Source organism: Rattus rattus, chromosome X (genome assembly GCF_011064425.1).
Source record: "Rattus rattus isolate New Zealand chromosome X, Rrattus_CSIRO_v1, whole genome shotgun sequence".
In the NCBI taxonomy this organism is placed as follows: domain Eukaryota; kingdom Metazoa; phylum Chordata; class Mammalia; order Rodentia; family Muridae; genus Rattus; species Rattus rattus.
This window is the reverse complement of record NC_046172.1, coordinates 87,670,722-87,813,488: the sequence shown is the minus strand read 5'-3', so window position 1 is coordinate 87,813,488 and position 142,767 is coordinate 87,670,722. Positions and strand designations below refer to the sequence as shown.

Here is a 142,767-nt window from a genome sequence, read left to right as displayed (position 1 = left end):
AGGGAGACAGGGAGACAGGGAGACAGAGAGACAGAGAGACAGCGAGCTAGGGAGACAGGGAGACAGGGAGACAGAGAGGCAGAGAGCTAGGGAGACAGGGAGTTTCAGAAGGTCCTTACCTATGCCTATATTTTGAAATCTTATCCCTATTTTCCTGAAGAAGTTTTAGATTATAAGTGTTATAATCTTTTATCCTGTTTGAGCCTTGTACAGGATAAGAAATGGCCTTGTTTCACTCTTCTACAGGTGTTTATTTAGTTTTAATATTACTATTAAGTTGAAAATACTCTTTTCACATCCTGGCATGGTGGTGCCCACCTTTATTCCCAGCACTTATGAAGCAGAGGCAGGATGATCTCTGAGTTCAAGACCAGCCTGGTTTACAGAGTGAGTTCCAGGATAGGCAAGGATAAACAGAGAAACCCTGTCTTGAAAAAGAAAATGCTTTTTTTTCTTTGTTGTGTGTTCTCAGTATCTTTGTCATGAGTTTATTTTGGTTCCAGTGTTCTATCTGCTACCATTGCTCTGTAGAATATGTTGAGATCACATATACCGATATCTCTATCATTATTCTTTTTGCTATTTAGGATCATTTGTGCTTCCATATGCAATTTATGTTCTTTTTCTCTATTTCTGTAAACTATCCCATTGGAATTTTGACTATGGTTGGTCTTGGTAACCAAGCAATTTCTAAGAGAATTTCTAAGAAGTAATAGCAATAATCAAACAATTTGAGAAAAAAGTGAATGGAAGACTAGCACTCTTTCTTAATTGGTCACCATTACTGCCTTAATCAGTCACATTTTCCTCTTAATGCAAGAGGTAGGAGGCAAGAACACTCAAAACTCTAGTACTTACATGACTGTGATGAAGAAACTGTAAAGAGTTGTTCAGTTTCCATAAGTAGTAGACTTTCTGTTGTGTCTGTTGGTGAAATCCACTTTAATCCACAGTGGTATGATAAGATACAGGAGGTTGTTTAAATTTTCTTGTATCTGTTGATGCTGACTTTGTAAATGAGTACATGGTCAGTTTTGGAGAAGGTTCCAGTATATATATTCTTTTACATTTTGGGTGAAATGTGCTGTAGATATATATTAGGTCCTTTTGGTTCATAACATCTGTTAGTTCCATTAATTCTCCATTTTTATCTGGGTGACCTGTCTATTGGTGAGAGTAGGGTATTGAAGTCTCAAACTATTAATGTGTGAAGTTTGATGTGTGATTTAAGCTTTAGTGTTTTTTTGAATGTGGGTACCCTTGCATTTTGGGCTTACATGTTAGAATTTATATATTGTCTTAGTGCATTGTCCTTTGATGAGTATGAAGTGTTCTTCCCTATCTCTTTTTGATTAATTTTGCTTGAAAATCTATAATATGATACATTAGAATGCTTTCTTCTTGGGTCCATTTGCTTGGAAAGTCTTTTTCCAGCCCTTTACTCTAAGTTGATGCTTATCATGTTTGCTCAGGAGTGTTTCTTGTATACAGCAGAATGATGGATCCTTTTCTCTCATTCATTCCAATAGTCTGTGTCTTTTTATTGGGGAATTGAATTCATGGATATTCAAAGATATTAATGACCAGTGATTTTTAATTCCTGTTATTTTGGTGTGTGTGTGTGTGTGTGTGTGTGTGTGTGTGTGTGTGTGTGTGTGTGTGTGTATGTGTGTGTTTGCTGGTGTGAGATAATTTATTTCCTCCATTTTTGTGTGTGGTTAGCTTCCTTGGAATGTGATTTTCCTTCTAGTAGCTTCTCAAGTACAAACTTGTGCAACCACTTTGAAGTAAAAAGTAGTTTCTCCAGAAAGTGGGACTCGATCTGTCTCAAGACCAGCTATTCTGTTCACAGGTATACACAGAGGATATTCTGAGACACTGGCAGTTGTGTCCATAGCAGCTTGTTTATAGTCTGAAACTGAAACAGATGTTCCTCAGCTGAAGAATGGATAAAGAAAATGTGGTACATTTACACAATGGAATATTACTTAACTGTAAAAAAATAAATAACATCATGAAATTTGCAGGCAAAAGAATGGAACTAGAAAGAAAAGCATCCTGAGCAAGGCAACCCAGGGCCTGAAAGACAAACATGGTATGTACTAACTTGTAGGTGGGTATTAACTGTTAAGTAAAAGACATCAGACTATACATGGATCTCCCCGGGAGGGGAAATTGGAACAAATTTTGTGGGTAGATTGGTGGACAGGAGGAGATGAAAACAGGAGGGATCAGGTCAGAGGAAGATGGAGGGAGAGAGTACTAGGAAAGACAAATACCGACCTGGGAATTTGAAAAAAATCTAGTTCAGTGAAATTCCAGGAATCTGCTATGGTCTTCATCTTCACTAGTGAAGATTCCTATGGGGACACGGAGCCTGAATCCAGCCACCTGTAACCCAAAAGTCTTCCTGTGGAAGGATTGGGACATCAACCCAGCTTACACGCCTCAAGATGTGTTGGGTAAAGGTGGTGCTCAAACTGTGGGAGAGGCCAACCCGGACTGGTCCAACTTGAGACCTGTGACATAAGAGGGACATCACTCCTGACACTTCCTGAATGACCAGGAACCAGAGAATGGATATCCTGGAGACCTAGGATAGAACTAAACACAACTAGAAAAATAAATCAGTGGAATGATTCCTAATGACATTCTGCTATACTTGTAGACATGTACCTAGTCCAGTTGTCTTTAAAGAGACTTAATTCCAGCAACAGATGTTGATTGGAGCAGATACAGAGTCCCACAGCTAAACAGTAGGCAGAACTTGGGGAGTCCTGTGGAGGAAGGGGAGGAAGTATCAGATGAATCAGAGGAGTCAAGGACACCACAAGAACACAACTCAACTGACCAGGACTCAGGAGGACTTGCAGAGATGAGGAAGCCTGTATGGGTCTTATCTAGATCCCTCTGTATATATGTTATGATTGTGTGGCTTGGTCTTCCTGGTGTGAATTCCTTGTAGTGGGAAAGTGAAGACTATCCATGACTCTTTACCTGTTTGCTTTGGAACCCTTTTTTTTATTGGGTTACTTCATCCAGCTGGTAATATAGGGAGGTGGTTGAATCCTTATTGTCATTGTTATTCCAGGCGTTTATTGGACATCCTGGGAAACCCTCCTTTTCTGGAGAGAAAGAGACGCAGAAGTAGATCTGAGGGAGAGTGGGAGGTCAGGGGAGGGACTTGAAAGAGAGAAGGGAGGGGAAACTGTGCTCAGGATATAATACATAGAAGAATACAATACATACAAACATACATACATACATACATACATACATACATACATACATACATACATACATACATACTTACATAGAAACCATAAAACAAACAGATAAAAGCTATCATAAAACTTCCTTCACAGTCTCCAAGGTAGAGATCACCAGCTCTGTGCCTCCTTGGCTGAGTCAGTAGAGAGTGAGTTTGAACTTTGTTTTTTTAACTTTCTAGGAACTTGAGGTGCCTAATTAAATTATTTGAGATATCTGTGTTTGTCTTCATATTCATGTAAATGTATCTGGCAAAAAGTTACCAGATTAATTTTCAATGAAATGCCTCCCCAGCACAATGGCCAGGTAATAAATTGAAATTAATCCTGATTCTTTAATATTGTAGCCTCCTTCTGTAGTCAAGTGATGGGTATGATGTGGGGAAAGGAAGCTTGGTAAGGTGAATAATTTCTATAAGGTGGTCATACATTGTGATTTTTGCCAATTGTCCTTATGGTGAGTATTTATTATAGTCCTCATACTCCCTTTGGCTCTTTTCACTTAATAAGGCAATCACAGCAATTAGAAAGTAATATGAGATGGCTCAGTAGTTAAGAGCACAGGTTGTCCTTCTTGAGAATCAAAGTTCAATTCCAAGGACCCACGTAGTAGTTCACAATTGCCTGTAGTTGTAGTTCCAGAGGATCCTGTCTTCTCTGGCCACTGCATCAGGCCATGTATGTGGTACACAAACATTGTTATGACATTTATATGTTGTTCCTACATATAGAATACTTCACTGAGTATCAGATATAATGACCCCACAAGTATTATGTCAGAACACTCTCCTAGCTGTGTACTCATTATTTATCATTAGAGATGTGTACAGGGTGGTTCTGATGCTTTGATTGGGAATCTATTTACTGAGGCTGAAAGTCCTTGCCCTCAATTAGCTTTTGATCTATCAATAAAGTTGCCAATAGCCAATAACTGAGCATGGGGCAAGACACTGAGAGTTATGCAAGTAGAACACAGGAGAATCTAGAAAGATAGGGAGAGAGAGGAGAAAGGAATGAGTAACTGAGGAGATAAAGCCAACCAGTCATGTGAGTCACCACTTCCCTGACTGGGCCTGGGGTAGCAGGGGAAGATTTAGGAGTGCGTAGTCATTGGGTTAGCCAAGGTATTTTAAGAATAACTGGTGTGTCCAGTGAATGTGATTGTTGGGGGGAAGGTGGTAATGGGGGGAGGATGAGGAGGGGAACACCCATACAGAAGGGGAGGGGGAGGGGTTAGGGGAATGTTGGCCCCGGAAGGGGAATAACAATCGAAATGTAAATAAGAAATATTTAAGTTAATAAAGATGGGAGAATCAACTGGTCGAGTGTGTGTGAGAGTGCGACTGTGTGTGTGTGTGTGTGTGTGGTGTGTGTATTTTCGCCTTGCAGATCCAAAATAGTTCCTGGTGGAAGCACATGCAGCGTGACCAGCCAGGAAAACAGAGCAATATAAACACTATATGTTACAGCAGAAGAACTATTTAGTGAAAATGGAATGCCAATTACTGCTACTATTATTAGATAATTCACAGTTATATACATAGCAGGGCATAGCTAATTTCAAACTAGAATTTGCAGGACGTCTGACCTTGTCATCTATATGGCATTGCATTTCCTTATCCTTACAGCCAGAACTGTTGTGTTGCTCAGTGCTCTTTAAAGGAGGTGTGACTACAGTGCTAAGGGTAACCACGAACTGAATGGCAACTGCTCCTGACGCTGTGCTAAGCTCTTTATGGGTAATACCTTCTTTGAAGGGCAAAGATAAAAATCAGAAAAGATCTTCTCTTGCCCAGAAGAAATATGCAAGTAGAGAATTTCTGGTTTAATATTTAAACATCCTTAAAGGGACCAGAGCAAATTATTTCACTATATGCAAATGTTGATCCATTAAATTCCAGATTAATTTTGAAGCTAACAAGCCTGTGGGTGTTTTTGTAACTATTTTAAATCTATGAGATTCTTTTGATCAAGGAATGAAACTAGGCATAGCATTTTATGGGGGCAACTTTCTCTTGAATTACTCTTAGCATAGTATGCATCTATAACCATTTTTTCTCTCTTCTTGGTAACTAACGTAATGTCTGCCTATGTACATTGATGGTATAATTTAAATCTGCTGCCCATGTAACTCTTACTACTTTGAAAGACGTTGATGAGACCACTGGTGCAGGCAACATACAGAGTGCACCAAGCTGTAGCCTAGCAACTTGTAATTTGCACAGACATACATCTTTACTTGAGGCGAGGGAGAATGAACCACTGATTGCAACTGCTTCAATGATTTTTAAGGATCAGAGAAGGGCAGGGCAGGGAAGGCAAAACAATGTTTTAAATCATAGAAAAACAGGCAGGCCTGGCGCTTACACTGCTTCAGTTGGATGACACCAGCTTGAAGCCACACAGCTTTTTTCCCTCTGGGTGCTAATCCTCGGACCACCCAAAAACAATGGGTAAGAAAAGGGCACTGATTCTTTCTCAGATTTTCCAGCACTGCTACAAGTAGTGTCATCCTTCACATCAGAAAGCTGAGAAAAAAAAACAAAAAGAAAGTGAAGGAAGTAACAGAAGAAGGAAAAGAAATTTGTGGTGGAAAAAGTTCTTAATTGGTGAGTTGTCAAGGACAAGGTGGGATATCTTCTAAAGTGGAAGGGTGTCTCAGATGAGGACAACACATGAGAGCCAGAAGATAATGTGGATTGCCCTGACCTTGTTGCTGAGTTTCTACAGTCACAGAAGACAGTTCATGAGACAGATAAATCAGAGGGAGGCAAGCACAAAGCTGATTCTGATTCTGAAAATAGAGAGGAAAGCGAACCAAACAAGAAAGAAGAGTGAGAAAAGGCACAAGGCTTTGCCTGGGGTTTGGAGCCAGAGCAGATTTTTGGGGCTGTCTCTAGTGGAGAGTTCATGTTCCTGATGAAATGGAAAACCTCTGATGAGGCTGACCTGGTCACTACCAAGGAAGCCAATGTCAAGTGCCCACAGGTTGTCATATCCTTCTGTGAGGAAAGGCTAAGGTGGCATTCCTATCTCTCAGAGGAGGATGACAAAAAAAGACAAGAAGAACTATTGAGTACCAGTCCCTGTCATTCCTGACTGAGGGTTTCCAGGGGGAGGGAAGGAGCTGTACTTGTCTTGACACCATAGAGGTGGCTTGAGAAGATGTCCTTTGAAGAGCCAGCATAGTTTCTGTGTCCTGCAGCAGCCCAAGTGCTTTAAATTGTCTGCTGTATAGTTTGCACACCCATCCCAGTGGAGGGGAAAGGGTAAGTGTTTCAAAGGCAACCTGTTCTGCACTTTACTCAAGAAAGAACAGGCCTTCCACGAAGGACAGAACCTGCAGAAATGGGATGTGGGAAAGCAAAGATACTCTCAACCTTCAAAGAGCATCTCCACAACCCACAGCCTTCTTCCCAATAGTGTTAACTGCATTTTTACAGCCTAACATTAATATAGATTTTTGGCTATTACTGATATATTAATTGTGGGTGGGAGGGTTGTGGCAGGGAGGAAGGGAGATGGGTATAATCATTTTGGTTAAAATTTGGGGCCTGATTGGTGAAATGGTGAAACAGTAGAACAGATAACTAATTAATTGGTTCTATGTCCAGTACAGTTTGCCTTTTCAAAAGGTTGTCATTGTCATCATAAAATAAGGACTGCAGAGAGCCTGTTTGTTTTTTTTTTTTGAACCGTTAAGCACCACAAGTCAAGGTCCCAACCTGAGCCCAAAGTAGCCCATAGGGACAAAGTCAGTCCTGAGTTACCAAAGCTGCCATTTTGATGATGGAAACTGACTGAGAGGGAAAGCTTATTGAGTATATATAAAGGCAGACCACTGCCTCAGAGAAAAAGTAATTCTTGAAATTGGAGAAAAACTTTTCCAACTACAAAGTTATAAATATCAGTTTTTCCATCTAAGCCATTGGCTCAAGTATTGCAGGAGGGCCTATGGGAGATGGAAGAGGGGAACCTCTGCTCTGAGGGTGCAAACTCTTGGAGCCCCTCTCCTTTTTTCTTTTTTTTTAATCTTTGTTTCATTTCATTTCGTTTTGTTTTGTTTTGTTTCTCAGCTTTGAATCCTGACGCTGCTTGTGGCAGGTTCAGTTCCTGATAGCACAAATTCCATTGAGACTATTCAAGGATTGAATGACTTCAGAAGCCCTGGTCTCAGGAGATTAACTTCCATATTGGGGTAGTGGTTCACTTGAGAATACAAAATATTCAGATGAACTGTTGTCCAAAATACTGTCTTGAATCATGCGATCCATCAATTTTTAGTATTGTCTAGACCTGCAAATAGAATTGCATTGTAAAATCTTTTTCGTATGTGAAAATTTTTGTTTAAGTGTAAACTTCATACCATACTGTGAGTTTTTGTCTTAATAAAATTGTAGATTTCTAAAAAGAAAAAAAAGAGAATCATAGAAAACTAGACCTAAACACATATATGTGCAAGATGTTTACTCATGGATAAGAGTAAATTATTTCCAAGTCCCTGAAACAGTAAACTGTTAAGAAAAAGTCTTTGTACAATGGACTTCTGTATGGAAGTATGCTCTGAAAAAAAGGGGGTAACCACAAGGCTTGATTTAAAAGATAAACTAAATCATTTCTTGCCCCCTTCGATGTAAAACAGAGACCAAGTAAACTATTACTCTTCATATGTAGTAATGATGCAGCCCCTTCCTAGTCTCTCACATAGCTATTCCTGCCTCCACTAACTCTATGCACACCACTTGCTAGTCCCCTTCAAATTCAGCTCTAATACATGTAAAAATAAATCGGAAATCAAAATCTACAAATCTGATTATCCCAAATATCATGTTTGATTATCCATAATGTACGTTTCATTTTTTAGAAAACCATTAGCAATAAAAATTGTAGGTTAAGGTGGGGGGGCCCATGTCCACTCCACCATGGTGCTTGGGCTGCTTGCGGAGGCAGGATGCGGGAAGTTTGACCATGCTTACCCCACGCTGCTGCCAGGATAGTGTCAGTCTGAGAGAAGTAGTGGTACACCCCTCTGCTCCAGGGGTGGGGAAGCACAGTCTGAGCCCAAGAGATGGACTGAGCTGGCTCAGGGGGCTCTTGGGCATCCAGGTGCAGTTAGGATGCTGCAGAAGAACTGAGAATGGAGTAGGGTCCAGCATGGATTTATCTAGCCCAGGGCCCAAGGGAAAAAGGAGGGGTGGGTTATCCAGCTGGTCCCACAGGGAGTGTCTTTGGCTGGATGGTGGGCATGAGCTTAGTGTTAGGTGCCACTGGGAGAGCAGGGAATCTTTCTTGGGGAGATTAGAAGGTGGCTCTGTAGGCAAAGGGGTTTCTTTATGGCTCCCCTGACAGCAGATCCCACAAAAGAGGCAGTACATAGTTTCAAGGCATTTATTTTCATGTCAGAAAGTAGATGAGTAAAATCGTTCCCCCATTCTCAGGGTGGACCTGAGATTAAATACCTTTTGTGGGGAAGAGTGTCTGGGAAGGAAAGTTCATTGGCTAAGCCTCCAGGCCTTTAGGTACCTCATTATAATGGAGATCTGTCTTGAACCTATGTGACCTGTGGTCGGGTCCTCTACCTGTGAAGTGGCTTTGATGGTCACAAATCTATGGAGGGCTGCAGGCTAGTGACAGGACTGGTTTCCTAGGAGTCAGGTGAGCCACCTACAACCCCTCAGGGTCATTGGGGTTTCAAACTTCTTCAACCAGGAACCACTGTCCTACATATAATGTGCCATCAAATAAAAAAAAATGTGCCACAGGGAGGGGATGGATTAGTAGTAAAATGCCTGCTGCACAACAATGAGGACAAGTTTAGATCCAAATAGCCATATAAAAAAATTGGTGTGGTTGCACGCATGCTGGTAATCTTTATTCTGGGTAATGGTTCCCAGAGGAACCAAAACTGCTGAAGATTCTCCCTGTTCTGTCTGAAGACACGGGCATTCTGCCTCCTTATGTTCTGACTAAACCATCAGGAAAATCTGGGAGGGCCCAAAGTAAATGGTCCTTCCACGAAAAAGGCCAGTATGCCACCACTACTACAATTATATCCATTTTGGAGCAGCTCTGCCTATAGGAAAGACAGATAGGCTTTGTTTGAGGCTGAGACCATCATTTGTTCTCCCTCTGAGGGAAGTGTCAGCAACTCATTACAGACAAGGAGAAGAAGAAAGCAAGGGAAGAGATCCCCTTCCCCTATTTTATAATATGTTTCCTTCCTCACCAGTGATTTTTATATAACTAGAAGACTCTAAACCCTTCTTTGTCAGAGAAGCCACATGGTATTACCAGTCTGTTGGAATTTGTTTTGTATATATACCAGCCAACCTAGAATGATTACCAGTAGCTTCTAGCCACCTTGTTTATAGCCAAAGAACAAGACTAAATGAAGTTAGAGAGCAGGAAGTTGGCTCTGGGGCCAAATAGTGGAACAATACCTGTTACAAAAGCCTAGGCAGAGTTAATCTTCCTGTCTACCTGATCCAATTGGATCCTAATACCAATGAAGGCAAGAGTTGTTAGATGCTTTTCATCAAACACTGTTGTGGGAACTAAGCATAGCCAAAAAACTATTATCTTGTTCTAGGTTATTCAAGTTATTCAAAGGCCTGATAACCTGTCCAATGTGTTTCTGATAAGGTCTGTGAGGTATACCTGGTATTTACTCCCATAGAACCTGTTGCCTCTGAAAACAGCAAACCACTAGTAGTGCCTTTTTCATGCAGTCAGACCCAAACATCAGGAGAAAGTTTCAGAAATTAGAGAGATTTGACGAGATGAAAAATAGATCTCTACTTTTAGAAGTTGTTCTAAAATTTTACAATAACTGCAATTCAGACAGACAGGGAAAGAAACCTCCCTCTGCAGTGATCATTATCTTTAGGAACATGGACAAAAGAGGAAAGGGCAGACATAGACTAGTAGAAAACATCTGGCAAATAACTAATGTGCTTATTTAAGTAGAGAGGCCACTGGACGAATATGCAAGCAGAAAAGAGAAAGAAAACCTTCCTATCCTCCCGCTAGCCAAAAATTAACAGGACCAGGGATTCATACTACTTCTGCCTTCCACTGGACCCAGTCAGCCAACCCATATTTATCTTTGAATTTACTGTCCCAAAGGGTAGATATACTGGGCCAACTAACATGGACTCAGTTGCCACAGGAGTTTAAATTCTCAGAGATTGTTTGATGAAGCCCTGAGTATAGATTCACAAAACATCTTGCTCCAATATGTAGATGATGTCCTTTGTAGCTTCAACCACTGAGGAGGGAAGCAGACAGGCAACAAATGGTCTTTTAGAAACCCTCTAAGCCCTAAGGCAAAGAATCTTAACCAAAAAGCTTCAAGGTGTTTGTCCCTCAGGTCACATGCATGGGCTACCACCTAGAGGAAGGTAAGTGGATGGTTTTCCATAACCATAGATATTTCCGCCATCCGGTGGATTTTTACTCCGACTTGGAAAAGACAACTGTGAGGGTGGATGGACATTGCTGGCTATGGAAAATGGCTGTGCTGCTTTGAATAGGAATGACCTTCATGGCTCATATACCGGAATGCTTTGCCATTAGGGAGCAGTGCTACTTAACAGGGATTAGGAGGTATGATCTTGCTGGAGTAGATGTGGCTTTGTTGAAGGAAAAGTGTCACTGGGGATGGGCTTTGAGTTTTCAAATGCTCAAGCCAGGTCCAAGCCCAGGCCCAGCTCCTCTCTCTCTCTCTGTCTTTCTCTTCTCTCTCTGTCTCTCTCTCTCTCTCTCTCTCTCTCTCCCTTCTCTTCCCTCTGTGCCTGCTGCGGATCTGACAGAATTCTAAGCTCCCTCCTCTAATACCATATCTGACTGCATGCTGCATTGCTTCCAGACATGATGATAATGGACTAACCCTCTGAAATTGTAAGCAAGCTTAACTGTGTACTTATGAACACTTAGCTGTCAGGTATAAGTAAGGAGCTATCAGTACCTGTCACATATTTCTACAAATACACAGGTTTACAAAAGCAAGCCTAAAACCAAGATTATTTGCCAGTGTTGATGTTTATTCTTTGAAAGAGGTCGTCATTATGATCTTTTCGCCATCTCCTTCTCTTGCTGGATGACTAGGGAAAGAAAAATACACAAAAAAAAATCATTAGAAGGAATGTTCTTTCCTTTCTACTTATATACTTTTTTTCTTTCCTTAATATTAAGTTCAGTTTCTTCTAAAAGATCTGCTTACTAAGTCATAGAAGGCTGACTAGCATGCCTTTTCATTTACATTGCAAAGGCACTAACCACATATCCTCATACTGTGTGTGTGTGTGTGCGCGCGCGCTTGCTCACACTTAGAACACTGTGAGACTTACTAGGATCTATGTATTCCCTATGTATATTTGAGTGATAGATTTAAATATTGTTACTGTCCACAGAGTTCTAGGAATGAGTAAACGAAACATTTCTTTCAGCTTTATCCTTATACAACTGGAAAGTTAGATCTCTTCAGATGACTTCATTGAATTTTTGAGTTCTCAATTAAAGCTGTCAAAACAAAATCTGCCCCTCAGCTTTACAAGTACACTTTCAGCTTCTCCAGGAGGCTGTCATTCTGAAGAGCAAACCTATCCCTTGAGTACAGGAAGCTTGAACATACCCAAGCACTAAACTTACTCTTTCATCTTATGTGTAGTTATATATAGAAGAAACCACAGTTTGCATAGTTTTTTAATGGGTAAAGCTATAGATTCAAACTGTTGCATTCTGAAAAATGTCTAATTAACATTTATAATGAAAATTAAAACTGGGCAAAATCGAGATTTATACAGTGCCACACCCAACATTCCAAGATTTGTTTTAACAATTTTATAAGAAACAAATCTATGATAGTATCACTACTGGGACCCATCATGTAAACCACTTCTATTTTATTCAGGGAAAAAGACAACTACTTGATATTTTAATTGCTACAGTAATTATAAATGATTATAAATTACTGCTTCCACTGAGACAATTTAATTGAGCATCAGTTTTTAACTGACTGTAAATAACTTTCACCACTTTGTTCACCCCAACTAGAAATCCCACTATTTACTTTCCATTGACGGAAGAGTATTCTTCTCTTCGGTGATTGTCTTCTTCAGTTTGGATCTATCAAATCTTTCCACTTCCGACAAATCTGGCTTATCACTCATTTTGACTTGAAGACACAAAAATTAGTAAGTTGCCTACTAGAACTATAAAGAAGGTTAAGAATAACAGTTTAAAACTTCATATGTTATGAATGAATAGTTGACATGCTGTTTTTCAACAACAACAAAAAAACCCACAACTTAGAAAGTTGTGTTTTCAGGACAAGTCAGGGGACTCTGCATGCTGCAGGTGCCCCCATGTGCCCCAGCAGCTGTGCAGAGCTGAGCCCTGGGGCTTACCGCAGCCAGAGGCCCTCAGGAGCCAACCTGAGGACCGGGGAGGCAGTGGAGCAGGGAGGGACCTAGCGCACACAAGGCCTTGGTGGCTGCCAAGGCAGACAGTGGCCCCACCTGGGGACAGGGGCAGCATTGGCTGCCCTCTTTAACAAGAGAGGAAACTGGAATCCACACATTTGTAACTGCAGAGCAGGAGCCAAGGCATTTTTTTCTGTATTGTGCCATTTACAAATAACTTGTCACTGCCCAGCACCCAGTCTAAGGGGCAGAGGGTCATGGTGCCAAATCTAAAAGACCGTTTCCCATGGCCTCAACTCCTCTCCTGGCCTTTGCCACTTCCTTGGAGCTGCCTAGTCCCTTAAGCAACCCAAGGTGGGACCCCTGTGACTTCTTGCTCTGTGCCCCTAGAAGACCAAAAGAGGAAACAAAGCCTCTGTGAACTGGACTGGAGACCAGACTCCATTAGACCAACCCACCCTGCCTGGCCCCATGGGGCTCACAAATTCTCACCTGTTTTAAGCAAGGCACACCTATCAGATCAACAGTCCGGTCTTCCTCTGCTAGCTTCAAGGACAGACTAGTGCTGCTCAGTGCAGTCCCCCAAATTTATAGGCGCCACAGAAGACCACGCCCTGGGCCACGCCCATCCCTCTGTGATTGGACATATGACTGTGACGTCATACCTATGACTCATGCACATGGCAGTCCTTACTTGCTACACAGCCCATGCTTTTAGCTTTGTGTGTGCATCTGTTCAACTTCAGAACCTCTGCTTATTTAGACTGTATTTGATAATAAGAAAATCTTTATAAATAGTCTTTGCTTCCTTGTACAACTGGAAATCATTAGTACCTAAAAAAGAAATGTTTTAGCTAGGCATAGTGGTACATGCCTTTGATCCCACTTGGGACACAGAGACAGGCTGGGTTATCTCTGAAAGTTAGTCTAGCCTGGTCTACATAGTGAGTTCCAGGACACCCAGGGCGCATAGCCAGACTCTGTTGTGAAAAGGAGAGAGAGAGAGAGAGAGAGAGAGAGAGAGAGAGAGAGAGAGAGAGAAAGAGAGAGAACATAGATGGGGATGGGGACAGAAAGGGAGGAAGAGGGAGGAGGAAAGAGGAGGGAGGGAAGAGAGAAAAGGGAAGGAGACAGAAAAGAGAGGGAGGGAGGGGGGAGAATGGGGAAGGAGAGAGGGAGTGAGGGGAGGAGGAGGAGAGGAGGGAGAAGGGTGGGGAGGGAGGATGGAGGGGAGGACAGAGAAGGGGGGAAAGAGGAGGGAGGGGAGGAGGGAGGGTGGGGAAGAAGAAAGGAGGGAGGAGGGGTTGGGTGGAGGGAGGAGGGAGTAGGGGAGGGGAGGGGAGGATGGAGGGGAGGACAGAGAAGGGGAAAGAGGGAGGGAAGGGAGGAGGAGGGGAGGGAGGGAGGGGGGGGGAAGAAGAAAGGGAGGGCGGAGGGGCTGGGGAAGGGGAGGAGGGAGTAAGGGGGGGGGAGGGGAGGGATGGAGGGAGGGGGGAGGAGAAGGGGGGGGAAGAGGGGAGGGAGGGAGGAGGAGGAGAGGAGGGAGGGTGGGGGGAAGAAAGGAGGAGTGAGGGGTTGGGGAGAGAGGAGGGAGGCAGGGGGGAGGGAGGATGGAGGGAGGAGGACAGAGAAGGGGAAAGAGGAGGGGAGGGAGGAGGGGGAGGGAGGGGAGGGGTGGGGAGAAGAAGAAAGGAGGGAGGAGGGTTGGTGAGGGGAGGGAGTAAGGGGTGGGGAGGGAGATGGAGGGAGGACAGAGAAGGGGGAAAGAGGAGGAAGGAGGAGGGAGGGAGGAGGGAGGGTGGGGAAGAATAAAAGGAGGGGAAGGGGTTGGGAAGGGGAGGAGGGAGGGTGGGGGAGGGAGGATGGAGGGAGGAGGGAGGGAGAAGGGGAAAGAGGGTGGGAGGGAAGAGGGAGGGTGGGGAAGAAGAAAGGAGGGAGGGGGCTGGGGGAGAGAGGAGGGGAGTAAGGGGTGGGGAGGAGGATGAGGAGGAGGGAGGGAGAAGGGGAAAGAGGCGGGAGGGGAGGAGGGAGGGTGGGGAAGAAGAAAGGAGGGAGTGAGGGGTTGGGGGAGAGAGGGGAGGGAGTAAGGGTGGGGGAGGGAGGATGGAGGGAGGAGGGGGAGAAGGGGAAAAGAGGAGGGAGGGAGGAGGGAGGGTGGGGGGGGAAGAAAGGAGGGGAGGAGGGGGGGGGGAGAGAGGAGGGAGTAAGGTGGGGAGGGAGGATGGACGGAGGAGGGAGGAGAGGGGAAGAGGGAGTGGGAGGGGCAGGGGAAGAAGAAGGAGGAGAGAGAAGGAAGGGTGGGGGAGGGAGGAGAGAGGAAGGAGGGGGAGGGAGGAATGGTGGAGAAGGGAGGAAGAAGGGAGGGAGGAGGGAGGAAGAAGGGAGGGAGGAAGGAGGGAGGTCGGGGGGAGGGAAGAAGGGTAGGGGAGGGTGAGGGACTGGGAGGGAGGAGGGAGGGAGGATGTAGGAGGGATGAGAGAGGGAGGGTGTGAGGCAAGTCTCAGGGTGAGAGACTGGCTCAAAAAGCATGATAGTGCTAGTTAAAGACAGCAGAGACAAACTGGGCAGTGGTAATTGCTTGCCTTAAATCCCAGCACTCAGGAGCCAGAGGCAGGTGGATCTCTGATTTCGAGTCCAGTCTGGTCTTCAAAGTGAGTTCCAGGGCAGCTAAGTATACACAGAGAAACCCCGGTCTTGGAAAAATAAACAGAACAACAACAAAGACAGTGAAGAGATGGCTCACTCAGTTACATAATTGATAGAGAACTTGGGTCAAGGACGGGATCCTTCATCCTCCTTTGACTTCTGAGGGCACCAGGCACTTCCGAATCACCTCCAGATAGACTCCTGCACCTCACTAAACCATCACAATTTGTGGGAGCAAAGGCAGCGAGTGATGTTGTAGTTAGGTTTGAGTTGCACGAAAAGCAGTATCTAGTCACTGGCCACAGGCCTCCAGATCCAAGGAGTCACCTTCAAAAGCATACAGAATGTAAGAAACCACCTTTTGTAGGCCTCTCTAATGTAAAGAACGACTTTTGCAGGGTTGCTAAATTTGACAAATAGCCCTTGCAGGCCTCCGTCTGCTGCCAACTCCATCAGCAGCCATTGTAGTAGGCGCCCTGAACATTCCAGTGCTAGTGAACGCAGAGTGAAAGCAAGAACAGAAAGTTACTGTTACTTTTCCTTTCCCCGCCCTCACCCCTCACCTCAAGCCTTGTTGGAGAAGGCATCTGTCCGCCATTGCCTCTCGTCTATGCCCCTTGCCAACTTCCCAGATCTCTAAGGCACCAGATCCTCACTACACAGTGTGAAGACAGTGCTGAAGAGTCGCTGCCTTCAGAAGATAGACAGCTGTGGGTGAGTAGATCAAGAGATTGAGGCAGAGATGATTCTGCTTCCTTACCTTCCACCCTCACGATATGGAAGCCCATGCGCTGAGGGCCCAGACCTGTTGTTTTCTACTCATATGAACCTAGTGAAGCTAGAAAGATTTGTCCTGGGAAAACTTACCTCCCGCGTCTTAGGGTCACAGTCACGGCCAGAGTAATGGCTGAACTATTCCTTGGGCTTAAAGGAAAGGCTTAAGACATCTTAGTTTCTCAGGTCTGCCATTTGAAGCCAAAAGCTATTTGTCAGTCATGGCGGGGAGGTGGCGGGGGATGGGGCGGTGTGTGTGGGTCTGGCGAGAGATAAACTGAAAATTAATGCTCATATTTCAGTGGTAGAGGGGCACAGAAACCAAGAGTTGCCTTTTGAATCTTCACAGCTGCCATTCGGGATCAGTTTGTGGCCCAGATGACCATGTAAATGTCACACATATTGTCTTGCTCGCTTGACGATATCTGTTTCAAATAGTACTACTGGTTGAATTTCAAAGTTTCACTGCAACATGCTTGGGGTTCTGCCCCACTGTGCAGAGCAATGTACACTGCCTCTCCCCCGCACCCCACCCCCGGCTATGGTATGTTATCTGGTATCCTTTGTTCCCTTTTAAATTTCTCAAACATTTAATCTTGAAAAAACTTTTTTTTTCCCTTTTTTTTTTTTTTTTTTTTTTTTTGGGAGCTGGGGACCGAACCCAGGGCCTTGCGCTTGGAAAAACTTTTTTGATGCCAAGGCCTCCTACCTTTTTTTATAAGACTTAAACATATTTCATTTGATTACCCCATAATTTTTGAAGCATTTTGTCCTGAATCTGTCATTTAATTTATCTCTTCATGCACGTTATTCTGACTTTTTCTGGAAATTTTTTTCAAATCCTTCATTTCCTCTCTCAGCTATATCTCTTGTTACTATGCTAATAATGTGGTTGTTTTTTTTTTTTTATTTCTGATACGCCATTTTTGACTTCTCAGAAAATTCTTCCCATTTTATGCATTTTGCAATCGTTGGCTGACAATTTCAGTCTGTTTTAATAACAATGCCATTTCGATGGATTTCCTGCTTATTTTTTAATTGCTAATTCATTTCTTTTTCAGGGAAGCATGTATAATATGCTGTAGGTTTTATTTTGATATTAGAGTGAAGTTATCTCCTTCCAGGGGAGAAATTTTTGTTCTTTACTTGCTAGTGAGCAAACCTCAGCAAAGGAAAACCTCAGAACTGTCTGCCACTGCTGCCCACTGGGGCTGCCGCAGGATGCAGAACTAGGTGTAATTACTGGGATAATGACTTCAGGGACCCTGAGTTGCCAGGTCTCTAAAAGCCCAGAACTTAAAACCACAAGCACACAACCCTCCACCACCAGTGTGGCCAGTGCAGTGATGTGGCCTAGGCATCTGATGTAGGCACTTATATGGTGCAGGTGGAAGTGGCTCTCCACACCACCACAAACCAAAGCCCTCAAATCTCCTAAATCCCATGGGTGTTTGGTTATTAAGTTGAAACTATTGTTTTGCTGTATTCCAGTTAAAACGTACCCACCTAACTTAATTGATTTTGGTACCACTTACAGCCTCCAAAATGTTCTAAGGGAGAATTTTTCCCAGGCCTTTCAACGATTAAGAGCTAAATCTGCAAAGTTTGCTCTGTTGGTTTTCTTGGCATGCCCAAATTCACTTTGTAATTGTTTTAGCACTACGGCCTGTAGACATTTAATTTAACAAACATTCGGAGCTTTTCGATGTCTTCCATGCTTCCTCGTGGAATTGGCTACTACTTTTTAAAAAATGTGTGTGTGTGTGTGTGTGTGTGTGTGTGTGTGTGTGTGTGTGTGTGTACATGTGTATGTGTTGTCTGTGAGCAACATATATAGGTGGTGATCACAAAGAAGGCCAGTAGAAGGATTTGATACCCTGGAAATGAAGTTACAAGCAGCTATGGGCAGCATATTGGTGGTGGAAATTGAACTGGGATCTTCTGTAAGAACACAGTTTCTTAACTACAACCCATAAGCTGTTGCTAATTTTTTTTAAAGACCCAAGGACTAAGGTCACCTTTGCATTCTTATTTTCTCCCAGTCTTTGGCATATAACAAACAAGAAAGCATTTTATAGCCATAATCTTAGATTGGTAAAAATCTTTATATTTTTCTTTAAAATCTTTATAATTTGATGCAAATTTGAAGTTATATTTTCTTACATTAGTAAAAAAATGTGGATATTGATACAGATTTAAGGTTTTCATTGGTATAAATCTTCATATATTGTTGTAAAAATTTAAAAATAAAAATAAAAGTAAAAATAAATACGGTAAAAGTTTTTCTCTCGGTGTTTTACCCTGCTAGGGTTCCACACCTCAGTGCCCCAGATATCTGCTGGATATCTTGGCGGAAACAGCCCAGCCACACACTTTCTTACACTGAGACTCTTACATAAAAGAACACACCACACAACAATCTTAGATCCAATTGGTAAGATATAATTGCCCACTTACACATACAAAGCCCAGTACCATCCATCCCTTGCACCTTTTATTTGCCAGGTCTCCAGCTTCTCCTTCCCCACAACGACTCCTCGCCTCCTCTCTCCATCTTTCTTTACTCACTCTCCCAACTATATCAACTCTTCCATGCTTTTAGTTTCTCCTTCCCCAACGACTCCTAGCTTCTCCCCTCTCCATCTTTTCTTTACTCACTCCCAACTATATCAACTCTTCCATGCTTTAGTTTCTCCTTCTCCCACAACGAATCCAGCTTCTCCCCCCTCCATCTCCTGTCTCTTCTAACTCTTCCTCAGTTCCCCATCCTCTCAACCTATTTTCTTTACTCACTCCCAAATATATCAACTTTTCATGCTTTAGTTTCTTTCTCTCACAAATCGACCCTAGCTTCCCCCTCTCCCATCTCCTGTCTCTTCTAACTCTTCTCAGTTCCCCATCCTGTCTCTAAACCGTCCCCCTTTTTCTCCTAGCTTCCTTCTCCTCTCCTCACTCTTTTTAACTGTACCATCCTCTCCCCCTCCTGCTCAGGTTCCACTGGCTCAACTGTCGCCAACTGTCCTCTCTCAACCTAACCTCTGAATCTAATCCCCCTCCTGCTCCTGACTCCTTCCTCTGCCCAAATCTAGTGCTCTTGCCTTTATTCCACAAATTCAGAGAGAACTCCAAGGCAAACCACAACATGTTCCCCTTTTTGTCCAGTTAAAAAACCTTTTCCCTATACATATGTGAACTAAGCATCATTATTACCATTCTGCAATTTACAAAACCAACAATATGCTGATCACCCAGTCCATCAATTCTGTTCATTAACCATGTTATCTATATTATATCTTGGCAAGGCAACCACAACACTTCCCCTTTTTTTGTCCAGTTAAAAACCTTTTCCCCTATACATAGTGAACCAAGTATTATTACCATTCTGCAAACTTATAAAAACCAACAATACGCTTGATCACCCAGTCCATCAATTCTGTTCATTAACCATGTTATCTATATTATATCTTGGCAAGGCAAACCACAACATTTCCCCCTTTTTGTCCAGTTAAAACCTTTTCCCTATACATAGGTGAACTAAGTATTATTACCATTCTGCAATTTATAAAAACCAACAATATGCTGATCACCCAGTCCATCAATTCTGTTCATTAACCATGTTATCTATATTATATCTTGGCAAGGCAAACCACAACAATATATTGATACAGAATTTAAAATTGACTTTGTTACCCTCCGATAGGCATTGTGCCTATACAACTCATTTAAGAATACAGGGTTCAAGTTTATGCAGATATGGAAATGATTAAAACTGCTTTCTAGTCACATGATTTGGAGACTGCATAGAAAACTTACCTTACAGATATATCATTAATCCAATCATAACTTTAATTGAGGAATGCATTTCTACCAAAAGAAGCTTAGAGTAAATTTCTATTCATATTACAGGGATTGGTTATTAAAAGAAAATAGAATCTTGCTGTTTTCAGTATTTCTTGATTTTATTTTTGTAAATATGAAGAACTTCAATTATAATATATATATATATATATATATATATCTTTAAAAGTTTTGCAGACCTATATTGTTTATTCCCTACGTGGAACATTTTGAGTTCTTGGTATTGTGTTCAGATTGATTGATTCAGATACGATTTGTTTTCAAATGAGACTCCTTTAGCTTCTTTCCCTGCCTCATAAATTTTTGTTTCATAAAAATCTTGGTATTTGCGTGTGGCCTAATGCTTTGGGTTTTACAGATTTTATTTTTAAATGCAAGACTTCGGAACAAAATAGTTATTGTCATCAGTTTGGCACTAAACATTTAAAATTACTGTATAATTATAAACAAAAATATATAAAGTTTTTGATTATGTAGCAAAAAATGTTAAGGCTGTTCACCGTGATGGCATCTTAGAATTAAACAAAACCATTGCTAGGGCTCAAAGGAGAAAGTTGATTTAATATGTTTATTCTGAGGGTGAATGTCTGGTTATAGGGAATGTTTTGTACTAAAAATGCTTACCCTGTTGGGGGACGGGTGTTGGTTAGTCTGAGAGAGAGGCCATGTGCGTACACAGCGAGCTCTACCGCTTCAGTTCATGGAGTCTTTGGGTGAGGTTTCCAAGCCGATTCCTTTCTTTTTCCAGACAGAGCCACAAGGAGAGTTTACTTTTTGCCAAATGTCATAACAGGTACACATTTTTAAATGTAATGCTTTTTAAATAGTAAAATGTATAAAATGAGAAGTACCCACATATAAAAATACTTGGTCAACCCGTTGAAGGAATCAGAGAAAGAACTGGAAGAGCTTGAAGGGGCTCGAGACCCTATATGTACAACAATGCCAAGCCACCAGAGCTTCCAGGGACTAAGCCACTACCTAAAGACTATACATGGACTGACCCTGGACTCTGACCTCATAGGTAGCAATGAATATCCTAGTAAGAGCACCAGAGGAAGGGGAAGCCCTGGGTCCTGCTAAGACTGAACCCCCAGTTAACCAGGACTGTTGGGGGAGGCGGCAATGGGGGAGGGGGTGAGGGGAACACCCATAAGGAAGGGAGGGGGGAGGGGATGTTTGCCCGAAACCGGAAAGGAATAACACTAAATGTATATAAGAAATACTCAAGTTAATAATAATAAAAAAAAAACAAAAAACAAAAAAAAAAACTTGGTCAAGGTTCTTCATCTGTGTGTTCTGTAAGTTCAAGTGTCCTTTCCAACCTTGTCATATTATCCATGGAGGCAATAAAAGCTTCAGTAAATTAAAAAAAAAAAGAATACAGGGTTCAGACTCAGTCCTTTTTTTTTTAGTATAGAGTAGAGTTTATTTGGGGCACGGGGAGGGGAGTTAAGAGGGTAGTAGGGGCAGAGAAAGGCAGAGAGAGGGAAGACTAGAGAAGAAGAGGAGTAGAAGAATCGGGGCCGGCCATGAGCATGTGGAGAGAGGGGGTAGGAAATGGGGAGAGAATGGAGGCCTTTTAATAGCTGCTATTAAAACTGTTTAGGAGGTTGGGATTTGCTCAGTGGTGAGCCGCTGCTTGGGTAAACCGCAAGGCCCTGTCTCAGTCCCCAGCCCAAAAAAAAAAAAAAAAAAAAGAAAAGAAAACTGTTTAGATGGTGAAGTAATAAGGTTAATAAATAGTAAAAACTCCTGGGTCATATTAGATTCTAATTTAATTACCATAAATGTTTTCAATGTTATTCAAATAATAAATAGTTAAAAGTAATCATTGTTTAACAATTTAGTTTTGCTACATATGGACAGATGGCCTTCAAAAGCCATCAGAGATCCACAAGATATGGCATTTAAAATAATTTCATTTTTAAAAGGTCTTTTGATTATGATAGTACTCTGACAGTTCCCCATTTCCACTCCAAAGAAGGTATTGAGCATCAGTACCTCCATGTGGAGTTGCTTCAATTAGTGGTTTCGAGAACCTGTTGTACTTGCAGAGGACCTGAGTTCAATTCTTGGCACTGACATGGTGGCTCACAACCATCTGTAATTCCAATTCCAGGGTATCTGGCCACCAAGGGTACAGGCATGTACGGGGTCAACATGCATATGTGCAGGCAAAATGCATATATATTTTAACTCCTTGGTTTTGTTATAAAGATAAGATAATTCTGGCTTTGTAAAAGAGGTTTGGCAAAGTTCATTTTATTACAGTTTTTTAGAATGGTTCCAGAAAAATGGAGATAGTTACTCTTTAAATGGTTTGTAAAATTTGGCTGCGAGCATCAGATTCGGAACATTTTTTATATAATTTTTTGATTACTGCTAACTATACTTTTTAGTTTTTCTTGATTCAAATTTTATAGATTGTATGTGTTCAGAAATTTATCTGTTTCATGTAGGTTTTCCAGTTCAGGGTATGTAATCATCTATAGTATTTTCTTAGCTCTTCTGTATTTTGTTTCTAATGTCTCCTTTTCATTTTTCTTTTTATTTCTTTAATTATTTGTCAGTTCATAGGCCTTTTTGCTTTGTTAGTCTAGCTAAGTGTTTATCAGGTGTGTCCTTTCAACACCTAACTCTTTAAATTCATCTTCTACATTACTTTAATTTTTTTTTTTACTTTTATTTGTGCCCTTATCTTTAATAGTTTCTTCTACTGGCTTTACATTTGGTTTGTGGTTGCTTTGTTTTTAATTATTATTTTTTGAAACTGTGTTGCGTATAGCTCGCCAGTGTGTCCTTAAACTTGCATCTTTCTTCTCAATTCCAGAAAAAAACCATGAGAAATTTTCTCTCCAAGTAAAGGAGAGAGATATGGGTTCTTTCCAGGAAGTTTCTGGAAACGAGAACCTTTATGATGAATTTCATCTGGACACAGTTTTACCACCACAACTCCAGGACAATGATGGAAACATGCAGATAATGGATGCCAATGGGGACCCTCAAATGTTATAGTAAGTAAAAGGGCAGCTGGTTTGCATGTAGTATCCCTTGGGATTGTATAACTTCCTCACTCTGCAATTTTTCTCTTATTTCGATAAAAAGTGAGCAGCAATTGAAGTCCTCCTTGGAGAGCCTAGAGAGGTGATTATCAGTAAATTAAGACTAGTCTTTTTTTAATAGACTGTGTGGCAATTCCAAATATTTATAAATTGCTCTTTCTATCAATTTTTCCACAACAGCTCTTATACCTTCAGTGTCAAAGAAGATTATGGTACAACATATTCAGCATGCCAAGAGAAAACTCTTTCTGATGAAGAAATGAACAGAAGCATACTGGGTGAAATCTTTGAGAGGTGGTTCAAGATCACGGTGAGTGTACTCATCAGTGAGTAATGTACAAGGGTGCTGTTACTTTGATCACGTCTCAGGATAGATTCAGAAAAACGAAGAAAAAGACAACAGTCTGGATATAAGAAGGCAAGACCACAGGAGAAGGGCAAAGGTGGATATTACTATAGAGAACGTGGAAAGCTCCCCAGCAATTATCTCATCGTCATTCAAACTTACAAGTTTTTGACAGCTGACAGCTGTGAAATCTTTCCATAGAGCTAGGTAAATAGTTTAGAATCACCCGGAAGCTTCTAAAAGTGACAAAAGTTTTGATGGACTGGATTTTACTATTTAAAATATAAACATTGAAATACAGAAAAAGGACAATTAGGAAATCCACCCTACCCACCCCACCCAGAAAGAAAGAAACTTGGGAAGGAGAGAAAGAGAAGGGAAGGAAGGAAAAATGTGTCAATTGTCTCCACATAACAAGTCTTTTCAAAGGGGAGGTCAGGATAAACCAGTCTATTTGATTTGTTGTCTTAATGTCATGTTTGTTTTCCCTCTTATTCCTTATTTTTGCCCCCAGATTCCAAATGGGAAAAAGTACAAGACGCGGTTAATAAATTTACTCCAGAGTTATTGCAGTATGGGCTTCACACCAGTTGATGTAAGAGATAAACACTGAGCCCCAGTGTGTCCACGCAGGGGATAGGGAGAGGCCAGGGTCCCTGCAGGATGCAGCACCATCTCTGTTGTCTTTATTCTTTATAGTTCCAGTACATCAGAAACGGTATCCAATTCTTTGTTCAAAGTACCAAAACTGCTGTTGAATTGATGAATATAAACTACCAGATAAGTGATGAGGAGAACAAAAAGGTTGGTGTTGGGAGAATTTTTTAACCACCTTTTTTGCATACGTGGGGCCTGGCCAGAGATGAGTCCGTTTCTGGGGCAGGAAGTCCTGATATTTATCTTACCCTTCCTTCACACAGATTTCTATCTATGTGAATTCATCTAGTGAGCCTGCATCTGTACAATATAAGTTAACAGCAGCACAAATGCACAGCCTAAAGGTAAGGCAGACTTATGACACATTGTTTCTGTTTCCCAATATCTCCCTTTTGCCTCCAACTCAATGAAGTCCCTGTCACTAATACCCCCAGAGCCTCAGAGCTACTCTCTCCACTTCTATTTCTGCAGCTGAGCATAAAGAAACGATATGATGTCTCTAAGAAAGCTCTGTACCTCGGAAAGCTTCGCTTTGACCAAGGTATGATGGACAGCCATAAATGTAGGTCACCAGTTTTCCTGGGAGGAAGACAATGGCAACCTTTGAAGGGGTCTGCACTGGTACTGGTACAGATAGACCTCCCTATGACTGCTAATTGCTTTCTGTCCACTTCCTGAAGACTTGATGGATCATGGAATTGACATGTTTCTGAACAGAAGAAGCTGCATGACTGCTGCCCTTCAAATCATCCAAGAGAATTTCCCCGAGGTGAGGCAGTATATCCAGTGATGATATTTGGGTGGAGGTCCAGAAGGGATGTAGTACAGGGAGCTTTGTCTCTTACGAAGTACATAGTAATGATCATGCTAAATCTTACTTCCATAAGCTGTTGTCCTTGAACGTGAGCAACAACAAAATATACTGGCTAGATGGCCTGTCGGAATTAATAGAGAAAGCCCCTCACGTCAAGACTCTCAACCTTTCAAGAAATTTGGTAAGCTGAGATTTGAGTTGCATGTGGAAGGCAGTGCACACTCTGGCGTGTGGCTGCTAGAGAAAAGAAAATTGCCTGTGTGAGGATGGGAGTTATAGATGCTAGGTTCTACATCTGTCTTTGCCTGGAACACCTTTACCAGTTCTCCAATTTTCCTCAGCTAAGAACAGCATGGGAATTGGAGAAGATAAAAGGGCTGAAGCTGGAACAGCTGTGGCTTGAAGGGAATCCCTTGTGCAGCACCTTCCCAGACCATTCTTCTTATGTAAGGTACATCCCTGCTAACACTTCCTTCCCCTCATGGATGCCATACCCCCATAGTGGTCTGAGAGATTCTCTGGGAGGAGGCAGCCCTGGTCTTCTGGGAGGACCACAGGGCCTGCTCTCTCCCCCGTCTCTGTACTCTGGGCTTTGCTCACAGGCTTCCTTTAACTAACCTGTCTGCCCCACCTCACCCTAGCACGGGTTCTGTTTCCGTGTGTGAGTTTTCAGCCTCCTCAGAAGGCCCTCCTGAGCATCTCATCAGCACCAAGCCTCCTTCCCAGTCCTGAGAGGAGCCTTCCTTCCAATCTTGTTCCTGAACGCTCCCCTCATCCGTCTCAGGATGCCCAAGAGGTTGTCCTGCCCCAGCTGAGGGCTGAGGTCCTGGGCGTGATGCTGACCTGGACATCACTTCCTCTAGACTACTACTGGGATCTCGGTCTTCCTTTCGATTGGAGGACCTCTGCTCTCTAGATCAGGAATCCCGGAGTGGGCCATGACTGGGGAGCTGAAGGCTTCCTGGAGCAGGAGGGAAGGGGAGAAGCAGAAGAGGTTGAGGAGAAAGAAGCCCCTGGCTTCCTAGAAGCCTCTGTCCCTCCCTCCTTCCCTTCTTACCTATGGACCAATATCTCTTGCTCATCGTCCTGCCTAGCATATAAGAGGAGCCTTGGGCAGTCTGAGACCAGCAACCTGATTCCTTGGAGAAGACTCACACTCATATAGGTACAGGCCCACATAGTCTTCAGAAGAGAACAAAGTGATCATAATGGAGTTCATAGACCTCCATCCATGCTGAGCTAGGAACTCACTCATCACTTCTGCTTCTGGACAGTGGCTCTTGCCTTCAGGGATGTTCTTCATCCCCAGATCACTCAGTAACATTATAGGCCTGCATGTTCTCCCAGCCTCAGTATGGTGCACGCTTTCATTCCTACTTTGGGTCCCTGGGCTAGACAGGCAGGAATGAAGGAAAAGGCAGCAGTGGGGGAGCCCTTTCCCCTGTGTTACACTATCATGTTGTCGAAAGCTAGACAGAATATCTCCTATTCCCTTTGCTTTGTGTCCTCTGTCTCTTTTGCCTTTACTCTCTTATGTCTCTCTCATATTTGTTTCACCATCCCTCCCTTACCATCCATTTCTGTCACCATCTACAATTTCTCTGTCATTTCCTTCTTGCTTCCTAAGCTGTACCTTTCTCAACTCCATTTTTTCATTATCCCAAAGAATCCTGGACACCTGACAAGGTCACAGTGCTCTTGTAACAACCGTCTCTGGAAGGAGAGCGTCTTGAGGAAGAGGAGGGAGTCAGGGAGAGGAAGACACCCTGGATACTGGGCTGCCAGTATGTCTGGCTTCTTGGGGCGAGTGCAGTGTGGGTGGGAGCTACCCAGGCATTGGAAGCAGATAAAGAGAGGGAGGAGAACAAGAAAGAGAACCACAAGCAGGCAGGGGCAAGGGACTACTACTAGGGCTTGAATTGTCTGTGACTTTTTTTTTCCACAGTGCGATTCTGAACTATTTTCCGGAGTTGTCACACTTAGTAAGTTCCCGCCTTCATCACTTCTCTTCTCCTTCAAACACAAGACCTCCATCCCTGCTCCCAAGCCCTGTGTGTCTTGCTAGAAAACATGTGTGCTCCAGACTATTATCCGCTTAAAATGTCATGGATTCTTGAAAGAAAGAAAAAAAACATGAATATTTTCCTTAGGGAAAAATATCCTATAAGCACAGAAAGAAGGAAAGAGGAGAGAGAGAAGGGAGATATCTTGCAGATGTCCACTGTAATCTCACAGCCCATGGGATTTCCTGCGCCATTTCACACCTGTCTCTTATTCTTGTTCCAAAGCCTTCTTTAGCTCCTTGGGCATCAGATGTCATGTCCCCCATCTGTGCTCCTAATATCTTACTTCCTGCAGGATGGCAGGAAATTATTCCCAACAATTGACATTAACACCTTGGAAATAATAAAACCACGCAAGGTGAGGAGTGACCATCAAGATTCAAGAAGTTGCAAGGGAGGTTTCTTGTCAACCAACTCGTTTAAAAGAGTCTTCCATTTCAGGAAAGCTACAAAGGATCTGAGTGTCTGAAGAATCTGCTCGTGCAATTTATGCTTCAGTGAGTTGCCCCAAGAACAAGAGAACGTAGAAGACTGGGCTGAGTGGGGCTCTCACTGCATAAGTTTGCATGTAAGAATTCTCAGGTATCATTTGGGATTTGTGTCAGACATAGCCTGTCTCCTTTGGTGCACTTCCCACAGGTACTACTTGATCTATGACTATGGTGATCGACACAGTCTCCTAAACGCTTACCATGCAAATGCCTGCTTCTCCCTGGCCATCACTTTCAACTCCGATAAGGCAGACATGTGAGTATCCCACCTGAAACTTTATTCTGGAACAGAAAGCTCCACCCCTAGCATGCACAGTGGTGAAACCACCCAGAATGACACAAATACCCCCCCAGTTCCTCTTTTGTTTTTCTAGGAGCAGCTTAGAAGACTACCTCAAAGATAATAGGAATGTGAAGATGCTGATGAACTCCTGTAAGGATGTAATGGAAATGATTAAGGAGGCAATAAAATAGTACAAGGACCAATGGGTATGATAACTGCTATCTTTGCTTGTCTATACAGTTTTGCGGATGCAGCTGCTGAAGCACAAAAAATATAACATCGTGACCTGCCTCCATGAACTGCCAAAAACACAGCATGATTTAAATTCCTATGTAGTAGACATTTGTGTCCAGACAGTGAGTACCTGCTTATTCCTGTAGGCATGACCAGAAAGGTACAAGTAAGTAACAACTGTTAGAAGAATAATCAAAACCTTAGTTTACCATTTTCTTCCTTTCAGGAAAAAAATGATCTGCTTCTCTGTCAATGGAGTATTCAAGGAAGGTAAGTGTAAATATCTCTTTTTAGGGAGCTTTTGGGGTTCTTTTCTCATGGAAAAAGTCCCTACCAGAGCATCCCCAGCCTCATTCTCATATTCTTTCTTTCCTTCTGTCCACTCTGCCCTTCGTCCCCTTCTCCTTTTCTCCCTTCTCCCACCCCCCTCTCTCCCTCTGTTCCCTCTTCATTCTCTTCTCTTTACTACTGATTCATTGTTTCCCACATGTTTTCCACCCTGCACAGTTCCGGCATTAGCACTATAAAGTTTGGTTTCTCTCATTCCAAGTACATATTACTGAACTATGACCTGCAAACCCTTCAGTTTCCACATTTCCCAAATGCAGTTGATAATAGCCATTCCTTGTGCACCTAGGAAACAGGAATAAAGTGGACTAATTTGTCAAGGAAACTAGGCTATACTAAGAAGCCCTATCATGGAAAACTGAGTATTTCTATTATTAGCTGCTATATGCCTGGATCTTCCTCCTGACTCTCTGTAAATTGTCCCATTCCGGCTTCCTTCTGGGTGATACAGTGTCCGGTCTGACTCTCATTGTGGAGCGCTGCGTGAGGTTTTAAATCATATGCAATTCCAATATTTTGTTTTGTTTTGTTTCCTCGCATTTCATTTTGTTTACTTGTTGCCATTGAAGTGGAAGGGAAGTCTTGGGGAAGTGTTCGGGCCTTCACCCGGACATTCATCTTAACTCCGGACAGGCATTTCAGGTGAGGACTATGTTGTGAGTGGATCTAGAAATACCATTTCAGCCTTGGGCTGCATTCATACACTCTTGAGAGATTCTTACTACTATAAAGTACAAACAGGTAGCTCTAATAACTAGTCTTGGTAAGTGTTTTTACAGTAATCAGCTGTGTGACCTTGGCCAAGTTATAAGTCCTCCGTGAGTCAGTGGTCTCTGAAATTGTGCAAGTGGCCACTTCTTTTGGAAAGGGTAAACAAGGTAGAGTTAAATTTAGAATTTAATGAAGGTGGTAGGAGATCTCTCCAAAGGTAGTCAATCCCCTGGCAAGGGAAATGCACATTAATCAGCTAATGAGACATGAAAATAAAGTAAGGGTTTGTTCAAAAAGCCACCTTTCTTCCAGGCTGTGCATTGTGAACGATGAGATGATTTCGAGGAATGCCAACCCTGCAGAGACCAGGAAGGCATTCTCTACCACTAGGCCCACAGTATCCTACACCCAGAGTTGCTGGAACACCCACACTGATCTAAAGTGAGTTCTTGGAATTGCTGGCAATAATATTATTTGAAAGAAGTAGAGCTTTAATAGAAATTTACAACTATTCAGATGTGAGTAAAGCCAAACTGTGGACCGTTTTTTTAATTGCATTAATTTTATAGTGACATGATAATGAATTTTTAAACAAATTTCCATTTGCAGTATCATGAATAAGAAATATACCCAGGGATATACTTAGCAAAGATGTGAGAAAGCATTGCAGAAATAAATAAAACTTAAACAATTTTTAAAATGGATGGGTATCTTTTGTTCCTGAACTACAACACTTAAAAATATTATGAGAGCAAAACACCTTAATTTTTGTCCATACTGTATGCCCATATAAACCATATCATAATCTTAAACCACTGAATTTTAAAGCTCAAATGAAAGTAAAGTGAACCCATAATAAAAACATAATCTTGAAAATGAGTAAGATAGAAAACTCAGTGCACTATTACTAGAAACTTACATTAAAGTATAAGGAAAAATAACCCAAATGCTACAGATACATAGAAAATTGATAAAGTACAAGTCCAAAAATATAAAAATATGTATTTCACATTGATAAATAATCGGTTTTCAAGCCAAGTACTAAAGATACCAAAAAAGAAATGAAAAGTGAATCCACTGAAGCAGAAATATTTTCATATGTTGGATAAAGAGCTTGTATCTAAAATAGAAGACAAATTCTTAGAATTTGATAACAAAAAGACCTATACCATTTAAAATAATTAACTACATTTATTTATATTTTGTATATGCAGGTTATGGGGAATTCGTGAAGGTTGTAGGACAACTTGCTGAAGTCAATACTCTCTTTCCACCAGGATCTAGTGGATGAAATTCTGGTTGTCAGACTTGGTGGCAGCACCTTTTGCCTGCTATCTTTGTTAAATTTTCCATTGCTGTGATAAGACGCCATAACCAAAAGAAACTTGAATAGGGACAGGTTTATTTCAGCTTGCAATGTGGTCACGCTCCAAAAGTGAGGGAACTCAGGGTTGTTTGTAACTCAAGGCAGAAACCTGGAGGCAGCATCTGAAGCAAAGGCAATGGAGGGGTGCTGCCAGCTAGCTTTCACCTCATGACTTATTTAACCAGTTTTCTCAGATCACTCAGGACCACCAGCCCAGAGGTGGTACCAACCACTTTGAGCTGGGCCCTACACATCAATCATCACATCAAGAAAATGCAGGCCATGTGTAGTATTGCAAGCTTTTAGTTCTAGCACTTGAGTGGCAGAGACAATTGATGCTGAGTTCAAAGCCACCTGGTCTACATAGGGAGTTGCAAGCCAGCCAGGACTACAATGTGAGACTTCGAAGAAACAAAACAAAATCAAGATAAATCTAAGCTTTGTAATGCATGTATATAGTTGTAGCACTTAGTAAATAGAGATAGGAGCAACAGGAGCAGGGAGAAAGAAATTTAATTACTTTCTTTTCTCTGACTCAGGCCTCTCACTGGACAGGAGAGAGGCTTGGAATTCCTTGACTCCACCCCCCCCCAAGTCAAAGAGAAGAGGAGAGGAGTGGAGAGGAGAGAGGGGAGGGGAGGGGAAGAGAAGAGAGAAAAGGAAAGGAAAAAAGAAAGACAGGAAGGAATGAAGGAAGGAAGAAGAAAAGGCACAGACTGGATGAAGCTGAAGAAGGCTGCACCACTACTTTATTGTTATTCTTAGTTTGTATACTTTCTCAGGATAATTGATCACATGAATTTCTAAGCATTTTTATGGTCCATAAGTTCACAGTAAGTTTAGGGCAATTGCTCTTGTCATAGATTGATACAGTTTAAGGAGTTACAGCAGATTTGTGTACTAGTACCTGACAAAACATTCATTTCTTTTTCTGGCTCCATAAGTTCACTATAAGTTTAAAGCAATAATTTTTATATAGTAAGTTAGCACAGTTTTGTCAAGGGAAAAATCACCTGCCATGTATCTTATTATTTTGAATTCTTGTATAGATAGACTAGTCCATCATTTATTTTCTGTCCATGCACCTACAATAAATTGCCATTCCCAGTTTATGACATTTAGTTACCAGACAGTGGCTTCACTCCTAACCTAGAAGGAATGTTTTCCTTGATTGTAAATTTGTTCCATACCTGCTTTCTTTTCCTTGTGCAATTAGCCCATGACACATGAAGATTTACAGAGCTCTTTTTGCAACTTTTATTCTATAGAAAGTTTGAGATTACTTGTATCAATTTAGGAATTCTATAAAATCATTATCAGGAATTATGAAATCAATTCATTTATTCAATATTATTATATGAAAGTACATCTTCATGTTGATTCTGCAGGAAAATTGCCCAGTAGGGTGGGCAGATGCCCAGGAGTCATTAAGCTATGTAATAATGACATGAAATGTATATCAGCAGCAAGAAGCAATCTGTGATAAAATCTCTGAGGACCCTGCATCTCAGAGTGCACCTATCACAGCCATGCAAAACAGTGGGTCATCTCCAGAAAAATCACTTGCTTGCCATAGCCTTTCCTAGATGGCTTCTGACAGTAAGGATTTGTTTATTCTATTTACGAACACATCCCAGAAAATGAGTAGCATAGGTTAAACAACATAGCATGCTGTTCTGGTTAAGATGAGAAAAATGTTCTGAAATTAGATAATTGTGACAGTTGTATAATATTTTCAATATATAGAAAATTACTGAATTGTACACTATAAAATAGTAAATTCTAGGATATGGCTAATATCCTATTTTAAAAGCAATGGGAGATTTTTTATTTTTTAATTTCTATTTGTTATTTCTTGATCTTCTCTTTTAATGGCTAAGGATTAAGGCCCATTGTTCTTAGGCATGACCCTATGGTTTTTGCTTCGAATCCTGGGCATAAGTGGTGACAGACAGTGTGAGTTCTGCCAGATCTTCCTTTAGTGCTATAATTCTGGCACACATGGCCCAGCAAATGATTAGCATAGGTTAATTAGTGGTGCTTTGTGGTCAGTGTATCTTTCTTGTTGTAGTAATGGAGGTTACATGTTCTTCTCCCACCCCAGGTATTGTAAGAACAAGTGGAAATGCATCAGAGAGGATGAAGCCCTCTTTACATTCCAGGTGAGGCCTAGGAATCAAAGGAGTAAAAGATGAAAGTGTTCTTGGGCCTTCAGCAAGATGGGACCCTAGTCTCTGGGGATGGAACTCAGGGTATGAGGCTTTTCTAATATCCTAACTCTTTTCCTTTAGACTGAGGAAAGATCCTCAAGTGAATTCTTCAGATACAAGTTCTGAAAGGAACCCTTGGAAATTATCTTCTTCATCCACATTATTGTTTGTTTCTTTCTAAGTCATTCACCTGGCCAGAATTAGAGGTCAGGTAACCAAGAAATTAAATATACATAGGCCATGTAATAACCACTCACAGGGCCAATTGCTTTATATATACCACCCATGAAGAGGACTTGTGCTCCCGTAATAAAAAGCATGCTGAATCTTGTGTCCTGAATTGCACTTTTCCTGCTACATGGGAATCAAGGCCTAAGGGCCCTGTGTATCCAGACTTTCATCATATTCAACTACCAGGCTTGCTTCCATAGAAACTTGTAAATAACACATGATACTTACCAGTGATTAGCCTTTGGAGACCAGGAAATCTCTGAAGACCCTCTATCTGGACAGGCTTGTCAGAAACATACATGTGATGAGATTAGTGAGTCTGTGAAGAAGGGAAAGATGGTAAGAGGGCACACACTTTACTTCATTCTGACCATCGGAATGTATGCCTTGGTGCGTTTTATGACTTGCACAAAAGTTGGTGGCAAGGAGGCCTTTTCATAGCTCCCTGTGCTTCCATTTCTCTTCCTGCCTCCTCCCTTTCTGGAAGTTGCTATGCAGAAAGTGTTACAACTGCTAGCCCCAGCTGGGGAGCAGGAGCGTCAGCCTGTCTGACTCTTACATTGCTCACAGAGCAGACGTAGTGTGCTCCATGCCCATGTTCTTGAGATAGTGCCATCAGACTCCTGTTTTCACAGCAGAGTCACACACTCTTGCTCTGGGGCCAGGTCTGTGGACCTTTCACAAAGAGCAGCAATTAGTAGTTCTGAATTCCAGGCAGGTGGGAAATGGGAACTCTGAAAAATCTGTTTCCCAAAACATGGATTTTCTCTAATTGTGTAATCCATGTACTTTAGACAACAAACCGTCCGGTTTTTTTTTTTTTTTTTTTTGTTTTTTTTTTTTTTTTGTTTTTTTTGGTTTGTTTTTGTTTTTTGAAATTTAACTAATGGTGGCACAGAGTTTTCAAATTATAGAGCGTAAACGATGAGACAGATGCTATACCATCAGTTGGCAAGCTACATCTTCAGTTGGTTGTGCTTAACGTAATTTCCTATCAATTGCCATTTGAAGTTCTTCTTTTCACTTTTACGAGTTTTAAAATGTGTGATTTATTTAAAATGAAGAAATGGGTTTCAGTATGGAATTTACACACACACACACACACACACACACACACACACACACACACACACACACACTTTGTTTGATCCTTTTCCCTTAACCCACTGTGTTTGTCTGCTCTTCTCCAAAATAGCCCCCTTCTGTTTTCATGCCACACATAAACATTAAAGTATTACCTTTACTGCCCCCTTCCCTTCCCTCCACTAAGACCAGTTTTTATTCTTCCTTGGTCTCCTTTCTAGTTTGCAGACATATGCTCACAACTGTACATGTATACATACGCATATGTAAAAATTAAGGACTCAGGCCCACCTATAAGATAAAATTCTGTATTTTACTTTCTGAATCTAAATTACATTGCTTAATATAATAATTTTAAATTCTCCACTACTATGGTTTATGATCAGTGGTCATATTATTAAACCTGAGTACTCATATTTATTTCTGTGCCCACCTTCATCTGAGAAACTTCTTATGGTCATGGCAGAAGCTAATACAGAAGCCCATAACCGGCCAGAATGCTAAGAAAATGTAAGGCCAGGAGAGTCAGATGATGGGAAGATATACAACAGAAAGACATCTTCTTGACATCAAACCATTACAATAATGAACTTATTGCAGCTGTAGTTATAATTCCCAGTCTAGGTTAGCCCCATCGACATGCCGTTATGAGTGGAGGGGTTCCATGAAGCACGATCACTCCCTGAGAGACTGTTGGCAGTTCATGGTTGTTGAAAGATTATTTTTTTAATTCCGAAAGCTGTCTCCTCAATCCGATGGTACTTTACTCTGCTTCAAAAGATATGTTTAATTTCACAGAACCCTATTTGCCAATTTTGATGTTTTCTATGATAATAAAATCTGTTTTGGGAACCCTTTGCCTATGTTTCCCTTTACTTAAACATTAAGGACTTCCTGTATGTATGCCTCTAACAGTGTTAAAGTTCAGATCTTACATGAAAGTCTTTCGTGCATTTGGAGGGTTTTTGGTGAAGGGCACTATGATCTAGTTTTGTTCTTACACATATGGAAATGAAGCTTTCCCACCCATTATTTGTTAAAGAGGCTGCTTTTTCTTTATTAAAAACTAGGTGTTTCTGTCTGTGAAGGTTTATGCCTGTATTCTATAATGTATTTGGATTTTTACCCCCTATTACCCTCTCATACCCCTCCAACTTTTGTGCTACACCTGTTCTTTCCTACAACTTCTCAATCCTACTTTCAAATACTTTGCTATTGTTATTTGGGGGTCTGTTTGGTTTTCTTTTATCCCATCAGCATGTTAGTAATGGCTACAACACCAGATGTAATGACTCCTTCTCCCACAGCATGTAATTACCACCGTTAGTTCCTCAGAGAGCTATGATCCTGCAAATGCTTCTGACTATTTACAGTGGAATACATATTGATCTTATTTCGTGCTCTTCTTCAGTCTGAAACCACAGCCGCTTTGACTTCATAGGTGAAATAGCCACACCACATGCAGAAGACAGAGTTTACCCTACAAACCAGCATTTATTTTCTTTCTGCTAGCATTTTAAATGCTCCTTTGGAACCTTGGAAGGAAATACAGATGTTCCATTTAGAGATGAGTGGTCAGCAGTCAGTTATTTTCAGCTGTTTGATCACTTACAAGTTTCACGTTGTCACCCATTGCAAACAGAGCTGCTTCTTCATTTTTGTTTTCTTTTCTTCCTTCCTTCCATTCAGTCATTGTTTTATTTTGCGAGACAGTATTTCTCTGTGTCACAGCTATGACTGTCCTGGACTTGCTCTGTATACCAGCCTGGCCTCGAACTCACAGAGAATTCACCTGCCCCTGCCTCAGAACATGCAGGGATTAAAGATGTTTGCTACCATTGCCAGGCTAAACAAGGATGAGAGAAGCACAACATATGGACAACATATGGGTATAAATGTAAATGTTTATCCCTTTAATCAAAGCACTATGGAGGCAGGCACAGTTCTGAGTCTGTGGCCAGGTCTGGTCTATATATCAAGTTCCAGACCAGCCAGGTCTACAGAATGAGATGCTTATCTAAAACCAAAATCCAAACAAAATCCACACATATCCATGAATCACCGTGATCCTATTTAGCAAGACAACTTCCTCAGTATATGTAGAAACTTCCTCCTTTGCACCCATGACTTTGTTAACTCTGGAATATTGACCTGTATTAAAGTACCAGGCATGAATTATCTCCTGTGAAATGGGTTTTAAAAACAATTAAAGTAGTTCATTCCCCAAGTAGCTGTCATTCTGATATTGCAACATTAGGTAAATATTTTCTGACATGCCAATAATGTAGTTCACAGAGTTCACAGCTTCCTAAGATCATTCATAGCTTTTCTTTCTCCAGTAGCCTAAAACACCCTTGGGTACTATGAAAGGTAGACAAGTGATAGGGAGCTTTTTGTAAGGCTCGATGTGAGTCTTAACTACTGAGAGACCACTCCCAAGTGAGACATGAGAATGGTGTTCAATGCAAAAGCAAGAGATTTATTTTTCCAGCACATAAGGGTTGAACCTCAATCAGCCCCTCATGGCAAGTGACTAGAAGGTGACCCTGAATGGCTATAACAAGCAGTTTTTATACTCTTTAGGGGTACAAGTTACATCAGCAAGGTTACAGTTTAAACTTAGTGGTTAAGCATATTGACCTTTGAATCTGTTGGCTAGCAAGCAAATGACATGCATTCAAACTCTGTCTGGGACCAGAGGGTCAGGTGACAGTACATTTTGCAGGAGCTCCTCCTGAAAACTGTGGGTGGAGAATGGAACTTGGCCTAATCTTGACCTGAGGCGGTGGGTGTAAGGCTGGGGAAAGCCTCTAGGTCCTTCATCTCCCCCTTTTTTCTTGTACAAGTTCCAATCTTGGAGCTACACTCGGGGGTCTTCAGGTCCTGTCCTCAGGGTCTTATACTGTTGGTGCAGGACCATCAGCTGTACTGTACCTATTCTCTCTTTTATGAAGGTCATAAACTTGTTCAATATGCAGGGTCCAAAGGTCAACAATAGATCAATTTGGGGTCTTAACAAGGTGGATATGAGGGTGATTGGCCAAGGGGACGAGTTAAACCAAGATTTGAACTAGCCCTGACTCTGATCTCTCTCTCTCTCTCTCTCTCTCTCTCTCTCTCTCTCTCTCTCTCTCTCTCTCTCTTCTTTCTCTCCTCTCCTCTCTCTCTCCTCTCCTCTCCTCTCCTCTCTCCTCTCTCTCTCTCTACCATTTGGCTAGCTCTTCTTTGTCTTTCTGAGTGAATCTGATTATTATTGGGTTATAGGTGGCATTTGTGCAGAAGGCATCCCAATACCCTCAGACCCCCTGGTAGGGCCCCTCAGTAGCTTAATTTCTTTTTACCATGATCAAGTCCCATGAGGAGGAGGGGTTTCAGTTGGTGTCTTCCTGTAGTCTCGTATCCCCAGTTAGAGAAATAAAACTGGTCTGGATCCCCGCATCAGTGAACTTTGGCCTGGTTTCTTCCATCTCGAGAGCAAACTAAGTGCGGGTCTCCTGCAGGTGATACATCTGTACAGAGAATGCACATCCTATCACCCCTCCACCAGCACAGAGCCCTCTTTCTCCCTTATGGGCAGTTTGCTTCTGCTAGCACTCCGGTCATGGTTAGGGATGTTTCACATGTTGAGTCCTGCCACCAGCTAGCACAGGTCAAAAGTGAAGTCAGGTCACCAGGTGTTGGAGGGTTTGGAGGCTATCGGGGAGGCGGTCTCATCTCCAGTTCCAGTGGAAACCACAGTCTAGGTTTGACAGATTGACACATGGGGGGCAGCAGGAGTCCCTGGGGAATGGGGTGTCTGCAGGTTTCACATGGGTTGCATGCATGAGGGCCACAATACTGTTCACCCTGAGGACTGTAGGAGTGGTTAACTGTACCAGGAAGGGTCCCTTCCACTGGGTTTCTGGCGACTTTGCCCTATGCCTCTGGACGTAGACCCAGTCACCAGTCTGGAAACAGTAAGGAGTCTCTGGCATTCCTGGAGCATATAAGGCAAATTTCATGTTGTATTAACTGAAAGGCTTGTAGCCTCAAGAATAGGTTTGTATCAGTGAGTTGTCCAGGGAGGGCCCAGTGGACACCAAGGGAATTGGGGTACCAAACAAGATCTCAAAAGGGGTCAGGTTAAAATGGTAGGGGGTGTTCCAGGCTCGGAACAGGGGCATGGGAAGGAGCACCACCAGTCAGCACCAGTCTCCAAGGTCAATTTAATTAAGGTCTATTTTACAGTTCTGTTCATTCTCTCTACCTGCCCTGAGCCCTGGAGACAGTGCACACAATGGAGCTTCTAATTAGTCTCCAATATCTTTGCCAATCCCTGACTTACCTTAGAAACAAAAGCAGGACCATTGTCCGATCCAATTATCTTGGGTGCTCCGAACCTCAGGAAAATTTCTTCTAGTATCTTCTTGGCTCACCACAGTAACTGTTTCCTACTTGATGGGGAAAGCCTCAACCCATCCAGAGAAAGTATCTACAAATACTAGGAGATATTTGTAACCATATTTTCCTAACTTAACTTCTGTGAAATTGACCTCCTATTAAACCCCAGGCTTCTCTCCCCTAGGTCTCTTGCCCTGTTTGTTCTTGGCTGCATAAGCATTTACTTGCTGACATACCTTAACACTGTTCTACTGTCTCTCTGGCTAAAGACCTAAGGTCTATTACATATACCTTAGCTGCTTGGATGAGCTTCTTATCCCCTAAATGAGTCCATTTGTGCATTTGGCCAAGTGAGTCTTTTGTTTGTTCTCTGGGGAGAATAGTTTTCCAATCTTGAGTGTGCCATTGTCCTTCCTCCTCTAAGTAATAAGTGGTGGGGTGGCTAGCAATTTGGTCCTTTCCTTCTGTTGTATATTCTGAGGCTATCCCTTAGTCCAAGCCCTGTTCCCAGCTGCTGTCTCTTGCATGCACATAACCAGGATAGGCTCCTGCATAGCCACTTCTCGAGCCACTTGATCTGCCTGGTTATTGTTCCACACCCTGAGTCTCCTTCCTTCTGATGTCCTTGGCAATGAATAATATTCACAGTTGCTGGCTTCATCAGGGCATCCAAGAGATCCAAGATTTCATGGTGGGTTTTTTTTTTTTATTTCTTTTCCCTCTGATGTGAGCATCCTATCTCTTGGTATATAGCCCCATGGATGTGAGCTGTGGCAAAGGCATACCTGCTATCCGTGTAGATGTTAATTTCCTTGCCAGCCCCAAGTTCCAAAAAAGAAATTAGATCCACTTTCTGTTCCAACATGCCGGGAGGTAGAGGTTCAACCAGCCCAGATGACATTTGTTTCATCCACTACAGCAGCACCCACTCATCTCTGACCTTCATGAAGAAAACTGCTCCTGTCTGCAAACCAGGTAGCCTCAGCTCCTGGCAGGGGTTGGTCGGAGAGGTCTTTCCTCCACCCATGGACTTCTGTTTATATTTGACACTCATGCTGTGATGGTTCCAGGTCAGGATAAGACAGCAAGGTGGCTGGATTGAGCCCAGCTGGTGGAGAATCTAGTCTTCGTCGGCTGACCGGTGGTCCCAACCTCTGGGTCTTTCCATTCAAAGGCAAAGTATTCTTAACTTTGGGATGCCAAGGTCAGGCAGAAGAAAGCATCTTTCAAGTCTAAAACTGTGTACCAAATTCTGGAAGGTGGTGAAGTACTCAGAGTGCAGGGGTTAGGTACAGTAGGGTGGATGTCAGCCACTCTTCCACAGTTTATTTCTCAAGTCCTAGACCAGGTGATAATTGTTTGTGCCTGGCTTCTTAACTGGCAGGAGTGGTGTGTTCCAGGCTGAATGGCACTAAGCAACACCCCAAGCTGGAGTAGCCAGAAAATGTGTGGCTTAATTCCTTCTCATGTCTCTCCTGAAATCGGACTGGTGCACCGAGGCAGGATCAGCCTGGATCTTTAAGCTCCACATACACAGCCATGAACTAGCCCAGACATTTCAGCCCAAGCAAGTGGAAACTTTTCCAGCCACCAAGCAATATCCTCTGTCTTTTGGGTATTGGTCTCAAACAATTTGTATTTGTCCTCCAGCCAAATAGTAAGGACCTGGACAGGATCTTCAGCAGCCCCCCCCTCAACTGAGGGGCCCTTGGGAAGGAGGTAGATCTGAGCCCCATCTTAGAGAGCAAATCTCTCTCCTGAGCAAGGGATAGGGGCAGTCAGGGATGACTGTGAATGAGTGGGATACCCAGCACACGCCCAGGTCCACAATTCTTTGGGTAGTCCGTGAATACTGTTTAGTCCCAGTGGCCTCTTGGACCCACAGATGTTTTTGCTGGAGACTGGACCATCAGCTTGGAGGAGGACCGAGTGTTGGGCCCCAGTATTCACTAAGAATTGGGTGGGTTTCCCTTCCACTTTCAAAGTTACTCTGGGCTCGGGGAGGGGGTCTGAACCCTGTCCTCCTTGGTCACTGTCTTCCCCCAGGGCTAACACCTTCACCATTTGGGGGTGCTTTTCCCAAGGCCTGGGATTTCCTGTTCCTAACTTCCATTTGTTGGGAAACTCTCGGGCCAGCGGCCCCTGTCTTCCCAATATGCCACTGGTCCTTTTCAAGGAGGTTTCTGTCTCTGTTTGGTTGGAGTCTCTCTTCTCTGCTTTCCCTAACTACTGTAGCCAAGATCCTCTGTAAATTTCTTTTCTGTCCCTTTTCTTTTTTCATCTCCCTTTCATCTTCTTCCTTTCTCTTTCTCTGCTCCTTTTCTGTCTTCCTGTTATGGTAGACTTTTTCAGCAACCTGTACTAAGTGCCTCGACGACTTATCTTGTAGTCCCTCTAACTTCTGAAGTTTTCTCTGATATCTCTACTAGCCTGGTCTATTAAAAGCCTTAGTCAAGTAGCTTTGTGCTCCTCGCTGCTGGGGTCATAGTGTGTATATTGGCAGAATGCTTCCATGAACTGCTCTACAAATGCTGAGGGTGACTTGTCTGGTCCCTGCTTAACCTCACGTACCTTGGTCAAATTGGTGGGTCATTCTGTGACCCCCTTGAGACCTGCCTATGAAGTCTAGTGGTAGGCCTTCAGGTGCTCCTTACCTCCTGTTGTATTAAAGTCCCAATCAGGTCTAGTCAGGGAAAATCCGCTGTCGATGACAGCCTGGTCAATTGATGGTGCCCTCGTGTTTGAGGGGACATTCTTTCTGGATTCCTGCATTATTCTCTCTTGCTCTTTGGTCATGAAAAACACTCTGATGAGTTGGATATCATCCCAGGTGGGCTGATGAGTAAATAAAACAGTCTCAAAGAGATTAATCATCCCCTTGGGGTTATCTGAAAAGGGGGGTATTGGGCCTTCCAGTTGTACAAGTCAGCCGAAAAGAAAGGCCAATATTGCACTGCCTGATTGCCATCCTCATCCACGGGCCTGTAGGCTCAGAGGAGGAGGGCCACTGTTGTATCAGGTGAAGTGGCCCTTTTGCTCTGGGTCTCCATGGCCGGTCCCCCTTGCTGGGGCCAGAGGAAGGAGGGGTAAAGGGACGCTGGATGGGGGCTCAAGGGAGATCCTTGAGGGGCTGTGGGAACTGGGGCCATGGTAGGAGGGTAAGGGGGTGGAGGATCTATTAGTATCAGATCCGCTGTGGAAGGGTCCTGGAGAATGTTCTTTACAGACTCCTTGGTCTCTACAAGGTTCTTCTCCTTCATGGCCAGGACCTGCAAGAGTCTTGGAGACAAAAAGCTTTTATCAAAGAGGGGAGAGGTCCTCCACTAGATGTTTCCAAGTAACTATATAGGGCACTTGGCTTGGGAGCCAGAGGGATCCTGGTCTAAAGATTCTTTCCTTTACTGCTTTGATCACTTGCAAATCAAAGGTCCCTATGGGTGGCCACCCTACTCTGAAGGTGGGCCATTCCGAGGAGCAGAGAGTAACTAACCTGCCCTTCTTTATTACTACTGACAAGTTTTCTCCTCTTTCCCCAACTCCCCTCCAGTGGTTAACTAGGATGTATAATGGGGTAGATTCAGTCTGTCCCATGTCCAAAAGTAGCATCAGTTGAAGTCCAAGTCCAAAAACAAAGAGAAAGGCAATCAGTACACAGTTTGCCCCTGCCACGGGCACAGAAACCAGACATTCAGGTAACTTGGCTAGTTCCTGCTCGTATAGAGTCTAACGGGCTCCAAAAGGAGCAGAGTCCTCCTGACTCCCTCCACCGGAGGAGGGAGGCCTGAAGCATCCTCCAGACTCCCCGAGGTCATGACCTTAAGGCACATCTGCCAGCTGCATCTGACCACACCAGACCAGAGGCTAAGTCTTACAGACACTCATGAGCAAACCAAAAACAAGACTGACAACACAGATACAGACAACCACCGTACCTGACATCAAGCTTGAGCTGTTTCTCTGACCACCATTCCTCAAGACCTCATAGGGCATCTGGCTTCTTGGCCAATGCACCAAATGTAAGACTCAAAGTGACTCAACTACCAGGAGATCCCTACCACCACCACCACCAAATGAGACATGAGAACGGAGTTCAATGAAAAAGCAAGAGGTCTATTTTTCCAGCATATCAGGGTTGAACTTCAATCAGCCCATCATGGCAAGTGACTAGAAGGTCTCCCTGAATGGCTATAACAAGCAGTTTTTATACTTTTTAGGGGTACAGGTTACATCAGCAAGGTTACAGTTTAAACTTATTGGCTAAGCATATTGACCTTTGAGTCTATTGGCCAGTAAGCATATGACACTCTATCTGGGACCAGAGGGTCAGGTGACAGTCAGTACATTTTGAGGGTGCTCCTCCGGGTAACAGTGTGTGGAGAATGGAACTTGGCCTAGCCTTGATCTGAGGCGGGAATCTGATACTTGGCCTAGTCTTGATCTGAGGCAGTGGGTGTAAGCTGGTAAAGCCTCTAGGGTCCTTCACTTTCCGCTAGCTGTCAGCTTGATTTCTTTGGGTTCTGTGACCAAAATATCAAAGTTTGGAATGACTTTAGCCATAAGAGTCCTAATTTTTTTTTTGTTCTGGTGAATAACCAAGCAAAATAGTAGTTGGAAAATGTGCTGTATTACTTGGGAAACCACTGGGGCTTCTTTGATCAAACAACTCATAGTGAGGCACTTGATGTCTGGCACTAAGGTGTGTGTGTGTGTGTGTGTGTGTGTGTGTGTGTGTGTGTGTGTGTGTGTGTAGCTACTTGTTTCATTTTTTAAGAATGTTTTTAATTTTGTGTGTATTCATTATCCATTTACATATAATCTAATCTTATTCCATTTCTTAGCTATTCTGAATACAGCCACAATGAACATGGATGTGTGAGTATCTCTGTAGCAGAGATCTTTTCATCTGTTCCCAGGAATGGTATAAGTGAGTCACACAGTGCTTCTAGTTTTCATTTAAGAAACCTCCATGCTGATTTCCATAGTGGCTTCAGTTCCCATTCTCTCCAACAGTGGGTAAGCGTTCTTTTCCACATATCCCCCTAGGATTTGTCAAGAACACAACTGGCACCAAAAGCTATTGAAGATGTAGCATGTTTAAGAGTTTAAGAACACATTAAAATTAAAAGGCCTACTAGGGGAAAGGATAATGGCACTATGTGTATGCTCCAGTAGCCAGTCCCCGAAACTGGAAACTGGTCTGAATGGAGTCATCCAGAATTGGCCACTGCTTTCTATTTTCTCTTTCCTTTTCTTCCTTCCTTCCTTCCTTCCTTCCTTCCTTCCTTCCTTCCTCTCTTTTTATCTTTTGACTATTTTTAGGGCCCTGAGTTGGCCCATCTGGAGGGACCTTTACCACCTACTTTTACATTTATGTTTTTATTGAGCCTCCCATCTTGTTTCCCAGGTCATAAAGATGATCCATCTGGCCTGACCATCACCACCTAGTCTTTTTCCTTACAGGCTGTTTACTCCTTCCAAAAGTTAACCTCCTGCCTCATAACATTATCCAGTTTTCTGGTAATGTAGATTGTGGACTAAGAGGAAACCATGTACTTTTATTAATGCAATTTTGAAATTACAAACATTCCTAATACAGAAACCATGCCTCTCACCATAGTCTACTAATGTGGTACTCAGCTTAGAGTTGAGGTATATAGGACCGATGGGCTGGGACATTTCTAAGTGATATACATGCTAGAAACACTTTCTGATTCTAAGGCTTACTTTAATTAAATTTTGTTCAAATAGATAATACAAACACGAGGTTCAACATTCAAAATACAACAGCTTATATAATTAGAGATTTAGTGGGGAGAAGAAACACGATGAGCAAGCCTGGAAGAAATCCACAGAGCAGGGACTACTTCACGGGTGCAGAGATATTTTGGTATCAAGTCTAGGCAGTAAGAAGATACTTGTTTTCCCTGTGCTTCTAGTGAGGTCATCCTGAAAATGGAAGTCATCTGCAGTTATTTTCTCCATCACTGTTTTTCCTCTATCCTTACTTCATGTTATCTAAGACTATTTCAAAACAAGAAACATGCTGGAGACTAAGAGCAAAAGATGTCAAGGGATAGCAACAAGAAAAACTAAAAAGGGAGATGGAAAACGATCTGGCAGCAGGGCAGTTTCTTGTCGGCTCTGCAGGTGCATCATACATTTTATGCAAACAAGCCCTTACAAGTGCGTCACTGGAGGATTTTTCTTGTAGAAGGAACCATTTGAATTGTTGGAATAATGAGAATTTTTATTCCTAATTCAGCATTGAGAACCAACCTCCCCCAACCCCCAACAGCTTTTCTACCTGAGCCCCTCCTTACCTAACCAGTCCGCTAAACCAGTGGCATTTAGTGACGAACTTGTAAACACTAGAATTCTTTGCTATCCTTCCGCCCTGCAAAGCGACAGCTTTTTCTCCTGACGCCACAACGTGAAAACCGTATGTATTTCGAAATGGAAAGACATGCCTAAGAAGGAAGCTAAAACCAACATTTGGTAATCGTCTGCTTCCCGGTATTTGGCGCTGTTTTCCCTAGTTTGGCCTCAGAATCTAAGTGTAGCAGTGTGCGCCACACACAGCGCTTTGCAGTGGCAGTAGTATCACTCCATTTCCCTAAGCCGGAACTCCTTAAATAACTCTAGCTCCTCCCACTGCGGGCCTCCGTAATGACGTAGCCGCGCCTAGTGCGTCCCGGCGGATGTAGGTAGATGGTGTTCAGTCGCTTCGTGAGGGACCGGAGAGAGGAGTAGATACCGAAAGGTGATAGTAATTTGCTAGTCATGGCCCTTCATCTTGTCCTACGTCCCAAGCGCCCGGCAAGCCCCTAAATACAGTCGCCGCCCTGTATCAGCTCGCTGCGCCTGACTGCGGGTTGCGTTTTCCTGCCTCCTTTCTGTATGGCAAGGCATCACCAGAGATAACGCAAATAAGAAAACAGCCTAGGACTCAAACAGAACAGGTTAGTAAAAAGGAGGCCATTGCTTGGGGTTGTAGGTGCGGGTTTCATGATTGGTGCGGGATTCGTGACCTGGTTTTAGGAGGCGAGTGTTGACAGACTAGGGAGGATGATAAAACGCTATCTACGTTTCTATAAATTCGCTTCATCACGTTTGGGAAGGGAGATGGATGCAATGGCATCATCCACTGGGGAGATGGCGTACTTGTCAGAGAAAGGAGGAGGACTGCCCCTGCCGATGAGGGCAATTGTCTGAGGAGTCTTGAGAATCAGGGAGGAGATATACAAAGGGGTTGTAAAGGTGGGAACATTGAGTCCTGTATCGGGTGTATTTGAAGATTGTTTTCACATTCTGGTTGCTTATCTGAGCATTAATTAACCACATCTTACTCATTGTGATTTCATTTGATTTGGGACTACCAAATATGTGTTTTAGATAGATGTTCTGCCAAGTTTTTATTTCTCTACGTTTCAGGGCTTCAATCAAAAGGGGAGGGGAGAAGATAAAACAAAACTGACCTGATTTCTGTACCGTGGGAAAAAGCTTCAAGAATAGGTAGGGTTCTAGAACAATTTCTATATCTCCTCTTTTCCAGCCTTCCAGAAATGTCCTCCATCATCCCAACTATGTTGCAGAATGTGATAGGTTTGTGTGGGCGGGGTGGGAGGATAATCATAAGAATGTGTAAGAAAATTGAAAATGATACTTTTCATTATTTTCCCAGCTTCCTGCTATTGTCAGGCGTTTCATCCCTACTGCTACGACCGACTGTACAGAGATGATTTAGTTGTCTCTTCATGGAAATTATCAGGCTTTACAAATATAGCAGAGAAACATGGAGATATCAGGGTGTCATTTGGGGATGGCACAAGAAAGGGAATCAGAGAATTCTTTACCAAACAAGTATCTGTATCCAGAAATCATTTATTCCTTAAGTACTGTTTTCTAAATTATACTCAGTAGGGATGTTCTTCTATTTGTGGATTTCCATTGGTAGACATATCCAGAGGGTTTTGTAACTGTTGACTGCTGTGAACATTTGTAAAATAACTGACCATGAAGCTTGGAGATAATGAGGAGGAGATTGTCCAGTTTCTAGGGTTAGTGTAAAGACAGACAAGGGTCACTAGAAAATCACATCCTTCTGTTTGGTCAGTTTCTCGATGACCTCTAGCTGGTCTATGGACTCAGGAGCCTTGGTCTACTTTAGAGACAGATACAGGATGAGAACATCTTCCTTTCATGCCCTCTTTCCCGTCCTGCTCTAACACTTCATTATTAATCTATTTTTCAGCTAGGGTATCACTAAAACAATCACTGAAGAGGACAATGGTGGGCCCAAAGGGAGGAAGAGGAAGACCAGGAAGGGAAAAGCTAGACAAACTTTTAGAAATTCTGAGAAGGCAAGAATAAGGGCCAGGAACCAAGGTCTGTGTCCCCAGAGCTTAGTTTCTGTCCTCTTTATCTGTATAGGTCTGCCACGTCTGCTGCAGGGCTTGTCAACAGCCGAAGCAAAGAAAGGAGGAGAAAATTCCTTCCCACGAGCACAGGTTAGTATGAATGTGGGGACTCCTTGAATAAGACCTATAGGATGGAATAGTAAAGATTTGGTTGGCTCCAGCCCAGGTCAGCAAACAGCCTCAGAATTCTGCAGCCTCTCACGTCCATCCAGCATTCTCATTCTCTCTGCCCTTATTAGTGTCTGCAAAGACAATTGTTAGGTGTAGACACATGGAGGTGTAGACAGTGGGTGAACTGAAAGAAGGAGTTGGCTACTTGTCTAATTCTTTCCCATAGAGCACTTAATTTCCATACTTAACTATGTCTCTGTGGTAATCAGCATGAGGAGAAAGAAAATTGGAAGAGACTTAAAGCCCCATTTCCTTCCTCCACCCCTAGGTCCAACTTCAGTGACAGATCTGATGGCCTTGGAGTGGCTGAAGACCACCACCCTCCACAGGCCTGCGCCCAAGCCCAGCTATCCTTTATCTTGAGTGGCTTCCTCAGCATGCTGTCTATATGATTGGCAGAAACTGTAGTTGGAAAGGGGGCTGAGTGACTACTGGACTTTATATGAAAACACCTACTTGGGGCTGACTTTCGGACAAGGCTGAGATAGGGGTGTATTTAGCTTTGCTTTTCTCTTGAACCATGATTGGCTCTAAAACTAAAAAGAAAGCTAGAGAAGAGTCGGGGGCTTCCCCAAAGCCTGGAACCAATAGCCCTGCCAATGCTAAAGGAAAAGGCAAGGGTCACAATAAAGGGGGTAAGGCAGAACCAAAAGTAGAATGGGGGAACCAGGCTGAGGCTAGGGATGGAGCAGTGGCCAGGACACAACCAGTGGTTCCCACTGAGCCCAAGACTGTGACGTGGAATGTAAAAAAAAAGAAAGACAAGACGAATACTAGAGTCACTGCACAAGCTAAGACAGAACTCCTGGCAGAGCCTGCTTTAGTGCCTCATACCAAGTCAGATGCTTTGCCTCCATCTGTGGTCATTACTGTAACCAAGTCTGAAGTCAAGGTTGACACTGGAATTGAGGCATCTGTCAAGGGCTCTGCCAAGGCTAATGATAAGCACAGCATTAAGCATAAGTCTGAGATAAAGAAAGAGGTCTGTGTCAGATCCAGGGCTGGGGACAAAGCTAATAATGTCAACACCACTGATGAGGATGATGAAGACTATGTGTGCTCCTGGTTTTGGACTGGAGAAGAGCCTAGTGTAGGGTCCTGGTTCTGGCCTAAAGAAGAAAATTCTCTTCAAGCTTATCAGCCCCCACCAAAGGTTGAGGAAGAACCTGAACCCCCAGATACATTCGACTTTGCTTTAAAAAAGAAAGCGGCAGCGTGGTTAAGGGGCAGGTTTATTGTCCTAGTCCCAATTGAGGAACCCCAGCCGTCTTTACCTCCAGAAGGGAACTGGACTCTGGTTGCGACCTTAATTGAAACTCCTCTGGGTATTCGACCTTTGACCAAGATTCCACCTTATGGTGGACCTTACTTCCAGACTTTAGCTGATTTAAAAAACCAAATCCGGGAAAAAGAAAAGTATGGACCCAATCCAAAGACCTGCCGCTGTAAATCACGCACCTTTAGTTTAGAGCCTGTTGAGTTTGATAAACTTGTTGCCCTACTTAAGTTAACGAGGGACCCGTTTATTCATGAGATCGCTACGATGATAATGGGCATCAGTCCTGCTTACCCATTTACTCAAGATATTGTTCATGATGTTGGTATTACTGTTTTGATTGAAAATTTTGTCAATAATCCAAATGCTAAAAAATACCCTAGAAATTTAAATTTAAATGCCAACCCCGATGCCCCTGAAGAAGTGAGAGAGACTGAAGCACATGTAAATAAGGTTTGTAGGGACATACTCTCTTGTCCTCTGAACTGCTCTGTGCAAGTGGAAGAACTAAAGCTGTTAGTGAGCTTGAGTGTGAAATTCGATTATCACCACGTGGTTGTCTATTACGTTCGATATTTCATCTCATTGTTAAACAAAGGAAGTGTCAAAATCAAGTTTCAAATTTTAAGAGTTATTCTGTGTTTGTCAAAAAACCAAGCCAATACAAGAGAACTGATCAGTGCTGAGGTAATGTCCTCACTGGTTGCTCACTTTCACAAGAATGAGTCAAAGGCTAATATTCTTCATATCATTGAAATATTTGAGAATATTAATTTCCAATTCAAAAAAAGGGCAAAGCTATTTACTAAGGAAATGTTCACTAAATCTGAACTTATTTCCATATTCCGGGAGGCAAAAGAGTTTGACCAGAAACTCCAAGACTTAACAGACCACAGTGACCCTGATGTAAGAGATAAAGTTATCCGATTAATACTCAAACTCTAAATAGCTGTATATTCTCATGATGCCTTGAGCATTTTTGTCTTTCCAGTATAAATTGAATGCTTATTATAATTATAAATTTGATACTTATGCTCTCTGTGTTGAGGGAGGCAATTTTATGGATGCTAGTCATCTTGAGAGATTGAATACTTGCTGGTTTTTTTCTGTGCTATATAAATTAAGGTATTTTTGGTATTTCTGTATTGTAACCCAGTACTGAACCTATTCGTTCTAAAAAGCTATATTTCTGTGCATTATATTGATATAAGTGTATTTTCGTATTCTATTTACGTGTTTATAATAAAGTTGCATGATAAACACAATGAAAACATTGTTCCAGTTCTTTAGTTGAAATGTAGTCAGAGATGAACAATGTAAAGATAGCCAAAATTGCTGTCTGTCCATTTACTGGTGGGGGTGATACAAACAGGTTTACCAATTGGCAGATCTTTCAGTTCCAACATCATCAGGGAATCCAGTCAACTATTCTGTGACCAAGAAGACAGAGCTCTGCTTCTGGCTGGCTGGAGGTTGTAGATGACAGGGTTTCAATGGAGGAATGATACTGAATCTGGACAGACTTAGGAGGAGGAGAATACAGATGTCTTCACGTCACTCTTGAGTCCAAGAACTTGTACTTAGCTTGCACATCCGCTCTCTCACCAGGATATCCTGAAGTTTTTAATCCCAAAGAGATTTTCTAGTTCTCACCCTATTCAGTTCAATTGTGAACAATTGGGGGAAGTGCAGTTCTAGAGGGACAGAGCCACACTGTATCCTTAGTAGCCCTCTCCCTATCAAGGTATGTCAGGTTTACTACTTCCAATGAGGTTTTCTAACCCTGCAATCTTGGGCCTCAGAGGAGGGCTCAGGATCACCTACAGAAACAGATACTGATATGCCCTCTTCTTCTTTGGTGGTGGTTGGTTCTCATCCTTGCTTTTGTTTTCTGGCCTATACTTTTGACTTGATGATTTGCATGTATTCTTGATTGCAGCCTCTCGTCTGTTCTGAGTCTTCAGTGTCAGAGCATGGCTATATAAGTGACACTCACAGAATATCAGAATCCTTTAGGACTGCTTAGTTAGAAAGACATTAATCTCCCTACTACCGTTGTCCAGCTGATTTTCACTTTCCTCTTTGAAGCCATGTTTGCTCTACCTCAGCCTGCTGTTTATATAGCAAGCTAGGTTCAGAGCAGAGGTTAATGGTATAGAATAACGGGTAGAGATTGGGAACTGATACCACCTTTGTCTCAACTACTCCCCAGATCCTTTGCTATTGTTATCCTCAATTAGCTGCCTAGAATTAGGAATAACAGAGATTATAATCTCTGGAAGAAGTGTAAAGTGTGTGGTGTGTGTGTGTGTGTGTGTGTGTGTGTGTGTGTGTGTGTGTGTGTGTGTGTGTGTGTCAGACAAATAGACAAATAGTGTGTGTGTGTGTGTGTGTGTGTGTGTGTGTGTGTGTGTGTCCAGACAAATAGCTGTGATCTTTCTTTTCACCTACCTTTTCCAGATTTTTCCTGAATTGGGGGAAGGTCTAAAAAATATGAACATGCTGGAATATATCTTAAGTTTTAACAGCTAATCCTCATTTAATTTCTCATATTTCAAGTAATAAAAATGAAGGATAATTCATCCATATTTGTAATTTAGGAGGGAAGCAATGGGTTGGGGTTTTTTGTGCAATGTACCACTTTAATTTAGAAGGTTTTTGAAGTTCTGTGTAACTGTTTTTAATTCACAGATCTCCCCTAGCCTATAATACCAGCTGTGAGTCCTTCCCTCAGTGGAGATCTTCACAGTGCAATCGGACCAAATCCTTTGGAAACATTCTATATCTCAAATGCCCTGTGGAGTACACACTTAATCAGGTAATGGCTTGGAATTTTCCAGTATCAGCTAAGGACGAGGATGAGTTTGGGATTTTTATACATTGGTGCCAAAGCAAGAAGTCAAGTCTTCCTGCCTGGATGGGAATTTTAAGAATCAAAATCATGTCCCATAGTTTCTGACACGCCATTATTTGTACACTCCAATCGTTCCCACAGTTGGGCTATTGTGACTAGTGCCGTGGTGGACACTAATAAGAGTGCCTGTCGGGTCCCCAGTTTCTTCCTAGTGAAACTTAGTAACCATTTATTAGCTTTACTCCCATAATCTCCCTAGCCTTTTATAACAATAATTCTACTCTCAACTTCTTCGAGCACAGTCCTTTCTGACTGTATGTATCTGGAGATGATAAGGCATTTGCCTTTCTATAGCTGGTTTATTTCATACGACATTGATCTCCAGTTCTAGTCCTGTTGTTAGAAATGGCAGAACAGTATGCTTTTGTGACTGACTAATATTTTCTTCTGTATATGAAATACAACTTTATTCACTCATCAGATTTTGGATACTTACTTTCCCCCTCCCCCCTATTTCTTAACTATTGTGAATTACAGTACTGCACTGAGTATGTGAGGAAAGATTGCTCTTTACCTGTATTTTAGGTGTATTGCTCTTTTGCTGATTTAATACTTTGGAAGCATATGTAATACTGGGATTCCTAGATCATATGGTAGTTCTATAGTTCTATTTGTATAATTTTAGGATTCTCCATACTGTTTTCCACAGTAGGAATATTAATTTGCATTCCCATGCGCAGACTAAAACTTTTTTTCTCCACAGCCTCACAAGCACTTCTTAGTCTTTTTGGTAATAGCTGTGCATGTGGGTCTAAGGTGGTATCTCATTGTGTTTATAATTATTGCTAAAGGTAAATGGGGTGGAGTGGTTTTTTTCATATCTCTGTTGTCCATTTGTATGCCTATCATATTTTGGTAAATACCTATTCAATTATATTGTGAATTTTTAAATGTAGTTATTTGGAGAATATTCTAATGATTTTTTGCAGCTCCTGATATAGTCTAGATATCAAACCCCTGTCAGATGTATGAATTGCAAGCATTCTACCATTCATTAGACTGTCTCGACTGTTTCTGCACTCTGTAGTTTCCTTTCCTGTACAGAAACTTTAGTTTGATGCAACCTCATTTTATTTTTGCTTTTATTTCTTGTGCTTTTATAAGTCTGTCCAAAATTTCCTGTCAGTTCCAATGCCGTAAAACAGTTTTTTAAAGTTTACGTTGAGTAGGCTTTGTAGTTTTAGGTCTTAATTTTAATTCTTTAATACATTTTGAGTTGCTTTTTAATAACTGGTAGGAAGGGTTGGGGATTTGGCTCAGTGGTAGAGCGCTTGCAAGGCCCTGGGTTCGGTCCCCAGCTCTGGGGAAAAAAAACAAAAAAAACCAACCAAACAAACAAACAAAAAAAAAACCCAAAAACTAATAACTGGTAGGAGATAATTGATTTTTATAATTTCCAAGATATTTTTCTGCCTCTGGCTATGAAAATTTCCCAGCATCATTTATTACAAAAACTGTCCTTTCTCCATTATGTCTTCTTGGCACCTCTGTTGGAAAACAGTGGACTGTAGATGTCGACTGTAGGTTGGTTTACTTCTAGACTATTAGTTACAGTTGGTCTGGGTGTCCACTTTATGTTACACCATGCGATTATTTTAAATCACTTTAGCCGTACAGTCAGTTTTGAAGTCAGGAAATAGAGTGCCTGCCTCCTACTTTGTTGTTTTATTCAGCATATATTTGGTCTCCTGGGGATTTTCATGTGAATTTATTACTGCAGTTTTCTACTTCTGTATAGAACAATACTTCTGTATTACAGGGATTGAATTAGATTTGTAAATCACTTTTGCTAGTACATTTTAATAGTGTTTATTCTTCCAATCTATGAGCACAGGGTATCTTCTCATATAGAGATCTTCACATAATTTGATTACATTTATTTTAATATTTTACTTTTGTAGGTGTTGCGAATGGGGTTGTTTTCTTGGTTTTTATTTTAGATAACTTTTTGCATGCTAGCTTTACATCCTTCAACTTTCTAGAGTGTACTTGCTCATGCTAGTAGGCTTTTTGGGTGGTTTTCTATATATAAGATCATGCTATCTCCAAATAGTAACAGTATGACTTCTTTTTCAACCCAAATGAATGCTTGTTTGTTCTAAGTCTTAGAAAGCAGTCTTTTCAGCTCACTTCCTTTGACTTTAATGAAAACTATCAGTTTATTATAAAGGTCTTATTATGTTATAGTATATTCCTTCTATTCCTAATTTTTCAGCACTATTAAGAAGGGGATATTACATTTTATCATATGTATTTTCCACCTTGATAGGTTCATTTGGTCTACAATCCTTCATTTTTGTTGGTGTGGTTTATTAGTTTATTAATTTGAGTGCCTTGAACCATCTTGCATTTGTGGACTGAGTCCCACTTTGTCATACTAAATATGCTGTTCAGTTTCATTTGTTTCGTCATCTACATTGATCAAGCATATATCAGCCTGTGGTTTTGTGTGTATATTATTGTCTGGATAATGCTGACCTCAAAGACATGGGTTTAAGCCATTAGACAGTCTTTATTACCTAGCTGGCAACTTCAATGGGTTTTGAGATCCCACTATAGCCCTGAGCCCTTTTTTTTTTTGGTTCTTTTTTTCGGAGCTGGGGACCGAACCCAGGGCCTTGCGATTCCTAGGTAAGCGCTCTACCGCTGAGCTAAATCCCCAGCCCCTTTTTCAACTCTTTTTTTTTTTGCCCTGAGCCCTTTTCAAGGTAAGCTTTTAAATACAAAAACCATGCCCTGGCTACTTCAATGAACAAGAGCAGTCAGTCAGAAAGCAAGGTTAGTACATGTAGAGACTTTCCCAAAACTGTGGACTTTGCTGCATTAGGTTTTTGTTTTAATTTTGGTTGGTGGTGCTGTCCCCGTGCTAAGTTTTGTGGGCTGGGTGGTATTTCCAACATGAAGTCAGTTGTGCTAAGGTCCTACTAAGGTTTGGGGTCCTATTATATTCTCCATGGGTCTTAGTAAATGTGTCAAATCATGGACTCATCCTGCTCTAAAGAAGTGTGGTTGGTCCTAAGGACCATTAATTTTTGCTGAACCGATACGTAATTGTCCATGTATTTTAAGATGCAGGGGCCTGCCATTAATCCAATCAAAATGAGAATTAAAGTTTCAGCCAGTGCTCATAACACAATAGTTAGCTGGGGACTCAAGAGGACAGAGGCTGGTACCAATTATTTGACTTATGTAATTGTCTTTTTCTCTTTGTGAAATTTCCCAACCATGGCAAGTTTATTTCTAATTACTGTATATCAAGTAGTGTAGAAATGACAGGTTTTTCCAAAAGCCATACATAGTCCTCCTTTGTATGTCCAGTCTCAGAATAGAATACTTGGTCTGAGCAACTCAGAAAGTTGGTAGACCCAGATGAGTAACCTGGTGGAGGTCACTTATCAGTCCTGCCAGTTATTTCCTGGAGAATGATCTTTCCCTCTGAGGTTCTTCATCTACCTGTGGGTTTGAGCTGGCCATTTCTTCTCCACATGGAGTCTCAGGCAGCACTGGGTCGGGGTATGTCATCAGAATATCAATAGACTCCACTGATCTTAGGGCTGTTTTTAGGACAACCAGGTCAACGGCCCAGCAGTAGAAGACAGCAATCCATAGAGGAAGCCAAATAGCTACACATAGGGTCAAGTTCTGTGTATATGGTGTTGGACTTTGTTTTCCCCATCAGAGAGCCTGGGTCAGATCGATGAGTTCTGCTTTCTGGGCTGAGGAACCTGTCTTGGGCCCAAATCTTTGTGGATAAAGTAAGCACTGCAGCTCTCACACACCTGGTTTCATCTTTCCTCTTGTGACAGTCATGGATGAGCACCTGCAGGTTGTCATCGGGCAAGAAGGTACTGATGGCAGTGGTTTTCTTAAAACTGTATTCTAGGGTGAGACAGGAATGGGGCCTGATAGGGGTTCACACAGGCACTAGATAGCCAAGCATTCTGGTGTTCCTCAGAGGAGGGTCTCAGCCACGTGATGGGGTACACTGAGTATAAGATCCTGATCCAGAGTTAACTTGTTTGCTTGTTTGTTTTTTCCATTAGACTGACAGCAACCGCCACTGCTCTTAAGACAGGTGGACCATCCTGTGGCTGCAGTGTTCGACCATTTGGACAGGTATGTCACAGGCCATGGACCCAAAGTTTGAGTTAAAACTCTTTTGTCTTTTGTTTCATGATGAAAAGGCTTTGAGATATCTGGGAGTGCTAGCGCTGGGCCCAAGGTCAGAATTATTTGTAAAACCTCAAATGTCTTTTGTTTAGTCTCAGTGCAGATTAGGGCTCAGTGCCCTATGTGTGCTGGTATATAGAAGCCTTGCCTCTGGTATCCAGAAGCAGCAATAGCTAGGCTGCACCTAGGTACTCTTGAACCTGTCTCATCATCTTTGGAGTTGGGACCCAAAGGATGGCAGCAATCCTTCTCCTTTTTCCTCCTCTCAGCTGGTACCCAAGATAGGTAGACTCTGTACAAAATTGGGCTTTCTCAGCTGATATTCTGTAACCCAAGGTTTGTAACTCCTGCCAGCAGTCCTTCAGCAGCGGTTTTATAATCTCTTTTCCCAGGAAACCTCTGATACAAGGGCAAGAATTCAGCTCTTTGTATGTCATTAAACAGGGTTGGCAAAAGTTTAAATCTTCGGGGACACCTGGTCCAGGTATATTGCCTGCTTTACCCTCCCTCTGATTCTATTTAAAAGCAAATGTTGACTCACCTCTGCCAAGGAGAGACTGAAAAATGCATCTTTCAGGTCAAGACTGTATGTATCTGTTTCTCTGGAGAAATCCAACTCAGGAAAATGAGAGGTTCCAGGATTCTTCACAGGCTGGCAAGGTGTATTCCAGGGTAACTGGCAGGGCACCAAGATGTCTGTCTTTCTACCCAGGCAATATGGACTGCAATTTCCCTATTTTGTTTCCAAAATATCACTGGATATTGTTTAATCTGGATGCCTCTGAGTTTGATCCCTGGTGTCTTGAGGTCTGGTCTCTGCGGATCTCAGCGGAACTTCCAGAAATGGTGTAAGGTATCCAATAGAGAAGACTGGGTTTTAAGCCAATAGAATGTCTTTATTAGCTTGCGAGCAACTACACTGGGTGGTTAGGATCCCAGGGTTAGCTTTTAAGCACAAAACCTATGTCCTAGGTTGACATACCTTAGTTCACAAGAATAGGTATCCAAAAGCTAACTACAGAATCCAAACACCAAGTTAGGACAGTTAGACTTCCCTACAAGTCTAGACTTTGGTAGATTTGGCTTTTGTTTTCATTATGGCAGGTGGTGCTGTCTCCATGCTGAGTTTTGTGGCCTGAATGGTACTTCCATCATGGAGTCAGTTATGCTAATGTCTGGGGGTCTGTTACAGTAATATCTTTGCAATAATGCCTTCGTTTTGTACTTTGAAATGAACAGGTTACTCGGGTGAAGTACCATAGATGTGATCCTGGATTTTTCTTTGATGGGAGGATATTTGTTAATAATTCAATCTCTGCTAATTTCTTCTGTTTTCCATGATTCCACTTTGCAAAGGTATATATGCCTTCAAATTGGCCCATTTCATATCTTGGCATACATTTGCTCCTAATACTTTTCATGATTCATTTTACTTCTGTGATGTGAGTTGTAATGCTTTCGTTTTTGCTTTAGATCGTATTTGAAATTCTCTTCCTTAGTTTATCTGAGTTGATCCATTTCACTTTATTTTTAAAGAGCCAACTCTCTTTCATTGATGTTTTTCACTTTATTCCATATCTATTTATGCTCTGATACTCTTGCTTCCTTGTGCTAATTTGGGGTTTGGTTTAAGGTTAGTGGTTAGCCATCATTTGCACTCTTTCTGATTTTTTTCCTAGATTTCTCTCTATTTTATTGGCTTTTGTTACTACAACCCTCCTTAATACTGCTTTTTCTTTATCATAGATATAATTATCTAGACATTATCTTAAAAGTATTTTAATTTCCTTTTTAAAATCTTCTTGGACCTAGTGGTTGGGTTGTGTTCTGAAATTTCTGGGTTTTTTTTTTTGTATATTTCTAAAGTTTTTCCTGTCATTGATTTCTAATTTTTCTAAATTTTAGTTATTTGGTTCCTCAAGACTTCTTTTTGTAATGCTTGGTATTGAGCTCAGGGTCTTACTCATCTCTCTCTCTCTCTCTCTCTCTCTCTCTCTCTCTCTCTCTCTCAAGGTCTTACTCATCTCTCTCTCTCTCTCTCTCTCTCTCTCTCTAAGGGTCTTACTCATCTCTTTGTGTGTGTGTGTGTGTGTGTGCGCGCGCGCGCGCGCGCGCGCATGTGTTGTTATTGTTGCTGCTGCTGTTGTTCTGTTTGGCGGCAGGATTTTGTGTAGCCTAGTCTGGCCTGAAATTTACTATGTAGCTGCTGCAGATGATCTTGAACTCTTACAGATCCCTTACCTTCAGTTCATTCCCTGAATGCTTACATTTACAGGCTTGCACCACCATGCCTGGTTTACACAGTGCTGAGGATCCAAAAGGCAGGCATTCTGTCCACTCAGCTGCATCTCCGTTCCTGAGGCTTGGTTTTGTGTCCTATCTGTCAATATAGTCTGGATAATTTTCTATGTGTTGTTGAGAACAAAATTGTGTATTCAGAAGCTGTAAAGTGGAGTCCTCTAGTAATGTTGCTTAAGTCGATTTGCTCTAGTGTGCAGTTTAACTGTGTATTTTGTTTTCTTTTACCAGAATCTAAGGTTTCACTGTTTGCCACTCAACCAAGTTTGCATAGGACAGAGATTAGAGATTTATGCAAGGCCAGTCCTGTGGAAAATACAGGGGATTTTCCTGTTTCAAATCTCAATCTTCAGGAGTTTTACCATTGTAACTTCTTTTATGGAACATAAAATGAATTACCATGTGATATTAGGCAGGAGAAGTCCCAGAGCTAGGCAAGATCTCTGCCCTATGCAAACGTGGTAGAGTGGCCAATATGTTTCCCACTTATTAAAAACTAAATATTAATTACTATAAAGTAGTTTGTGGTGTGGTAAGAGCACTTGATCCTCCTGCAGGCCCCCTGGGTTCAGTTCTCAACTCCCACATGGCTCCTTCCAGCCCTCTGTTGCCACTTTCTGGCCTTGACTGGCATTGCATGTTACTTGAAAACACTTTTTAAAAGGCCATCCAAATCTCAGCTCTTAGTCTCTTGGAGTCAGCACCTACATTTTCTTTTCAAGCACACTACTTTTCTTCAGTTTAATTTTGAACTGAAGAAAGAAAGAAGTTTTACAGTGACTTGTCTATTGAGTATAGAATACCTTGTGAACAGGATGGGTCATTAAAGCTTAGGAAAAGGATTGGGATGGTAAGAGGAAAACAATCATTCTTTCTGATTTGGCTATCTGTTTCTAAAAGTAGGGAGTTAAAGTTCCATGCCGTGGTATGTATTTTTCTCATGTCAGGGCCCTTGATGCTTACTTTATATATTTGGGCACTTAATATTATTTCTCTTGTGGAATTGATCTTTTTAGCGTGGACCTTCCTGGTCTCTTTTGGTACTTGGATTTAAAGTCTTTTAGCTAATAAAATGCTGCTCTTGCTTTTTATAGATTTAACTTGTGTAGAACATTCTATTTCATACCTTTACTTTCATCCCATGTATATACTGAGAAGTGAAGTGGGTTTTTGGTAAGGAACAACTGGTTGGCTCTTGATATTTTTAAACCTGTATAGTAGCTCTTGTTTTTTAATTGGATAATTTAGTTTTTGTATGTCCAAGGCAGTGCTGATGAGTTAAGTCTTATGTGCAGCCATTTTTTGACTTGTTTTCTATTTTCGTTATGGGTCCTCTTTTTCTTGGCCATGATTTTGCTCTATAGTTAGGATTTATTCAGTTTTTAATTCCTTGTTTATTTTTTGTTCTGTATGCATTTTTTATTTGTGGGTATCTTGAGACTTAAAAAAGAGTATTTTTGATTATAACAAGGTATTTTTAAATAGTATCAATGTAGCATGACCATAACGATGACAATAGAAACTCAAGAGCACAGGAGAAAGTAATTAATGTGAAAACTAAACTTATGCTCCATTTTTCCATTTTCAGATTTTCATATGTCATTTATTACCTTTTTATATTGTCTATCCCTAGCATGTAATGTTATCTCTTAATTTTGTTTTTAGTCTTTTACTAAGGATATGAATGATTTATTTACCATTCTTAGAGATTAGAGCATTTTGGGTTTATTTTTATAATTTTATACTAGGATTTTTGTTTCCAGTTTTTAGAATGAAATTTTCACACATGTACTTACTGCATACTAACTATCCCCCCCTCACCTTCTCTTTCTACTAACCCTGCCTACCACTCCATTTCCTTAGAAATCTTTCTCACATTTATGTCTACAAGTTTTACTTTGCGACTCACTAAGTTTAACCAGCACCATCTGTGTAACCATGGGTGTCGAGCTATCTGCTGGATTCTAGTTGTCTCATCAGTTACCGTGCAACTGAAGACAGTGACACCCCTTCTCCCAGGGTCTATCAATGAACCCCTCACTGATCCATGACTGATTCTCAGAATTAGTCTTGTGTAGGTTTCAGCTCAGGTAACCACAGTTTTTCCCATTCATAACTGCAGTGGTTGTATTGAGCCTAGAGAATGACATTTTACAGTCCTTTACCTTATCTGCTATTTCTTACTACTACCCAACCCATCTTCTAAAATGTTCTCTGAGTTTTAGAAGGTATGATGTAATTATTTAGGGCTGGTCTCTCAAATGTCACTTACTCTGCAAAGAAAAGCTTTTGTGATTAAGGCTGACAATATTTTTGACTACAGGTATAAACTTACCTGTTTAGAAGGCAATGTGATTTTATATCAATTTAGTTGAATAACAGTAATAAGTTCCTACCTTGGACATACAACTTCAGCAGGTATGGGTTCCTAATTGGATTTAGCATACAGAAGAGCATGTCTTCCTATAGGGTGGGCTTCAGATCCAATAATAAGGAACCGTAATGTTTTATAGCTTCCCAAATTTCATTTTGCTCATAAATGCTTCTTTTTCCGTCCAGATTGAAGAAATTCTGTCACATTCTTGTGCAGTGAGTCTGATGGAAATTATTTTCTCAACTTATGTTTGGATATAACTTTAATCTCTCCTTCATTTCAAAGGAGAGCTTAGCCAGGCTAGTAGTCCTGCTTGACAATTGACAGTTTTTCAATACTATAAAAATTTGTTGCCAGATCATCTGCTTACATGTATGGATTCTTCTAAAATGTATTGCTAGACAAAATGGCACACCTGTGTGTATGTGCATATGTTGTGTGTTTTGTCTGCATCATTGAGAATCTTTTATTTATCTTTCACTTGTAGGAGCTTGATTTTAAGATGTTTTGGCGTAATTAACAAGAGTTAACTGTGGATAGTAACATTTGACCTTCCTGTATTTGGATATTGTATCCTATGTAGGTTTTGGAAATTTCTGTTATTATATGTTTGAAAAAGTTTTATACACATTTGTCATTCTCACGACCTACTTGAATGTCATTATTCCAAATAATGGCTTTAAAATGTCTCAGTGTTCTGTCAGTCCAGCACCGTTCTCGTTCCTCTTTATTAGGTTCCCAATCTACATTTTCATTCCCACTGTGGATTTCAAGTAGCCCATCTTCAAGCTCACGAATTCCTTCTGTTTAAGCTATCCTGCTATAGATGTCTTCTTTCTGATTTTTTAACTTTATTAGCTGTATTTTGCAACTCAAGAATTTCTTTTTGCCAATTCTGAATTGCTTGCATCTCTTCTGGTCGCGCTGGAGTCTTGATGTGTTTCTGTGTGTTTTCTTCCTCTTACTGTTTCCTTCAAACAGCTCCTTGGAATTCTTCTTCCGAGACACTGCAGATATTGGTTGCTCTGTAGTTGGTTTCTGGTATCTTATGCTTAACCATTAGATGAGGTCACAGTTCTCTGAAAGTCCTTTTTTTTAAGTTCTAAAAAGTGCATCTGAATGCACACACACACACACACACACACACACACACACACTATAAGTTAACATGTGTGTTATAGGAAAAAGTATACAAAAGACAAAATAAAATTATAAACAATCATAATCAGTTTGGTTGAACATGTCCTTGTTAGCATATGATGATATCTGTACATTAAAAGACTGGGTATGTATTCCTGTCATCATAATCTGACTTGTCTTTTTAGATATCCTAAGCAGGCTGTTCATTTTCTCTGAGCTTATAGTTACTTCCATCATTTTAACATATTATAGTGCTAAGCACCAATGTGTTTTGGGGATTTTTAGCAGAAAAGTGTAATCTAAGCACAAGTTTGTTCCAAATCTAGTTGTTGGATTGTTTAGAATGAACTGGGGGATGAATGAATGGACAGAATTAGCCGTCTGTTCCCACAATGTTCTTTCAAGAGCCAGGGTAGGCCCAGATGGCGTGTTCACATCATCGCCCTGTGTACGAGCACCACGGGGTTCTGCCCTGATTAGAGCATAATTACTATGCAAGGACTGTCCCTTTCTCCTGTGCAGTAACTACACTGACTTGGCACCTGGCTCCCCATGGGAAAATTACTCTGTCTCCGTTGTGCTGTCTGAGGCTAGGGAAGGAATGCAGTTGTCGACCACGTAGTTGTCAGTGTCACATTACTTGGTCTCACTCACAGCCTGCAGGCTACTGAGATCTGCACAGCATAGGAGTAGAACTCAGATCTATACTACTATATAGGCTGCATACTGCTGATGTATACTAGTCCTTGAGTACTGTAATAAGCCACAGGTTATGTTTGTCAAAGGGGAAATACAGTTGGTGGGTCTCAAGTCTCTATCTAACACTAGGATAGACATAGAGACTCTGGCTTACAGATTGTGAGGATTTGTCCAATTAGGTTTCCCTAACCTAGCACTGAATTACACTGCAAACTATTTAGCTTACCGTGATGGTCTGTATATGCTTGAACCAGGGAGTGACACTATTAGGAGGTGTGGCCTTGTTGAAATAGGTGTGTCACTGTGGGCATGGGCTAATACCCTATTCCTAGTTGCCTGGAAGCCAGTATTCTGCTAGCAGCCTTCAGATGAACATGTAGGACTCTCAGCTCCTCCTGCACCATGCCTGCCTGGATGCTGCCATGTTCCTGCCTTGATGATAATGGACTGAACCTCTGAACTCATAAGCCAGCCCCAACTAAATATGTTTGTAAGAGTTGCGTTGGTCCTGGTATCTGTTCCAGCACTAAAACCCTAACTAATACACTCACTTTCCTGCTCTACCCACTACAGAGGGGAATAGTTCCCATTGCTGTCACCCAAGGTTAGAGGAAGGGTGGTGGAAGTGGTCTCTTGGTTGCCTAGACTGATGCTAAGCTGAGATGCACTCAAGTCTCACAGCTGCAAGACTTGCACAGTCTCAGGCATGCACTCCAGGCCCCTACTTTGGTTGTCTTTAATGCAGGATGAAGTCCAAGTCTGTTCTACTTGAGCAGAAAAGACGATCTGATGGCTGAGTGTGCCTAGAAGCTCTGTGTGTATGAGTGCATATCTGGAGAAGGTGGCCTCTGGCATCTGCCTAGTGCATGGTCTCACTGTTGTCGGCTCAGCCTTGGACTCCAAGGCAAATATCTGTACTCATTTTTCTAACATATTTTATAGAATACAGTCTTACTTCTTACTTAGTTGTCCAATGTTGGAAGATGCATATTGGGAGCCAGGCTATCTCTTATATACCTGGCTAAAAGAGGGTCCAGAAACTGTCTACAAGTACTGGCTTGATCACAAGGCTGTTGGTCTCTGTTGCCCTCTTGATTTTATTTTGATGAATCTGGTACTGGGATTTAAGTCTAAGGTCTAGATGTAATTCCCTCTCTTATCACAAATATGAGGGGTCTCTTTCTGTTTTGTTCCTATATTCTTCACTGCATCTTGAATAGAGATACTAGAGTACCATTGTGGTCTCCCATTTGGCTTCCTTAGCTCTTATGAGAGAGGTTTGTTTGTGAATAACTGTCCCATCTGGCCAGCTGGGGCAGGTCATAATTAGATCATTTGAGGATCTTAACAGCCATTTTGCTTAGCTTCCATCCATTAATTTTTGATAACCATCCCTTTAATATGTAGTAGAATCTTATTGTGGTTCTAATGTGAACTTCTCTAAATCGTAATTATCAACATCTAGTGCGTTGAGTGGTCCCAAGTGAAAGTTGTGTTAACCAGGACATGGGGGACGCCACTGCACACTTTATTCACAGTTTCGGCATTTTATATACAGAAAGCAAAAGAAAGATTTCTCACAGTTTCTCCTTTCCACCAGGTGCTGTTTTCCTAGCAGTAGCTTATCTCGGTTCAAAGTGACACAAACCTCCTTGCAGACTGAGAAATCTGTCTGCAGTCCAACTCTTAGATGTGTTACTTAATTAAACTCTAAACGACGTTCCTTTCTCATGAGGAAAGGATCTGAAGGTCTCTTCCTCAGGTCTGCAACTTACTTGGCAGAGCACCAGGATCCTGTGCTGAGAAAGTCTGCTAACTCTTTGTCCCAGTACACTGAGCTTCTCAGATGTCCTTCAGTCTTCTGGAAGCTAACAAGCTAGGAGCTGTTACTTCATGCTATTTCTCTACACTTAATGGTATAGACACCTTTATGTGCTTATTGACTGTTTTCATATGTTCTTTGTAATAAAGGCCATTTCGGGTTTGTTTGTTTTTTGGTTTTTTTTTTTTTTTCTTTTTAGAAAGAGGGATCTCATAGCCAGGGATGGCCTTGAATTCACTGTGAATCTGGAGGTGACCTTGAATTTCTGATTCTCCTGTTATCACTTCCTAACTGTCAAGGTCACAGACAAGAACTCCTATCCCTGATTTAGCTTCTCAGTCCATTTTCAAAGTGGAGTTTTGTCTTTGTTGTTGGTGTATTGTAGAAGTTCGGTTTATATCCCATGTATAAGCCCTGGACATCACAGTACACTCACAGATGGAGGTCAGAGGATGCATTGGTCAGTTCTCTCCTTTCATAGTGTATATCCTAGGGATCAAAGTCAGGTTATTCAGTCTTTGCAGCACTTTATCCTTTATCCACTGAGCCATTTCATAGGCCTCTGAAGGTTTCAATGCTAATGAATCAAACTCCTCTATTTTTTAAAAACAATCACTGGATGATTGGGCATCATATCTAAGAATTTATTACCAAATCTAAGTCACAAGGGTTTACAACTGTGTTTTCTTTTAAGAGCTTCATAGTTTGACAACTTATATTTTAGTTGTTGATCCATATGGAATTAGTTTTTATATGTTGAGTTGAAGGAGGTATATGACTTCGTTCTTTTGTATTTGGAAATCTACTTATCCTACCACAATATTGAACAGATACTTCTTTTTCTTCCTAAATTAAACTTGAATCCTGACCAAACCAACTGACCATGGATATATTTGTTTGTTTCTGGATCCTGATTTTTTTCCCCATTTGTCTCTGTCTAATCTTAATGTCAATGTTGAGTGTTTAGTTACCATAGATTTATAGTAAGCTTTTTGTGTTGTTTGTTTCTTTGTTTTCTTTGTCTTTTTGAGACAGGGTCTCATGGTGCCCAGGAGAGCCTCAAATTTGCTGTGTATCTGAGGTCCTTAGAATTACTGACCTACCTGCATTACCTCCTGAATGTTATAATTACAGGCATGCAGCTTTTATAGTACATTTGAAATCAGTAAAGAAACTTGCTCAATTTTGTTGTTACTTCAAGAATGTCTATTGTTTTGAATCAGTTTTGTGAAAATCTAATGATCTGCCTTTTAAAAAATTTATCTTGCACAGGTCTTATGCAAGCTACATGATTGCTGTGAGTTCATATGTGCAAGATCAAGCCAGACAAAATCCCAGCATGGAAAGGGGATGTGGGCATGAAGTTCCCTTACTAGCTGAAGAGTCGTTGGTAATTGGTAGCTGCTGGGAGAGGAAGAGTTTTCTTTAGTTAGGTATGGTCGGTCCCTGATACATGACTGCCCTCTGGTGGATGTCCACACATCCAAGACTACATAGGCAGCAGAAATTTATTTTTTGTCGATTTCTTTTTTAAAACTATATGTTTTTTTTTTATTGAAAATGGATTCTTCTCTCATACAATACATGCCAGCCACAGTTTCCCCTTCCTCCACTCCTCTCAGCTTCTCCTACCTTTCGTCTCCCCAAGGTCCACTCCTCTTTCATTTTTCTTTAGAAAAGAGCAGGCCTTCATGAGACAACAGCCAAAGAGTACAAAATAAGATACAATAAGACAAGGTGAAAGCCAGCATTGTAATTAGTTATGACTCTGCATATCTCATTGCCCACTGTGGAAAGGAGCTTCTCTGGACAATGTTAAGAGCAGTTGTAGGAGAATGTCACAGCGGTGGCAGGAAGGCAGGAATGGGGGTGGTTGGGGAGGGAGAACACCCTTATAGAAGAAGGGGGAGGAGGATGGGATAGGGAGTTTATGGACAGGAAACCCCAGGAAAGGGAATAACATTTGAAATGTAAATAAAAAAATATTCAGTATAAAAAAAGAGCAGTTGTAATCAGTGGTTATAGATTGAAAAGAAAATGTTTAGAGGCAATTTGACAACTATCTTAGATAGGGTTTTAGTGCTGTGAACAGATACCACGAGCAAGGCAACTCTCATAAGGACAAAGTTTATTTGGGGCTGGCTTACAGGTTCAGAGGTTCAGTCCATCATCATCAAGGTGGAAGCATGGCAGCATCTAGGCAGACATGATGTGGGAGGAGCTGAGAGTTCTACATGTTCACGAGAAGACTGCTAGCAAAATACTGGATTCCAGGCCACTAGGATGAGGATCTTAAAGCCCATGCCCACAATGACACACTTCCTTCAACAGGGCCACACCTTCTAATAGTGCCACTCCCTGGGCCGAGTGCATGCAAACTATGACAACATTATCATTTAGCTAAATAACAATTGCAGGTTCCTCCCAGGATCACAGTCAAGGCAGACATAAAATCACTTCTTGTAAAGCAGATTTCACGTGCAATCAAAAGCAATTGGTTATCCCCATAGTCTCCTTGCCATTATTACATTATGTGCAGAGCTTGCCTGACAGACTGCTGTTGTACTATTTAGTGCTCCCCGAAGGACATAATCAGCTTTTTTGCTTACATAAGACAGTCACTGGGAACTTATGAGATTGTTCAACAGCTAAAAGCACTTACCTTGAAACCCTGAGCCCCCGACTTTGGTCGTTTGAACCCACAGTGGAAAGAGAGAATCAACCAACTCCTAAAAAGTTGTCCTCTGCCCTCCAGGCATATGTCAGGCATTCCTGCGCTCACCTGCATACCATACACATATACATCACACCTGCACGGAGATGATAAAGGAAAGTAAAGGGCATCATTAGGACTTTGATACAAACTACCTTGAAAGTATAGATTGCTTTGAAGATGTTACTCTCTGTATAATACTAAGGTTCCAGTCTATGAATACAGAACATTTTTCCATTTAGGTTTTTTATAATGGAGTCACTTTTATTAGACAAGCTCTCACTAAATAACTTAAACTGGTCTGGAGCTCTACATAGCCCACGCTGATCTGATCTTGTAGTTTTCCTTTCTCAGTGCCCCAAATGATAGAACTGTAGGCATGTACTTCTAGTCACATCTTTTTGCAATTAAAAGTTACATTTCATCCTATGTTACAGGTGCTTTGTAACTTACAGATTTATTGACTGTAAATGTTTGGCTTTTTAATTTGAACGAAATATACTTTAGTCTGATTCAGTAAACAAGTGAGAATTTTGTAGTCTGAACATAGTAAATTGATATTTCTAACATCATCAAAAAAAAAGTTACATTTCAGATCATTTATTGCCAATATATAGAAATATAACTGATAATTATGAGTTGAATGCATAAGCTGCAGCTTCGTTGAATTAATTTACTTACTTTGATAGTTTTCTTGTGAATTCTCTAAGAATTTGTATTGTGTAGGACCATTTATGTCATCTGTAAATAGAAGTGCTTTTGCTCCTTTCTTCTCCCCTCCTTTTTAGAAGCAAAGTCTCATGATGTGGCCTAGACTTTCCTACAACTTGTGATCCTCCTGCTCCACTTTCTGAGGGCTGGGATGATGGGAGGAAGCCAGGCCTTCCTGAATGCTAAGCAAGTACAGCAGCAACCGAGCCATATTCCAGCCCATTCTGCCTTCCGTTGCTTTTTATTGGGGGGGGGGGGGCGTGCATGCACGCCTGAATGAAGCATGCATAGTTTTTATTCATACAGCTCAGTGTCTTTGGAGGCCAGAAGAGGGCGTCATATCCCTTGGAGCTAGAGTTAAAAGTGGTTGTCAGCCGGCTGATACCAGTCCAATCCCAGCTGAGCCTCTCTCCAGTCCTTCCTCTTTCTGTTATAACTTGGTTACATTTAGTTTCTTTTTCTTATCTACTTTCCCTGGCTAGGATATCAGGTACAGTGTTGAAGAACAATGGTGAAAAAGCATATTTGTCTTGCTCCTGATTTTCTTGTGAATGGCTTTTACTTATTTTTATATATAATTATATATTTATATTTAGTTTACTCTTTACTGAGTTCATTTATAGATATGCTATTCACTCTGGGGTGTGGTATTTGCAGAGAATAGCTTGTGGGAGCTGGTTCTCTTTTTCAGCCAGATGGGATCCAGAGACTTGAACTCAGGCTGGGAGCCTAAGCTGAGCCATTTCATTGTCCCTCCCTCTCTTACACTGTAACCCCATTCTTTCTATAGTGTTTTCTCTTGCTCTTTGGAAAATATACATATTTTTTTCCAACGGAAGGCCAAAAAAGTATTTTCCCAACTCCACCCTGACATACTTTTTCAGCTACTCCCTATCTCTGTAATTTCCTAGCAGTAAAGTTGTCCTTGTTATTTCTTTCTTATCTTTTAGTCTTGCCAGGGTTTTAAATTGGGCTTCTGTTCTACTTGAAATTCATGTTACAACATTTTTCAGTGCCATAGAAAATTCTGCAATCGTTGTATGATAAATTAGGAATTTGATACCAGTAGCCTTTTTGTTAGCAGGATTTTATTTCACCGAGATAACATAGTTGAAGGAACTTCGTGTTCTCCAAAGCATCTTAGATGAGAGCTTCCTAAAGATCAATGAGCCTGGGACAAAATAAAAAAAATCATTTTGCTAGGTAAAGGCTCTTTATTCTTCAATGTTCCAAACAGATATTTCTTCTGAATTAAAAGTACTGTACCATGAAAAACAAAATGAGTGCCCCTGTCATGCATTGGCGTATAAAGCCTAGGGAGATAAAGGAGCAAGATGGAAAGTCTCCAAGATTGTGCCCCTTTCACTTTCGATTCCTGGTAAACTAATGGTAATTCTCTGATATGTCCAAAGTGATCATTTTGATTTGCAAAAACCTTACAACTATTTCCCTTTCTCTTCTCTGTGCCTCCATTGACATAGATTTAGCATTGAATTACAGTTTTATTTTACACAGCCTAGCTCTATTGTGTAAAAAGTAATTTTTCTTTTAGGAGTTGTGGTCAGTTACAACAGACCTTCATCCAAATTTTCCTTCAGGTGTCAAGGTGGATTGAATCAGGCACATTCCGAGAGTGTATATGGAAACTTGTTTTTCTGAAGTAACAAGAGTTTTCTGAACAAAGCAAGGAAACTTTCAAACAAGTTAAAAGTGGCTTGAAAGAAAAATGCAAAGTGGCTTCCGTAAGAATTTTTGGTGGCTAGGGGATTGGTCCAAGATTAGTTTTGGTTATTGTTGGGGCTCTTTTTGTTTCTTTGTTTCTTTTCTTTCCTTGCTTTTGTTTGAACTTTTCATAGAGGCCGAATGAGAGAGCACCCTGATTTTCTTCTCAGTGTGTCCATATGCAAAAGGGACAGTTATCATTGTGTCCATTTGTGAGACAGAGTGCACAGGAGAGTGATTAAGATCAAAATACATGTAAGACATGTTGGAAAAAGAATTAAAACTTTTATTTTAAAAGAGCAGATGAACCTTAAATGTTCTCAGTAGCTATGTTGTGATAGAATCGTAGCTCACTTCAGGACAGACTACACCAGGCCAATGAAGTTCCACATGGGAGAGGTTTATTGGGTTTGGCAGAGACAAAAGCAGGGGGAAAAAAGGAGAGAAGAGGAAGTGAAGGGGAGCAGGAAGAGTCTGCCTTTTATTTAGACTGTTATGTAAATGTGGGAGGTAAACCAAATGGATGCTGGGAATTTATGGCCATTGCCATGTAAACAGATGCACAGGTTCCTGTCACTTATGGGTGACATCACCACTGGGTTCAGAGGAGAAAGCCAGTTCCTAATAACAACATACCTCCCTTTTTCTTATCATAAAGAGAGAAAAAAGGGGGGAGAGGGAAGTTGATGGTGAAAGGGGAATAGGGGCATTGTGACTCTTAGACTGCTTCCTGCTGTCTTGAGGTGTTGTCAGTTTCAGAGTATAACTGACTTTGACCATGAGGAACCACTTGTTAAACATTCACATCAGGCTCCTCTAGACAATGACTGGGAATCTTATAACGGGAACTGATTAATAGTTTGGTTTGAAATTTTCTGTATCTCTCATTGAAGGAATGTAGAGACAAGATTAATGAGGCAGGGAGTGATTAGTAACACCAGAAAGATGACTATCCACTTCCATATAGAGTTTTTAAAAGTCCAGGAACTGGAGGCCCCACATTCCTTGAAATTCCGCATGTCTGATTGAAGCTCCTGGATTTTCCTTTTCAATATCCCAGATTAGTTGGTGTAGAAACATCATTCTTCTTGGAAGAACAGGCAAAAACCACCTTTAGCTGTCAGGACATCCAGCCCCCTTCGGTTCTGAAGCATCACAGCTGCCAAAGAATCGGTCTGTTTCTGGATGGTAAGCATGGTTTCAGACAGTTTTTGAAAACCGTTGTCAAGCTCATAAGTGAACTTATTATATTGGGTCATGGAAGTAGTTATCCCTGTAATCTCAGTGCCAGCCCGTATGGGTATCCCTGCAGCGACCAAGAGTAGCACGACCTCAACTGCCTTCTTGTGTTGGGCAGCTATCATATCTACAGCTGGGATTGGCAGGGGTTTGTTTCCCTGGATTACCCCCAGCTCAGGAAAAAGGAGTACCAATGTGCAAATCCCTGACCAGCTGGCAGGCAAACGATGATATACCTGGGTGTTACAGAGGATTGATGTGTTTTGGACTGCAGGGCATTGTAGCAGAGATGGAGTATCAAGAGTGTGGTTCTATTGCAGTCTAGGGAGCTTACAGTTCCTATAGAACATGTCCTGGATATCTTAAAACAGTTTGCCATGCCAAAAAGAGGGATAGAGAAAAGGTATGGAGTCATGGCAACATCAGAATCAGGGAAGCTGACAAATGGTGAGATGAGGTTACTTGGCAGGATCACCAGAGAGGTTGTAAGTGGTAATCGTGAGCTAGTTCCAGGGGGTTCACATAGCCAGCAATCTTTAAAGCGACCAGGTCAGGTGACATTAAGGAGTTGGTACACCAAGGTCAAGGTCTGAAGCAAAGGATGAAATGACAAGTTAGTGCCATTTATTGGGGGGATGTCAAAGAGGCAAGGACCTCTGAGGAGTATTTGATTACCTCCCCTACTTTTCCAATATCTAAAGGTTGGGCAATTGAGACATATTTTCTTTGGATGTAAATAGTACTTACTGGGATCCTGGCTTGATGTTTATGGTAGAGCTTACCAACAACTCCTGTTTCCCACCTGGGATTCCATGGGTCTTGTATGTACAAAAAGAGTGTCTTATGTTATTAATAGAAGAAGTGATTGGTCCGTGATCCTAGCATATGTATTTGACAAGACTAATATGGGCAGCACCCATATTTATCTAGACATCTTTTATAATCATCTTTTGTCTGATTAAAGAGAAAGCAGGTAAAGAGATCATAATATTTAGATGGGATAACAGATACAGGAATGGCAGCAGCTTGGATCGGTTCCTGGCACCCAGCCATGGAACAGTTTCCTGACCCTATTTGGAAAGATTGTTATCTGTGGGGGTTTCTTGAACCTCAAATCTCCAGATGTCAGGGCTACCCTGGATGGAAACAAACAGCAAGCAGAGGATGAGAAGACCATGTCTAATCCAGTGGGGTTGAGCGCAGCTGATGGAGTGCAGTCTCATTTTCTGGGATTGGGGACAAGGTGAGTGGTCTCGATGTCTTCTGGAGCTTAACAGAGCACAGTCCTGTTAGGGTCAGTATGTATGAATGTTTAGGTGGAGGGGTGAAAAGTTTGAGGTGAGACCCAGTGAAGGAGTCCCTCTAGTTTAGCAGCCGTAGGTGTCACAAGAATTACGTTCAAAGGGAGAGAGGGGTGAGGGCTGATGGTTTGGAGGGAACAGAAGAACTTGGTCTCCAATATTGACAGGGGACAGTGTGTGGCCGAGGTAGATGGTAGTCAGCAAAGTTCCTTAGGAGAGAGCGGAGGTGGCAAAGTAATGGGGTGAGTAGATGGTTTGGGAGGGGAGAACATTTAGGTGAAAAGCCAGGAGTTAGGACTGGATATCCACACATGAGTTTAAAGGGTGAGATGAGGAGAGGTCTCTCGGGGAGAACTTGTAGTCTGAAAAGAGCCAGAGGTAGGAGTTTTTTCCTTAAGAGCTCAAATATGATAGGCTTAAGTCCCCTAAGACTCCGGAGAGAGAAGGGGGTATTGAACTTAGGACCTGGTAGAGTTCAGTAACTGGATGACAACAGGAGAGTGATGTTTAGCAATAGAGGGGTTCTGGATGTCCTAGACTTGGGGGTCTACCTGAGAAGCTGGTAAAGGAAACAGCATGTCAGTGTTAGTGGGTTGGCTGGCTAGAAGGCGCAGAGGGGCTACAGGCGAGCTTGGGTTTAGGCGAATGGGTGGAGCAAAGGCAATAGAGGCTTCCAACTTAGCTAGAAGATCCCTTCCCAATAAGGGGACAGGGCATGCTGGCACTACCAGAAAGGAATGGGTGAGAGGTATACCCCTAAAAATGCAACTAAGTTGTGGGGTCTGGTGAGGAAGGTTGTCCTCCTACCCCTACAATAGGAAAACAGAAGGGGGAAGTGGGTCCCCAAAAATCTGTCAAAACTGAGTAAGTGTACCAGTGTCCAAGAGGTAGGAGATGGGCCACCCACATACCATGATGGCTACCCAGGGTTGTCTGTTAGTGATGGCAGTGGTCAGACCCCTTCTGTTGTCCATAGCCAAGCCTAGGAGATCAGCTGGAGGGTTATGTGGGAGCGATGCCCCTCTCTCCTGCTCAATGATCGACAGAGATCAACAACGATGTCCCTCTTGATGGCACCTAGAATATAGCCCCTTGGTTGCAGAAGCTAGGACAAACCCTAGCCCAGTGACCTTATTGACCACATCTGTAGCAGGAGCCTGGTGGTCTCTTAGCCTTAGAAGACCAGGAGTTCAGGGCAGTGGCTGAGGCTGGTCGCACAGCCTTTGCCAGCATATGGTATTTTTGTCTGTGGGCTTTCTCATCTCTCATGGTACACATTGAAGGCCAGCGCCAAAACTTCTGGCTGTGGTGTTAGAGGCCCCCTCTCTAGCTTTCTAAGTTTGGCTTTTATGTCGGGATAGCTCTGGGTAAAGAAGTAGGTCATCAGAAGTTGCTTACCTTTTGGGTTTTCAGGTTCCAGATTAGTGTACTGTAATAAAGCCTCTGTGAGGTGTTCCAAAAATTGAGATGGCTTTTTCCTGTTTGTCCTGGTAACCTCTTGGAGTTTTTCAAAATTTACTGGTTTTAAGGCTGCCCTATGGAGACTGGCCAGGTGGCAGGTTATGAATCTTTCTCTGGCTAAAATACCTCCTGTGGAATTATAATTCCATCAGGAATCTTGGTCAGGTACTGCCTCAGATCCAATTGGATATGTTCTATCTGTTTCAATTTTGTCTCCATGTGTTCTCGCATGTTCCCAAACTTGCCTGCATTTGTCAGGAAGCAAATTCTTCTTTTTTTTTTTTTTTTTTTGGTTCTTTTTTTTCGAGCTGGGGACTGAACCCAGGGCCTTGCGCTTCCTAGGCAAGTGCTCTACCACTGAGCTAAATCCCCAACCCCCAGAAAGTAAATTCTTAATGAGGATATATGTATATCATGGAAAGTCAGACTTTAAGATTGAGTAATGTACTGAACCTCTTTAATAAAGGCAGAGGGGTTAGAGGTTTAGGAACCTTATCTGCTTTCAATTTGAGAAAGGTTATTCAAAGGAGACTAGAACATGTATTCTTACCAGGCCATTTACCCCAGCGACTTCCCTTAAAAGAAGGACTGGTGCTGAGTCAGGTGTCCCTGGGTGAGAAGGACTTGGGGGTTTGACTGTGGCCTTAGAGCAGGTGATGGGAGGGGTAAAGGTAGGTGCCAATGCAGGGCATCAGGGTGACCTGTGGCTGGCACAGGAGGAGGGGAAGGGTCTGGGAGGGTTGAGCAAGGAGGCTCTGAGGTAGCCTGGTGAGAAGTAGAAACTGAGGTGCTGGCTTGGGTTTACTGAGGCGGTGGTTTGGGTTTTTGGAGGCGTGAAACCAGGTCTGCAGTGGAAAGGAAGTGTTCGTTAGCTGGATCGAGTGTTGTAAGGTCATCTGGTGAGGTTTTATGGCTAAGAGAAGTTGGATTGAGGAACAAGAGGAACACAGAGGGGTTGGAGCGAAGGTAGGTAAACACTTGGGCATAGGGAACCTCTTTCCATTTCCCAGACCCCTGGCAGTATATATGAAGATCCTGTAAAATAATTGGATCTGGTGTGCCCTTAAGGGCCATCAGTGGACCCTCTAGAGGCTATATATGGCGACTCCCAGACTCACCAGAAAGTGTCCCTATATAGGCCTAGGAATTCCTGAACGGCTGCAAGAGCCCAGAGGTACGTGCTAGAGGCACTTTCGAGGGGGTAGTCACCCAAGGGACAAAGTCTTATCTTATATGTCAGCTAGGATGCTAGTCATAAGGACTGTGGCCATGAAACACCAACCTGTTAGCCCATAAAGGCTGATCAGGCCCTATTTGGGAAATCCGGATCCTCCCTGCTGACTGGAAGAAAAACCTTACCAATATGCTGATATTTGTACGAGAATTTTAGCAGTCTAGTAGCAGGAAACATGAAATTGTATGGTTGGTGTGGGCCTGTCTGACTGAGTAACCCATGTGGGAGAAGCTAGCACCTCGTAGTAGACCGTGGTGGGCAGCAGCTCACATAGTAGACCTCTGTATGTCTGGCAGCAGCAGCTCATGTGGAGGAAGTCTGTGAGTCCCGCAGTGGCCAGCAGGTGGCAGTGGCGGCGACAACGGTCACCTGGACGGGGCCTGGAAGACTCGGCGGGGTGATAGCCCTGGGTGCAGCGGGTGTGTATGTGGGGAGAGCAGCTGTGCCAGGCAACAGTCCTTGTGGCCGGCACAGTGATGGTTACTGTACCTGCCAGCACCAGTCACAGTGACCTCAACAGCAGCTTCCGGCAGGCACAGCTGCTAGAGTTCCTGGGTTTTAGTACAATGTTGTGATAGAATTGAGGCTCGTGTCCAGACAGGCTACACCAGGCCAATGCAGTTCCACACGGGAGAGGTTTATTTGCAGGACAGAAACAAAAGGGGGGAAAAGAGAAAAAGGGAAGGGGGCAGAAAGGGTCTGCCTTTTGTTTAGATGGTGATGTAACCACTCGCAGGTAAAGATGGGAAGTAAACCAAATGAATGCTGGGAATGTATGATCATTGCCATGGCAACAGACATGCAGGTCTCTGTCGCCTATGGGTGATGTCACCGCTTGGTTCAGAGACAAAAGCCAGTTCCTGATAGAAACAAGGTACATATCAAAAGATAAGGCCATCCTCTTTGTTATAATATTGCAGAATATCTGTCCCATTTGTCAGCTGCAAGTATAGTGTGTACAGAGAGAGTTTATTGTGACTGAAGCAACATACTAAGTTCTGTTGATGGCTACATTAGATATTGATCTAAAAAGCTGAACGTAGCAGAATAGCCTAAATTTACAAGGGTTCAATAAACCAATGGTATGGATATACTGAGCAATTGCAGTCTTTCTTCCAAGAGTAACTTGGCTGATGACTAGTATAATTGGCTTGATGGCTAGTATAAATTAGTATAATCATTTTTCTTTAGCACTTCTGAGAATAAAAAGTATTGCTTGATGTAAAACTAAGAGGAAATATACTGTTATATATTTTGATATATACTCATATATGAGACATGGGTTGGTAGTCAGAATTTTTTTTCACTTTTTTATTATATCTTTACTTATTTATTTTGTGCACATGTTTGTGTGTATGGTTATGCTCATGGTTCTGTGTATATTTAGAGGTTAGAGAATAATTTGTGGGCTGGAGAAATGGCTCAGCGGCTAAGAGCACTGACTGCTCTTCCAGAGGTCCTGAGTTCAATTCCCAGCAACCACATGGTGGCTCACAACCATCTGTAATAGGATCTGATGCCCTATTCTAGTGTGTCTGAACACAGCGACAGTGTGCTTATATATAATAAATAAATGAATATTTTTTAAAAAAGGGGAATAATTTGCGGGAGTTACTGTTTTGAGATGTAATAAGGTGAGGGTAGTACCTGGCAGCCCATGCTAATGTGTCCCCTTGAGAAACCACACCATTCAACAGACCTGGTATATAGGGGAAAGGGAGGGGAGTGAGGTCCTGGAGAAGTGGTAGAGACAGATGAAGGAGATCAGAGCCATGAAGGCAGAGTTGGGGGAGGGCGCAGAGAGGAACAGAAAAGGGAACATATGGGTAACATGGCTGGGAACATGTTGGTAAAGAAAGGGAGGGAGAGGGACAAACTGGGGTGGCAAGCAATTCTTTTATATCCTGCTCACACCTGGCTGCAGGTAATGTGGCTCATGATGAAGTAAGGTATTGCTAGGTCCCTGACAGGAGCCTAGTGGAATTACCTGTAACCCAACAGTTATTCTCTCCTTTTGTCAGGTGAGTCCCAGGGATTGAACTCAGTGTCAACTGACTTGTTGGTAGGTACCTTTACACACACATCTGGCTGGTCCTACTTTCTTATCCCCCCCCCCACCTCTCTCTAAAAGATAGGGTTTCACTATGCAGCCCTGGCTGGTTTTGCTTTATAAGCATGCACCAATATCCTCAGCACAGAATTGTTAAGTAACTCTTATCAGTTGATAAATGGATGGAACAATCGAAAGCTGGGTAAATGATTTTAATAGATAGCCCTCTAAAGAAGGTGTACAACCAACAAACCGGGGAGGGGTGCTTAACATTATCCTTCTTTAGGCACATAAAATCTAAACAACAGTTCACAACCTCCGTGGCTTTGGGATTGACCTGAGCAACTGGGAGTGAAGACAGACACACATAGAGAAAACGGGACAAGGTGGGCCTGCATTCTGGAGACAGATCAGCAAATGCTAATCATATGTAGCTGACAGAGGCAGTGCATTTATTATATACAGCTGAACAAGAAGTGTACTAACTAATCTCCATGAGGGGGTGTCTGTAGGGGAGCAGTCTCAGGTTGCAGTCACCTGGGAGGAAGAATGTCGGGTAATACTTTCTGTACACAGTCAACATCAGTACTTGTTACTCCCCTAAACCTGACTCTAGGAAGGCCTTGCTGTTGCTGTGGCCTTGAGGCACTGGGGTCCATGGCATGTCAACAGTACACACTGACTAAAGGCTTCAACCAGTCACCACACCACAAACCACTTTATACCAACTTATATTTACATTTTTAACAAATGGGAAACATATTGGCAAGAATGTGGAGAACTCAGAAATTATCCATCACTAGTGGGAATATAAAAGGGTACAGCAAATATGCAAAATAGTATTTCTTTTGGCTTTTGAGACAGGGTCTCATATAGTCTTGTCTGATTTTGAACTCACTAAACTATCTCTGAACTCCTGGTCTTCCTACCTGTACCTCCCAGATGCTGGAACAATTGGCACCCGCCCCACACCCAGCCTCCTTTTCTCATTCTTTTTTCAGGCTTTTAGTTTTCTTCCTAGAAGTTAACCGAGAGATGAATCTTAATATCTTAACTATGTAGCACTACGATGGAATTAACACCAGCTTAGTTTCAGTAGTTACAGGACTCCTCATCCTTTTCTGAGTAGTCTCCTCCCACCCCCACTGATGCTGTAATTGTCCCGAGTTCCATTTATATATACTGTGAATCCAGTCACATTCATTTATGAATTTGGTGGTTAAAACGTTCAGAGAAAGAAAGTAGAAATAACAAAGCAAAGATATTGTAACTGGTGGATTGAAAAAACTAAACAAACAAAAAATGACTGTAACAAAGCAATTTATATTTACAGTAAAAAAGTGAGCTGACAGTGCATAGTAAAAATCACAGTTTAATTAAGAACATATCACAATGTCTCTAAGACGGATGGCATACACAATCATGGTCAGGAGCGATTACATTACTATCTCAGTAGGGGTTTCTGTTGCTGTGGCAAAATACCCTAAACGACAGCAACTTGGGAAAGAAAGGGTTTGTCTCACCTTATAGCTTGTGGTCCATCATTGAAGGAAGTCAGGGCAGGAGCACAAGGCAGAACTCATGCAGAGGCCACGGAAGAGTTCTTAATTGTGGTTCCACATTCTGCTCCTTCCCTTGGGGTGTTCAGACAGTGTTACACACTAGGCTGGAAGGATGAAGCAGAACACCCAAAGGGTGGGGTCTGTAGGATCCCGGTCAGGCTTGGAGTGCTGGGGAAAGAAGACTTTCTCAGGGGATTTTAGTGTTACACCTCTTAGACAATATTCAATAAAATAGCTCTCTTGGATGGTATTCAATATTGTGCACATACACTTTATTTGGGGTGAATCAAGGGATATATAGATATAGATATATAGGTATAGAGATATAGATATAAATGTAGATGTAGATTATCCTTGGAGAGTGGGAAGGGTTCTTAGGGTGAAGTATTGTGGGAATACTTCATTTGAATGGAGAAGATTCCAGCAGGAATCTCAGGTGCTTACTGAGCAGGTTCTGGAGAGAGGAAGCTGAAACTGGGATTTCACCAAGGACTATGTGACGTTCCTCAGGTAGAAGATTGGGAGAGTCAGGCACCCCAGAGCAGGCAAAGAAGAGGAAGCCCCACTAAGAATAGAGAGACCTCCATATTGCACAGAGCTCAGGAAAGATATCAGGACATGCTAGACTACCCCCTTAGTAGCGAGGTGTAATGCTTGCTCCTCATGGCTTGCTCGGCCTGCTTTCCAGGACCTCCTGCCCAGTAGTGCCTCCACCCACAGTAACCTGGGCTCTCCTGAATCAACACCAATCTTGTAGGGACATTTTCTCAATTGTCATTTTCTCTCCCTAAATGACTCTTAAGTTGTGTCTATTTTTTATAAAATTAAGCTGCACAATTAGCAACTTATTTTGTGTGAATATACTTTATGATCATTATAGAGTGATAAAATTTCTTACTGTAGAATTTCTTAGAATGTTTCCTGGTTGTTAACTTCCGTGTTGTTAAGCAATATATGGCTGTACTTCTCTCGTGGTTTCCCAGACTGTGCACATAGGTTCTCATACTACTCAAATGCCGTGATGTTCTAGTACATCTGTACCACTGCTTGACAAATACTGTACATTATCATTAACTCTGCTCTCTGCTATACTTTGGAGTATTCCCTCTGTGTTGTGCACCTTGATTTTTAAAAATTGTGGTAATACTCATGACTTTAAATTTGCCACTTTACTCACTTTTAACTACACCTTCCAGGAGCATCAAGTACACCTGGCAATGCAAAGGTCACTGTTATTTTAAGAACAATTGATCATCATAAACTGAATCATTTACCCATTATAAAACAAACAAACAAAAAACCCCAAAACATTAGTCTTTGTGGTTCGCTTCTGGCAAACAGCATTCTAGTTTCTGTTTGTCATTTGACATTCCTAGTTACTTCACATACATGAACTATTGCAGTATCTGCCCATTTGTGTATTGTGTTCACATACCATAATATTTTCACATTCATTCTTGTCACATATATTATAATTTCTTTTCTTTTTCAAGGCTGAAAGGATATACATTGTATGTATATCCCACATTTTATCTAGTCCTCCGTAAATGAACATTTTGGTGCCTATCATGAAAAATGCTGCCAAGGACATTGGTTATACAAATACATATTTGCATCCGTCATTTTAGATGAATTTAGAAGTTCAACCTCTACGTTATATGGAAATTCTGTTTAATTTAGAAAAGACTTTGCTTTTCATAGACTCTGCACTGTTATACATTCCCATAAGTGATACACAAATATCCTAACTTCTCCATGTTCTTCTCAACATTTGTTATTTTCTGTGCTGATATAAGATAATCATTCGTTAATGCGGTTTTAATTTGTATTTCCCTAATATTTAGTGATGCTGAGTAACTTTTCCTGTGATCATCAAGTCATTTTCTTTGGGGAAATATAGAAGTACTTCTTAACATATTTACGATTTGCATTTTTTCCCTATCTTATGAGCTGCCTCTTCTCTTTTGTGACAGTGTATTTGGAGATACCAAAGTTTTGATGTACTCTAACTTGTATTTTTTGTTATTATTTCTGTGTTTTGGTATCGGATTCCAGGAAGCCCTCCCAATATTTCTGACTACTTTTCTTCTGTGTTTTCGTTTACTAAATTTTAGTTCTTATGTGTTTGTTTTACTTGTGTACATTTTGGCATAAGGTTGAAATTTCTTCTCCAATTGTCTTAGTTGTGTTTTACTGCTAAGAAGAGACACCATGACCAATGCAAGTCTTATAAAGGACAACATTTAATTGGGGCTGGCTTACAGATTCAGAGGTTCAGTCCATTATCATCAAGGCACGAACATGGCAGCATCCAGGCAGGCATGGTGCAGGTAGTGCTGAAAGTTCTACATCTTCATCTGAAGGCTGCTAACAGAAAACTGACTTCCAGGCAGCTAGGATAAGGGTTTTATACCCCTCACTCACAGTGACACACCTATTCCAATAGGGCCACGCCTCCAAATAGTGCCACTCCCTGGGCCAAGCATATACAAATCATCACACCAATACACTGTGTGTGTGTGTGTGTGAGAGAGAGAGAGAGAGAGAGAGAGAGAGAGAAGAGAGAGAGAGAGAGAGAGAGAAGAGGGAATGAGAATGAGAGAATGAGAGAATGAATATGAATGTTGTGGGAAGAATTTGAGACAGGTTTTCATCCTACAGCTGGGCTTGAATTATAGGCATGCAAGTCTATGCTTTGTCTAAAGAATTACTATTTTTGAAAGAACGTTCTTGGGAAATGACTTAGTCAGCAGACTCAAAGATCTAAGTTTATTAAAATGCCGCCATGCTTTTTGTTCTCCTCTTGTATAGTCTGAGCTCCTAGTCACTGGGATGGTACGTCCAGGATGGATCTTCCCCTTCAGCTAACTGTCTCTGGAGTGTCTCATAGAGCCATTCAGACTTCTCCTTCACCTAGTTCCTTGTGATTCTAAATCTACTCAAGATGAAAATGAAGATTAGCCATCACAATACCTTTGTCACATATTTAAACATGTATTTGGGGGATTATTTTGGACTCCCTGGTATATATGATTGGTTGATACTTCTCTTTCTCTTCATGATTCCATATTATTTTTCTTACTGTAGTTATGAAGTTAGCTTTGAAATTAGAAAAATACTAACCTTCCTTTTGTTCTTTCCCAAGATTGCTTATCTGTTTGAGGGTCTCTTGAAATTACACATGAATTTTGAGATTTTTTTTTCAATATAAAAAATCATTAGAATTCTGATTCAAATAAACTGATTTTTGCATTGCTTTCTTATATTTTAATGTATGTAAAATATTCGGTGACATCTTAATATAGTTTTCTAATCACTGCACACAGAATGACTTTCCATTTATTTATGTCTTCAATTTTCTTCAGTAGTGTTTTCTAGTTTTCGGTGTATATGGCTTTGGCCTCTTTAAGTATGTGTGAAGATTCTAATCTTTCAATGCTGTTGTGATTTAAACTTTTAGCAGATGGCACATGGCTTATATATGGACATGACCCAGTTTTGAAGTTTTTCTTTCTTTCTTTTGTTTTTGTGTGCACATTTGATGTGTGTGAATATGTGTGCATATGGAGGTCCGGGGGCAGTTTTCAATGGATGGGTCTCACCTTGCACTTTGCAGTGGGCTCTGTTGTTTGTGCATCAGTGCTGCACACTCCAGCTTGGCCAGCCTGTAAGCTTCCGGGCATTTTTCCTCTCTCACTTCCTATCTGGCTTTAGGATCACAGATGCATGCCACCACTTCTGACCTTTTACACTTTTTTGCATGAGTATTGATTGGGGCTTGAACTCCCATCACCAGGCTAGAGTAGCAAGTGCTTTTACCCACTGAGTCATCTCTCCAACCCCATGAAACATTTTGTATGTTGAAAATGTGTTGATATTGTTTATTAACTTCGACTGGCTCTCTGTAAAATCTTGGGGTTATTTTTTTACAGGTCATCTGTATAAAGACTATTTTATTTATTTGATTCTAACTTATATACCTTTTATTTGTTTTTCTTGTTTAATTGCTGTAACTGTGACTCGAGATACTGTGTTGAGTAGAAGTGAGAAAAGTGGACATCCTTGACTTGTTTTTGATTTAAAGGAAAAACCTTTCAGACTTTGATTTTGTTATATGAGTTTGCTGTAGACTTTTCACATGTGGCCTTTATTGTGTTGAAAAGGTTTCCTTTTATTTCTAGTTAGTCTTTTTTTTTTTTCTTTAAAAAAGTTCGTTGACAAAGAACTGTAAGCAATTGAGGAAAGCTGGAAGCAGGAGAGGTGGTCTTCTCCAGGGAAGAGTTGTCCAGTACCAAACAGCCCTGAAAACATACACACAAAGCCACATCATAAATACTGTGTAGTTTATATTTAGGAATATGTGTGTGTGTGTGTGTGTGTGTGTGTGTGTGTGTGTGTGTGTATGCAGGCAATAATAGTGAAAAAGAGGCTATGAGTTTGAAGGAGAGCAAGGAGTGGTATGTGGGGGGATTAGAGGAAGGAAAGGGAAGAGAGAAAATGTAAGTATATTATAATCTCAAAATAAAAAAAAAGTGACATCATTTCTGGATTTTGCCCATTATCTAAAGACAGCTATTTGTGTTTTGAGAAAATTACTTTTTACCAAGTTTATCACACAGCAGAGCAGGGTGTTGTCAATAGTCTTTCTTGCCTTATGTTTCTATTTTTCCCTACATAAAATAAACTGTATTACAATTTTTAACTGTAGTGTGATTTTTTTTCAGGTGATGAGTTTAGTGAGAATTTTACTACACTTCTCACCACAGGAGAAAATGATAAAACAATTTAAAATGATTGCATACATCCCTATCCTGACTCTGCCATGTAATAAAAAGACATTCACCACCGCCAAGTCTATTGTATTTGTATTGATCATTATTTCTACATAAATTGATAAGTTTTCCTGTTTCTTGATTTTTAATATGATATATTACATTGATTTCTGTGTTTTTAATCACCCTTAGGGATAGAATTCATCTGGCCATGGAGCATCATTCTTTGGCTGATCAATTTTATCTGTTAGTGTTCTGTTAGCAAATTCTGCATTAGTTAGTATTCATAGAAGGTAATTTTTCCCAGGCTGACAATGTAGCCTTATGAAATGAGTTAGCATTCTTCACCTGCTGCTTCTTTTCCATCTTGTGAAGACTAGTATTAATATTAGTATTAGCATAATTAGTATAATTATTAGCAGTTCATCCTTCAAATATTTAGTATCTCTAACCAATAAGACAATTTGATCCTTGTCACTCCTCCTCCTCCTCCTCCCTTCCTTCCTTCCTTCCTTCCTTCCTTCTTCCTTCCTTCTTCCTTCCTTCCTTCCTTTTTCCTTCTTTCTTTCTTCTTTCTTTCTTTCTTTCTTTCTTTTCTTTCTTTTTTCTTTCTTTCTTTCTTTCCTCTTTCTTTCTTTTCTTTCTTTCTTTCTAGGAGACAGGAAGTTTCTACATAACCCGACTGACCTGGAACTCCTCACTATACATAAATCAGTCTGCCTGAACCATATAGATCCACCCACACCTCTGCCAAGTGCTGGAGATATAGGCATGCACCACCGTGCCCAGTCTTCATTAATTTTCTTTTATGAGTTTGCAGTTACTGATTTAATATCCTTACTAGGTATATGTCTATATAGATTCTCTAGTACTTCATTATTCTGTCTTCATAAGTTGTATTTCTAGACATATATATTTTATCTGGTTGTCTAGTTTGATTGCATTTAATCACACATAGCACTCGTTTTTATTTCTCTGAAAGTGGTAATTCAGGAAACATTGTTCTCTGTAGTTCTGTAGTGCCTGCTAGCATAGCAAAGTGCATGCTGTCCTTGAGGCCCACTCAGTGCCTGTGTTTTTTCTCAGTTCTTCTTGTCCCACCCCTTACCCTAAATTTCTGCAGCTTTCCTTCCCCCAGTGTCTCATTCCTATGCAACCCTGCCATTTTGACCATATGTTCTCTTGGTTCTCTCTTTTGTCTTTCTCTCTTGGTCCTCCTCTCTCTCTCTCTTCTCATGGCCTGGTCTAATCCGCTGGCTATGTTTATTCTCATACTTTCTCTGCCTGCTCTGGACTCTTCCAGATGCCTTTGGCTTTACTCTCCTTCATATTTACAATAAAAACCTTCCACCCAACCATACCTTGAAGCAACAGTGTTGTCACTTTATACAGCAATGTTTCTAATTTGATTTATGACTATTACATTTAGTCATTTTTTTCTCACGTTATTCACTCTATCTAAAGATGTGCAATTTTTCCAAAGACCATTTTTAATTGATTTGTTTTCTATTTTGAATCTACCCATCTCCTCTGTGATGTTTATCATCTATCCCTCTATTTCTGCTAGTTGTGGCTAACATTATTCCTTTTCTAATTCTGAAACTTAGGTATAGATTATTATTGACTTGACATCTTTTAAAACTAATGCATGTATATTCCTCACTGTTACTGGAATGTTTATTTCTTATTACTTGAAAATTTTATACATGTATATCGTAAGTTTTAGTTATTGTTACCACCCCATTCTCCTCGGTTCTTCTACCTCCCTCCTCACTAAAGCTTTCCTTCTTTTTGTCAAATCCCCTCCCTGCTTTCATGTCTCATTTTTATCAGGTTAATTTGTAGCTCTGTTCACTCCTTCTTAATATGTTCTTTTCAAGTTTTCTAATGTGAAATATGCACAGAAATCTCTAATTTTACTGTTAAACAATGACTTATTTATATTTATATTACAAGGATTTTGATGCTTTATTTTATCATTCTTTTCAAAATACATTTAAAAAAAGGAAGAAAGGAAGGAAGGAAAGGAAGGAAGAAAGAAAGAAAGAAAGAAAGAAAGAAAGAAAGAAAGAAAGAAAGAAAGAAAGCAAGCAAGCAAGCAAGCAATGGCCACTATCCCTGATGAACTCAGATTTTCAATGCTGCAGCCAGAAAAGAGCACTAGGTCTCCTCTTATCAGTCTCTGATTTTTTTCCTTTTCTCACCTAGGCTAGAAGACAGCAAGCCCCAACAATCCTCCTGTCCCTCCAACCCTGGGAGCTAGGATTCCATGTTTTTTGGGATCATGTGGCTTATTTTGTGTGTGCTGGGATCTAAGATCTGGTACTTGTGATTTTAGGACAAGCACTGTTAACTGTCCAGTCCCTGAAGTAGGTTCTTATAAACAACATAGTTCTATCTTCATTTGATTTCATGTGCGCTGAATGAATCTAATTTTTAATTAGAGTATCCAGAAAATTCATGTTTAAAATGGGATCTGGAGAAATGGCTCAGTAGTTAAGATCATGTCCTGCTTCTTGTAGAGGACTTGAGTTTGGTTTGCAGCGCCCACATCAGGTGGACCCCAGCCCCCTATAACTCCTGCTCTAGGGGATCAAAATCTTCTATCCTCCTGGGCACTTGCACTCATGTGCAGATACCCCCCACACACATACACACAAATACATACAATTAAAAATTTTAAATATATAGACTTAATATTGAGATGTTTGGATGTACATGTCTCATTTGTTATTACTTTATGGATGCTTCCATGATTTCAGTTTCATGGTTTTTTTCTATGTATCATTTCTGTTTTTAGTTTAGCATTTACATTAGTCTATGTAGTATTTTAGCATCTTGATTATACTTTAATGCAATTTTATGGTTATTCTAAAGTCTGTCATATGTCACTAAATATTTTACATCTCATTTCAAGTGAATCTATACTGTACTGTTTCATAAGTACTTTACGTGCTTTCTGATAATGTTCAGGTTGTCCCTCCTATCCACTATAACATTGTTTTAATTCATAGAGAATATTCATGAGCAATAATTGTGGTATACACTTTGAATCGATATTTAGAATAAGCTTATCTATCAGTCAACTATTTAAAAATATTAAAATTTAATATACCCATTCTTCAACAATCTTAATTTTCTCATATATAGATCTACTTATACAATTTTCCATTGTTTGAAGAATTTACTTTAATATTTTTTTTTTGCCACAGTCTTACCAGCATCAAATTCTTTCAGTTTTTTTCCTGAAAAATGTGTTTTTCATTTACATAAGAAATAATCATTTGTTGAACACAATATTTCAGGTTGGAGTTACTGTGTTCTCTTCCTTAATGTTTTATATATTCTAGTGTAGTTGCTTAAAGATTGTAGTTTCCAAACCAAAACCCATGTAATTCTGATTTTTGTTCCTATAAGTATTTGTTTATTAACAAATTCCTCACTAGCGTAAAATTCCCCCGAACTATGTATCCTCACCTTTTCTGCCTTGTGAGGTGTTGGAGGACTCATTGGATAAAGTGCTTGCTGTGCAAGCAAGAGGACCTGAGTCCGCATGTCCAGAATCCTGGTAATTCTAGACATGGTAGTATGTGCCTGAAGTCCCAGAACTCCTACAGCAAGGTGGGAGGCAGAGCCACGAGGATCCCTAAAATGGTGTGAACTAAGTAGCCTAGTATATGCACTAGTTAACAAGAAAAGCTTCTGTTGAGAGTAAGGTGGGAGTTAAGAACGAACACTGGAGGCTGTTCTCTGACCTCCACCTGTAGCAGCTCAAGCCTTGCCTGTGCACACACACACACACACACACACACACACACACAGAGAGAGAGAGAGAGAGAGAGAGACAGAGACAGAGAGAGAGAGAGACAGAGAGAGACAGACAGACAGAGAGACAGAGAGGAGAGAGGAGATAGAAAGGAGATGTAGAAAGAGAGACAGAGAGGAGACAGGCAGGCAGGCAGGCAGACAGACAGGGGAGGAGAGGAGAAGAAGGGGAGATAACTAGGCTTGATGAGGATATAGAGAAAAGGGAACCCGTATACATGATTGTTGAGAGAGTAAGTGACCATGAATTGTGGGAAAGGGTACAGAAAGCATCTAAAAAGAAGAGTATGATCAACAGCCCACATATGGGTAGATACCTCTTGTGTGACAGATTCCTGGGGAGTGTGAACAAATGGTAACTGAGAACAGATCGAAGTACGGATGCCAACAAAGCCCATTTTAATGAGCCAATTCGTTTTATTGGTGTTGTTTTCAGGAATGTGGGTGAGGGGTTACTTACAGGAGCAGAAATGACCCAAAGACAGCTGAATCACCAAAGCCCACCCCAACATAGGTAATGGCTTACAAAACATGGAAACTTGGAGCACGATCCACAGCCTGTGGGCGGTACAACAGTCTAGAGAGGGCCCTTTCCAGGCAGCTCAAAACCAGGCCTCTTCCAACTATCCTTGTGATCTTTCATTTCTTGCAGGCAGTTGAAACTTGTGCCTCTTCAAACAGCTTGTCTTTGTCTCTTTACTGACTCTCAGCACTCCTTACAGCTTGTGTGCTTGGGAATGGGGGCCAGAGCTATGGATCTGGTCAGTATCAGGGATTTCCCAAATCCTCTGAACTGTTTTCTGCCTGTGCTTCTCAGCAGGATGGAAAGATTCACACACCCACCTCAGAAAATTCAATTGTTTCATCTCCTTAAACATCCTGTATCTTAAGGCGCAGAGATAGACAGTGTAATCTTAGAGGAATTGCTACAAACAATATCCCAGGAAAATGAAGTCAGTCTGCTGATCAGCAGTTTGATACTTATTGAAACACTATGCAATGGCCGGTGGATTTAGAAACAAATGCAGTGTAACAACTCATGAGTGAACAAAGAATATGCTATTCACCATTTTGGGAGAAGATAATCCTTTCCTTTGAGACAGCATGGATGAAACTGGAAGATGTTATTGATGAACCTGGAAGAAAGATGGATAATGTATGTTCACACTTCCATATAGAATTTAATAAAGCTCAACTTACAGATGGTGTGGAATCATAGCTACAGGTCCTTGGTCTGGGGTTATAAATATTTGGTTAGATAGGAGAAAGAAGTTGAAAGAGTCAGTTGCTCCTCATGGTAACTATAGCAAATAACAATATATTGTACACTTGAAAATGCGAAAAGAATGAATTGTGAGCCTAGTTTGAATTACAAAAAAGACAAGTTTTTGAAATTATCTCAATTTAACCATTCTACAGTCATATATACCTCAGAGTAAAATATTCTATATGGTAAGTGCTGGAAGCACTTTTATCAGTGAAATAAAACAAAAAAGCCATGTGTATTCATATGCACTGCATTCCCAGCACTCGGTGAAACTGAGGCAAGAGGACCGTAAGTTTGAAGACAGCCTGAGTTACATAGGTAGACACAGTCAGAAAGAAAAAAGGAAGGGAGGGAGGGAGAAAGAAAGGAAGGAAGGGAGAAAGGAAGGAAGGAAGAGAGGGAGAAAGAAAGGAAGAAAGAAAGGGAGAAAGAGAAAGAAAGAGATGCAACAACAAAACAAATAAGCCCCAAACGAAATCCCAACATGTGCATCAAATGTGCATTGACAGTGAACTGAACTTAGAGTGAATGAAAGCATAGCATTCTTTTTTCGTCCCTTCCGTTTTAGTTGACATACATACAAAGTTTTAAAATAGAGAAAAGTAGGCATATTGCTCAAACCAATTTAAATTTAAAATGAAAACAGCACAGGCATGGGCCATCTTCCCCATGAAGGGCTGAGGACAGGAGGCTAGCTGGGGTCAGACTGAAGAGCGTGCAGGATAGACACTGACGACCCTGAAGATCTGCATCGTTGGCAAGAGTGGCCTAGGCAAGTCCAGCCCGCTATGAAATTCACACATGGTACTTTTCTTCAGAACCTGTACCAACAATAGCTATTGACTTTAAAGTGAAAAAGAATTTAACTAGATGGAAATAAGGCCAAACTTACCATGTGGGAAACTGCTGGCCATGAGAGACTTAGAATTAACTCTCACCTATTATAGTGCTACACAATGAGTTATATTACTTTATGATATCATAAGAAGAGACACCTTTGTTAAGCTGGATAGTTGGTTAAATGAAGTAGAAGCATACCGTACTAGAAAGGATATAGTTAGCATGCTGATTGGAAATAAAATTAATAAAGAAAATCTTGAAGTTGATAGAAATGAAGGCCTGAAATCTACACAAAAGCATTCCATGTCATCCATAGAGACAAGGCTGAAAACTTGTGACTCTTCAGTATGCCTTTAAGAAAATTGTTGAAAAGATCTGTTAGACACCTGGGCTGTGACAAAGTGACAATCAGAACAAAGAAATCAAGCTGCCACACATGGATGAGGAGCCCCTGGTGATTGCTCTTCTGTGCGATAAACCCTGGGAAGTCCATCCTTGCATATTTAATCGGTGCCATATATATTGTGTGTGTATGTATATGTATATATATATATATATATATATATATATATACACACACTCTTAAGTGCTATTTAGAGACATTGCAGTTTGCACATAATTGTTTTCATCATGGCAATGAATATTTTCAGGAAAACCCACTCAATAGCTTTCCCAGATGAAATGTTATGGTAAGCATGCCATCTGTAGTTTTGCTTTTATGTAACATAAACTAGGTATACTTTCCTGAGTGTATGTGGTTTATGGTTTACATTGATCATGTCGTTTTGAAAATGTCCATCTGTCTAGTATGTTTTGCTAAAGGTCTGCTGTGGTTTTCTTTTTATTTAAAAGCCTGGATCAATTACTATGTTACTTGCTAGTAGAACTAGAACCAGGGGGACGTATACATGTCAACACGCCTCTCTAGTTTCCCGTAAGGAATAGTAAGGAGCACAATTCACAGCTTTCCTAAGATGCTAGAGATTCTTTGTAGAATCAATCTAGGACAATTCATAATTTAACTACTGTCTATTCTAATGATGCTTCCAAAGTAGTCTGATACTTCCAAAGTATGGATGTGGTAAAGCAGTTTTGTGTTTTATTTTCCTCCAGTTATTGGCTCAGTTAAGCTAGCTTTACTCCTGTGATGGACACCTTGGATTCATGACCCATGACGCAAAGGTTTAGTTACTTGGCATACAACAGAATGGCAATAAGACTTCCCATTTATGTGGGTTTTAGAAGAGCATGAATAATGTGTTGTAACTCCCAATATTTGTATTTCTAAAACCACCATCTCCTTTCACACATATTGAGAGTGTCTGTCTAGGTGCCTTAGCTATAGCTTGTGTAATGTATAAACATGACTGTATCTTATGCCTTCAGTAACAGCTGCTCATTTTTTTTTCTTTTCTGTTTTTCGGAGCTGGGGACCGAACCCAGGGCCTTGCGCTTCCTAGGCAAGCGCTCTACCACTGAGCTAAATCCCCAACCTCATTATTTTTTAAAAAAACTTTCTATGTATGGAAGATGAAGGAGAATAATACTAAATGATCATTTGAGAAAGGGATATTGCTTCTGGATTCTGACGTGAGGGGAAAATGCTATTCCAATGATCATTTACTCTAACAAGTACCTACTATGTCTTACTCAGTGCTCTATTGCTGTGAAGAGACAGCATGACCACGGAAATGCTTATGAGAGAAAATAATTAATTAGGGCTTGCTTACGTTTTCAGAAGTTTACTTCATTTTCCTCTTGGCAGGGAACATGGCAGCATCCAGGCATATGTGCAGGAGGATCCGCAGGCAACAGGAAGAGTGACTGCCACTAGGCCTGGCCTGGGCTTCTGAAAACTCCAAGCCCACCTGCCAATGGCATACTTCCAACAACAAGGCCACACCCACTCCAATAAGGCCATACCTCCTAATCTTATCAAGTAGTACCACTCCCTAATGGCCAAGCATTCAAATGTATAAGCCTGTGGGCACTGTTTCTATTTAAACCACCACATTACACTCCCTGGCCCTCATAGGCTTGTAGCCATATCATAATGCAAACATGCTTTCAGTCCAACTTCAAAAGTCCCCACAATTTATAACAGTCTCAATGCTGTTTAAAAATCCAAAATCCAAAGTCTCTTCGGAACTTCATAGCATCTCTTAACTGTAATCCCCCATAAAATCAAAGTCAAAAAGCAGATCACATACTTTCAACATACACAGGGTATACAATATCATTCTAAAAGGAAGGAAAGAGAACATAGGGAGGAAATATCACCAAAGCAAGACTGAGCTGCATCTCCATGTCTAATGTCAAAGCACTCTTCAGATCTCCAACTCCTTTCTGCTTTGTTGAATGCCACACATTTCTTTCTCTTGGGCCGGACTGCACCCCGTTGGAAGCTCTCCTTGGCAGGTATCCCATGACAGTGGCAAGCCAGCTCCAACATCTTGGCATCTCCAGTACAATCCAGGCTTCACTTTCACAGCTTCACTCAATGACCTTTCTGGTCCACCATGTAGGGAAACCCCTGACAAATGCCTGAAGTCAGCAGCTTTCGCTAACTGCGCAGGGAGATTCCATAACCCCTTGTCTCTAAAGCCAGAACCACATGGCTGAAGCTGTCACAGCCTACTGTTTGCTGGGATTGGGACTTGGCTTCTCATTCAATTACATCTGCATCCGATTTCTATTATTGATGGTTTCCTTTACTGCTTAAGGTTTTCTTTAATTCTTTTTTGCAAGTTGAAACTTAGCTGGGTGGGGTCTTGTTCTGATGTCACCACTCATTTAAGTCATTTTAACATCAGAATTTCCTTTAAACTATTTTATTTCCTTGAGCACTAGTACCCGCTTCTCGTCAGTTGCAGTTTTTTGTATTTTGCCTTGTTCTTTTTCATTATAGATCTGGATAAGAGTGCCCATTAACAATTGTGCAACATCTCTCCTGCCAATGCCATTAAACTCTTTAATTTAGCCTCAGGCATATTTTCAGACAGGGGAAAGAAAGCAGCCATATTCTTTGCCAATATATCAGAAGAATGATCTTTAGTCCACTTACTGCTTCTTTTCTTCCGAAAGCTCATGAGTCAGGCCCTCGTATTTCATATCATCCTCTTCCACTGTGTCCCATGCTTTTACTAGGATGGCCCATCAAGCCCCACTTAAAGTGTTCAACTGCTTTTCTAGTGCAAAGTCCCAAAGTCCGTATTCCACCAACAAGCAGCATGGCCAGGCCTGTCACAGCAGTACCCTAGTCCCTGGTCTCCTTAATTGAGTGCTCAATTGCTGTGAAGAGACAACATGACCACAGCAACTCATAAAAGAAAGCATTGATTCCTTCAGGGCTGGCTTACAGGTTCAGAGGTTTAGTCTATTATTGTCATGGCAGGAAACATGATACTGGAGAAGAAACTGTGAGTGCTGTGTCCAGATTTGCAGGCAGCAGAGTGAGTGAGTACCACTGGGCCTGGTTTGGGCTGCTGAAACCTCAAAGCTCACATCCACTAGCACACTTCTTCCAACAAAGCCACACCTCTTATTCCCTGTCCAGTACCATGACTCCCTAATGACCACACTTTTTCAAATAGATGAGCCCATTGGGGCCGTTCCTATTCAAACCACCACATAATAGACAAGCCAACCTATACAATCCAATTACCATCTGGAAATAGGTCCAACAAAATAATTTTGCTGAAAACATTTAAAGGGTGTTTCTGGTAGGTAGATCATATATAGAAACTTGTAAAAGGTTAACATCTCTTTTCAAACTTTATGGTAAAAGTAATAGGATTTACATAAACAATAAAAATAGCCCAGGATTTCAGAAGCTTTGAATAGTCAACAAATTGAGTATATTATATATCAGACATTGTTCCTACTTCTTGGAAATCTATTATAGAGTAAAAAGAAATACTCTCTTCATGGAACTTTTAAGGATGGAGGAAATAATAAAAATATAAATAGATAATATTGAATGGTGATAACTGATACAGAGAATAATAATAGTGTATGAGGATAGTGTGTGTGAGAATCTGGGAATAATATTTTCAATGGCATAGAGAAGTTCTCTTTAAGAAGGTTAAAAAGTGGTTGGGGTTTAAGCTCAGTGGTAGGCGCTTGCCTAGGAAGCGCAAGGCCCTAGGTTCAGTCCCCAGCTCTGAAAAAGAAAAAAAAAAAAAAAAGAACCAAAGAAGGTTAAAAAGTAAAAATGAAATGAAATGAAGTGAGCCATGATGCAGAGTATTCTAAGGCTGAGAAAGAAGAAATGAACTTCTTGGGCATTTTTAAAAACAGTATCATAGTCAGTGTGGCAAAAATAGAGACATCAGTGACTAGCGAATGGTAGAACTGATTGCTTAGCATGTACAGAAATCCCCAGTACTATAGAAAAAATGAAAGAGGCAAAGAAACAGTGAACGGAGATGATTGTACTGTGTGAAACAAGGGCCAAACCATGTGAGATAGAGAGATCCACTGCGAAAGGAGTTTGTATTTTATATTGGGTCTTGTTGAAAACCATTAGAAGGTTCTGACAAATGAATTGTTGTAATGTGACATACTTTTCTTCAAGGATGATCCTTGCTACTTGTGTGAGAAAAACATATGTGGTGGTTTAAATGAGAATGACCCCCATAGGTCCAGAGGGAATGGAATCATTAGGAGGTGTCTTCTTGGAGTAGGTGCAGCCTTGAAAAGAAGCTGGACTTGCAGCTGGAGGAAGTGATCACTGGGAACTGGCTTTGAGGGCTTGGATGCTCAAGCCACACCCAATGTGTCTTGCGCTTCCTACTGCCTGCTGATCTGCATGTAGAAGTCTCAGCTCCCTCTTCAGCACCATGTGAAGAAGAGCACCATGTCTGCCTGCATGCTACCATACTTCCAACCATGATGGTAATGGATTGAATCTCTGAAACTATAAGCCAACCCCAATGAAATGAAACCAAACATCCTGCAACATTTCCCCCCTTTTAACTAACTATACTCAAAGTTATACACAGTTTAACTGAAACAGTTATCAGTCCCACAAACTTAACAGTCCAAATGTCCTTATGAAGATCCATTGACTATGATCCTTCTTTTTTTTTTTTTTTTGGTTCTTTTTTTCGGAGCTGGGGACCGAACCCAGGGCCTTGCGCTTCCTAGGTAAGCGCTCTACCACTGAGAGCTAAGTCCCCCAGCCCCGACTATGATCCTTCATAACTGCAGTCCTGAACATCTGTCTTCATCAACAGTCCATTGCAGCATCAAGGTTTTTAGTCAGCCAGTCTGATGAATGGTTTGTACTTCTTCAGCTAGTTTGTTGAGTTGTCTCCATGTTGAGGGGTAGAGTGGGGTGGGGATCAGCTTTCTTCGTCTCTTCCTTCCTTGAGTCACACCTTTCATTTGGAAGCTTCTCTTACTTGAATCAGATCATTATCAATTGTGATGGAGCCCATAGTCTTTCATCTCCTGTGGCAATATAGACAAAAATCTCTTAACATAGCACACTCCCTGGCTTCCATTCTGATGTTAAAACATCTTTAAAGTATACAGGTTGGTCTAATTCAGCAGTTTTTTTTCTACAATCCAGTGTCTTTCAGCTAATCTTATTCCCCCTTTCTGTTTCTCAAGGTACAATTAGATCTTTATGAATCCACACACACAAACTAAACACTTAGATGCTCATATTCCATGTCCTGCTCCACAGCAGGGAGCCAAGCTTCATGCCAGCAAGCCAGGCTTCTTACCCACTGTCAATGAACTGTCAGTCTTGATCCTCAATTTCATTAAGGCCTATAGGTTCATAATTAAGCATTTCCCATTCTCTTTATTCCTCTGTCTCTTGCCTCTCAAGCCTTTGTATTATTGGAGCTAATTCTTCCTGTTACACAGTTATTTTCTCAACCTTTTTTCAGAGGAAAAATATAAAGATTGCAGTTGGAAGTAGGGAGGAGTTTAATAGTTAAACTGCAATGAGTAATGTGATGGCTTTTTCAAGTAACGTTTCTATCTCCTCAGCTCTCAAGGGATCTGAAATAGAGTTTCCCGTTTTTTAATGTGGAAGAGTCTGTCTATATACTTAAAACTGTCTTTTGGGATTGTTTACTGTGATTTGCTGTCTCGGTGGCTTCTGCATTGTTTCTTGCTCTGGGCTTCAGGTTCTTGCTGCTTTCATCCAGAGTCTTCCCAGTCTCTGGGAGTCCAGTTGAACTTAAATAACAGATGCTTCTTCTGGAGATGATCCCAGGCAAATTTCTACTCTGGCTTTCTGTCAGATGTCTCCCTTCCTCTGCAACTTTTCTGTCAGATGTCCTTGGCTTTCTGCAATGTTAGCAGGCTCTCTTATTCTCCATTCACATTTGAGTTTTTCTTCCAAATATGTTAAGTGCCAGATGTAAACATATTTTTATTCTCCTGATTCAATTGTCCTCTCTGAGACTTACTGAACCAGTGTGCTAATTTAAGCCTAGTCCTGCAAGCTTCTAGCCTATGTATAATCTTACCTAGGCCTAGAATGGTTTTAGCCTCTGAGACTTCCTGCTAGAATGTTTGCAGCAAAAGAAATAAGAGGAATGGAATAGTAGGTATGGAATGATATGGTTATAGGGAAGTTTTATTTTCAAAACAGGAGACCGTTCAGCATGTTTAAGACCAGTTTTACATTCACAGCAGAAGTTAGTGGAAAGAATGGAAACATCCATATATCTTGTACCTGTGTGCATGTTCTTCCACAGCTGCCAACAAAGATGGTACCTTTGTTACAACGGATGAATCTGTGTTGACACAGCATCATCACACAAACGTTACATTAGGACTCACTACACTTTGTGGGTTTAGAAAGATAGGTAATATAGTAACATGTATCTGTCATCATAATATCATACAGAATACTTCACTGCTCTATATAAAATACTTCCATTCACTTTTTTCTAACTCAACCCCTGGAACCACTTGACCTTTTGTTTTGTTTTGTTTTTGTATTTGTTTGTTTGTTTGCTTGCTTGTTTGTTTATTTTGAGACAAGACCTAACTATATAGACTTACCTAGCATGGAACTTGCTTTGTGGCAGGCTGGCCTAGAATTTGGAGCAACCATCCTCCTTCTGCTGATATTACAGAAATGCATCAGCATGCCTGGAAAAATTGTTACTTTTCTCAAAGTTCTGGAAATAGAACTGCGGATTTATGGTAGGAAAGCATTCTCGTGATTTAGGTATACTCCCAGCCCTAAACACTAACACCTTTCTGTTTCTGTAGTTTTACCATTTCCAAATGTCTTGTAATTGGATGGAAATAGCATATTGTCTTTGAGAGGCGTAGGGGTGGGTGGCCACTCCTGTGACAGGTATGTTAATGTCTTAGTGTTCTATTGCTGTAAAGAGACACTCATGACCATAGCAAATTTTATAAAAGAAAGCATGTAATTAGGGTTTGCTTATAGTTTCAGAAGTTTACTTCATTTTAATCATGTTTATAATGCAGAGCATGGTAGCACCCAGTCAGAAATGGTACTGGAGAGTAGCTGAGAGTTTTATATCCTAATCTTCAGGCAGTAGGAAGAAAGAGAACCACTGTGCCTGGCTCGGGCTTCTGACACCTCATTGCCAACCCCCAGTGGCATACTTGCATACTTCCTCCAACAAAGCTACACCGACAAGGCCACACCTCCTAATCCTTTCAAAACACTGAAATATGTGAGCCTGTGGGCTCTTCTTATTCAGTGAAGGTTAAAATGCACTTGCAGTTAGTCTTCTTCCTCCGCCTCGTTGGTTTCAAGTATGAAACCCAAGCCCTTAACCTCAAGAGCAAGTGTCTTTATTTGCTAATATTTTGCTGGTCTACGCGTTGTTTTTAAAAATTGGATTATTTCAAGAGAGTGTTTTCTTTTTCCTACTGTGTGGCATCCAGATTTAAATTTCTTTCTTTGTATGTGTCTATGTTTGAAGAAGGTACGAGTGTAGGACAAGAAACTTAGAAGAGGGACATGAGAAAAAGGAAAGGTTTAAGGAGAATTAAAAGCAGGGTAAAATGGTACGTGAAAATGGAAAGAGGAGTTGAGGAGCTAGTCTGTGGACTGTGCGTAGAAAGGATATGCGCATTTTCTGAGCCTGGGCTTTAAGAGAATTTCTTCTATTCTCCTTTTCTTTCGCATTTCACTTGCTGAATACAGCCCTTAGGAGGTCTTCTCATGAAGAAGCAGAAGGTCATGGTTAGCTAAGAAGAAACACAGAAACTACTGTAGACTTCTCATACTTTGTATTTTGAGAAGTAATTTGGTATTCCATTCATTTATATCATTTCCTTTAATCGTGTACATTTATAATTTTGTGTCCATACAAAGCTAGTTAGCTCACCTCCTCAGTTCCAGTGAGTGTAAACTTTCCAAGGATTATTTCCCACGTTTGGAATTGCAATGATTTCTGCCATGCCTCTTGCAGCTGCTGCTGCCATTCTTAGCTTTACTGCCAGGCACTTAAGTGGCTCCATCTGTTCCCCTGTATTTTCCAAACAACATCCCTATGCAGAGTCTAGATGATGTCAGAACTAAATAGTAGTCACAACGTTAAGCCATGTTGGAGAAGAGGATGTTTTCCTTTGTTTAGGGTACACTTTATCCTTATGTCAATAACACAGCAAAGTGCCTGAGCGTTTATTTGGAAATAGTTGTTTCTGAGATTACTTAGAAATATGCCTTCTTATAACAGATGTATAGCTGAGAACTTTCGTTGGAAATAGGACAAAGAAGATTCCTAATCCCAGTGCTGCTGTTAGAACAGCTGTACTTCCTGAGGATAAAGCATTGTTCATTGGCTGAGGACATCGTTCCTGGCTCTGTTTTCCCTTGGTGCGAAGGAAGTCTCCACACCACTTTCCTTCTTATTCCCCTTCTCTTTCTGTTATTTTGAGACAGAAGATCAAATGGCTGGCCTAGCATTTAGTTTGTGGGCAAGCTAAACTTAAACAGCAAATGTGGTGATCGTACTGCCTCTGCCTCAAGTGCCAGGGTTCTAGGTATGCACCACTACACCTGGTTGCTGAAGCAGATAGCTTGACATAACCTGAAATTATTAGATGTGGCTTCCTCAAATTCCATAAATGTACCCTGTCTCAAGTAGTAGAAACATAGCATCTCTTTTCCTACACTAGAAGTAGATATTCTTTGGGCCTATTTCACCAGTTATTTCAAAAGAACTTGGTCCCGACTAGGGAGATTCAATTTCTTATGTACCACATATTAGCTTTTCATCACCCTAAGAAAGTAGCCAAGGTAATCAACTTATAAAGAGAGACAGTTTCTTTCGGCTCACAGTTTTGGAGGTTTTAGTTTGCAACCAAGTGACTGTAGCCCACACACATCACAGCACACACATAGCAGAACAAAGCTTCTCACCTCAGTGGCCACCTATCAAAGTAAAAAGAGGGAATACAGAGACCCTTGGGGGATAGCTATAATGCAAACTCTAACATGAAGTTCTTGAAGCCCAGGGAAAGAATAAGCAATGCATTGTAAGAACATACAGAATTTGGATCAACCTATTCTACATGAGAGTTTGCTGTTACCAAGGCGCATGGAGATCAGTAGAGAGGCACGTTAGCCTAAATCTACAAAAGCAGATTCATGAGAGGTACAGGAGGAGATGCTGCGAGCCATAATAGCAATGGACATGCTACTGTGCAAATTCATGAGTACACGTGAGAGGTGATAGGGGATGAGGAGGGGGAAAGGGGTGGAAGACACTCCAAGTGTACATGGCTGCCCCTTTATCCCAGGGTTGATGCTTGGGATTTGTTTCTAAAATGTATATTTCAGGAACAAGTCAGTGTTACATAGACACAAGAAGAGATGCTGGATAGCACAACAACACTTGTTGTCTTATGCTGGACCAGAATGCACTTTTGGAGGGAGTAAATCACGTCTGCCTGTCATAGGTCAGCATCTTCTACATAGTATTTGATCTAATTTCAAGATGATATTTAGCCAATAGATCAATACATGTTAATAAAACACATTAAAAAAACTTCCCATAGGGCCTTTTTGATCAATAATTGTTAGCCACTTTGTGGCTTTATTTTGTAAATGAATTGACAAGATATCCAACAGATATTTCAACTATTGCTAAAACCACTCCTATCCTAAGTAAAGTGGTAAAAAGATACTGGTAGTTGGGGCACTATTGCTTACATATTATTGCCAACCCCTCTGCGATGTAAAACAGAATTATAAGGTTCAGGACACGTTGGGTTGCATGATAAACCTAAGGCCAGCTGGGGAATTTGATGAGACCAATTTCCCAGTACACTCTTTACGCAGGATTGTGGGTATAGCTGGCTGGTAGAGTGCTTGTCTGAGCTTACTCAAGGGCCTCAACTGAATGCCTAGGAGCACCACAGCAATGAACAGGGACATTGAGTCTTCACAAATGTGAGCAAACTTTGTAGTGCTGTTATTTCAGTTATACTGTGAAACAGAATATTGGTGTTAATGCTGGTGAAACCTGAGACCCAGAGTGCCCTGCCCTGGGTATTGATGTACAGTGAAGACACTTAGGGGGAATGGATATTGTGAATAAGGTTGGTATATGTATTTTGTTCCTGCTATCACAATTGCTATAAGTTTAGTGACTTAAAATGAGACGAACTTCATATCACAGCACTGGATGCAAAAAAGGTCTTCCTATCTGAAATCAAACAGATCTTTCCTTTGGAGATTATTATTATTTTTTTTTGGTTCTTTTTTTCGGAGCTGGGGATCGAACCCAGGGCCTTGCGCTTCCTAGGCAAGCGCTCTACCTCTGAGCTAAATCCCCAACCCCCTCCTTTGGAGATTATTAAGGAAGAATATCTTGTATAGTTTCTTCACACTGCCTGCATTCCATGAGCCCTAGATTCTTTCCATCTTGGAGGCCAGCAGTGTCCAATCTGGTTTTGTTTTGTTTTACCAATGCTGCTTTCCTGACATGCACATTCTTCTGCCTCAGCCTGTCATACCTAAGTACCTTTGCAGTCACAATGACTGGATGGATCCAGGATGACTGTATGCAGAATGCCACTATTAACAACCTGCACTTCCGCCTCAAACCTCAATATTCCTTGGCCAGATAACATCTTTACATATCATGGGTTGTTATTCTGTGGAACACTGGGTAGGTGCTTAAATAAATCTCTGAATGGGCAATGCCAGCAGCTTTTAGTTTGTGCTTAATGCCACTCCTTTTTTCCCCCAGAAAGGTATTGCTACTTAGAATCAATCTCCCTCTCTCTCTCTCTCTCTCTCTCTCTCTCTCTCTCTCTCTCTCTCTCTCTCTCACACACACACACACACACACACACACACACACACACACACACACAGGGGGGGCAGGCACACACACCACCACCACACACACACATATTCTGTGGCACAAAGAATTGATTGTTGGCCCAAACCTGTGGTTGATTTACTAGGCCACAAGGTGTAGTTTGGTCTCCCCTCATGGAAGAGGGCAGTGGTGAGGATGTAATGGAGGTCCCCCATTTGGATTCCATGGAGACAGAGTGCCCTCCCTTCATGGTTGCATGAATCAGTGAAAGAAAACATGGGAGAATCAACAGGAACCTACTGGATGGCTGTTGCTAGGTCACCTGTCCCCTCTCAGGCTGCAGTACTGGCAGCCCCCCTCCCCTTCCATTGGCGTCAGAGGAGGAGGCAGAGGAGGGGGGAAAGCAAAGAGGGAGTACAGGGAGGGGCAGGCACTGTCCAGCCTCGTTCTGAAATACAGATGTACCAAGGTTCCCACTCAGTATCCATCCGCTGCTCCCTCCTGCTCCCCAACTGCAGACCTCCTCCTCCCTGTAGTCCCCCCTCCCCAAAGCCCTCATACACTCTACATTTAAGCCATCTCACACACTGTAGTGGCTCCAAAAATATTTTAAAAAGTGGTGGTGGTCTCTGGTTAGGGTGAACAGGGGTCTGCAGACGCCCACTGGTACAACCCTCCCCTCCAAGAGGAGTGGGGCTGTCTGTGGCCCCGCCCACTCCGAGTCGGAACTACAGTGGGTCCGGGAGGGGGCGTCGAGCCTTGTGCGCAGTATCCCTCCGCCCCCTTCCCGACACCCTCCAGGAGAGCTGTGCTTGCCGCAGTCTGCGCAGCCCCTGCCCGTTTGGTGCAGAGGCGTGGGGGCAGGACACAGCTCTGCCATTCCACTCGCGCTCAAAGCAGTGAAAGGCCAGTGAAAGGATCTGCGGAGGACAGAGAACAGCCGGGAGCAGGAGAGGGACGCGGGGGAGCCCGGGGACCTGGGCTGTGCCCCTGGCCAGGCAAGTGGGGGGTGTGTCATGGGCTCCAGGCAGTCGCGCACTGCGGACAGCTGCCTGGCCCTGACAGTCCAGTGGAGGCAAACAGGTCACAGCTGCTCCCTGGAGTACGTGCTGTGCCTGGAGACCCAAGGCGGTGGGCAGAAGGAGGCGGGAACCCCTGCAGAGACCCGGGCACAAGGGGTGGATGGAGCTGCTGGGTGTGATGGTCTGGAGGTTGGCATAGCCGACCGCCTGGCAGTTGACTTTCCTGGGACCAATACCCCGCCCTCGACAGTGTCTGGGCCCTGTGAGGGTTATAGGGTAGGCAGCTGCTGTTGAAATGACGATGCTAGAGTGGGGGGGAGGGAGATCAGGGAGCCCACAGGTCCCAGGAAGGCGGCTGCAAAAGAAATGGCCGGCCATGCTGGAGGGGGGGGGAGGGGATGAAGCCCACAGGTGTGGGTGTGGGGCAGGTGTCCAGCACTGGCGACAGCTCAGCTGACGGGTGGTGAGTCCCCTTGGCTACTAGGGCTCTGATCCGGTTCCTGAGAGGGGCCCCGGTGCCCTGCGCCCTGGGTGCTGTCACTCCCCATAGGATCCTGCTTGATGGAAAGTGTCCTGTCTGCGCGGTAGGTCTGGCATATTCTGGCAGGCCACAGTGAGTGAGCATCTGTACACCAGAGGCTTGAGAAAAGAGGAACAGGAAAACGTCGTGGATTTCTGGAGGTGTGTGGTAATGGGAGTGGGCACCAGACAGTGAGTGGAGATGCAAAAAGGGTGGGGGTGACTGGCCAGAACAGGTGGGATATCCATAAGTGTCTCCTAATCTCGTTTCTCACAGCCTTGCAGGTACCTTCTACACTGCCTTTCCCCTCCCTCCCAAATCGGGGTCTGAAAAGATGGGGTGGGGATGATGACGGAGTCATAAATCCAAGGACCCCTTCAGAACCTGCTTTCTAGAATGTACTGCGCCCTTCCCCCATTTTTTGCTGCGCAAGGCAAGGAAACATGGCCACCTAGTGGCGAGTCTTCAGAATTGCAGAAGGGACTAATAAGGATGACATCAAGGAGTGGGTGTTACCTCAGGAACCCTGCAGCCAGGCTAAATCCAGAATGTTCCAGCAGTAGGACCCTAAATGCTGAAAGACACTTGATCTGGTTCTGATCCTTGGTGGCATTCTCAACAAGATCAGCTCTGCCATCATCTCCTGATTGTCATACATTTTCATGTCTATCCACAGCCCTGCTTTAAGGCTGCAAGCAAGGAAAGAAGGCTTCTAGGCGACTGTCTCAGATCTCTGGAGGTTGGTGAGACTCAGGGGCAGTGCAGGAGCCAGCCACTGAGGAGGCAAATCCAAATTGCTCCAACCCAAGGGGGTGCATGTTGCCTTACTGTCCCCTTAATTTGCCCACAGCTGCTACCACCATTTTCTGATTGTCATACATTTTCGTGTCTGTCCACAGGTCTGCTTTAAGGCTGGTTTTTCTGCAAGCAAGGAAAGAAGGCTTCTAGGCGACTGTCTCAGATCTCTGGAAGTTGGTGAGACTCAGGGGTAGTGCAGGAGCCAGCCACTGAGAAGGCACATTCATTTTGCTCTAACCAAATTCAGATCACTGTCCCCTTAATTTGCCCACAGCTGCTGCCACCATTTTCTGATTGCCTTATATTTTTGTGTCTGTCCACAGGTCTGCTTTAAGGCTGGTCAGTTCTGCAATCAAGAAAAAAGGCTTCAGGGTGACTGTCTCAGATCTTGGAGGTTGGTGAGACTCAGGGGTAGTGCAGGAGCCAGCCACTGAGGAGACAAATTCAGATTGCGCTAACCCAAGAGGGCGCATGGTGTCTTTACTGCCCCCTTAATTTGCCCACAGCTACTGCCACCATTTTCTGATTGCCTTATATTTTCGTGTCTGTCCACAGGTCTGCTTTAAGGCTGGTCAGTTCTGTAATCAAGGAAAGAAGGTTTCAAGGCGACTGTCTCAGATCTCTGGAAGTTGGTGAGACTCAGGGGTAGTGCAGGAGCCAGCCACTGAGGAGACAAATTCAGATTGCGCTAACCCAAGAGGGTGCAGGATGTCTTTACTGTCCCCTTACTTTGCCCACAGCTGCTGCCACCATTTTCTGATTGTCATACATTTTCATGTCTGTCCACAGGTCTGCTTTAAGGCTGGTTTTTCTGCAAGCAAGGAAAGAAGGCTTCAGGGCGACTGTCTCAGATCTTGGAGGTTGGTGACACTCAGGGGTAGTACAAGAGCCAGCCACTGAGAAGGCACATTCATTTTGCTCTAACCAAATTCAGATCACTGTCCCCTTAATTTGCCCAGTAGTATAGCATGCTCTATTTCCTCTCAGGGATACTAAGAATGTTGAGGTAGGTGTGAGTTAGCCTATGACCCAGTACAACAGCTCACTGCTGGGACTAGGGAATAGACGCTTTAGACACAAGCAGGTGTGGTTTTGTTGTTTGTTCTTTGTTTGGGTTCAGGGATGTGTACCCACCTTCCAAGCACTGAGACTCCATTTTGTTTTATGCACTTGTAGGACTCCCTGCAGTCAGCCAGCTGTTGGTCTTAACACTGCTTGAACACAGAAGAGAGGGGAGAACTGCACCACATCTGTGAAGGTGGGTATGGGACAGGGTTCACTTTTAGGTGGGGTCGTCTCAATCACCCCAGAGTGACTACTGTGAGATTTAGGGTCCCCTCTCTGTCCATTTGTAGCGTGTGCACTTTCTCCTCCACTCTGCACCTGTTTCCCAGCAGGCAAAAGGAACATAGGGATTTCTTATGACTGGGCTCTTCCACTCAGCGTCACACCCCGGTGTCTCTGTGTAAGTTTCTGCAGCAGACAATGGAATTGGGTAGGACTGATTTCCTCATTCCTCTCTCCTAGATCACCTGCAGTGGCCGCTTGGTGGTGCTGAGGTTGCCGCTGACCAGTGCAATCAACAGGTCTGCACCCACCTAGGACCTGTTCGTCGTCCTCCAGCTTGATTTCACCTCTTCTGCACTGTATCTGTGTTATTGACTGAGACTGCTTGGGTAGGAGCCTCCTTGAGTGCTGAACTGTTCATTTCAGTCTAATTCTTTTCAATCTCATACCAAGTTACCAAAGGTGGTAGTGAAGAGCTATCTTGTAACAGATCTCTAGTGAAGGTTCACTGTTAAGTGCTATACATTGGGGCTTTATCTACCGTATACTATGACTGGGGCAGAGGTTGAGCCTGGTGCCCAGGCAAAGGCTGAAAATAAGCCTGGGGATGAGAATGCTAATGCTGCTGAAGTAGAGCCTGAAGTTCCGTTGGTGGTCAGACCCAAGGTTAGGACACAAATGATGCCTGGAGCAAGGCCCAAAGTGAAGCCTAAGGGTACCCCTGGAGCAAGGCCTAAAGGTGAAACCAGTTCACCAGGTGGGGCATATGCTAAATGTAAGCCCAGGTCAATCCCTATTTCACGATCTAAGCATGATGCACAAGTCTGGGCCCCGAGTAAGTTTCGTGGTGAGTCCATGTCAAAGATGGGGAAGCAATGTCAGATCAGTGCTGCAGACTCCCCACTGGTCAGTAATGATTCTGGGGCGGTTGCTCAAGCTAAGTGCCTGTCTGTAGATAGAGAACTTGCTAATATGGACACTGAGAGTATTCCCAAAAAGGCCAGTTCTCCAGCAAGATTCCAGCCTTCATTTGGCCCAGAGGAGGGAACCAGTATGGGATCCTGGTACCGTCCCAGGCCTATCCCTAAAGGAGAGGCATATGAGAATTCTGATTTCAAATGGGCAGATAAATCCTCAGGAAGTTCCTCCTTCTGGAATAGAGATGAAACCAGTACAAGATTTCGTCCTAGGAAAAGCATGAAATCCAATACCAGATTCAGGCACATGGCCAAACAAGAGGCAAATACCATGCCTAGGCACAAGAACAAACAGGAGTTCTATAATATTTCCAGTTCTGATTCTGAAGATGAGTCTGCTAAGACTCCCTGGTTCTGGGCCAAAGACAAGCCCAAAGTCTGGTCTAGGCCCAAAGAAGAGCCCAATACTAGGTCCTGGTTTAGGTCTAAGAAAGAAGTCCGTGTTGAATCCTCTTCTGGGTCTGAATCTGAAAACCATACAAAATCTTTGTTTTGGTCTGGAGAAGAGGCTAAATCTAGGTCTAAACCCAGAGCCAGGAAAGGGGTCAATATGAGGGCCAGGCACCAGGCCAAGCGAGAAGCTTATAGTGATGTCACGTCTGGATCTGTAGATACAAATAAGAAAGATTCCTGGTTCTTGCCTGAAGAGAAAGCTAATGCCTTTTCAAAGTCTAAGACAAAGAAAGAGCCCAGAACTAGAGCAATGCCAAGGGAAGAAGTCAAAATTAAGGCCAGAGCAAGTACCAAACAAGAAGCCAGGCCAGAGGAGGAAGTCCTCGTTGGGGCCTGGTTCTGGAACACCCAGGACAACACTATGGGGGAGAGGATAAGCATGAAGACCACTTGTGTAGAGGAGGAGCCTATTGTTGGAGATTGGTTCTGGAGTGAAGAAGAAGCCAGTATGGACTCTGAGACCGGTCTTAAATCCAGACCAAGGGCTAAGGAGGAACAAGTTAGTAGTTTCTGTTTAGGATCTGGAAAGAAGACCAGTATGGAAAGTGGGCCAAAGGCTACTTCTAAATCTATGCCAGTAGCTAAGGATGATGAGGTCGCTATTGGATCCTGGTTCTGGGCTGATGATGAAGAGATTAGCTTACAGGCTGATGATGAGTCTATTTTTGGATCTTGGTTCTGGGGCACTGGTGAGAAAAGCCTTAGATCTGTTGGAGTCAGTTGTGAGAAGATGCCAAAGTCTGGGGAAAAAGAAGTTACTGATTCCTGGTTCTGGGCTGGAGAAGTCAATACTGAGGCTGAGATGGAGGAACAGGCCAGGTCAGCATCCACAAAAGGAACAATCTTTGTGCCTTGGTTTTGGTCTGAAAAGCAGGCACATATGGATTTAGGAACTGAACCTTGCTCTGACATCATGGCAGGAGCTGAGGAGGAGCCCATAATTGGGCCCTGGTTCTGGGCTAAAGTAGATAATAGTGTGGAGGCTGAAGTTAATAGTAAGTCTAGCCTTGAAGATGAGGAAGAACCCATTAGATCACCTTGGTTTGGGGCCAGAGAACAACCCAATATGAAGTATGCAGCTGGTGTCGGATACAAGCCTATGGCAGAAGCCGAGGAGGCTAACAAAAAGTCGTGTGTCTGGGCAAAAGAGCCCTGTTTGTATCCTACCAATAGAGAAAGCTTGAAATCTACTCTGGGAGAGAAAGAGGACACTGTTGATCCATGGCTCTGGTCCAATAATTACCCAAGGACCGAGACTATCACAGGGTCCTGGCTCTGGGCTGCAGAAGAGGGAAATATAGATGATGAGACTGGAGAAGAAATCAAACTACCAACTTTAGAGGACAATGTATTCAATTCTTGGTTCTGGAAAGAAAATGAAGAAACCGTTGTAGAGGCTCCCAACAGAGAAGAGTCCAAGCCAGAAGCGGAAGAGGAAGATATTATTGGTTCTTGGTTTTGGGCTGGGGATGAAGACAGGTTTCAGCCAGCTGCTAAGATTAAGGAAGAAAACAAGATAGCACCTGAAGATGAAGATACAGTTGGATCCTGGTTCTGGGGCAAGGAAGAGGCCAGTGTAGAGGCAGTGAAAGGGGGTACTTTTGAGTCTGTGTCTGGAATCAAGGAAGAGAAAGCTACTGGGTCATGGTTCTGGACTGATAAGGCCAAAATAGGGGCTGGGCCACAGACCGTCGAAACTGGGTCAGAAACTGAAGATGAGGCAATTTTTGAGTCCCTGATCTGGGCCGCAAAAAAGGACAGTATGCAAACAGGAGTAAACCGTGTGTCCAAGCCAAAGGATGAGGGTGAAGGGATTGAGTCCTGGCTCTGGTCTGGTGACAAGGCCACTACAGAATCTAAAACTGTGACCGTCAGTGAGTCTAGTCCAGAAAATGGGAAAGAGTCCATTGTTAAGTTTGGGTCGAGAGCAAAGGATGAGGTGATTAACAAGACTGGCAGCGGTGACAATTGTAAATTTAGTACAGAAGCTGAAAGCATAGTGGGACCCTGGTTCTGGGAAGGAGATGAAGCTAGCTTTGAATCAAACCCTGTTCCTGTATGCAAGGCCGCTTGTGAACCTGAACATGAACCTGATCCTTCCCGCAGGCCTCAGAGCTGGGATGAGGTCACTGTTCAGTTTAAGCCTGGTCCATGGGGAAGGGCTGGCTTCCCATCCTTAAACCCCTTCCGATTCCCAAAAGAAGCAGCATCTCTGTTTGCAGAAATGTTTGGGGGAAAGCCTAAGCTTGTGGAAGTTGGTACTGAAAGAGAGCCTGAACCCCAGTTCCCATTTCAGTATGATCCTTCTTACCGGTCAGTCCGGGAAATTCGGGAGCATCTTAAGGCCAGGGAGAGTGCACAGCCTGAGAACTGGTCTTGCAACTGCATCCAGTGTGAGCTTAGAATTGGTTCTGAGGAGTTTGAGGAACTTCTTGTAATGATGGACAGAAATCGTGATCCATTTATCCATGAGATATCTAGAATTGCAATGGGCATGAGAGGTGCTTCTCAGTTTACCCGAGATTTCATTCGAAACTCGGGTGTTATCTCACTTATTGAAGCCCTGATGAATTATCCTGCCTCCCGAGCGAGGACTGCCTTTTTGGAAAACATGATTCAAATGGCTCCTCCTTATCCAGACCTAAACATGATTGAGACATATGTGTGTCAGATTTGTGAGGATACCTTTGATTATGACTTGGATTCCTCTGACCAGTTGTCTGGACTGACAATGATTACACACCTCACTGCTACTTTTGACTATCACAAAGTGGTTGTCGCTTACTTGGCTGGCTTTTACTACCTACTGAATTCGGGCAATACCACAACAAGGTTTCATGTTCTGAAACTGCTACTAAATTTGTCTGAAAGCCTTGTCATGACAAAACGCCTACTTATTACTGATTCGGTGTCAGAATTTATGGCCCTTTTTAATAGGGAGGACTCAGATGAAAACATTCAAATTATTCTTGCAATATTTGAGAATATCAGTAAAAATATTGAAAAAGAGGCACTGTTTGCTGATGATGAGGAAGAGGAGGAGGAGGAGGCGGTGAATCTTGAACCGCTTATTTCAGCATTCCGTGAGGCTGAAAAATTTGCCAAGGAACTGAAACGTAAAACTGACGATCAAAAATCACCCTGAAGCAGAACAAAAAGAGTAATGTGATTAACCATTTGCCTCTGGTTGTCCTTGTGTTCCCGAGTCATCTGACCCTCAAATAATGCTTTGCTTTCCCAGCTGACTCTGTGTTTCGGTGTGCCTCTTTAATGCTGGTGGTAATTATACCCAACCCTGTGTAATCTGTATCATTGTTCTGATGCCAAATGAAGATACAAGTGAAAACACATGACACTTGTTGGTGACACTCGTTTCGTTGACTGTGATGTTCAGTATTTGAGTGTAAAGTGAACTGAGCCGGTGTAAATAAGATTCCCTTCTAAATGTTGTTCTCATGTATATTTGAGTCTTGTGCTTCAATAAAGTTCTATGTGGACGTGAGCCAAAATTGCCCCTTCACTATAAAATAAAGATGCAAAATGACAGCTGAACACTCGCACAGAGATAATGCCTGAGTCATGTGCTTGTTACAAACGTTTTTTCTCAGCATTAAATCTCAAAGGTTCAATGGACTACAACTCAGAGCATACTTCAGAGAAGACTTGCTTTAAGTTGTCCTCTAAAGCAACTTAACACTGATAAGGAGCAAGGCATGGGGTAGGAGAATGGTTTTCTATACTTCCATATCTAACTTCCTGGGTTAGGTGAGAGAACTCTAATTAAAGAGATGTATGGAGAATGAGGTAAGCTCTGAAGAGCAAGTCGGGCTTCACTGCTCAAAGTACTGTGTTCTAAACATAAACAGGGCAATGCAGAGGTTAAAAGGACAGCATCAGAAAGGATAAAAACAATTCAGTCAAGTGGGTGGTTAAGTCACAAAATAGGTTTCCTATCATTTTATAAGATACTGTCATGTACTAGTAGGGCTGGGGAGGTGGCTCGGTTGGTAAAGTGCTTGCCGTATAAGCATACTGTCCTGAGTTAGGACCCCATGACACACATACAAATGCACAGGTGCTTCTGTATGCCTGGTGCTGGAAGGTTCAAAGGTTGTCTGGCCAGCTAAGCTAGCCTCTCTGAACTTGAAGCACTCACAGAATTATTTGTAAAACTACTGAAGTCCTAATGATTCATCCCCACTTTTTCTTTGTTTCTTGAGACAGGGTATCTCAGGCTTGCCTCAAACGTAGTACGTACCTGGGACACTTTGAACGTCTAAGGCTGGGATTATAGGTCACTATAATCGGTTTCAGGCAGCACAGGGGTCATCAGAGCTGGAGAATTCCCTCCCTGCCTCTCACCTGCTGCAGCACTAGGAAGAGCAGGCCGTGCAGCTCACCTGGGCAGCACAGTAGAGCCCACCCTGGATGTGGGAGTGGTGGGTGAGCTGCCCCTGAGGTCATGAGAGGGGGAGAGCTGACTGGCTCACCAGTTCAGATACCTCTCATACCTACATACAGAGCTTTGCATTGGCCCATCCCGACATCTACCCCATCTATGAACTGCTGGAGAGCTGAAGGGGCCCATCCTGCAGATCCAAAGCTGTAAGATCTCCATGACAGAGGGCAACAACAGGATATCCAACAGGAGTCCCAGTGAAAATCCAGTATTGGATTGTGTATCAGAAGCCAGAGGCCTCAAACCCAAGGATTCATTGTAATGAACATTTGCAAGCAAAGTGTGGACAAAAGGGTATACCAACGGGACACACTGTGAAGCACACTGACACACTACAGCTTCCACAATGAGATTTTTAATTTTTTGTTGTTGTTGAGCGGGGAGGTTGCAAGGTAGATGGCAGGTATGAGGGGAGGGAGAGATGAGTGGATTTGGGATATGTGATTTGAAATTCACAAAGAACAAATAGAAGTTAATAAAATCAAGTATATGAGCAAATAGTAAGTAGCAAAACCTGTCATTGCCATTTTATAGTTCTGTTTTTTGTTTTGTTTTTAGATGATCTAAAACGTATGTATCAAAAGGATCATTGGGTGGTGGTGGCACAGGCCTTTAATCCCTGCACTTGAGAGGCAGAAGCAAATGGATCTCTGTGAGTTTGAGGCCAGCCTGATTGATCTACAGAGCGAGTTTCAGGACTACCAAGGACTTTCTTAACAAACAAAATATTCCAGGGTTGGTGAGGCTGCTCTTCCAGAGGTCCTGAGTTCAATTCCCAGCAACCACATGGTGGCTCACAACCACCTGTAAAATGTATAGATTTTCAAAATGTTAAAAGGATTGTATGGGCATATGATACGTAACGATAACTATGGCAACAACAGTGTGAACTAATAGAGATAATTTAAAGAGATGCTAAGTTTCAACAGTGGAGTGGTGTCAGCATAATGGCTTACTAGTAAGCCTCCCTCATAAAGACTGCACTAAATTCCTGTAAACTCTAGAGAAGAAGTGAGAACAAAGAGCACCCAGGCCATTTGAAAGGCAAGAAAAGGATTCCAGGAAAGGGTGTTGAGCACGCCAAAGGGTTTTTTCATGCCATGCATACTACTACACAGCCTATCATGAGTAACTAACCATAGTGGCAATTAAGAAGAAACATCAAAAAAAGTCTCTACTTTCAGAACAGACCCCTCACCTTATAAGTAGAAAGGCAGGGGAAAAAACTTGGGAGCGGCTGAAAAGTACCACTGCATCCTAGCAATGCAGTACTGCAGGTGGACACAAGAGGGAGCAAGGGATCGGAGAAAGTTCAATAGATCTCGGGATATCTAATCAGGCTTAAAAATCTTCATTTGCACATTGTCCGGCATAAAGACAAAGAGTTGATTGTCTTTTGTTTTTTCAAAATGAGTCTCCAAATCCCCGTTAGAGACTGCAAGGCATATAACGAAATACAAACAGCTTAAATCAAAGGGGGGGGGGCTCTCTACAGAAAGCAACCATAAACTATCCATGATTTATTAGGCAAATAAATTCGAATAACTGTCATAAACACATTCAGTGAGCTAAAGAAGAACACATGTAAGCGATGACTAAAAAAAACGATTAATACCAGCAAAGAAATCAAAAACAAACTATAGAAGAGAACCAAGCAGAAATTGTGAAGTCAATAAATACTATACTTGAACTGAGGTTCTCAAAAGGAATTCCGCAGGAGGTTTAAGAAGGCAGGAGAGAGAAAGGAAAGGAGAGTGAAGGGGGAGTTAGTGGGATTGTGTCAAAGAAATGGATCTATGCACTGTCAGTATCTTTTAGGAGAAAGGGGAAGTGAGGGACAAATCACTTGTTTGATAAAACAGTGAGTTCAAAGTTCCTAAATCCTAGGAAAGCAATTTAAATGTAAATGAAATAAACCAAAATATCAACTACATAAATCAAATGGAAGAAATGGGAGACTTGTCTAAAGTCAAAAACAGACAGAAACTAAAAAGCCACAGAGAAGAAATGACTTGTCGTTTACGATAGAGCTTCCGTGGACTTCTCATCAGGAACTTTGTTGGTTGTCGGGAAATGACATATTCCACGTGTTGAAGGAAAAATATTGCCAATCAAGAAATGTACCTATCAATGCTGTCTTTGGAAATATGAAGGAGAAAATAGATTTTCCTGGATAAATCTATAATTGTTTATTCCCACTGAATCTTCTCACAAGAAATGAGAATCCTTAATGCTTAAAGGGGCATATACAGCAACACCAAGCCACATAATTGAAATGTTCTCTAGTACAAACTTAAAAAATATTCCCCAGTAAGGTGCATGGACAAATATAGGAGTCTATAGTATTGTGATTTAGGAAGTGGAATCTAAAGTACAGTCAATGAATATCTGTTTAATGACTATGTAAGTGACTATTTAATGACTTCTAATGCAAAAAAAATGGGAAGAAAGCTGTAGGCAAATTAAATGGTGCACTGTTAAGAGGTTTTATATAACTACAATACTAACTAAAAAGGACACATCAAAACACAAAAAGAAACAAGAAGAAACAGCAAAGCCTCTTAGGGAAATATAGAGAAAAACGAAACCAGTGATCGTTAAGGAAACAGCAAAAGGAAAACAATACCCTTTCCTATTATTAATTAAATAGATTAAACTTGGAATCAAAGCACATAGATTGGCTGGCTGGATTCAAAATGGCGACTAATAATAGACCATATATAAGAGAAATTCTTCAATCAAGTAAAACCACAGACTAAAGTGAAAGGATGATAAGGCCACAGAAACTGGATGTCTGCACTAACGTCAGACAAACATTAAATCAAGAACAATGAAATATAGAAGGATATTATATAATTATAATAAAATTAATTCATCAATACCATGAACATTAACTGTGTCCTATTCTTAAGGACTCTTAGGTGGTATGATTTTCTATGCAGAGTTGAAGAACTAGTTACATAACAACAGGTACACTTGGGCGGCAAGCTTTCAATTGTGAAGAAAGGAATAAAAATCAGAAAAATAAGAGAATTCGGGAGAGCAGTATAGAACAATTGAATATGACACACACAATGGCACATCAGCCTCAACAGTATCACAACATACATTTTCAGTATATGCTAGGAATAAAGGAATTCAAGACGATTAAAATTATATGAGGTATCTTCTCTGATCATATTATAATGAAATGAGAGAATGGTAGATAGAAGCAGAAATTGTCACCACCATACTGAAATTAAGCAACACACTCTTAAAACAACAGCAAAAACAAAGAGAAATCTCATAGTTAATTAAAGAATATGCGACACAATGAAAGCAGCCAAAACATACCCGAAGTTAGGGAATGTGGCAGAAGTAGTTTTTAACCTGTCCATGCATATTGCCAAAAAAGGAACAATCTCCAATCTTCAACTCAACTTTATAACTAAGGAAACTAGAAAAAGAATAAATTAAACTGCCAATATAAAAAAGAATAAATTCTATCACAGTTTAACTATATTATAGAAAAAACTAATAGAAGCCAAAAGAAAGTTGACTTTTGGAAAACAACAACAAATTTGACGAACAGAACGAAGATCCAAGTAATTAAATAAAAATTAAAGAAGAAACATTACCAGGGATGACACAGAAAGGGTTTTAGCACTACTCTGAAGAGTCGCTCTAAAAAGTGTAGATAGGCTTTGAGAAATGGATAAATTTGTAGAAACGCATAACCAAAACTGAAAACAGAAATGGGGGCTGGAAAGATGGTCCTGGGGTTTCAGAGTGTGTAGAGGTTTGAATATCAAATATCCCCCATACACTCAGGCATCTGTGTACTTGATCCCTAGCTGTCCCTGTTTGGGGATGTCATGGAATGTTGAGGACCTTTGCTGGAGGTGGGGGTGGGGCTGGCCTTTGAGAGTTTACAGCCTCTTCTGGCTTCCAGTTCAATCTCTGTTTAGTGTTTGTAGTCGAGGGTGTGGTTTCTCAGCTTCCTGCTCTGGCAAACTGCTGCCATGCCTCCTCCAATATTATGAACTCTCTGGAACCATAACGTTGATTGTGGTCATCGTATTTTATAACAGCAACAAAAAGTAACTAATACAGAATTCGGTGCCAGAAAATAGGGTACTGCTGTGGATAATTTGATTGTGTTTTGTTTTGTCTTGATTTGATTTGATTTGCTTTGTTTGGGCTGCACAGACTTTGGAACTTTGGACTAGAAAAGCAATTGGATATTTTAAGCAAAGCATGATGTGCAAATGGAGACCTCAGCATGGTGGTGTATCTACTTAAGAAGGCTGCATACACTGGTGATAGTGCGGGCAGCATAACTACAGCAGTGGGGCAACCCAAGGCTATTAGAACCAAATAATGCTACCAATATTCCCAAATGCTGGACATAGGCTGAGGAGGCCTGGCTCAAGAGGCTTCATAAGGAAACAAGGTCTATATTAGCAACTAGACTCGAGCTCATTCATGTGAAATATTGGCCAATACTCTAGCTAACTTCTACACAGACTTCCCCGCTGCCAGGCAACATGTGGTAGTGCTGGAGTCACTGGGAGGAGAAGGCTTTGAGAGGGCATGAGAGAGTGAGATGCTGTTACGTGAAGCTGAAAAAGTGCAGCCTCAGTTGAAGTTGGAACTCCAAGACACTGGGGCTAGAAGAGCTACGAGGCATCTGCCAATGAGAGCTGCATACAGGGGATGCAAGCAGCCCAAGAGATGGATGCTGCGGGCAGCAAAACCTTTGACGTCAGATATGAGGCTACCGGGATTTGGTTTGTTCCTTGCTGGGTTTCTGCCTTCCTTTGGTCCAGTATCTCTTCTTCATGTCTCATTCCTCCCCTTTGAAATGGAAATGTACATCCTGTGTCGATGTATGTTGGAAATGTGTAAATGGTTTTAGAGCTAGTGAGAATTAAGAGATTACTTTTCCTCTCAGAAGGACTTTGGATGAGTCAACAGTGTTGAGACCTTAGGGACTTTAAATTGAAGTTTGACTAAATGCTTTTTTGTGTGTTATAGTATGGTCATGAGCCTGATCAGATCAGGGACTGGAATGTGCTAGTTTAAATTGAAAATGTTGCATCTAGGCGCAGGCATCTGATACTCATCAAGACTTTTAAAAATGGTCACTATCCTTAGCCTGGAGAAATACAAATTAAAACTACTTTGCTGTTGTGGTTTGTCCCGGAGTTATCTGTATTTTGATGCTAATTCCACTGCCCCAAGGACAGCTGCCTAGTCAGGTACTCAGGAATCAGGTGACTTCACCAGAACCTTCCCATTGAATCTGTAAAGTACAGGTGAGGGGCGGGTACAGGATAGAAGGAGGCCTGTCATTGGAGGAGAAGGAAGGATGGGTGGGAGAGAAGTTTGAAGGAGGAGGAGGAGACTAGAACAGAAAGAGAGGAGATAGAGGAGAGGGTGAGAAGCCATGGCAGGTGATGTTAAGATTCTGCTCTGTGTATTTACAGGTTGTTATCAATGTTCTTAAGGGATGGATGGTACCGGGCTTTGTATGTTTAAGTGGGCAATTATATCTTATCAATTGGATCTAAGATTATTGTGTTGTGTGTTCTTTTATGTGAGGGTTTGAGTGTAGGAAAGTGTGCGGTGGCAGGAGACACTGGGTCGCCGAGGATTTGGGATGTGTTTCTGCCAAGATATCTAGCAGATATCTTGGGGCACCGTGGTGCTGGACCTAGAGCAGGTAAAAGAAAAACCTTACTTTTTTAATTTTTATATTTTACAACAACACTTTGCAATTTTATCTTACATGTATCAGAAGAGCAAAAAGAAATAAGACAAATGAAACCTCGTGATGGCAAGGATGTAGGCTAAGGCAAATACTCATTCAGAGCTGGTGGGAGTACAGACTTGGATAGCCACTGTGGAAACCAGTGTGGAAGTTCCTCAAAAAGCTGAAAAGAGATTTACCAGAAGATCCAGCTGTGTTACTCTTGAACATATGCCCAAAAGACTCAAGATTTTACAGCATACTTGATCATATATATTCCTAGCTGCACAGTTCAACCAGATATTGAAAACAGCCTGGATGTCCATCAAACTGATGAATGGATAGTGAAAATGAAGTCCATTTACAGAGTGGAATATTATTCAACTGTTAGGAAAAATAAAACCGTGTTTCTGATATGTCCTTGTAGGTCACACTCCAAATGATCTAAAGAACACCACATAAGCCATAGTCCTTCAAGTTTCCACCTCCTCTCATCAATGTCATGTTCTGGAACACACATTTAACACTTCTATCTTGGGAGAGAGCTAAGACCCAAAGTAATAGCAGTATAAATAAATCAAAACACACACTATTTCATAATTTATTACATGTCACCCTCAGTTTAAGATAGTGTATTGTAAAAGATTTCAGTAGGAAAAATACTATAAACTTACACTTTTTGAAGGTTGAGATAAACATATTCAATAAAATATTTAGCAAAATTATTGCAGTGACATATTGAAGGCTTATTCAGCATGGCACTGATATTTATTATAGAAAGTTAAGATCGGTTAAACATAACGTAATACACTGTATTTTACAAAAGGAGAAAGTACACATGATTATCTCAACTGACCCAGAAAATTTATTTTAAAAAACTGAACAGTCTTTCATTACAAAAATCTCAATAAAATATCTATTCAAGAAAGCTGCCTCAATAAAATTATTCTTTATGAAATTTCAAGCAGTATCACATGGGAAAACATACCAACCTTTACCACTAAGACAAAAACAAGTACTTTCACTATTAGTATACTTTCTACTGGAAGATTTAGCCAAAGCTTTTATACAAAAAAATAAAAGTATCCAAATTGTGCAGAACAGGCAAAATGATCTTTATTAGCTGTCAAAATACCCAATATAGAGAGAAAAATCATAAATTGTCAATAATAATGCTATTACAATAACTGAACTACGTAAAGTTGTGGGATAGGTTCAGTAATTCTCAAAATCAGTTGTATTTCCTTAAATCAGGAATGAATTATGTGAAATAAAAAATAATCACACTTACCTGTAATAACATCTAAAATAATCAACTACAGAGAAATAATTTAATCGAGGAGATAAGTGATTTTAAATGTTGAAAGTCGCAAAACACTCCTGAAGCAAAATTTTAAGAACTAAGAGAGAGGAGGAGAGGGAGAGAAAAGGGGAGGGGGGAGAGAGAGAGAGAGAGAGAGAGAGAGAGAGAGAGAGAGAGAGAGAGAGAGAGACTAGAGAGATGGCTCAGCAGCCAAGTGCACCTCCTGCTCTACCAGAGGACCCAGCTCAATTTTGCATCTGTTACTCCCGCCCTAGTGCCCTTTGTTCCCCCTAGGTATTTTCACTTCTACAGAATTTCATATATATTTTTCATATTTATTCATATATGTATTTTATATACATGCTATATATATATATATAAAACATATATTTAATTTTGTGTGGCTAAATAAAATCCAATGAATGGGAGAAAATGTAGTTTATGCTTCTTTCTGAGACTGACAGAATTCACTTAATATGACTATGTGTAATTTCATCAATTTCCCTGAAATGACATAATTTTAGTAATCCTCAGAGCTGAAAAATATTATATTGCATATATGTAACGCATTTTATTTATCAGTTTCTCTGTTGATGAAGACCCAGGTTGTTTCCATGACTTAACTATTGTTAGTTAATTCCTCTTTAAAAGTTCGGTAGAATACAGCCATGAAATCTAGGTTTGCACTTTTTTTGATGAGATTTTTTTTAACTGTTTTATTCTTGTTGGTTGTCTTAGAGCTATATAAGTTGCCTGTCTCATTTAGGTTTACTTTAGTAGGTCATTTGCATATGCAAATCTAGCTAGTTCGTTCAGATTTTCAGATTTGCTGTAATACAACTTTTTTAACATACTTCCTAATGATCTTCTGAATTTCATTGACATCTGTTATAATATCACCTTTTAAATTTCTAATTTTGTTAACTCGGGTCTTTCTTTTGATTCATTTTGGTAAAGGTTTATTTTGTTCTTTTTTTTTCCAGAAATTTTGGTCTTTATTTCATTTGGTGGGGAGGGAGGGAGTTAAATGTTACTTTTTTTTCTGACAGATAATGCTGTAAATATATCACTTATTAAGTACTATTGCAAAAAAATACTTTTGATTTTGCAAGACAGAATTTCTCTATGTAGCTTTGGCTGTCCTGGAACTCACTCTGTAGACCAGGCTGGCCTCAAACTCACAATGCTGGCATTAAAGGTGTGTGCCACCACTCCTCAACTAATGGCAAAAACTTTTAAATCACTCCAACAACCTAGTTGTTATTGTTGATGTGTACTTTAATTTTACTCGGTAAAAATGAAAGCTGAATACACTTTAAATGGCTATGACCAACATAATGCATAAGCGTAGTATGGTATATATAGACAAAACCTATTTCTTCACGATATGATAGGACAAACTCATCATAAAAAATAAAAGACAAGTAGACACGTGGTTTTTGATTGTTATCTTTCCAATCCAAAGTGGCTGTAAGGGAATTAGTGATTGAGGCCAGAAGCCAAAAGAACACTGCTTATCAAAGGAAAATACTCTTTTACAGGCCATGAAAATAGGTTGCTTTCCACAACTGACGGCATGGCCCATTGCTGAAGACAATACTTCCACAAGTCACTGAACATGGAGATGTCCAGCTGATACCTACCATAGCGCTTTCACCCAAATCTTCCAGCATGTCTGTCTGCTACAGGAACTTAGCAGAAACATAAACACCATGCCAGCCACGAACCCTCGCTCTACAGTGTACTGCCTGCACTGTCACTTATACCTTCTTGAAGAGGGAAAATCAGAACAGGCCTCATGTTAAGGACCTGTTAACCAACATATAACATGCTTCACAGGTTTTTTTTTTTCTGGTTTTTGTTTTGTTGTTGTTTTGTTTTATAGGTGTGTATATGTGTATGTGCGTGCTTTTATTTCATTACAGATTGACGGTTTGGGGAAGGTAGATTTATTTTTGTTTTCATGGTTTCAGAGAGTATGTTTTTGTATTGCATTTTTGCCTTTTAAGAAAGAACTTAAAGTTAAGTGGGTAGGGAGGAGAAAAGATCTGGAAGGACTTGGTGATCAAAGTATGTTTACATTTAAAAATATTTAAAACATGTAAAACATTAAAAACATGTAAAAAAGTAAAGAAATTATCGAAGATATTTTTAAAAGGAAAATGTAATGATCCTTGTTATTTTTCAAATCTGAATATCATTCCATTATATTTAAAGATGAACAGGATTCTATACATATTATCCATTCATCTGTCAGTGATATTTATGTATATGTGTGTCATCAGTGATATATATCATTAAATATATATTAAATAGAAAAATTTTAAATTAAAAAAACTAATATATACAAATATATTCTAATATAATATATTATATATTATACCATATAGTTTATATATGGTATATATTCTATTAAAATATAATGTATATTATACATGATATATTAATATATAACTTGAATGTATTAATATATAACATGAATATATAAAATGTATTATGTATAAACATATTTTATATATAATTCATATTTTAATATTGATATTTTGTATATATCTTATATGCATTAAAATATGTACTTTACACATGCATTTATGTTTATTCATATATTTACTCATATGTTTATATTTATTTATATGCATGTAATTTATACACATTGTAAAATATAATATACAAATATAAATGTATATTTATGTAAATATTAAATTTATATAAATATATTTTATTTATATACTTTTATAGTTATTATTTATATTTATATATTTTTATATATTTGTATGTAATGTTATATCATAGTATACATTTACATATGTTTATATACATAATATTGATTTCTATATAAATCATATATCTAAATATATAATATGCATATATTTATAATACATTTTTATATTTGTTGTATTATTTTACACATCCTATATATGTATATATAAATATACATAAATATATTATTCCATACATATTTTATATATGTATATATAACTATATTTTATAATATATAAATGATATATAAATGTAATGTGTATTATATTTATATGTATAAATTAAATATGTGTGGGTGTAAAATATGCACAATTTATGTGTATATTTTATATATAAATATGTATTTATATTTTATATATAATACATTATTTAATATATAAAATATATTTTTAATGTTTTATATACATAACATGCATAAAATACATATGTGTGTCATCAGTTATATATATACATATATATTTATATTTACATATATATGTATATATATATAATAGATAAACTTCTGGGTCCACCATGGCCTTGATGGGGACAAATTGCCATCATTCCTGACACTGGGACAAGACCAACAAGTGTGGGCCTCCAGGAGTGTTGATGGCTGCTGTTGGCATAGGGCTTGTTTTATAATATTCATATTCATATTTTCATGTTTCTTACTTTCTGGGACCTTTAGGACCAACCACAGTGCTGTGGAAAAGAAATCTAAAACATGAGTTCAAAAATATATTATTTTTCATTTTAGCAATATGAATTATGTGGTACTTCATGCATCTAAAGGAACGAAAGCAGTTGTGCATTGAGCCAAGTTGTCAGAAAGACCCTAAGGAGGGAGATAAAGAGATTTAGGGAGTGGCGATTGCAGGAGATCTCATGCAGCTAAGTTCAGGCAGACTGATTCCCGAGTTCAGGGTCTGCCTGGAACAGAGCAAGCTTAGGCCCAGGTGTGGTAGAAATGGTAGTTTCAGGAGAAGGTCAGACCCAGCTAGTTTATTGTCTGTGCTTAACAGGCAAGCAGATCTCTGAATTGAATTGTTTGGCAATGTTGCCTTCAAATCCCTCTGCTCAGCGCTCAAGGAAGCCCAGAAGAGGAGGAAGGTGGTGGGAGCCCGAAAGGATGGAGAATAAGGTCCTCTAAATCAGCAGAGCAAAGTTCACGTGAGCTCAGAGACTGAATCAACGCGCACAGGCTGGCACTGATCTGCACCCGTCCCTGTGTGTATATCATGGCTTCCAGTTTAGTGTTTTCATGAGACTCGTGAATGCGTTAATGAGTGCATCTCTGATTCTTACGCCTTTCCTTAGACTCTGGTTTGTTTTATCCAGCTTCAATAGTTTTATTTTGTTTTATGTTTCATTTTGTTATGTTCTGTTGTTATCTCTTAGAAGCCTGATCTTTTCTAATGAGAGACAGAAAGGGAGTGAATTCAGAGGGAAGGAACGTGGGGAGTTGCCGGGAGGAGTAGAGGGAAAGGAAGCTATTATCAGGATATGTTGGACGAAAAAAGAATCTATTTTCAATTAAAAGTAAAAAAGAATTCAAAATGTATCTAAAGCAATACTCTTAATTCAATATCCATGAAAAAATAATAAATATAAAAGAATCTTACAGAAAGGATGATGCAAGATGAACTTTTCTGTTTTAAGGAAATCCAGGATGATTGAAATTTTTCATTATGGTACAAACCCATTGCAGTTCTTACCTGCTACCTTTTACTGCCTGTTATTTCAAAACAAGGTTCATGAAAATAATTATTTAGCCATTTTTAAAATTTCTATTGAGAGATTCACGCATTGATTAGCAAATAATAGAAAGTAATGAGAGTTACTTTTCCACAGAATTAAGGTTGGTCCTAAAGGTTCCAGAAAGTAAGGAACACGAAAATATGAATATTATTATAAAACAAGTGCTATGTCAAACCCATCTAAAATATAAAGCAAATTATTACTTTCCATAGTTTGTTTCCATGTTTTTGGTTTTATTTTGTTTATTTCTTGTTCGTTTTTATTATGCCAGACACATCTACATGATTTAGGAAAGGTTCTATACCTATTGTGATCTCCATCACACGCTATTGCAAAGGGGAATAAAAATGAGCTTAATTTATTTGGAAGTCTTGTCAAAAGAGGAGGCTTTTTAAAAGTACTCTGCTTATAGCTTGAAATACTTATATAGTTAATACACCAGAGAAGAAGTAAGCACAATTTTTTAAAAATAATGATATGACTATTGTAATTACAAAAATGTATCAAGCATACGTTTGTAGAAAACAATTCAACACAACAGTTGAAGTCGTTTGCTGTACTCAGTTCTATGTATTTGTGTGCAAATAGCCAATGTATCTTTCTGCTCTGTTGTCATAGGACGAGCTAATAACCAGCCGGTGATCTTCCTGAGATGACCGCCATAGATTAATGTCTATGATGAGGCTCCAATAGACAAGGCCCAGGAGAAAATCGTTTTAGAAAAGATTCCTGCTAGTAATGTGCTTTTCCTGAATTATCGTACATAAAAGAATCACTAGGTATTAGTCCACCCTTTTTCAGCCGATCTCTACAGAACTACAAAGATGAACTGTGTTGCAGTGATGCCATATAGACTGTAGATGACTTCTTAATTCTTAATGATGATCCTAGAAGAATTCCTAAAATTGTATCAGTATTTGTTAAGATCTTTTATAGTGGGACCGCTGTTAGGTCCTTTTCTGGTAGTCAAAACTTCAATGAGAACTGTCAGTCTCCTATGTATCACCAGTTAATTGCCATAGTAACCAGACTTTCTCCTCCTCAGAGCACATTCCAAGAGGTTGTAAAACAATTAGCTAAAGGTCATAAAAAGGGAATTAACGATTTATTATAGATGCTAGAACAAAAGATAAAATATTGACTGGGCTTATCTATAAAAAGTTTCACTAATAACTTAGCTATGTTTTATAACTCCATGAACCTGTGGAGCTGTGACAGGTGAGGGATGTTTAGCCAGATAATAACTCTCTAATGGATATGCATGTAAACATTCTCTGTGGTAAACTGTTCCAATTTATGATTTGATTTTTGTGTGAACTTGTGATCAACTTTTACCATATGATCATGTATTCTGAAAGACATGTATGTACTGAGGACAAAGAGAATAGTGCAAGAAAAAATTTCCCTTGCCACACTTTTTAGATCTTTCTGCTTTTCCCTTTTTCTTAGATAACTTTATAGGAACTTTTACAACTTAGTAATAAACGCTATAATCACTTTTCAAAGCATCCCTTTTTCTCCCTGTGACTTCTGCTAGCAGATTGAAAGTTAGAACAGTGCAATTCCTTCTAAGATAGAACATAGACCATATTACTAAATCCCCCGTTGTTAGGCTACAGGTGTCAATCCCCTAAGTCAGCAGCCTTTTACCCTCAGGAAAAGCAAGAAAGTTCTTAGGACATTTTAGAGGTTATCATCAGCATTTCGGTAAAGTTAAAGAGCTAGAGCATCCGGAGACCCTCAGTCTTTAAAGCCAGAGCCGAGTCCCTACTCTGCCTAGTCTCAACCCTATCCAGAGTAGGAGGCTCCTAGCGCTCTGTGAATGTGAGCAAAGGTGGACACAGTAGGAGTAAAACATACCCGTGCATTTGAAGAATTGCTTGGAGCTAGCATTCTGACGTATCTTGTGTTCTTTATCTTCACCAAAATGAATGGTTATGATATGAATGACTGTGACTTAAGAGTTTTATCATAGTCCTGGCATAGATCAATGCACCTTATAGATGCCTCTTAAAATCACAGAAGTCTGTGTATGAGAAATGCTGTACAAGAATAATAATGGACACAAGCACACGAGTACCAATAGTAACTTAATGCTACAGGCACAATAGAACACGAACAATTATCTTCCAGGAAAACCAAACAAAATACTTGGAACTAATATTTCCATGTCTCACTTGGTTATTCTTCTTGCTTGCCCTACCAATGTCTTTCAACAATTATAGAAAAAAAACATTAAATTTATCATTTATGAGTCCTGTGAACAGATGAAGTATCAAAAAGGGGATTTTGGCACAAAGGATTGAGTGAGGTCAGTATTCAATTTTTCGTGTTCAAGATGTGAAGAACCAGCGGGAGAGCTGTTTATGTAAGAAGGATATTCACCTTCAGGTTTTATATATTGTTATATGACTTTCTGGAGTTTTCTACTTTTGTTCTTAATTAAATGCATTAGAAAATTTGTAATTTTACTCACATTAAACTTAGTTCTTTCAAAATTAAAGTATACCTTTTTTCAGGGAAAATTTGGAAAATCTATTAAATTTATATCCATAGGCATAAATTTAATCAACAAGCTTGAAAAAAAATAAACTTAAAACCTGTAATTTATTTCCACAACATGGAAGCTCTGGAAATTCAATCTGTCTTATATTTAACATTTGTAAGCTATAAGAATTACTGATATATTTTATATGTAATTAATATTATGGATGCTTATGCACATATTGAGGTATGCATGATGATAATATAATGTTCATATATAGACATATTATGGATGTATCAGGTCTTCTCATCAGATGGTAAATATTGAGATCAGTTCTATTATTGAATCATTCCACAGTAATTCAAAGTCTTACTGTCTACATATCTGCATTCTGGTCTCTTTTCCTATTGGCCCTAGAAGACTGTTGTGGTAAGTCTTGGTAATATTTATTTTTTCAAATTTACCATTGGTAAGGCTGGTTGAAATTTCATTTTCCATATGGAAGTGCCGAAGATCCCAACTAAAACAAACCTCGTTAGTCAAACACCATTTTGTTATATGAATACAGTTGAATTCAGCAATGACCCTGGTAATCTATATAAAATTGTATAACACAATACATTGATATTATTTAAAATTTGTGTGGTATTCACTAAAGAACTTTTGAATAATTCTATTTCTTTCTTTTTTTAATTGGGTATTTTTTATTTACATTTCAATTTCATATGTTATTCCCTTTCCCGGTTTCCTGGACATAAGCCCCCTATCCCATCCCTCTTCCCCTTCTTTTTTTCCCCATCTTTATTAACTTGGGTATTTCTTATTTATATTTTGATTGTTATTCCTCTTCCCAGTTTCTGGGCAAACATCCCCCTAACCCCTCCCTCTCCCCTTCTATATGGGTGTTCCTCCCCATCCTCCCCATTACCGCCCCCCCAACAATCACATTCACTGGGGGTTCAGTCTTAGCAGGACCCAGGGCTTCCCCTTCCACTGGTGCTCTTACTAGGATATTCATTGCTACCTATGAGGTCAGAGTCCAGGGTCAGTCCATGTATAGTCTTTAGGTAGTGGCTTAGTCCCTGGAAGCTCTGGTTGCTTGGCATTGTTGTTCATATGAGATCTCAAGCCCCTTCAAGCTCTTCCAGTTCTTTTTCTGATTCCTTCAATGGGGGTCCCGTTCTCAGTTCAGTGGATTGCTGCTGGCATTCGCCTCTGTATTTGCTGTATTCTGGCTGTGTCTCTCAGGAGAGATCTCCATCCGGTTCCTGTCAGCCTGCACTTCTTTGCTTCATCCATCTTATCTAATTGGGTGACTGTATATGTATGGGCCACATGTGGGGCAGGCTCTGAATGGCCATTCCTTCATCCTCTGTTCTAAACTTTGCCTCCCTATCCCCTCCTAAGGGTATTCTTGTTCCCCTTTTAAAGGAGTGAAGCATTCGCATTTTGGTCATCCTTCTTGACTTTCATGTGTTCTGTGCATCTAGGGTAATTCGAGCATTTGGGCTAATAGCCACTTATCAATGAGTGCATACCATGTATGTCTTTCTGTGATTGGGTTAGCTCACTCAGGATGATATTTTCCAGTTCCGACCATTTGCCTACGAATTTCATAAAGTCATTGTTTAGGATAGCTGAGTAATATTCCATTTCAGTACCACATTTTCTGTATCCATTCCTCTGTTGAAGGGCATCTGGGTTCTTTACAGCTTCTGGCTATTATAAATAAGGCTTCTATGAATATAGTGGAGCATGTGTCTTTGTTATTTGTTGGAGCATCTTTTGGGTATATGCCCAAGAGAGGTATAGCTGGGTCCTCAGGTAGTGCAAAGTATACTTTATTTTTAAGATGTATGATAGTTTGTCATAAAATGGTTCTACAGAAATCCCTGTTTGTGATAATGTTATGCTAATGCTCTTTGTGATATACTTCATATCATCTTGCTCCGTGAGGGAGGCCCAAAGATTACATTCTGAATTTGAAAAATTTTGCTAACATTACAAGGAAAGAAATAAGGCAAATCCAAGTAATATTAAAATGTCATATACGAATAAAGGAACTGAATAGTTTTTATTTATATTAACCTATCATGAAACAATTCATTTATTGTCACCTATGACAAGTTCTAATATTATCTTGGTGTAAATTACCAAGGAAGTATACAATTTAATGAAAATTATAATAAGCAAATTCTCATAAATTCAATGCATTAGAGGTTACATAGGTAAAAAATCACATGTCTATTGCTGTACTGTGTACCTCTGGTTGATTTCACTCTATTGACCAATCAAAAGATGTAACCATGGAAGCAATATCTTAGTTTCTTTTCTTGGCCAAAATTATTAATGTTTTCAACTCATCCATATTTTTCTACACCCACAAATTAGAGCATCATTGAGCTTTTCATACAGAGACACCTGCCTGATTTGTGTGATGACTACCCCTGTATAAATGTGAAGTCTATGAATCACACCTTATAATTGGTTGATCCATATGGACTCTCAGAAGCAATGACTACAAATATTCAGTTTAATTAGGTCTCATACTGACACATCTCACTCTTCCTGTTTCCGGAATCTCAGTTTTTATTTTGCTTACACATTTCAGATGGGGCCTGGAAAGTTGGTTCCAAGGATAAAAGCACTTTTCCCCAAACTTGAGGACCTGAGTTGGATTCTGGAGCTCTCACAGTAAAAAGGAGATAACTAAGTCTGTACAAAGCCGCCTTCTTTCTCTACACATCATGTCTTTTGCACAAATTCAACAGAGAGGAGAGAGAGAGAGAGAGAGAGAGAGAGAGAGAGAGAGAGAGAGAGAGAGAGAGAGAGAGAATGAGAAAATGGAAACATGTTTTGCACATTGTCAGTTCTTAAAAATTTACTACTATTATTATTTTTCTCCAAATTATCTATAACATTAAGGAATATAAATTCATATTTAATTTTTCAAATTGCCTTAGTATATTTCTAGCTATATTTTACCGACAGATATAAAATTGCTTAAATAGTTTAATGATCTCATGACTTCATCATTCAATTTTCTCTTTAAGAGAGCTTATTTAAAAATATATGATTATTCTGGAAGAATACATGAAACCAAACAGGAGTTCAGGATTTATGTCTTTCTTTTTCCGTTAATGTCTCTTTGGCCTACATTCTTTTTTTTTTTTTTTGATGACATATTTATTACTATTCCAAAAATTTCCAGTACACTAAGAAAATGGAAAGAACTTTACTATCAGTAAGCTAATGAAACTCAAGTCACATGTTTCCAGTTGGGCAGTGTTTAGCCTGAGTATTAGCTTTTAAGGTCACAACTGGAAGTGGCTCAGTTCTTAAGAAAGTCTAAGTTGTCTTGGAAATTTGTAGATTTCATTTATAAGAGATAATACTGTATTCTATTATGGGATTAATTTTAACTTCAATATTTAAATAATATGTATTTAATATGTAAATAAATCAGCATTTGGTCAAAATATGAGTTCTTAATACTTATGACTTATACATTTGCCTCAACCACTATAAAACTCAGATTGTTGTTGAAAGTACCTTTCCCCTCTTTCTTAACACTAAATTCAGGCTCTTGAAGATCTTTCATAATTTCCTGAGATCCAGTGGTGCTGTTTTTGATAAAGTTGCAGGTTTCTGTCAAAAAATCCAAAGCAGGTCTCCATTTTCATTACCATCAATAAAATAGTCTGTTTATGTCCATAGTGGACAAAAAGGTCATAACATTCATATTATTACCCAGGTCGTCCAGTATCTGAGCAAGATCAGAAGATGTGACATACTGGCAGAGGTCATCCCTGGGTAGGCGGGATCCATATTTTTTCCATAGCTTTTCCCAGCCACTAGTTCCTGACACAAGAATAATGAGAATTTTAGCATTGGCAGCTAAGAGACCGTGGAAGAATTTCAGGGTGGCTGGGATATCCTTTACATAATATAGCATCTGAATCATATGAATAAAGTCCCACTTTGGAGGTTCTTCGTCTTCTTCCACTACACGTTTTTGATATTCAGATGATGTCTCCTTATGCCAAGCAAATTTTATGTTCTCCATGTTTGATGTCTTTGCTACAAGCTCTTTGTACTTGACAATTTGTTCGGCATTTGGCTCTACAACTTCATTGTTAATACAGATTCCTGGGTACTGAGCCTGGACTTTGGAGAGAATCTGAAGGTCAATTTCACCTGCACCTCCGCCTATACTCAGAATCTTAATTTCTGCTTTTGTTTCTCCAATCCTGTAAATACACAGAGCAGAATCTTAACATCACCCGCCATGGCTTCTCCCCTCACTCCATCTCCTCCCTCCTCCTTTCTCTCTGGCCTACATTCTTTTAACTCCATCTTTAATTATTGAATTTTTCTTTATTTGATTTCTGTGGGTATATTCAACTCTAAAGAGGAATCCTATCTTTGGCAATCTTTTTATTTATGACTAATCAAAGTACAAATTAGCATCCATTGAAACTATAGATTTTGATCAATCTTAGGAGTTGTTTTAGTCATAACCCCAAACCTTACCAGAATTCTTTTTTTTTTTTTCCGGAGCTGGGGACCGAACCCAGGGCCTTGCGCTTCCTAGGCAAGCGCTCTACCACTGAGCTAAATTCCTAACCCCTCTTACCAGAATTCTTGATCAAGAGCTTTTCAGGTAAAGATATATTCTCTTATCTCTTCCATATAAAACTTTATAAGATAAAGGCAAAGGACCAAACTGTCTTTCCACAAAAAAAAACAAGTCCAATACTTGCTTATTATTCTGAGGGTCAAAAACATGTTTATAGGTCCTCAGTCCAGTCTGTGGGCTTAGTTGTTGTGTGTATATATGTATGTTTACTTCATTGTTCTGTTTGTAAGGTTGTTATAAATTGTATTAAGTAGAAAAGCAGGCACTCTTAGAATGGGGAAATTGGCAGATCCTGGTATGTACATGACTTTCCCATCTTGCATTTTTGGAATTGCTTTAAAGTTTAAAGGGATGTTGGGAGATTATTTAATCATTTATAAATGTAGAGAGTAATATAGATCTGGGTCTTTAGGATTCATTTTTTTTTTGAGGTTTCAAATAAATTTATGTCCATATTAAGGGGCAGTTATCCAAGTGAACTTTTACAATTTTTTTTCCTTGTCTCATACAAGTGAGATTTTAACTAATGGACATCAATTTAATGTATTCTCATTTTATTATAATAAATTGCAATAAAATCTGTAACTGTTCAGAAATCTAGCCAATTAAACCTATGTATTTTTTGATGAGGCTTTAGACTTTCTACTTAAACTGAAAAGTCATATGTAGCAGTTAGAATATTATGGGTGTTAAGGTATAATTGTAAAAATATCTGTGAATATCTCAACCTTTCTATTTGTGAAAACATGAATAATAGTGTACATGTTCAACTTTGGACTCATATTAATGTAGAAAAACTTTTACTTGTATTTTTAGGGGAAGTAGTATTCCTACACTTTTGATGGGTCTTGATTTATATCAAGGTTTAAGTATCTTTGATGATTGAATCACAAGCCAAATAGTATTATTCATAATTAGTATGCCAATTCATTTTTTAGGACTTATATAGAATTTAAAATTAATCTTGTTAAAACTTCCACTAATTTGAAGTAGAATAAATATAATCATAAAGTTTGTATTGGATTTATTTTAATACTTCAAAATGCATATTTTCCCAGACTTTGAACTTATTCATGGAACCATGATCATATCTCAATGAACCTAAAGGTTCGAAGGGGGATGAAAAGCACTTTAAGCTGAATCTTTTTTCTAACTTATTTACTTTATATCTGGCTCACTGCCCCCCCCCGTCATGGTCACCCCCAATGACAATTCTTCCCACCATTGCCTCCTCCCCTTCTCCTCTGAGCAGATAAGGCGTCCCCTGGGTATACTCCCCCCTGGCACTTCAAGTCTCTCTGAAGCTATGTACTTACGCCCCACTGAGGCTAGATAAGGCAGTCCAGCTAGTAAAACATATCCCACATACAGGAAACAGATTTTTGGAATAGCCCCTGTTCCAGTTGTTCAGGACCCACATGAAGATCAAGCTGCACATCTGCTACATACGTGAAGGGAGGCCTAGCTCCAGCTGTGTGTGACTCTGAGAACCCTAAGGGTACAAGATAGTTAATTATGTTGGTCTTCCTGTGGAGTTAGGATTCATTTTTAATTCATAGTTGCTTTGAAGTAATAGATGGCCTTGTCCACAATATCTGTACTTTTTGTCTTTCAAGTGACAGATCGTTTGAAGTGACTTCTGTTGGGCAGCAATAGCATGTCTCCAAAGAGTAAGAAGTTTGAGTTCATGAGAAAGACATGGCAAACCAGCATGTGATGGCATCTCCACTCAACATTTAGAAGTATACCTATTGGAGTGTTGTTTCTGAGAGGTGCAGTTGGCAAAGTATTATGTTTGAAATTTTTTTCGTTTCATTCATTTCTGCTTTCATCCATCCATCCATCCATCCATCCATCCATCCATCTATCCCTATCTAATCTATTTATTTTTACACTCCAGATTTTATTCCCCTCCTGATCCACCCCCTGAGAGTTCCACATCCCATACCCTCCACGCCTCCCTGGTCTTCACAAGGATGTCTCCACCTCACCCACCCGACCAGACCTCTTCACTCCCTGGAGCCTCCAGTCTCTTTGAGAGTTAGGGTGCATCTTCTGACCCCAACCTAGATCCAGGGAGTCCTCTGCTGCTGTATATGTGTTGGGGGGGCCCATCTCAGCTGGTGTATGCTGCAGGTTGGTGATCCAGTGTCTGAGAGATCTCAGGGGTCCAGGTTAATTGAGACTGCTGGTCCTCCTACAGGGTTGCCCTCCTCCTCAGCTTCCTCTAACTTTTCCCTTATTCAACCACAGGAGTCAGCAGCTTCTGGTGATTGGTTGGGTGCACATATCTGCATCTGACTCTTTCAGCTGCTTGCTGGGTCTTTTGGAGGACGGTCATGGTAGGTCCCTTTTTGTGAATGCCCCATAGCCTCAGTAATAGTGTCAGGCCTTGGGGCCTCCCCTTGAGCTGGAACACACTTTGGGCCTGTCCCTGGACCTTCTTTCCCTTCCATCTCTGCAGTTCTTTCAGACAGGAACAATTATAGTAAGAGCTTTGACTGTGGGATGGCAACCCCATCCCTCACTTGATGCCCTGTCTTTCTACTGGAGGTGGGTTCAATAAGTTCCCACTCCCCACTGTAGGATATTTCATCTACCCCCCCCCACACTTTGAGTCCTGAGAATCTCTCACTTCCCAGGTCTCCGGTACATTCTAGAGGGTCCTCCCAACCTCCTTCTTGATTACATCTTTTAGTATACTAATTTTCAGTTTGGCTACTGCTAGTTCTCCCCCACCCCATGAATCTAATGTACATCATCAAGTTATTTATAGAGATATCTCTGGATTTTATAATGTAGGCACTTGTAGCCATAAACATTGCTTTTCTTGTAACCCATAGGTTTTGGTATGTTGTAGTTTATTTAATTCTTGGAATTTACATTTTTTCTTCTGGATATTTTTTGTGATTCTTCACTGTTATGAGTATGTTTATGTGCTATATGTTTCACTTGCATTTGGGTTCTAGTTAATTTCATTATGATCAAATACAGTTTAAGAATTTCTTTCAATATTTCTATAATTGCTAAGACTTAGTTTCTGTCCTATTATCAGACCTACATAGGAAAAGTTCCATGGGTTGCTGAAAAATGTGTATTCTGCAATGTATGGATGGAATGCTCTAAAAAGGTCTATTTTCTTTATGTTATTATTCTTAAGTTTCCATTGCACTAGCTTTCCACACCACCCTCCAATTGTCCCTCAGTTCCAGCTATCTCTCACCATACACACTCTCTATCTCTCCATTCTTTCTCACACACCCCACAACCTTTCATCTCCATTCAACCCCACTCCACCAACAAAATCTATTCTATTTTCTCTTCCTATGGAGATTCATGTGCCTCTCCACAGCCCTCATCTTCCATTTAATATATGGTATCATTGAACTAGGATATTTTTATTATATTGAGCTAGGTATGTTTATTTTTGTTGATATGGCCTTTCTACCGAGTGAAGAATTGCGATTACCCATTGGTCAACCTGTGTGCTTCTATACCAATACCATACAGTTTCTATTACTATTGTGCTGTAATACAGATTGAGGTTAGGGATTCCCCCAGAAGTTTTCTTTTTACATTTCTAATGTTATTCCCTTTCCTGGTTTCCTGGACATAAGCCCGCTATCTCATCCCCCCCCTTCTTCTATAAAGGTGTTCCTCCCAATCCACTCCCCATTCTTGCCCCCCCACCCCAACATTCCCCAGCACTGGGGGTTCCAACCTTTGCAGGACCAAGGGCTTCCCCCATTGGTGCCCAACAAGGCCATCCTCTTTGCTACCTATGGTTTAGAGCCAGGGTCAGTCCATGTATAGTTTTTAGGTAGTGGCTTTTAGTCACTGGCAGCTCTGGTTGGTGGGCATTTGTTCTTATGGGGTTTACCAGGCCCCTTCAGCTCTTTCAATTCTTTCTCTAACTCCTTCCAATGGGGTCCTGTTCTCGTTCAGTGATTTGCTGCTAGCGTTCATCTCTGTATTTGCTGTGTATTCTGTCTGTGTCTCAGGAGAGATCTACATCCCGCTCCTGTCAGCCTGCACTTCTTTTGCTTCATCCATCTTGTCTAATTGTGTGGCTGTATGGAGGCATGGGCCCACATGGGGCAGGCTCTGAATGTTGTTCTTCTGTGTCTGTTTTAATCTTTGCCCTCTATTCCTGCAAGGGTATTCTTGTTCCCCTTTTAAAGAAGGAGTGAAGCATTCACATTTTGATCATCCATCTTGAGTTTCATTGTTCTAGGCATCTAGGGTAATTCAAGCATTTGGGCTATATCCACTTATCAATGAGTGCATACCATGTGTGTTTTTCTGTGATTGGGTTACCTCACTCAGGATGATATTTTCCAGTTCTATATCCATTTACCTATGAATTTCATAAAGTCATCATTTTTGATAGCTGAGTAATATTCCATTGTGTAGATGTACCACATTTTCTGCATCCATTCCTCTGGAGGGCATCTGGGTTCTTTCCAGCTTCTGGCTTTTATAAATAAGGCTGCTATGAACATAGTGGAGCACGTGTCTTTGTTATATGTTGGAGCATCTTTTGGGTATATACCCAGGAGAGGTATAGCTGGGTCCTCAGGTAGTTCAATGTCCAATTTTCTGAGGAACCTCCAGATTGATTTCTAGAATGGTTGTACCAGTCTGCAATCCCACGAACAATGGAGGAGTGTTCCTCTTTCTCCACATCTTCACCAGCATCTGTGTGTCACCTGAGGTTTTTTTTTTTTTTTTTTTTTTTTTTATCTTAGCCATTTCTGACTGGGGTGGAGTGGAATCTCAAGGTTGTTTTGATTTGCATTTCCCTGATGTGGAACATTTCTTTTTTTTTTTTTTTCTATTTTTTGAACTGGGACTGAACCTGGGGCCTTGTGCTTGCTAGGCAAGCTCTCTACCACTGAGCTAAATCCCCAACCCCCCACTGAGCTAAATCCCCCAACCCCGAACATTTCTTTAGGTGCTATTTAGCCATTTGATATTCTTTGGCTGAGAATGTTTTGTTTGGCTCTGTACCCCATTTTTAATAGGGTTATTTGGCTCTCTGGAGTCTAACTCCTTGAGTCCTTTGTATATATTAGGTATTAGCCCTCTATCGGATGTAAGATTGGTAAAGATCTTTTCCCAATCTGTTGGTTGCCGTTTTGTCCTAACAGTGTCCTTTGCCTTACAAGCTTTGCAGTTTTTTATAAGATCCATTTGTCAATTCTTGATCTTAGAGCATAAGCCATTGGTGTTTTGTTCAAAATTTTCCCCCAGTGTACCCATGTGTTTGAGACTCTTCTCCTCTTTCTTCTACTAGTTTGAGGTATCTGGTTTGATGTGGGTCCTTGATCCACTTGGACTTAAAACTTTGTACAGGGTGATAAGCATGGATCGATCTGCATTCTTCTACATGCTGACCTCTAGTTGAACCAGCACCATTTGCTGAAAATGCTATCTTTTTTCCATTGAATGGTTTTGGCTCCTTTGTCAAAAATCAACTGACCATAGGTGTGTGGGTTCATTTCTGGGTCTTCAATTCTATTCCATTGGTCTATCTGTCTGTCTCTGTACCAATACCATGCAGTTTTTATCACTATTGCTCTGTAATACTGCTTGAGTACAGGGATAGTGATTCCGCTGAAGTCCTTTTATTGTTGAGGATAGTTTTAGCTATCCTGGGTTTTTTGTTATTCCAGATGAATTTGCAAATTGCTCTTTCTAACTCTGTGAAGAATTGAGTTGGAATTTTGAGTATTCCTGTTACCTCTTCCTTGAAAGTCTGGCAGAATTCTGCTCTAAAAATATCCAGCCATTGGCTTTTTTTTTTTTTTGCGAGTTTTTAATGTCTATTTAAATTGCTTATCAGATCTTGATTTAACATCAGTAAGTGTAGGTATCAAGAACATTATGCATTTCTTTTAGATTTTTTCAGTGTGGTGGATCACAGGTATATAAGGTATGTCTTTATGGGTCTCTGGATCTCCTTGTTTTCTATTATTTACCTCCTTTTGTTTCTAATTTTGTTAATGGGATCTTCTCTCTCTGCCTTTTTACTTTGGATAAGGGTTTGTCTATCTTTTGATTTTCTCAAAGAACCACCTCTTCATTTCTTTGATTCCTTGTATTGTTCTCTTTGTTTCTATTTTATTGAGTTCATCCCCAGTTTATTTCTTGCTGCCAATTCCTCTTGGGTGTAGTTACTTCTTTTTGTTTACAGCTTTTTAGTTGCTAATATGATACCTCTCTGGTTACTTTTTTTTAATGTTTAAATCTATGAACTTGCCTCTTATAATAATCTACATTATATCCGATAAGTTTGGCTGTGTTTTGTATTCATTGTTCTTCAATTATAGAAAGTCTTTAATTTCTTTGTTTCTATCTTGAACCCATTTTTCTTTTAGTACGGATTTGTTCAGTTTTGGTGAGTTCATAAGTTTTCTGTTAACTTTTGGTTGTTGTTGATATCTAGATTTTATCTGTGGTGGTCTGATAGGATACAGGTTGTTCTTTCATTTTTCTTGCATCTGTCCAGAATTGCTTTGTGACCAAGAATGTGGTCAAACCTGAACTTCGAAGAAAGTTTCTTGACGTGCTGAGAAGAGGGTATACTCTTTTGTGTTTGAGCAGAATGTTCTGAAAATATCTATTGAGTCCATTCGATTTATAAATTCAGTTAGTTCCCACATTTCTGTTTAATTTTTTCTGAATGACAAGTCCATTTATCGAACGGGGCATTAAAGTCTCCCACTTTCAGTGTGTGTGTGGGTCAATATGTGATTTCAGCTGTAGTAGTGTTTCTATTACAAACTTGAGTGCCCCTGTGTTTGGAGTTTGGGTTCACAGGAGGGAGAAAAGCAGCGTATTCATTCTACCAGGAAAGGCTTAATTCGTCTCCTCGGAACCAGAGTAACAGTGAAGAGAGGTCACCCCAGAAGGCCTATTATAGCCCTATTGATGAGACTGGGTCATTGGATTTGGAAGGACAGAAGTATGGGGAAGATCTATAGTCAACTTAAGTGGTTCCTTGACAGGGTGGCTTGCAGATTAGCAGGACGCCTGGGAGTTGAGGGCAGGATAAAACAACAAGTCTGGGGAAAGAGGTTAGGAGGGAGGGTCTGGGATCCACAGGAGATGTGCACAGAGGTGGGGAAGGAAGGCTCCAGCAGGTGTTCTGTTGCAGAGGTAGGGATGAGACTGGGGTGGTATGGAGGAGAGGAGAAAGAGATGAAGGTCTTCAGTTAGCTTACTCATTTTCCTGGCTGCTCAGTTGGTGTACTCAGAGGTAATGTCTGCTTGTGTTTGAGGCATGGCTACAGATGAGTTGGGGGAAGGCTTGAAGGAGAAGGTCTTTTTCATCCATTAGGGATGGAGTCAGAGAGGAAAAGGAAGCTGCAATGGATCTTCTGCTGTACAGTTTAGAGATGAGATTGGGGGGAGGGAGGAGGAGCATAAGGAGTGGTGAAGATCTAATGTCAGCCTGTCTGTTTCCCTGGCAGAAGTACCCCTCCCTGCCTAGTCGTCAGCTCTAAAGAAGAATGTAATCCACAAAATTTTTTAGGAACAGGGATGGACTTAGAATGTGTATTAAGTGAGGCCATACAATCTCAAAAAAGAAAATTCTACATGATCTCTCTCAAATGTGAATTCTAGCCAATAGTGTGTGTATGTATGTATATATGTATGTATGTATATATGTATATATGTATGTATGTATGTATGTATGTATGTATGTATACATCTGGGTATAGTGTAACATGTACAAAGAGAACAAGAATGACTAGGTATTAAGAAATGAAGAAAGACTGAATGTAGATAATAGAGACAAGTTATGAAAGAGGATATAAAACTTTTTTCTAGTGTTAACTGTCATGAATCTTTGATTTTGGTGGTGAATAAGTGCACTCAAATGTATTCAATAATGAAAGTTTAAAATCCATTGTAAAGCTCTACTTCTTCCATTCTGAATGGCTCCTATAACTATAAAAATAAAGTATATAAATATATATGTGATATATATATTCCAATTCACCCTCATCATGAACCATTACTATAAATTTAATATTTTTCAAGGATGGTGATATATTTCCTTGATTTTTCACCTCTTTCCATATTAATGAATTGGGTATATATTATTATTTTGTTTATTTGATTTTTTTCTGCTGTATTCTTTCAGTTGAAGTATTTGCAACTGTAAGTTGCTATTATTAGAGTTAGGTTATGATAGAGTTGAAGTTTGAAGCTAAATCTTCATTTTATGTACTCATTCCTGAGTCCTATATTATTCCAAGAGTAGAAAAGTAACTGCAAAAGTGATCATAATTACTAAAGAGCCCTCTATGCAAATGTTATATTAGTCACTTTAAAAGTACCATCACGAGGTTGGGGATTTAGCTCAGTGGTAGAGCGCTTGCCTAGCAAGCACAAGGCCCTGGGTTCGGTCCCCAGCTCCGGAAAAAAAAAAGTACCATCACTTTAACTTCAATAAACTACTGGGATAAACAAAGATGGATCAAATGATGTGTGTTAGGCTATTAGTTACTGAGATTCATATGGGCGAGGTTAGATAGTAGTATTAGATCAACTGAGGGAAAAATTGAGTGGGAAAAAAATGTTGGGTTACTCTTAGTGTCCACAAAATTCTAATTATTAAATCTATTAAAAATTATAGTTAAGAATGACAAAGGATGACATTGGAAAGAGAGAAAGAGGAAAAGAGGTATGAATGAGAGAGAATGAATTGTGTGTAGAAAGATTTTATAGAGAGTATACAACATTAAAATGTGTGGTGAAACATACAACCATTAAACATAACTCAGTAATATACAGACTAAAGCAAGAGCATTATGAGATATTTATGCAAGTGTAAAGATTAAAAATTCCAAAAATGTATATAACAAAAAGATAAAGTGTATGATGAATATACTAGATTACAAATATATATACATATATATATATATCAGTATTTCTTCTGGGTGAAATAGGCTTTGGATTCTTTTACTCTTGTGATGTTTCATGTAGTAAAGTAAGCTGATCTAGGATGTGCAATTTGCAATTCCAGTGCAAATTCATAAAACCATATTGGGATATTCATTTTCCTAGAGAAGCTTACATGGATTCTCTTTTGGATTGAGCTCCTTGTACAACTATGCTGATTTGATAACTATGGTTCTCAGTTCTCTCCTTGATTCTCTCTATCTGGGCAGCACTATGTCTGAGAAGATAGGGTATGATCCCTTGCTGCCAGTTCCCACTGATCTCAGTGGCAGTGGCAGCCTTTGCTAGGGAGACTGCTCCAGATTTTCAACATCACACTGGCTTTCACAGTTAATAGTCATCCTGAGCTCTATGCCCACGGAGGTTTATAGAAACCTCAGTGCTGGTCTTTTTGTCACAGGCTGAGTTCATAGTTGCAGCAGGACTAACATAGTCAACGTGCAGGTCACCAGAAGTTAAGTTTATGCGACCCCACGGAGACCCTTCAAGAAATCACATCTCGATCAGGAAGTTATTTGGAGAGTATGAACTCTGGAACAGACGTGAGGTGTGGCGTGTCAAATTTACCCTGGCAAAGATCCATAAGGCTGCCCGGGAGCTGTTGACGCTGGACGAGAAGGATCCTCAATGTCTGTTTGAAGGCAGCGTTCTACTGAGGTGACTTGTTCACATTAGGATGCTGGATGAGGGCAAGATGAAGCTGGATTATATAATCCTGAAAATTGATTTCTTGGAGAGATGGCTGCAGACCGAAATCTATTCACCATGCCCATGTGCTCATCTGCCAGTGTCATATCAGGGTCCACAAGCAGGTGGTGACTGTCCCATCTTTCATGGTTCATCAGGACTCCCAGAAGCACATTGACTTCTCCCTCCGTTCTCCTTATGGTGGTGGCCGCCCAGGCAGAGTGAACAGGAAGAATGCCAAGAAAGGCCAGGGTGGTGCTGGAGCTGGTGATGATGAGGAAGAGGATTAATTAATACCTTGTTGCACTGAAGGATTGTCTAGTTTTCCAATTGACAAAACAGAATTGATACTTGGAAAAAAAAAAAAACCTCAGTGCTACCTACCTTTGGGTTCTGCACTAATCTCTTCTGTTACTGTCAATCACGACATTGGCATATTGAGGATAGAAGGAAAGAGGCCTCATTGGAGGGTTCCTGGTAACCTGCTGCAGCTTCGGCGAGGATGTAGCATCAGTTATGCAGTACCACATTCATCCCCACTTTCATGGCCCCCAATTGATCACCAGTGAGCATCCACAGGGCTCATGGATCAGGTCAGTCCTTGCTCTGCTGTGCCAAATCCCTTAGGATGTTTCATGAAGTTGTGTGTATCCAGGGTGGTGTGAGGTGGGGTGGTGGTGAGCTATGGTCTAGCAGTTCCAACTGATCTCAGCTGGAGTACTGCAAATTGGAACTGAGGCTTGACTTCAATGTCTTTAGTTGTTGAGCCTCACTGAGAGTTGTGTAATCAATCCTTGGTCATCCAGCTAACTTCTCCCACAGTGTTTGTGTGTGATCAAAATGCTTTCCTGGGGCTTTTCATAGACAAAACAAGTTGATGTGAAGCTCCTCTTCCCTGCTTCTCCATGGAAACTGGTCATGGAAACTTGGTTTGATAAATTTATTTATGGCTCTTGTCTCTTTCAGGAATATAGAGTATTGTGCATTATTCTGTTTTCCTTCATGGAGTCACACAGATGTGCCTTCTAATCTGCCATCTTACCCCAAAGTCTCTGAACATAGCACACAATCAAGAAATTAATTCTCAGTACCATTAAGTGAGGAGAAAACAGACTTTGCAACAGCTGCAAACTTTTCAAGATGTACAAGTAGATTATATTTGGTGAGAACTCACTAATACATCACCAATGACCACAACCCCACAAATGGGAGTGTGCTCTGAAATTAAATATTATGCAGGATAAATATAGACATAATGAAAGGAGTACACAAAGGAAGGAAGCAAGGAAAGAAGAAAATATAAGGGTGGAAGTTTAAATCAAAAGAAAGTAAGAGGAGTAGGGAAGTAAGTAAGGAGGAGAAGGGAAGGGGAAAAAAGTGACACATTAGACAAGATACAAAAAAAGAAAAAAACTGAGAAGTCTTCAATAATTACAAAGTTCAAGAACAAATTCAAATAAGAATGAGAAGGGGGCAGAGAGATAACTCAGTGAGTAAAAGCATCTGCTGCCAAGTCTGATGATCTGAGTTCAAATCTGTCCCAAGACCCAGTTGTTGAAAGGAGATACAATGAAAAATAAAATTTTGAAGATTTTTAAAGTGTCTTGAACCAGCTTAGGACCAAAGACAGGTAAACAAAAAGCACTAGACCCTTGCTAGAATCTGTTAATTTATCTATCCACCACAGCCAAAAATCTGCTAAGCTACACCCCTACCGAAAACAATAAGTTTATAGTAAAAATTACTAACAGAATTCATAGTGCCTGAAAGTGCAGTCACTTAATGCGCATTTACTTAATAAATACTTAATAAACTTTAAAATAAACAAGATGTAGGGCTATAAGGGTTGCTTAATAGTTAAGAGTGCTTCCTGCTCTTCCCGAGAGGACCCTAGTTCAGTTTCCAGCATCCACATCCTGGAGTTCACTACCTTATAACTCCATCCCCTGGACTCTGTGCTCATATATATATATATATATATATATATATATATATACACAAATAAAAATAAATATTTAAAAAACAAATAAAAATAAACAACAAGTAAAATGAACAGATGAAGCCATGCATGATTTCATGATTTCGGTAGAGAAAACGATTAATTGTAAAGATAGAAGGAAAGATAAGACCTAGATGACATGTAAGACTTAACCTTCCTGGTTCCTGATTACTCAGTGGCTTAGTCACTGTTCTATTGCTGTGAAGAGACACCATGACCTAGGTAAGTCTTATGAGAGAAAGCATTAATATGGGGCTTCCTTCTAGTTTTAGAGTGTGTGTTTGTGATGATCATGGAGGGCAGTATGGCGGCAAGCAATAGGCATGAAGCTGCAACGGTATCTGACAGCTTCCATCTTATCCACAGGTACAGGCAAAGAGAGGGCCACTTGGCCTAGCATGAGCTTCTGAAACCTACCCCCATTCCAATAAGGCCATACCTTTTAATCTGTCCCACTTTCTAGCCTGTCCCCAGTGATACACCTTCTCTAATAAGGCCATGCCTCCCAATCCTTCCCAAAACAGTTCTACAAACTGAGGGCCAAGCAATGCTGCTCTTCTCAGCTGATGTCCAACTTTGTAGTCAGAAAAGAAACTGCCCCACTTTCACTAACATAAGACTCCAGTGCTTTTGTAAGTAGGTGATGGTCTTTGTTCCTCATATGACATCCACAGGTTCTCCATGAATGCATACATAAGCACATACACAAACATACATGCATGCACATACACAATAAATAATAAATGAAATATAAAAAGTGAAGAAAAAAGAATGAAAAATTTAAAAGTTGGGATAAGGAAAAAGAAAACTACTGCTAAACTATAGCAGAGAAGGAGAAAATAGGTAAAGTCAGGGGACAAAAATATTATGCAAATATCAAAATACTCATAATTAAAGTAGATGAAAATATAAAAGGGAATAAAAATCAACTTCTTGAGCTAAAATTTTGAAACATGTGTCTGGAGAGATGGGCCAACAATTAAGAGCACTTGATGCTTTTTCAGAGGACTCAGGTTCTGTTCCCAGAAACCATACAATGGTTCATAACCATTCATAACTCCAGTTTCAGGGGATCATACGCCTTCTTCTTCAGTCTTCTGGAATCAGGAACATACCCACTGCACTTACATATGTACAGGTACAACACTCATAAACACAAAATAAAAGTAAATAAATCTTTTTACAATATTTCAAAATTAAATATATTTTAATCATTGTTTAAGAATTCAATACAAATATATAATACATCTGGGTCAAATCCATCCTAGATTCTCTTCCCTTCAATTTCTCCCATATTCCACCACCACTTTTCCTCTCAAGTACATGTACTCACTCTTTTGAAGTTGCAGCCTTTTTATTTAAATGTTTTTATTATTTCAAAATTTCATACATGTATATAATGTATTGTGACTCTATTGATTCCAATTTTCTCCCTTCAACTCCCCTCAGGGACTCTCAAGAAATCTATCTCGTGTCATCTTTATTTAACCCTAATATATATATATATATATATATATATATATATATATGAATGCTTTCCTTATATGGCTATCTGTCTACCACATACATGCCTGATGCCTGTGAAGCCAGAAAAAGCATCTGGTCCCTTGGCACAGGATTTAAAGATGACTGCTGGTTGCCATGTGTTGCTGGGAACTGAACTGGGTCCTTTGGAAGGGGAGCCAGTGCTGCTGAACAATCATCTCTCCAATCCTATGTTCTCTTCTTTTTCTTTTCCTTTGTTCTGTTTTCCTTAATTATCATCATTAGGTATACATGGATAAATACAGTGTCCTGAACTAATTTAGTGTTGCTCATGTGTATATGTTTTTAAGGATGACAACTTAGCATTAAATAATGAATAAAGGGGTTCATCTCTGGGGAGGAATCATTCTCTTTTTTTTCCATCTTTATTAAATTGGGTATTCCTTATTTACATTTCAATTGTTATTCCCTTTCCCAATTTACAGGCCAAAGCATCACCCTAACCTCTCCCCCTCCCCTTCTCTATGGGTGTTCCCCTTCCCATCCTCCTGCATTACCGCCCCCCCCAACAATCCCGTTCATGGGGTTCCAGCCTTGGCAGGACCCCCTTCCTGGTGCTCTTAGAAGAGTCCTTCCCCATGTATAGTCTTTAGGTGGCTTAGTCCCTGGAAGCTCTGGTTGCTTGGCATTGCTTGGGTATATGGGGTCTCGGTTCCCCTTCAAACTCTTCCAGTTCTTTTCTCTGATTCCTTCAACGGGGACCTATTTTCCTGGTTTAATGATAAGCATTAGCTATGTATTTGCTGTATTCTGGCTGTCTCTCTTGGGAGAGATCTACATCTGTGAACCCCATTTTTAATAGGGTTATTTGTCTCCCTGCGGTCTAACTTCTTGAGTTCTTTGTATATTTTGGATATAAGGCCTTTATCAGTTTTAGAATTGGTAAAGATCTTTTCCCAATCTGTTGGTTGCCGTTTTGTCCTAACCACAGTGTCATTTGCCTTACAGAAGCTTTGCAGTTTTATGAGATCCCATTTGTCGATTCTTGATCTTAGAGCATAAGCCATTGGTGTTTTGTTCAGGAAATTTTTTCCAGTGAACATGTGTTCGAGTTGCTTCCCCACTCTTTCTTCTATTAGTTTGAGTGTATCTGGTTTGATGTGGAGGTCCTTGATCCACTTGGACTTAAGCTTTGTACAGGGTGATAAGCATGGACCGATCTACATTCTTCTACATGCTGACCTCCAGTTGAACCAGCACCATTTGCTGAAAATGCTATCTTTTTTTCTATTGAATGGTTTTGGCTCCTTTGTCAAAAATCAACTGACCATAGGTGTGTGGGTTCATTTCTGGGTCTTCAATTCTATTCCACTGGTCAATCTGCCTGTTTCTGTACCAATACCATACAGTTTTTTATCACTATTGCTCTGTAATACTGCTTGAGTTCAGGGATAGTGATTCCCCCGGAAGTCCTTTTATTGTTGAGGATAGTTTTAGCTATCCTGGATTTTCTGTTATTCCAGATGAATTTTCAAATTGTTCTGTCTAACTCTCTGAAGAATTGGATTGGTATTTTGATGGGGATTGCATTGAATCTGTAGATCGCTTTTGGCAGAAATGGCCATTTTTACTATATTAATCCTGCCAATCCGTGAGCATGGGAGATCTTTCCATCTTCTGAGATCTTCTTCAATTTCTTTCTTCAGAGTCTTGAAGTTCTTATTGTACAGATCTTTCACTTGCTTGATTATAGTCATACCAAGGTGTTTTATATTATTTGGGACTATTATGAATAGTGTAGTTTCCCTAATTTCTTTCTCGGCTTGTTTCTCTTTTGTGTAGAGGAAGGCTACTGATTTATTTGAGTTAATTTTATACCCAGCCACTTTGCTGAAGGTGTTTATCAGGTTTAGTAGTTCTCTGGTAGAATTTTTG

The 142,767-nt window shown here is 40.8% G+C and overlaps 4 protein-coding genes and 4 pseudogenes across 7 annotated transcripts; 6 read left to right on the top strand and 2 right to left on the bottom strand.

Moving 5' to 3' along the window:
* Nucleotides 1–2,331: 2,331 nt before the first annotated feature.
* Nucleotides 2,332–6,368, top strand: LOC116888056 (annotated as a pseudogene).
* A 4,965-nt stretch (nt 6,369–11,333) lies between these two features.
* On the bottom strand, nt 11,334–12,439 carry Tmsb15a (thymosin beta 15a). Its single transcript, XM_032890366.1, has 2 exons — nt 12,340–12,439; nt 11,334–11,371 (listed from the first exon to the last, which is right to left on the bottom strand). Exons 1-2 carry the CDS (start codon nt 12,437–12,439, stop codon nt 11,334–11,336), a joined length of 138 nt encoding a protein of 45 aa, XP_032746257.1.
* A 10,407-nt stretch (nt 12,440–22,846) lies between these two features.
* LOC116888055 (nuclear RNA export factor 2-like) lies at nt 22,847–47,231 on the top strand. The gene is made up of 20 exons (XM_032889445.1): nt 22,847–22,986; nt 23,215–23,344; nt 23,895–23,975; nt 24,080–24,184; nt 24,301–24,381; nt 24,509–24,578; nt 24,718–24,806; nt 24,925–25,032; nt 25,193–25,302; nt 26,797–26,833; nt 27,356–27,411; nt 27,554–27,661; nt 27,780–27,838; nt 27,929–28,064; nt 28,149–28,192; nt 28,840–28,912; nt 29,294–29,422; nt 32,452–32,509; nt 46,682–46,758; nt 47,108–47,231. The coding sequence occupies exons 1-20, from the start codon at nt 22,847–22,849 to the stop codon at nt 47,229–47,231; spliced, it is 1,815 nt and encodes a 604-aa protein (XP_032745336.1).
* On the top strand, nt 45,725–108,123 carry Gprasp1 (G protein-coupled receptor associated sorting protein 1). Of its 4 annotated transcripts, XM_032890118.1 has the most exons (12): nt 45,725–45,763; nt 46,682–46,758; nt 50,807–50,933; nt 55,073–55,145; nt 69,739–69,866; nt 101,733–101,795; nt 101,956–102,031; nt 102,178–102,248; nt 102,410–102,486; nt 102,644–102,714; nt 103,031–103,112; nt 103,382–108,123. In XM_032890118.1, exon 12 carries the CDS (start codon nt 103,691–103,693, stop codon nt 107,714–107,716), a length of 4,026 nt encoding a protein of 1,341 aa, XP_032746009.1. In that variant the 5' UTR covers nt 45,725–45,763; nt 46,682–46,758; nt 50,807–50,933; nt 55,073–55,145; nt 69,739–69,866; nt 101,733–101,795; nt 101,956–102,031; nt 102,178–102,248; nt 102,410–102,486; nt 102,644–102,714; nt 103,031–103,112; nt 103,382–103,690; the 3' UTR covers nt 107,717–108,123. The 4 variants fall into 4 exon arrangements, with proteins under 4 accessions (XP_032746009.1, XP_032746008.1, XP_032746010.1 ...); XM_032890117.1 differs by lacking the exon at nt 69,739–69,866; XM_032890119.1 differs by lacking the exons at nt 45,725–45,763; nt 46,682–46,758; nt 50,807–50,933; nt 55,073–55,145; nt 69,739–69,866 and adding an exon at nt 100,962–101,217.
* On the top strand, nt 45,728–49,386 carry Armcx5 (armadillo repeat containing X-linked 5). The gene is made up of 3 exons (XM_032890121.1): nt 45,728–45,763; nt 46,682–46,758; nt 47,108–49,386. The coding sequence occupies exon 3, from the start codon at nt 47,360–47,362 to the stop codon at nt 49,058–49,060; it is 1,701 nt and encodes a 566-aa protein (XP_032746012.1). The 5' UTR covers nt 45,728–45,763; nt 46,682–46,758; nt 47,108–47,359; the 3' UTR covers nt 49,061–49,386.
* Nucleotides 86,341–89,223, top strand: LOC116888053 (annotated as a pseudogene).
* An 18,428-nt stretch (nt 108,124–126,551) lies between the features above and the next one.
* Nucleotides 126,552–127,295, bottom strand: LOC116888052 (annotated as a pseudogene).
* Nucleotides 127,296–127,961: 666 nt separating this feature from the next.
* LOC116888051 lies at nt 127,962–137,706 on the top strand (annotated as a pseudogene).
* The last annotated feature ends 5,061 nt before the right edge of the window (nt 137,707–142,767 follow it).

Excerpts from the sequence above, each read along its gene's own strand:
- Armcx5 (XM_032890121.1), top strand. The coding sequence starts at position 47,360 with ATGATTGGCTCTAAAACTAAAAAGAAAGCTAGAGAAGAGTCGGGGGCT.
- LOC116888055 (XM_032889445.1), top strand. The coding sequence starts at position 22,847 with ATGGGTTCTTTCCAGGAAGTTTCTGGAAACGAGAACCTTTATGATGAA. Across the intron at positions 25,303-26,796 it reads GACCATTCTTCTTATGTAAG|TGCGATTCTGAACTATTTTC; the intron begins GTACATCCCTGC and ends TTTTTTCCACAG. Across the intron at positions 28,065-28,148 it reads GTGAGTACCTGCTTATTCCT|GAAAAAAATGATCTGCTTCT; the intron begins GTAGGCATGACC and ends TCTTCCTTTCAG.
- Gprasp1 (XM_032890117.1), top strand. The coding sequence starts at position 103,691 with ATGACTGGGGCAGAGGTTGAGCCTGGTGCCCAGGCAAAGGCTGAAAAT.
- Tmsb15a (XM_032890366.1), bottom strand. The coding sequence starts at position 12,439 with ATGAGTGATAAGCCAGATTTGTCGGAAGTGGAAAGATTTGATAGATCC. Across the intron at positions 11,372-12,339 it reads TACTCTTCCGTCAATGGAAA|TCATCCAGCAAGAGAAGGAG; the intron begins GTAAATAGTGGG and ends TTCTTTCCCTAG.